The sequence below is a fragment of the Syngnathus typhle genome, linkage group LG10 (genome assembly GCF_033458585.1).
Source record: "Syngnathus typhle isolate RoL2023-S1 ecotype Sweden linkage group LG10, RoL_Styp_1.0, whole genome shotgun sequence".
Lineage (NCBI taxonomy): Eukaryota > Metazoa > Chordata > Actinopteri > Syngnathiformes > Syngnathidae > Syngnathus > Syngnathus typhle.
Window position 1 is genome coordinate 3,776,645 of NC_083747.1, and position 116,545 is coordinate 3,893,189.

Here is a 116,545-nt window from a genome sequence, read left to right on the forward strand (position 1 = left end):
CTGACAGAAGTCCATTTGGGATTTTTTTTTTGCAGGGAAATGCAGTTCTTATCTCCTTCCAAGTCAACTTAAGTTCTTCACAAGTTGGTCATCACACCTCAGTCTGTGAACTCAACCTCAAGGGCTTTTTTTTTTTTTTATACGAGTGACCGTCAGTGATGTTTGGATCGTCAAACACAATTTTAACCGCATCCATGACTCTTCACTTATCCTCCGAGCGCTGACGGGCACATAGGCAGGTCGGTTACGGGCTTCCCCAAAATGAGCTATGGCTCCCTATGCTTTCATCTGCTCGCCTGGTGGATGATTTTTGGACCGTGGGGGGGCTGCTCCCTCTAAAACCACATTTCATCGCTGCATTGAAGCACAATAACTAAAGTTGAGCGTACTCTTGTGTGTTCTCCCGTTTGACTCAAATTAGCTGAACAAAGTGTGTTGCCTGAAGCGTCCGATGGGACCGACCAAAGGCATCACGAGCAGAACTCATCTATTATTTACTCAGCTCGGCGGGCATTTCACTAAATAGTCAAAATGGCCGTATCAAACCACCTGTCTGTAGTCACGAACAAGGGAAAATATAGTCATGTGATTTCTACCATTCTACCTTTTGATCTCAGGCGTAGCATTTTTAATGAAGCTTTGGAAAAAGCAAACAAGCCCGTCAGCGATGGAGGTGGAACACACAAACACTTTGTCACAAGCAGTATTACACACAAAGAATGTCGGTGGAGTAATTAATTAATGATATTAATCCTGTTACTGTGCAATTCTGATGACAAAAAAGTATCAAATTGAATATTTTAATCTGAAAAGGGAAAGTTATCTTGCATATGCATTGGTGATGCTCCATTACTTTTTTCTGCAGCTGAATATATGCTGATTACATTTCAGGTAGCATATGAATCATGGAGGAGGAAATGAATTGCTGTCAAAGGGTGTTAAAATGGCTTCTTAATGTTCAACACTTCAGGACTGCCCGTGAAGTCACAGTAGACATCAGCAAAGATTAACTTGAGCTTTTTTTTCTTTTGCCTTTTTTAGTTTTGAGCATATGAATAATCATCTCATCGTCTATTATAGCCGCAATATAAAATTTGGCATGAAAAAGACAACACAGCATGTAGTTACTCATTGAGAAGAGATGACCTGCCGACTCGTGATGCCAAGCCTGCCGCAGCATCGAGAGCCTGAGCGCCATGTGGTCTGTGAAGCAACATAGATGATACTCCCTTTAATATTTTGATCTTTTTCACACGCTGACAGTTCACATAACCCGTCCCCTATATTCATCAAAACACAACATAAATATTATTATTTTTTCTTCTCTTGGACGCTCATGTGTTCTTTGTATTCTTCCCTCGCTCGTGATATTCTACATCCATAAACATCAGATGATAAAAAGGACACGTCTCAATTCTCGCTGGCACTAGTTAGGTAAAATAAATGAATGAATAAATAAATATTTTTTTTAAAAAAAAGCGTTCCAGCACGTCTCAGTTCTCACTGGCACTAGTAAGGTAAAATAATTAATTAAATAGAAAAAAAAATTATGCGTTCCAGCATTTTCTTTATAATTCAAAAAACAGTCGCGAGAAAATATTCTTTCTTCCACAAACACATTTTCGATAAATTGCCGCATCGGTAATTACACGGAAGCCACCGTTAAATTTACCTTCCATTTCCATTTAGATTACAGAATATTTCACTTCTTTCAATCGGCGGGGTGAACACCATACGCGTGTTGCCGGGGCCGTACTGTAGGCAGACGGAAGCAACTGCTTGTGACGTTTTTAGATTGCCTCCAAAGCATGTGTGCACAGAAACATAAATATGTTAGCGATGGGGAACATACAGAATGTTCCCTCTCAAACACGGCAATAAATCTCAATGACGGGAGCACATATGAGACAACTAAATCCTAATTCCACTGGCCACCTCTCCCCTCTGATGTTATCATGACATCTATAATTTCACTGATCCAATATTTTGCACTCTTCATTGAAATTATACCCATTGGAAATTGCATCACTCGCTTTCAGGGTCAAACTGTGGCCATTATTAGAATTATTATTATTATCGAAATTGGTTTTCAGGGTGTCCCCCACCTACTGCCCAAAGTCAGCTGGGATCGTACTCTACTAAGTGCAGTGTGAAAAGGGTTTTATAATCCGAGTCTGAATAATAATAATTTGAACAGCAATGGGTAAAAATAGTATCCGCTACAATTCGGATATTCATGTATTAGAATGCAAGAGGACGTCACGTTGTCGTCTGCAACCTATCGGGGGGGTTCTTTGGAAGGGGATCAGGGACACACATAATATATCATGACTCGCACACTCATCCCAGCTTCTGGATCTTAATAGTAAACGTGACTCTTAAGTACAGTGCCTACGAAAGCAATATGGAGCCCACTGAAATAGCTTATAAGCAGAGACAAGTAGGGAAGAGAGCCAGAGGCAGCAACTGGGGAAAACAGATACCACCATGATTTTTTTTTTTTCTGTCTGTCTCCCACCCACTGAGCCAGACCCCCACACCCTGCCTTTTTTTCTTTTTTTCTTTTTTCTCCTGCATGTACTGTACTGCATCATTTCCACTGGTAATGAGTTCAGCAGGAGCAGGAAGGGAGATATGAAGCGAGGCGGTACTTAAGGGAATTAGAGTCTTTAAAATATACCTTAAGGTTTCCTCCAAGTGCAAATACCCACCACCACCCTCAACGTAAATTCATATATTTTCAAAGATACTAAATAAAGACTGTCAAACTGATTTGGGGTTTCAAAAAAAACATGATGAAAAACTAAAGTGAGCTTTTTTTCTTTTCATCATTCCGCAGACTGAGTTAGATTTGCTAATGTGGTTTGCATTGTTGAGGCTGCACTCATTACTGCTGCAAGGTTCACAGTGGCTCTCAGGTACATAGAAATATATCACGTGGATGGCCTTAAGTGGAGCAGACATTAACTAAAGCAAAAGAGTGTATGGAGGTAATTCCTTTTTCCTAAAAGTGGGGAATGTTATTCCAGAAAACAGGACACAGTAATCGTGTTCAATAAAGGGGGAGTTTCCAAGTGTAAAAATTACTCACTTTAAATATTTGGGTTAAAACTGTCACTATAAACTTATATTGGTGAAATTGTGGAAAAAAAAAACCTCTCTGGTTCCATCTATCCGATTTGATTTTTAAACCACAGCGCCTGAGGAAAAACAACCAATCAGAGAGCGCGAATGCGTGACTGACAAGATAGCAGTCATTCTCTGATCTCATGCACTCACCGGCACATTTTCAGCGGGCACACCAACACATCCTATGAGCCTGTTATGCAACTATATTGGGCTTGAGGAGGTTTGCTGAAACTATAGTGGAAGACCCACCTCCAGTTAGCAAGACAAGTGTAAACGTAGAAATTGGACAGACCCCATGAAAAATGTTTTAACATAGCCAACGAGTGATGATTATTTTTTTTAAATTAAGTATAAAAAAAATAATTAAAAAAATATTTAATTACAGCAAAAATTAAATGTATTTTTTTAATAAAATTCAAAAACTAAAATAATTGTTAGAACTATTTTATTGTGGACTGTGGATTGCAGTCAATACATTTTCCCAATACTGCAGAAATATGTAAACACATCTTTTGTCATTGTCTGGCTGGAGCCGCAACATTAATTGCGTTAATGTTTGTTTACCAAAGCAGGGAAGCGGCACTTTGACAACTTTAAAGTACACAACACCCGCAGTGAATTGTTGGAGTTTAGAAGAACATAGAAAGCAAAATACTTGGCCAGACCTAAATAGACCCTAGCCGCCTGAAAGAAAATGTCCTTAGACTAACTTTAAAGGAGGCTCCACTTAATTCAATTAAATCCTAGTACAATGCCCGTGAAATGTTTTGGTCAAAAGCGAAACTAACTACACACTTCATTCTCGCTTAATAACAGCAGTTGGAAGAAATCGGCTTTGTCTGCAAATAAACCTTCGCTCTAGTGGTTTCCACGGACGACAACAATGTTGCCAAACAAAAGCTGGGCTGGTTCCATCACAGACAAAAGTGATTCCACTTGGCTCAGACGTGATGTATGCATCCAACAACCTTGCAGCTCTACTTGGGCTTTGACAGAGTAGCACTTCTAGCAGTCCTACTTCTACTAAATAAGAATTTGCCTGAAATTCAACCTTGAGTTAGCAATACAATAGTACGTAGCGCAAATAACAAAAGCTATCGTAGCTCGGCTGAATACGATGTCCTTAATAATAGTGCCCGAATGAGCCATTATGGAGAGAATTACAACTTCCTCCCACTAAACCAGTCATGAAGATGAATAATAATTCAATGATTCTCCACCCGGGAAAAAAAAAAAATGATAATGACATGAACAAATGCCATAACTCAACGAGGGAAAGTTTTTGCACATTAAAAATTGATTGTTAACATTGTCTCAAAGAGACATTTTGGTCTGTTGCTTTTGCTGATAGAAAGTAAAAATAGGAATGTTTTAGTAAAAAAAAAAAAAAATGTATGAGGATACACCGATGCAAATGATTCATCCGCGCATACATTTTTTACATCGCTCGTCCTCGTGAGGGTGCGAAGCGGCTTATCGGAACCGACGTGGGGGCGGGAAGTGCTCCCCAACCAATCACAGGCCAGTAAAAAATTCAAGAGCTAATTCAAAGATAGCATCAATCAGACCTTCAATAACCATTACATGTGCGTTTCAAAGAAAGCCACTCTTCAGTATAGATTCATTCGTCATTTCTTCTTTTGTGGAACTTGAAAAGGTGAAAGAATCCCAGATGAGTACAAAGACAAAGTTGAGGGCCATCACACAGTCGCTGACTTTGAATCACCGAGCGTGTGGCCGGGAGCTGGAGCTGTAATGTCAGCTTCAAAGAGATGAGACTTTAGAAAGCTCCCGACTTGGACGTGACTTGCCCTGACCTTGAGTACAAGAGAGAGACCAGCAGAGGACTACGAAGCTACTCGATGCAATCAGTGGAGTGCAAGATTTTGTTCCCCTCGAGCAAACATCTATCCTTATCCATTTTTGATACCGGTTACCCTTGTTAAGGTCTTAGGTGAGCTGAATTTGAGGGAGGGACATGATAGACCCCGATCTGGTTGGAGTGCACATGTAGAAAAATAATCATCATCATTATTTATTTTTTTTGAATAGAAATCTGACCTTTAAATGAGCAGTTTTACGTTGTAATAACAGTAAACACCACTAGAGGGCATTGTATTGGCTTTTCACCATTATTTAAGTAGTCCTCTCCTTGTCTCAATTAAGAGGTATGATTTTATAATTTTGGAAGGTAAGAGGAAGCCAGAGAAATGTAGAGATTCAAACCCAGAACTGATTTAGCACTTTGGCTCTCCACTATCTGAAGTCTAAAGGAGGTGGGGGTATTATTTATTAAGTGGACAATTATGTTACAAAAAAAACTTTTAAGTGAAAAGATTGTGTCACTCAAGTGAATCAAAATAAGCAATAGAAAAATATCACATTTTTAGTTCATGCAGTTCTATTAGACTCGAGTGTGTGTTTGCAAAGTCATTAAATATTATGTCTGTCAGAGTGTCAGACGCCTGCCACTAACAAGTCGCTGGGTTTAGAGCAGGGGTGGGCAAACTACGGCCCGCGGGCCACATCCGGCCCACGGGACCGTTTAATCCGGCCCGCCAACCCTGAACAAATTGTATTATTAAACTTTTTTTTTTTTGTCATTTTGCCTGCAATGACTGCGTTTCCCCAGTAGATGGCGAAGCGCTCGCCTGCGCATTTACTACCGGAAGCCGTGTCAGAAAGCTCGGTGCACACTCACAAGTGCGTGTACGTATTCAGTAGTACGGACTTGGCGCACTCTCGCTCTATTCGTATCAGTCCCGAATTTAGAGCGTGGGCTTTGACGACAGCATTCTTATAATTCGCGCGCTGAGCTTTCAGATGCAGTTTTGCACTAAAGCCACCCACAAACCTTCCCCTGGAATCCTTCCATTAAAATGAGTGGCCCGAAAAAAAGAAGTGAGTGCCGAGTGTTTAAAAAAGAGTGGCCAATTTGGCTCGACGTACGCGACGTGACGTTCAGCCACATCAACATCAACCCGTCACAGATCAAGGTAAACGGACCAACACCTCGGATCTCGCCTAAGAATTGCCACAACAAATTTTACTCCAGACTATGACGCACTAGCAAAAAAGGGACACCAACAACACTGTTCCCACTGAAAATGAACGGGAGGCTCTCAAGTTTATTGTAAAAAAATGCATTTTGAATATGATTTGTACACATAGCAGGGATTGAAACTAGCGACCATTCTCATTTTCAAACAATGCAGGATGCTCAAGGACATTGATGCACCACCTATTTGCGACTAATCTTAACCTGTAAAGTTCTTAAGGCTTACTTTAAGCAAGTGTTTCCCGTTTCCTCACCTCTGTTACCAGGTGTTTGCGAGTTAAAACTCTGCTCTGATTTTCAGATACCCCTCACCGTGTTGCTGTTTTGATTACTTTATTTGGATGTATGCTTTCACCGATTCTTCAAGATGATATATTTGCTCAGAATGTTTGCCGTTTGATGTGATCTCATAAGATAAACATCTTTCATTAATCTGACCTGCAGGCACTGAAGTGATGGAGATTGTTATTCATAATAACAGTGTCGTATTTTATGAGAATCACTGATAGCAGTTTTTTAGTGAATTATTATTTTTTTTAATGCTGTTAATAAATGCATTTGTTTTCAAAAAACTTGTTTGGAATATCCATGCTTTACTACCTACTAAAGGCCAAGATCTTCTATGCAATGACCTTTACAGGTCGCTTATATGACTTCACACAACGCCTATACCATCTGCTCCTGGTCCGGCCCTCCGGTCCAAATTTAGAACCCAGTTCGGCCCGCGAGTCAAAAAGTTTGCCCACCCCTGGTTTAGAGGCAAGCAATATGTGCACTCACGTCCAGTACACCTACCCATTCTAATTATATTCAAAATAATAACTTCAGCCTTAGCCACAATAACACGCTGCTTGAATTCGAAACTCTGAAAAAGGTATTAACACAATTTTTTTTACTGTTTTAGTATCAAGGTTATACAAAATATGTTTATCATGTTGTGTATATAGTATACATTGCACATCATCAGGTTCACTCTTGCCTGCCTGTCGATCTTTTAGCTTATCATGCTAATGAAATTCGTACTCGCTTATAGCTCAGAAGTCGTTTGTTTTGCATCCCAGCAGTTTTTTATAGTCACAGGCCAATTCTCTCAAATAGGCTAATTTCAGCAAACCAGAAATAGGTTGCATAAAGTGTGCTATAATTCTTAATCCTTGTGGTGTATTAACCAAACTATTTAAAATCGTTGGGGGCGCGGGAGGGGGGTGATTAATATGTGTCTCGTCAACTTGGCTGTGCCTGCTTTCGTTTCAGCACTACGTGAGTGAACAGCTCCCCAACTACGCTGCTCCCGCTACGACTCAACGCCTCATCTTAAAAACTTAAAACGCATTATTGAATTCGTGTCAGATTAATAAAGCAAATCCCAAACAAACCCACAACCATACACCCCCTCCACACACACACACACGCACACACTCGAGTGGAAAGCAATCCATTCACACTGAGCGGAATTTCATCCATACGCACATGCTGACACAGAATAGATCAGGGGAAGCGAGCGAGAGAGAGCGAGAGAGAGAAAGCTGAGAGCAAGCGAGAGAGAGAGAGGATGAGGAGACGAGAGAGAGTGTGTATATTTCTTCCGTGGGAAAGAATTTGATCCACATCAGCCTGCCTTGATCGGCTGGAGCCTCGACCATAACTCCTGTGGATGGATTTACGCCTCCGCCACCTCGCACACCTCTGGATTTAATTCATAGCACGGGGGACATCTTAAATCTGGTGCCAATCAATAGAAGCCATCAAGAAGCAGAGAAGAGTCGGGGGAGGAGGGAAGAGCGTCACACCTCCTCCTCCTCCTCCTCCAACATCTTCCCGTGCGCGGAGTAGGAGCTGCAAAAGTGCATTAACCCGAGAGGAAGAAGGGGTGAGGGGCACAGAGGTGGGGGGGGTGAGACACAAACCGGAGCCCCCTCCAAAAGAGGCGCGCATTCATTCATCTCTCCCTGACCGAGGACAGCATGTCAAGCGCGGCTTTCCGGACACTCAGCTTTTTGTCACATGTGACTTCTCATTCTTACTGACCATGTGCGCACTTACGAGTGAGTGGCGGTGCAGTGGGGGGGTGTGAGGAGGGAGGCGGTCCTCACCTGCGCCGACTTTGACGCACTTCGGGACGCCGCAGGGAGGCGACGGAAAGGCGGTCGCGGATGGGCCCTAAGCCCCGCGATTCCCCCGGGATGGCGTGCGGCGCCTGTTACTACCTGGTGATCAGCTCCACGCACCTCAGCAACGGACACTTTCGGCGCGTCAAGGGGGTCTTCAGGGGGCCGTTGTGCACCACAGCAGCGTGTGAGTCACCGGTAAGTACCCCCCCTCCCTCTCCTGAATGTATCTTATACAGTTGTGCTTTTTGGAAAATGCTGCCTCACATTAAAGTGGTAGGAAAGTCTCCCAGCCACAGGCAAACCTCTTTAATGACTTGATGACTGAGCTGTATTGCTTTTATTGTTTTTTATTATTATTGTGTGTGTGTGGGGGGGGGGGGATAAGAATGTAAATGCCAGAATTGGGTATTCAAGCAAAAAGTCATTGTCTCCGCATGCTAATTTTGCCTCCCAAGGCAATGAGAATTAAACAAATGGAATTGCATTAGAGTGCTTTGGGGATGAGATGAGCTGCCTTGTTGTAAATAGCACTAATTACCTGAGGTGTGTTACTAATAGGATGTGTGTGTTTGTGTGCGTGAGGGTACCGGTCTAGACTATTTGAAGAACTCTCTGACCTTTTCTTAGTGCCACTGGTTCTTTTCAGCGACTACAATGGCATTTGGTGTCAAACGGTGTGTGTGTTTGTGCATGTGTGTGTGTGCAAGTGCCCTCATCACGCATTTTTCATGAGCGCCTAATGTGAGATAAGATAAAGTGTTGGAAGTTATGAAAAGTTCGCTGCGTAAGGCAGAAAACAGCAGCTGGTATTCATCCTTGTGTTCTCTCTGGAGTCGTTAGCATTCTGTCACGTTTGGCCCGCTCTCGCTAGGTGATAAGACTGGAAGAGATACTGGAATAAAGTTGGATTCAACACCTGGAAACTTGCCTCTAGTGAAAAAAGGATTAGAGGACTGCTATTTTGTGGATTTTAAAAAATATAAAATTCTGATTTGGATGTAATTTCTCTGTCAACCACTAGATGGTGGCATACTATTTGGTTTGAGACTTAAAAGAAATATTTTGTTGAAAAAAAGTTGGATTCAACACCTGGAAACTTGCCTCTAGTGAAAAAAGGATTAGAGGACTGCTATTTTGTGGATTTTAAAAAATATAAAATTCTGATTTGGATGTAATTTCTCTGTCAACCACTAGATGGTGGCATACTATTTGGTTTGAGACTTAAAATAAATATTTTGTTGAAAAAAAGTTGGGTTCAACACCTGGAAACTTGCCTCTAGTGAAAAAAGGATTAGAGGACTGCTATTTTGTGGATTTTAAAAAATATAAAATTCTGATTTGGATGTAATTTCTCTGTCAACCACTAGATGGTGGCATACTATTTGGTTTGAGACTTAAAATAAATATTTTGTTGAAAAAAAGTTGGGTTCAACACCTGGAAACTTGCCTCTAGTGAAAAAAGGATTAGAGGACTGCTATTTTGTGGATTTTAAAAAATATAAAATTCTGATTTGGATGTAATTTCTCTGTCAACCACTAGATGGTGGCATACTATTTGGTTTGAGACTTAAAATAAATATTTTGTTGAAAAAAAGTTGGATTCAACACCTGGAAACTTGCCTCTAGTGAAAAAAGGATTCGAGGACTGCTATTTTGTGGATTTTAAAAAATATATCATTCTGATTTGGATGTAATTTCTCTGTCAACCACTAGATGGTGGCATACTATTTGGTTTGAGACAAATATTTTGTTGGAAAATTACTGAACCTCATCCTCTGTAATCTTGATTTTTACAGCTACAAAAAATATTTGGTTTTATAACTTGATAATTGGTTTTTATTGCGAGATAGGTTTGGGGGGGAAAAGCTTTGTTAACATAGAGAGTAATCAGTACAACGTTACACAATTACACTGCTCAATATTTTTTAATTGGCCCCTTTGGAAACGTCGACAACTTTTAACTAAAAGGAGACTGATTAAATATTTGTCTAAAATGCAACTTGGATAAAACAACAGTTCTCATTAGGACTAATTTGGTCTTGCACGCAGGCAGCAATTCTTCCCTGGTGCCGTTCAGAAAAAGAGACATGACACAATGTTAATCCATCAGATTGCGCAACATCTTTCTTGACAAATTTACATGTGTTGAAATGTCATTGGTGAAATATTGAACGGTGACACGCTGTATTAAGTGTGCGTTTCATCTGTCCGCCTTCACCTCTCTACTCGCTCTTTTGATGTCTCATCCGTCTGTTGCTACGCTCCCTTAGCTCTTCTGTTCGCCACGTGCAAACAATCGTTACGTCAAATCCTTAAAAAAAAATGCTTTTATTATGAACACCTTGGTACGCTGCTGCTGAGAAAGACTCAAAAGTTAACTGTAAAAGTTTAAGCCGCAAAAGTTTTGGGGGGTATGTTTCACTTTTAATAGATTACAAGAATTTACATAACCTTAAAAAGTTTGTTTGGTCAATTCACTGATCTTGCAATAAATCATTTTTCCAAATTAATGATCACGTAAAAGGAGCGGATGAAGAAAATATATGTACATAATTTGGATTGTGCCACCTCTGATTTGTAATGGAGTTCAAATAATTTCCTGGCATGAGGATGCTTTACTTAATTTAACAGGAAGCACAAACAGGATGGATGATTATCACAAAGTAATGAGGCATCAAGCACCTATTTAGTTCGAGCTAACGCTTTAGTGTTATTAAGTTGTGAAGCGGAAGAGGTCATTTTAATTCTGTCCGAGTTGCGGCTTGAAGACGATAAGGCCCGTGTCGGCGTTGATAAAGACAAATCTACATGCGCAAAGCTTGAACGTTCGATAAAAGCTGACTAAGAGGGTATCGGGAAGGTCAGACAAATATACACGCTTCCATATTTATCCGCGTCCGTGTGGACACGGCCCGATTTATGTGCCTGTCAAAAGGATAAACAGTGTTGTGGTCAAGTCTGTTTGAATGGAATGGTTTGTGTTTGCTGAAATATTGCACCTTGGTGAGATGTCTTCTCAGACAAGGTGAGAGCCAATTTGTCCTTCACATTGAAGAAGACACAAATAAAAACATGATGAAATGCCTCTTCATCAATTGAAGGAAAGAGAGAATTGGTATGAAATCTTAATTCAGCAAACAAAAAATAATTGAATAATGATCTTGTCCCAATTTGACAACACAATGCTAACAAATTAAAAGCTACACAGAAGTAGCATGCAATCAACATTGATTGAGTTAGCGGCTAGCATTTAGCAGAGTTTCAACGATAACTCACCGATTACATTTCAAGATACCAAAAGTGACACCAAAAGTTTAGTTTCTTCATTTTGTAGCTTTTTTCTTAGCTTCAAATATCTTTTTTGTGTCAATTATTTTTTTCGTCCAATCAGATTTCAGCCGCTACATGTTGCCAGTTACCATTTTTAAAATGTGTCTCTTTACAAATCAAACATTTAGCGGACCATTTCACAAAAGAGATTATAAATTTCATTTTCTCATCAAGGAATGAATCAGAAGGATGACTGCCCGCTATGTCGACATAACACGTTCATACTTGATCGCTAATTAGCTATGACTGCCGTCCCGCTAATTCCATTTTCGCTTAACAGTCACCGATGAGTCGGTCTTCAAAACCTCATTGGCGCTTTGAATGTCTTTTATTGACGACAGGAAGGTGAGACAAAAGCAACACAAAAGGACAGAGGCCCATCTTTGAATTGATTTATGATCATGGGACTTTTGGAGACACCCCCCCCTTGCTCCCCCTCCCTCCTCCAGTAGAATATTATATTGCCTTGTGCATGCATACTAAAATGAACATCCGCTTTGATGTATATTTAACTGCCGTTGCAGAAAACAGATGAATCGGTGCCCGGTGTCAGAATGAGTGCCAACGCAGATGCGCGTGCACCCCGTGCGACACCAAAGGGGGGGGTTGGGAAGACGAGCAGTCTTTATGGAAATGACTTGGCGTTTAAACATATGCCCCCAACAATTTAGAGGTGTAAAACAAATAAATAAAATACAAATGAACCAGAGACAAGCCGATTGGTTCGATACTTTCCTTGTAATCTTTGTCACATTGCAATGCGACAAAGGAGCACGAGAATCGTTGGAAGTTGGGGAGATGAGATTTGAAGCCTCAAGGAAAACGTAAGAAAGCCTGATTTCGTCATTCCCCTTGGTGTCAAAATCTTAGGCAATTGATCATCCAGAACAGAGATGTGGAAAATCGAATTTTATATTTGTTTAATATTTTGGATGATTTATTCATGATTGAAACATTCCTTCCACCAACCAAGCACCTACACCTACTCCCCCCCCCCCCTTCCAAACATGGTACAGACCTGTTATTGTAATTAATTTCCAAGTTAATTAACACATAAAAATGTGGGTGTGGTTTTTGAATGAGCATCAGTCATTTGGTGCTTATTTTTCTTCCCGACCCATCAACTTTTATCGCCAATGTGTGCAGCTGTCATTTTAATATAATGGAATAAACTATTCTGGTTTTATTTCCTAATTACACTGTATACGAGGGCTAGACAAGGGTGTTTATTAAATCAATACAATTGACTGATTTACACATTAAATTCATTTTTAACAATTAAATTGCAAGGCTTACTTGAAAATTTTATTGAGCACTTTTGAGTATGCGGTCCTGTTAGCTTAAACTATTATTTTTATTTCCTAATTACACTGTATACGAGGGCTAAACAAGTGCCTTTGTAAAATCAATACTATTTACTGATTTATACATTAAATTCATTTTTAACAATTAAATTGCAAGCACTTTTGAGTACGCGATAGCGCCATTTTCTCAAGCTCTTTTTCTTCAATATTTTCTTTAGCTTGTCTCCGCCGACATTGTTTACCACTTCTGAGTTGTCTTTAGCCCACAGTGGCTTAGAAGTAGATTATACTTTATGGTAGGATTTAAAAGGTTTACACAAGGTTGAAATGAAATAAACGCGGCCATCGAGTTGTTGCTTGAACACTTGAAAGGTTGTTATGGAATCAAGGCTTCTAATACTGCGGTCACTCACAATCACAAAGACACACACACACACTCGGCAAAGTAAGACCGTTTTAAAGTGGGCAGGTGAGTATGGCTGAATGCTGAAGTAGTGTAAGACTGCCTAGATCTTGCTGACCACTGCAAAGTGCTCGTGCTGATCACCACTTATGTCCTCCATCACACTCACTGTGACCATATGGGGGGGTTGGGGGGGTAATTGGGATGGATGGGTAAGCCGGGACAAAGCCAAAGAGGAGGGGGGGAGCCAATGAGACGCTCTGCATTGATTTTCGCACTCTCTCAAGCTCTTTATTGACATTTCATTTAGCTAATGAATTCATTAGCGCTTCATAGCATAATAACCTCCACTTGATAGCCAGGATGACTCCCCCGAGGAAATACTCTATATTTACGTTATGGCTCTTTGCCGTTTTCTTTTCCAAACTCAATCTGGGCTTTCTTTGATTTGCTTTTCTCCCCAGTGTACCCGTTTTCTTATCTTTTTTTTTTTTTTTTCTTACCTCACACATTTAACTCCTGTTTGTTTACAAAGTGCAAATAGTGCTTTTGGAGTTTGTGTTTTTGGCTTTGTGTGACCCTTGCTCATCTACTGGATTGAGATGTTATTTATTTACTTAACTGATGGATGACTCACTGGAGCTTATCTATTTGACCTTTGACCTGCGGTTTACTGCTGTATACACACACTAGCAGAAAGGCTGAACTTACATGAGTTGAAAGACCATTTGAGGCTTTTGATAAATTATTTCTACGAGCACGGGGAGGGCGGCCGGCGTGTGATAAAAACAGAAAGGGAGGGGCGGTGGCAGCACACAATATGTCATCAGATTGGATCCATGGTGCGTAACCACCAGTGTGATTTTTTTTTTTTTTTACCATACAGAACCGTCCTTTATTAAATAGTAAATTTATCCATAAATACAATTTCACATATAGATGCAAAATGGTTATTTTCAACACTTGGAAACTAATAACAACATATTGCGCAAGAGAGAATTCAGTTTATTGTCAGCCTGGGGGGAGCGGGAAAAAAAAAAAAGTTTGAGTTTATAAGAAAAGTAAAAAGAAAAAAAAAAAGACATAAAAGTTTTATGGGCACTCAAAAGGCACCTAGGCTCCAGGCCGTTAATTTCGGGCCTCTCCTCGGTCATTCTGCTTTAGCCTTCAAGGCCCGTGGGCTTCTCCAGGAGAACATACATTATTATTTTATTGTTGTTATTTTATTTTAATTTCACTTTATTTCTCTCAGATTTGTTTTGTCTGACATGAATCAATGCTGCTGGAACACTTAAATGTCCCCACTGGGATCCATAAAGTCCTCATAAAGTTTCCTTCAACTTTTGTGATCATACACAACACTGCAATTTTTGTCATCCGTATCAATGTACTGTACAATTAATTTTTCTTGATTTGGTGAGTCATTTCAAACTTTCCCTGTTTTTGATCATATGGAATTCATAACTAAAGCCAATTAAAACAGTTTAAAAATAACGTTTGTGCCTACACGAATTTTGCACACCTATACCACATTACCGGAGTGAAACTTGAAAACACGACCCCACACACACACACACACACACACGCACACACACAAAGCAGATGTTCTAAGTTTGCACATTACCCGGGGACAGATGTTTGCATGTGTGGTCATTAGTGATCTCAGCATCAGATAATTACCTGGAGTCAAACCAGCACATATAAAAAAAAAACACTCTCAATAACGCAATTAACGTGTGTTTGATAATTACAAGACGATTTGGCCAACCATCTGAAACAGCAGCTCGGTTTCAAAGTGAATGACACGTGTTGAAGAATCAAATGAAACACAGCACCCAAAAAATTCTGTTAAAAAAAAAAAAGAAAAAAAATATATATATACATATATATATAAATTAAAAAAATATATATATATGTAAAGTTTTAAAAAATTATATATATATATATATATATATATATATATAATTTTTTAAAACTATATATATAATTTATATATATATATATAATTTATAACTTTCATTTATATATATATTTATATATATATATATATATATATATATTTTTTTTTTTTTTAGAGTGGGACGGTCTGCTATTAATGTGCTCCTTGTCTGAGGTCACCACATTGGTGACCCTCATCTTCCTTCAGCCATTTCACATTGCTCTCCTTCTCATTTCTCCAGCACATTCATTTTTCAGGAGTATAACCTTTGACTCCTACCGGTCGCGTATGGGTGTGTGCGCAAGTGCCCATGTTTGTGAGTACACCAGCCATATATTGAAGTTGGTGTGTGTTTTGTGGGATGGAAATACTGATGGAATATTGCTGAGGCATAGTGAGGGAAAATCTTTCAAGGAACTTGCCATTCAATAATTTCCTTTTTTTTTTTTTATTGATTCCTTATTCTGCCTCTCTGACTGGATTCATGCATCAATGTTTGTATACTGCATGGAGATGGATTTATCCATTAGCTCCTCCATGCACTTGTAGGTTGGCCACGTTGTACCCATGTTTTCAAATGCCGGCGGTGCGTACCATTCCACGGCTGACATGCTGCTCGGGTTAAAAGCAGCTCAGACAAATTAATTATCTCTTCTCTAGAGGAGGGATGATTCATTGAGAGAGCGAGACGCTGTGAACCAGCACCCTCTGGTTGAGCACAAGCCAACAATTTACTCCCAGACCAGAAGAGACCCGGGTTGGAATAAAGCAACCTGGAATTTATTCTCAGTTTGATCTTTCGATCCGCCTTGCTCACAGAAGCATGCTACATTTGTAGGCTTTATGAAAATAATAACTAGAAGGCATTTTGGATTCATAGATCAAAGAGGATGAAGAATTCCCTGCATCTCACCTTCCTAAAAACATAAGATTAAAATGTGTTTGCCATCTTTTTTGCAGTGCGGGCATTAATTCAAATTGCTACAGTTTAAAAGCCCAACCAAAAAGGAAGCAGAATAATTATTCAAAATGTGGCATGCACATTCCAAATTGGCTTATATACTTAAAATAGTCTTTCCCTAAAAAAGTGTATCTGGAGGTGTGAGTTGAAGGAAAAATGGGACACTTTCATTTATCATGCTCGTGGAAAAAAAGTAAATTCCGACTCGGGATTAATTTCTTTTTTGGGATGGTGCCCTCCGATTGACTGGCAAGCAGGTTGGTACCGATGGTCAGTTACCAGCAACCCTCATGAGAATACGTGGTATAGAAAATAAGAATGTAATGTTTTCATTTTCAACTTTACTGACTGTCACGCCTAAATTGACCTCCTAACCTTGAATTTTCCCCTTCTGCCCACCATCAGATGTCCCTGAGGGGAACTCCTGGCGTGTGGAGAAAGGGTCATTGCCGGGTGAAGGATTTATAGATGAAAAGGCAATTTCAGAAGCGTCACATGATTAAATCATACCTGTCAAAAAACAACTATAGTGGAGTTTATGACTTATGTTTTTTTTAATAATGTATTTTTTTAAATTTTGTAATATGCAACCACAGTAACAAACTACTCTCCTTCGTGGCATGTCAAGGTATCGAGAAAATACAACTCAAAATAAATTAAAAATTACACTCGGATGCGTCCCATCTCACCTATCCATATATGCATATTTCAAAATTAACCAGTCGTGAAAGGGTTTTTGCTCCAATTCCATTGTGCTGCTCCTTTCGGAGATTGTGCCTTGGCCACTAGAGGGCAGTATAATACAGACATGTCTCCTCAGTGAGCTGTCCTAATCCACTCACAGGATAAAGAATATATGCATGTTGGTATTATCATATCTGTCTACATGTGTTGCTCAACCTTTTGTATCCATGATGACAGCACACTTGAATCTCAAGCTGCTAACTGTGTGTGCATATAAAAAAATAAGGCAATTTTAGATTTTGCAACCCATATAAATTCTGAAGTACAGTAGTAAAGGCCGATTTTGTGATACCATGAAAACATTGTGTGCAGTGTTTACAATGCAGAGTGTATAAAATAGTTGGAAGGACATAAAGAAAAGTTCCATCATTATGGGGTGTTCTCAAACGCATTACAACATCCCGCTAGAAGTTTACGATAGCGTCGAGCTGCTGGTGGTAACGATCTTGACTAGGAATCAAAACACAGATCCTAATAATTCATTCCGTTTGTCCCGACCAGTCTTTACATGAGCCACAATGGAGTCAACAATCCGCTGCAATTATCACGAGTCGCAGCAGGATCTTTTTTTTTTTTTTTATCTTTATGCAGATTGAAGCTGCCAGGCGCTCATTTTAGCACAGAAAGTGTTTGCAGTGCACCGCAGGGACGGCAGCCTTGCAGTGGTCCGCATGTCCCCCCCTTAGCTACCAAGACTTGGCTTCCTCCTTTCTCCTACTCCTTCTGTCTATTTGCGGATGTCACTTTGGCGTGATTGGGTTTCGATAAGTCGCTGGGGTGCACGCTGAGAGGAGGTCTCACTAAAATGATGGAGTGAAAGGAAAACCCTACACTTGAGAATAAATATGTTTGCATGTGTGTGTGTGCATCATCATTTCACGGGTATTCATTACTTCCTCCACTTTCCCTCCAAACCCACAGGCAAGCCGTAAACATACTTCCCTTATGCGACTTATTTTTCCCTCTCTGACTTTTCTGCTGCCTCGCTCTCTTTCTCAAGCAGCATGTTTTTTTGTGCGTCTCTTCAGAATGCATATGCAAAATCCCTCCCGCTGTGATCTGGAAAAAGCCACGCGCACAAACGAGGCACGAAAGAGCACTTCTCCATCTGAGCCAAGTTCACTTATCCCGCCGAGGTGTAACAACAAGGTGTTGGAAAAGCTAAAAAGAACGACTAATCCGAGCCGTGACAAATCACAAAACAAGATGGATTCTTATATGTTTTTGAACGTGGGCAAAGAAATATGATAGTAAGTTATTTATATAAATGAGTGTCATCGGCCAAGGAGGAGGCGGAATTCCCAGGCCTGATGAGTAGCTTAATGATTCATCAGGCTAGCTCAGGCAGGCATCAATAATGGATAACAGAGAGGGACATGCAGGATTTCTCGCCCCTTGATTAAAGTGCTCCACAACCCAACGCCACACTTCTCGCCTCTTCTCACCCTTCATTCTCAAGAATAAATAAAATGCCATCCACAGGCACCCTCACGCACTTCGTCCTTAATTTATTTTCGTATAGCTTAATGTCATCACATCTTTAATAAGCTTTTGTCCGCTTTTCATCCCCCTGCCTCTCTTTCTTTGGTTTTAATCCAGTCATAGCAAAACAAAAAAAGAAAAGCTGGATGGAGCGGCAGAGAGATAAAAGGAGAAAGGCACAAATGATTGCTAGCTCTCAAAATAAGCGGTTTCGCGTTGCAGTTTGTGACGGGCAATTTATATTTTGTGCCTCGTGAAAACGCACTGAATTGCAAAATTACAAATCAACTGTCGAGGTCGCATAAAGCTTGGATGAGCTGGATGCATAAGAAGTGAAGCAAGTCAGAGGTTTGAGTAGCTTGGGGGCAGCAGCAGCTAACTAAATGTAGCGATGAGCTTTAGCTAGCTACAACAGTGGCTAAATATTGCGCGTGGCCAATAAGATATGAAATTAATCTAAAATCTACTCGCTGCACAGAACTAGGAATGTATTACAGTTTGCTACATAGTACACTAATTATATTAATGGAGTCTAAAGTATTTATAATATCAGTAATATTTGAGTTTTGATTTTCAAAGTCTCCACAATAAATGTTCTCAAATTAATTAAAGTAGATCTAGTTTTCTAGAATAAACTAAACTTTGCTTTTAGACAAGAAAAATTGCTGTTATACACAATGTCAAACTCTTGACAGTATTAAAAAAAAAAGATTACTTCAGGTCCCTGGGATTAACCTGCCAGAAAAAAAAACCCTGAAATCGTTCCAAGAAATTAAAGTTGCTCGAAATCATTGATTCGCAAAATTACCCCACTAAGCAAAACAATGTCTTTCAAGATTTGGCTCGCTTCACGCAGCATCTCTCCGGGGATGGAATATGAACACAACGACAAGAGGGGAGTTTTTACAGCTGCACACGGGTGTCAAATCTTCATCTAATAGGCGACATAAAGCTCTAAACTCCGAGCGCTTCGCAAACATACATACTAATGCAGCCGTACCCGGGAGATGCGGCGTGAGACGCCGAGAAAGACAAAGTGAGCTGCTGAGCGAGTCCTGCTGGGATTTGAGTCCTTGATCCAGCACAGGGTCTTAACAGCTTCAATCTCAGAGTGTGGGCTAGGACGAAACTGGACTGTTGTGCACGTGTGTGTTCCCTCCCTAAAATTGTCCAAATTTAGCCCAACGTTAAGGACGTACCGTGCAATGTGAAAATCTTGTTAATCTTGTTTTCTAAATCTCCAACACTGATTACCTCCATCTTCTTAACTTGTCTTTTTCATTTGTGTCATCACTCTTGGATGTCAGATTAAAGTTTGATCGAGCCACAAAATGGACGCAATCCTCTCCGAGGGTGTCAAATCAGAAAAAAAGATAAGAGCACACGTTCACTGATGGAAAGTAGGCCTTTAGTGTAAATAACACAAAGGTGGCCTCCATTCACCAGAAAGTACTTGATACCAGAGATGGTATTTTAGGAAAGAAGGCTGATGGAAGGACAGTGAACGGACAAGACCTGTCAAGAGGTGACACTGAGCGTACCCGAGAGAACGGAGTGTTGTTGAGGAGGAGAAACAGTGAAAGCAAAACAGAGTGTGGACGAATCTAAAAATCTCCAAAGCATCTAAAGAGGAACGGGTTTCAATTGACTGGAGTTACTCCTGCCTCAGATCTACGGCGGAGGGAGCACCAGGGGGAAAACAAGAACAAAAACAAGAACGAAAACAGGCTCCATGCGGCGCATAATTACCGAATACATGTTCTGTCGGAGAGACCATGAGACAAGCTCACGGCTACATCCTTTACAATCGCCGTCCTTTGTCTTCCTGTAATTGCTTTTATGGGGTGAGCCTTAATGTGCTCAGAGAAGGGCAAGGAAAAGCAAAAATTGCCTTTCAGAGAAACAAATACAAGTCCCTAAAGAGCGAAGTGAGAAAGGGGAGGGAGGAAATGATAAATATACAGTAAGAAAAAAAAAATTGACTATAGTTTAGGGAAGTTTAAGAATTTGGATACTTTGCACCAGTCAAGTTAAGTTTGCACCAGGGCTTTAATAGTTTGGGATTTTTTTGATTAGACTGGTCAATTTTATTTTGTTTTTTTTCTAAATTTAGTCTGTTTAATTTATTTGGCCTAAAATGAAGCTCTATTTAATTTAATTTAATGTAATTTAATGTAATTTAATGTAATTTAATGTAATGTAATGTAATGTAATGTAATGTAATGTAATGTAATGTAATTTAATTTAATTTAATTTAATTTAATTTAATTCTATTCTATTGTATTCTGTTTTATTTTATTCATATTACCATGATTATTTTTGTTTTACTGATTCCATTCATTTTCTTTCATTCTAATAACCTTGTTTTTTGCGCCAAAAAAAAGAAAGAAAAAAAAAACAGAAGGGTATCCACTCTGACTTAAGAGTCAAGTGTGTTCACCTTGCCCCCACGCATGCACGCCCGCATTCTGGGCAGTGAATTTTGGCACATAACAGCGCTGATCAATGACAGCGTGCACCGCATATAGAAGGCACCTGTGGAGAAGAGATACAGCTGGATGTTCCCTCAGACAAAAAAGAAGGCAATGGGATTGGGGGAAAAAGATCCGCGGCTCACTAGAAAGGTTCTTTCGACTCACCTTTTGATGGACATGGAATTAAATGTTGATGGCCGTATCGCAACGATCGTTTCAGTCGGGGCCTTGGGACTTATCAGGGATTTGTGATTTGTGCTTCAGTCTGGCACAACAAGGAAAAAGCCATTTTTTTTCCGCCACTTTTCACATTTGGAGTGAACCGCATTGAAGAAAGGGGAGTTTGCGCCGTTGTGGGAAGGAACATATGACTTTTCTGCCATCCAATGGAAGCAACCTTTAAATTCAACATAGAGAGAGCCACATGGCCTACATGGCATGAAGATGCAGAAGTCCATTTAAAATGAATCGCATACAATACGCATAATCACAACTGTACTCCGATGCAAAGTTTGAAGATCAGATCTGAGGCGGCGCACCCGACTACAAAGGGCACAGTGAGCATTAGCAAATATAATCTGCTCATCATTTATTCATTCAGTTTGTTTCATGCATGCCGCTCAACCTCAAAAGGTCAGCGAGAAGCACAATGTTTTTGTTACGTCAAACAAAACGGAACATATGAGCAACGAGGATTGCGCGGCACGCTTCATCATCTTCTTCAACGCATCGAAGTCATTTTTGGAATTAGTGACAAATCGAGATGAACTGCTGAGTGACGTTCAGCCTATATTTGTTTATCCGTGTCGTCAGAGAGCACGTTGCGTTTCCGCATGCTTGCGAATATTAAACAAGCGGCACGAAGAAACGATTTATGCAAACGGAGTATTTATCGCGCTCGCCGAGCTTCGAATTATCAACTTTGCCGCGGCTTCATCTTTCACCTCGGCCGTCGAGAGCGATTGATGGAAGCACAAATGTCTTTTTTTTTCCATCATCCTGTCACTTTTTTTTTTTTTAAGCTTGCCTTTTAATATTTTGTGGCAATTTGATCAATTTATAATGAATTAATTCATACTCAATTTATTTGATAAATATTTGAAAAAATATATAAATTTATCATTTATTTATTTAATAAATATTCGGAAAAATGATTTGGATAATTGCTAATTATAATAATAATAATAATAAATGAAAAAAATTGTTTATTTAGGACACCTGTGGCATCAACATGACATTGGGCGATGACCTCATACTTTTAGCTCCGCATAGACACCCCGCACACTCTAAACTAACTACTGCAATGTCACATCTGCCATTTTCTACTCGATTCGACGGTGCAGTATTTCCAAATGGACCCCGATGATATTTTGCACAAACATGTAAAACAGTAGCAGACAGAAACACACAGACATTGACTAGTAAGGCCATGCAGATACTCATGCATCAGTCAAATAAATAACCGGGGTGGGAGGGGGCGAGCGGCCATGAAGGCATAATAAAGGCAGTCAAGGGAGATACATTAAGGTTGTAAATATCAGCTCATTATCGCTTTGCTGTCTCGTTTGGAAGCCGTGTGCGTGTGCGCGTGACTTTGTCTAACGGAGATCTTTAGATCATTACAGTAGCAAACGTGTCATTAGCTCCATAGGCTAGAGTGAAAGACAAAAGGGGAAAGAAAAAAAAAAACTTTTGAATGCATAAATAAATGTGACATACCTAGAAGAAGATTAAGAGCGCAAACAAATTTGGCAGCGTAAATAAAATTGTTTCTTTTCATTAGTGTGTCCAGGCTAGGATGCTAATTATGGATTAAGATAATTAAACGCCTAATTGGGCTTGATAAACAATTAGAAATTGCATGCCCAATTGCTATGACAAGGCCCAAGCTAAATTAGGAACCATTACAATTCAACAAGCGTCTCGGTTAATCTTTGCCGTACTTTTTGGCAAGAGTTGAGGAACAATATTTTTCCGTCAGTTTTGCAATCGTGTTAACAAACTCAACATAGTTTAGAATGCGGGAAATGAAAAGTAAATGTGATTATGGGATGAATCGTCACAGTCTAAAGAAAATGACTTGTTTTTTCTTCATGACTCTTTCAGAATACTTGTTTCAGCCCCCATTCACAATGAGCAAAATTTAAAATCACAAGCAATTACAGCCATCTTGTAATTCACCACTACTCTTAAATTCTCCATTAAAATCTTATTCAGGCTGACATTGACCCTTTTACCAACTAACTGATAAAAGGCAGGGAAATACCAAAAAATAAAAATATCCAAAAATATTTGCTCTGCATTTCCGACTGGCATTTTGTTCTTTGACAAAAGTGAACACATACACAAAAGTAATGAAGATGTATGAAGGTGGTGAAAAGGAGGATACATTCTCCACTGCACACATTCAATCTGCTGCACAAGCGGAGCTCTCTCGCGGGAGCTTTTTCATGAATATATTGTATATCATTAGCGTACGCATAGTCCAAAAAGCAGACGGGCCATGTGGAAAACATTCTAAGTGTGACTTTCTTGCCGCAACAGATTCAATTACATCCTTCCACTATTTGCTTGAGAAGTCTTTCCTATTTGAGGCATGGCTGAAGCCATAAGCAAACACGAGCTCATTCAAGTTCATGGTCATCATTGTGCTTTTTTTTTTTTGACGCAAATCAAACTCGTATTTGCATATGGCTGTCGATGCATGAGAAATCACATTTAGGGTTGGAATTTAGTAGAATGGCAAGTTGTGACTTTGAGCGCTCCCTTTTTCTCGTAAACATCCGAGCGACTTCTCGACAGATAATTGCACTGTATTAGCTTGCGTCAAACTAAACGGGGGGCAAGTACACACACGTATACACACACTCCTTTCAATCTCATCACTGAGGCAGCACTCAGAGAAAAGGATCATTTCCTGGTCACGGCTTTAGGTCGACAAGATGGATCAATAAAATACACACACACACTCGCAGGCACAAAGGATCAATGTTTATTACTTACCTTTCTGTTGAAAATCCTGTCAGCCAGCTCACCCACTCTGACTCCAAATCTAATATGGACAAAAATATTGGGATATTGATTAATCAAGCAGCCAACACAAAACCAATTTTATTATTGTATTTTTTATTTATTCTTCCGTCCCAATACATACAATAGTATACTTGCAGCCAAAAAAAATATATATATAATAAAAATATATGGAGAAAAGTATCGGGACATTGATTCATCAAGCGGTCTTATTAAACACTATTTTTATATTTTTAATCTTCCGTCCCAATACATTCGCCCGACCCTAGCTTACCTGCAGACTGAGCGAGCCAAAAAATATATAATAAAATAATATAATATGGACAAAAGTGTTGGGACATTGTTTAATCAAGCAGCCAACACAAACCCTTTTTTTTTTTTTTTTTTTTTTTAAATCCATCTTCCATCCCAATACATTCGCCCGCCCCTAGCATACCTGCAGACTGAGCGAGGCTGAAAAAGAAAGTCATTTGATCCATCTTGTTTTAATTAAAACCACCTTCATATGCACATCAGGGATCATTAGTCTCAATGGTAATAATACAATAATGTGGAGCTGTGATATGCACTGTCAGACTGTCTGACCCGGCCTCGCTTCACAGACGAGGCGTTTGACAGAAGGAGAAAAGGGCAAACGGGGGGGGCTGTAAAAGGGAGGGAGGGGGGCGTAACGACTACGGATTTGGAAAAAGAAGTATAGAAAGAAGTGACAAGCTCAAATTAAATTCCCATCATGTCAGTGTAGAACAGAATTCAATAGTGTTTATTGGCAGACCCTAGCCTGGGGGAAATTACATTCTGAAGCCGAGCATGGAATGAATACACGCACACACAAACATCTACTGTGCACAATTTTGAATATCCTCAGATGGGAGGGGGGGGGGGGGGGGGCAATCCAATGGCAGATGTGAGCTAGTGATGTATCCCCCGGGGTCCACGTGCCATTTGTGTACAGTCTGTCCTTGTTCTGCACACACATCTGCTGCGAGTTTGTTTCTCTGATTCGTATCTTCACACAAAAACATCAATTGGGACATGATTGCATATTCACACACAAAAGTCCAAGTGGTGCATTATGGATGATCCATACTGCTGTTTTTTTTTTCCCGCCCCCACGATTGTCGTTTTTTTTTTTCTGTAGATTTGACTTTGATGTGACTCGGGGACTTTTTGTACAGGAAAATAAATAGGAGTTGTTTTATAGAAAAATGGACTTTTGGCTTGTTAGATATTTTTCTATTGAAGACTACCTGCTGGTAGTTTGAAAAGTAAAAAGCCACATTCAAAATTGATTCACAAAGTCGCTGAGTCGGCATTGAATGACATTTAAGTAGATGAATTACGACTGCTGAATATTATATAAAACTCTTTTTTTCCCCCAACCCAAGTTTCAAATTATAGATGAACAGCTGGCATGTTCTTCTCAGCTTTTAACAATCAATAAAAGATGAACATGAGTTTGCACAAAGTTGTTATCAAAACGTTACCTTTAAGTTGATCCATTTTCTGTCAACACGCATGAGTAATCCACGGGCGCCGCCGCTTCTCCTGTCACCTGTGCTGCATTTCCCTGAGCATGCATTTAATTTAGCCCCGCCCCTTTTTTTCATATTTCAAACTTCCTTATCCTTGACTCCTTGTAAGCTTCCACCTTGCATTAAATTCATCTTGATTCAAAATTTAATGAGAAACTTATATGATGGCCTCAATTTGACTCCATCTGTCCAAATGATCATGAGGGTCAAAGGTCACCTAGAGCCAAGCCTAGTTTACCAGAGTGGTCAATGGCTCAGCTAGACAAAAAGGCAATTTATAGTCTTTAATTAATTGAACATGAATGTTTTTGTAATGTGTAGAAAAAAAAATAACAATAAAAAAGAATAAAAAGCAGACAGCAGAGATTTCATCCTCGTCGGAGGGTGTCAGCGGGTTCACGTGGGCCCGCGCTTATATCCCATGCATTTGTTAACCTCAAGCTAATGCTACGGCAAAGTACTTTAATGGCGTGCCGTTAAACGTCTCTACTCGGAGCAGATGTCCGGGTTATTACGATGGGAGAGCGTCTCCGGGATGCAGATTTGCTGTAAACTGCTACCGCTCTGCTTTAAGCCTTCAGGTTATTGTCACTTTATTGCCTCCATTTCTCGTCATGTCTCTCCCTACTTCAATTTTTCCGCGTGTGTTCTGCAGGAACGCGGCGAGCGAGCGTTGGGTTGCTCAGTGGAGGATCTGAAGTCTCTTTTCTACTGCGAGCTGTGTGACAAGCAGTACCTGCGCCACCAGGAGTTTGACAACCACATCAATTCCTACGACCACGCGCACAAACAGGTACGTGACGAGATGAAAAACACAAAGGGGCATTTGTTATGATCCCCCCCTTGTTGCGGAATTGTGTTGATGCAAAACTGTCGTCTTAAAAATTGGCGCACACACACTCATAAGATTTCAATCACTAATAAGAAAACGAAAGGGATGAGAAATAATGAAGGGCAATTAATATTTGATGTGAACAGGAGGAATAGACGTCAGCGGGAAGCACATGAACTTGGGATGACATTTTATGGGTTCTGATGTGAAGGGGTGATGACATCACTGATGAAGAATGAGCCTCCGGGCAGAGATGTATATTGATGTAAATGAATCGGAACGGTTAATTGCACTGATGATCAAAAATGTGTCAAAGTTGCGAGGCAACACATTTGAGTAGTTTTGAAAAAAAAAAAATGCATTTGAGTTAATGTTGCAAGCTCAAATCTTAGATGTCTTACATGCACGGGATCTTCTCGACGTGATTGACTCGTTGGCTACCATTGACGGCTAGAGACGTCAATTTGTAATTGGGCCTTCAGTGAATAAGTTAAGTGAACTCTTTTTTTTTCATTTAGCTTTCCATTCTTATTTCCTTCCACAACTCAGTAACCTACACGTGATTAACCCATTCATTGCCATTGACGACTATAGACGTCTTTGCAATTGGGCTGTCAGTGAATGAGTTAACCTGTTCTTTTTTTTTTCCCATTTAGCTTTCTATTCTTATTTCCTTCCATAGAAACACACAGTAGTAAACAAAACAAAAACTATTAGTCATGACTCAAGTATGATTGTATTATTCCAGTTTGGACAAGATGAGACCAATGGAGCGTTAGGAAAAGGCCCGGCAGCAGGTTCCCCTCCTGTGCTCTCATTTTCATACACAAGCCTCTACTTTGGAACTAACAAGCTGAAAGTTCCGCGGTTACCGCATTCTCGTTCGGCTTTGTGTTGTCCTGCCAAGTCGTAGAATAAACATACAGACGGCGTAGCGCGCACGAGCAATCTCCGAACCGAGCCAGCCCACCTATGGCTTCCAGACGCCCACACCGGGCCACGGAATGAACATTAAATAAGACTATTTCATGTAAGACTGTCATTGTTCTTTTGAAAGGGATTGAAGCAACTGCAGGCCAATGTTAATGCTTTGTTTTAGCCAGCGGCAGGCGCGGGAAAACAAGCTGCACGAGGCTGTGAGCTGACAGTAGCCACTGGCGCTGAGAACACACACATACACACACACACAGCGTGGCATGCATGTTCACTGCTGAGCAAGGAAACAAGAGATGAAATTCCAGCTGAAGATGGCTTCCCTGCAGGAGTATTGGCTTTGGAGAATGGAAGCTGATTGCATTTACGCTGTCTACCATTGATTCAGGGTCTGCATAAGAGCCGTGCTCAGCGTTTTTCGTTGATGGTTGAGATTGCTCATTAGAACGTAAATGGCCCTCGTTTAAATCAAGAGACATTTGCATGAAGACATTTTTCAAAATGATGCGAGGCACCAAACAGCTTGGAAGTGTCGCACGTCTGAAGGAATATCGATCGCGGCGAGATGGACACGTCGGGCGTGATATTAGAGATTTAAAAGGAAGAAAGAGGGCACCTGTGATTTTTTTTGCTCACGCTAAATATAGTTTTCGTTTTCATGAGCGAAGAGTAACCTGGCACTGCCGTTCCAGTAGGAAGGCGGCGCAAGTTCGCATGTTCCTTCCGGCTCTCATCATCATGGACAGCTTTGAGCATGCCAACTCTGATTTGGTCCGCCGCCCGTCTTCCGCTTCTTGTTCGCTGCGGTTCATTACGTATGCCCCCCCACCCCCCATGCTTGAATATGTTGAATATTACTCACAGATCTGCCGTTAAAGGAACTTGACATAAGCCATCAAGTCAAACACTGACTCCTTGTCCGGTGTGATTTGATTGAAGATTATTTTTTATTGACACCATTTTGGAAACGTCAATGACCTCCACCTTTTTCTATGCAAATAGGTTTCATAAAATTTCTGAGGGTGGTATAATAACCTACATGTTGACCAAGATAAATATCCAGATGGAGTTATTTGAATTTTCTAATACTTTAATCAACATCAACCAGTTTCCATTGCCCCGGTGTGTGAAAATAAGTTAATAAAAATGAAGAATCATAATTAAAAAAATATTTGAAAATATATGTATATTTATTTAAAATAAGAAACCTATACACTTCATGAAGAGTAAATAATTTATCTCTTAGTGATCTGAAGTTTATTTTTATTATTTTCTCCATTTCCTGTGGTTAAAGGAGGAATAAAATGAAATTAAATAAATAAATAAATAAATAGGTGAAATAAGCCTGTAATAGTAACAATGAATTTTTAAAAAATCCTTAATTGTTGTTCCATTATTTAAATTTTGCGATGAAATATTTTTGGAGTTTGAGCAAAAAAATAAAATAAAATAATGGCACCACCCACCTGTTCCTAACATATGTCATATTCAACAAAGCAGGAAGTAGCAAGTTAACAAACAGACAAATGATTTTGTACTATATCACTAGTTCTTATTACTACCTGGATGCAGAAGTAACAAATGTTGCAGCAATCAACTCCCACACCACACAAGTGCTTCCGCATTAGCGTCCTCAGTGAGCTGATAGTGGGATGTTAAGCATCAAATGATAATGTAAAACGACAAGCGCTTGTGTAAGACTCGGCACAGATTAACCTGACGTCTGTCATCCCCCTGCGCGAGATCTAGGTGTGAAAAGAGTGTGAGTGTATAAATAGATCCAATATCTTTGGGGCTAATCTGAGGTGTGTGCATGCAAGTGATATATTCTGGATGATAGGTGGGAATGAGTAATATCATGTGGGAGGAGGGGGGGGATGAGTGCATGATAATTATGCTGCCAGGTATTCTGCAAAAATAATACGTCACGTAAACACCAAATGGCCAAGACGTTTGGAAACGTGTGACAAAGAGACTCGAGAGAGATGTCGGAGGACAATGGCGCAGCAACTCCCGAGTCCCTCCTTAGCCTCAAGATGCAGACAAGCAGACAAAGACAGGCACATGTACACACCTGCCAAGCGTGGATAAAGGAAGGATTAGCGTGTGTCAGAAAAGGAAATCGGAGAAGAGCGCTGTGAATCCTTGAGAGAATCGGCACAGTTACATTGACGGACATGTTTTCGTCGACATAAACAAACCGCGGTTGGTTGTTATTTTTAAAAAGCAGCGTGAACGCATTGTGGTAGCATGATTTTTTTTTTTTTTAGATCATGTCCTACTGTCAAGACATGATAATGTTTTAAGTAATATGACAATATTATTAAAATGAATAATATTATAATGCTAAAAAAAATAATAAAATAATAAATATAATTCAATGTAAATAATATAAAATATAAATAAATAAAATATTGTTAAAATTGTCCACCTTCACCTATCTCACAAATGATTCTAAGCCAATCAAGACCAAATAGTAAATTAACTTTTTTTTTTTTTTTCTTCATGTGAAATTTGTGTTATTTTGTGTGTGCTAAATAAATATAAACAAACTTAAAAAAAAGTCACAACTCCTAAACTGTCATGAAAATCAAACCGTCCCCGCATAAATGTCACTCTTCGTATCCAAACAGCTCAGCGTTGACATTAAAGTCTGCCACTCAAACTGTGTCCCTAATCGAGAATTCACCAGATATTGCTCTCAAGCTGGGCATTAATGGAAAAAAGCGCTTTTGTCTCAGCTGAATGGAATGAACTGAGCGTATTTTGCAGAGAAAAATCTGCAAATGCAAATGCGGTTTAAAAATCAACCTTCCCTAATGTGTGTTTACTGCAGAGGCTGAAGGAACTCAAGCAGAGGGAGTTTGCTCGCAATGTGGCCTCTAAGTCCTGGAAGGATCAACGCAAGCAGGAGAAAGCTCTCCGACGCCTCCACCAGCGAGCACAGCTGCAGCAGGAACGCCAGCGGTGAGTTTGTGTGTGCGTGTAAAATTAAATCGACACTCCGTAGAGGTTTGAGTGTGTCACATCTATTCCATGTTTCTTAGATTTGATGGATGCAGCCGCAGATGTGGGAGCACTCAGTTGCCGTCGGTGGGCCACAGGTGAATATGGAATTTTGTCAATTAAGATTTATAAGTACATACCCAAGTCATCGGTGTCAAACATAAGGCCCGGGGGCCAGATCTGGACCGCCACATCATTTTATATGGCCCTTGAAAGAAAATGTCTGTTAAATTTCACAACCCTTGCTAAAAATATTTGTTGTGTGTGATAAATAACATTGACATTTCAGTTTTTGTATGATAATATGAGATGATTAAACACTTATTTGATCTCACGACTCTCTGAGGGCAACCGTATCTACAAATAAATAAATTTCTCACCCCTGGATATTCTTTTAAATCCGATTTCTTTTGGACAGCAATGTGAAATTGAATATGTTGTGTCTTTCATTACAGTGGCCAAGGAAGGACGTTTGAGCTACGGAGTACTGTCAGGCTTGTCAGCCAGCAGCAAGACAAAGACACGGAACACAAAGCCCGCAGCCCTGTGGACAAATTTGAAGCCTTAAAACACACACACAGGCCCCAAGCCAAACACGGCGGCACATCTCCACTGAGCCGCCAGCGAGAAAATCTATGCCGGCCTCTCCCCCAAACACCACTGGTTACTCCGGTCGAGTCCCCGCTAATCACTCATCTCGAGTCCGATCAAGGTCCTTTTGCAGTGAATCAGCAAGTGGGCTGCCAGCTGCCTCTGGAGGAGCGAGGGAGAGCTGGAGGCAGGCGTGGGGTGTCCTTCTGTTTCTCACGCAGGGGGCCGCGGCTGGAGCCCTCTGCATCGGTTTTCTCTGACCAGGAGGAGGAGGAGAGAGAGAGGCGGGAGCAAATGAGAGAGCGGATTAAGGGCATTTTGGAAGACATTGAAAGGGAAATTGAAGGTGTTGATCCAAGTAATACGAGAGGAAATTGCACGGAGGACACCCAAATAAAGGAGACGGTGAAAGATAATCAGAGCGGTGAGCTGAAGGAGGGATCGGGAACGGTGTCCGTTTTGCGTAAGGACGGGTCCACCTGCGTCGGGTGGCCTGTCGGTTTGGTGAAGTTCACCAAGTGTGAGCCGTGTATCTCTTATAGCTGCAACCCAAACTGCACAAAGCAAGCGGTAGAACAACTCGAGCCGGCTATTCTTACACCAGACGCTCGTTACTGTTTACAAAAAGGGATGAGTCTGGCGCACGAGGCGAAAAAAGCTGAGGAGAATGTCAAAGCGGAAGCACACCTGTTAGACGAGAACAAAAACCTTTCATCGTCAGGGGGAGGATCAGAAGGGTCGTCGCGCATGCTAAGTATGGATCATCATGTGAGGGCGTCCTCCTTTCCGTTTGACCCCGCTCGTAGTGACAGCTTTGACACCAACCTCGCAATTCCTCCGGGAGACAGCTTAGCGAACATTCAGGAGGGAGACCTTAACTGTAAATTAGAATCTGTCACCCAGTTGAGCGAAAACAGGACATGCATAAGCCCGCACAGGCGCGAGAGCGAGATGACGTGCGAGGGTGCAGGCGATGCTCACCCACGAGGGGGCATCTCGTGCAAGAAGAGTAAACACGGCGTAAAGAAGCCAAAGTTGGGAAAGAGAAAGAGGAGGGGGAAGGAAAGGGCCGCAAATGGACGCCAATCACGGAGGTGTAAAGTGAGGAGTGTTGTCTCTGCCGTCTATAATGTTAGCCCCAGAGGAGGAGAGACTGGAGACAGTTGGGGAGACAATAAAGGACAGCGAGAGGCAAAAGTGTGGAGGAGCAGCTGTCTCCAAGGGAGAACGGAGGCCGAGCCAGTTTACGTCTCCGTCGGGAAGAGACGACCTCGCAGGAACTCGACATCTCAGTTCGTGCTTGGCGGAGAGCAGGGGGAACCGTGTCGTAGTTTCTCCCAGTTTGCCAGACGTACACCTGACACCGAAGGGGAGCATATTCCCGGGCGATCTCGCTGCTCCTTAAACTCTTTCTCACCAAGATGTAACTCAAAGCTGTTTTGGGAATCGGGTCACCATAGCAACCCCAGGAGTTTCATTGACTGCAGTTACCCTGACAACAGCTGTAGCGGCAGCCCGGCGAGAAAGAGAAAAGTCGTCCATGGGGATAGAAGATTCATTCACAGTAACGGGAGTAGTTTAAGATACTATGGGGAGACAGACAGAGGGCGGCGCATGGGTTGCAAAGACCGAGGTTTGTTCTCAGACCAATGGGAGTGGCTTGGGGAGAACGAAAGGCTCGATTCTGGATGGAGATGGAGAAACAAGACTTTGGGGTGGGAGTGGGGCAGTAGGGCCAGCCTAAGTCCAAGCAACAGGAGAGCAAGCATGGAAGATGTGGATTGGGACAAGTGGACATTGGGAAGCAACGACAGTTGGGAGGAAAGTGGGACACGCAGGTCTACCTCCAGGTCTAGAACTGGTCCTGACAGTAGGTGGAGCCCCAATTGTGCATGGGGATCTGCAGGGACGGGCCACTCTAGGTATGTGCCGAGCCCTGGATGGTGGACAAGTAGGCGGATGTATAGCCCGTCAAGAGAGTCTACCAGCAGAAGTCACAGCCCACGTTCCTGCAGTCCTTGCAGCAGCAGGGTGTCTGAGCTCAGCTGGGAATGGAGCAAGAGCAGCACCTGCTCAGGTATGACATACCGAAGGGCCCCATCCGAGGTAAACTCGCAAAGTGACTTGACATCTCTTTCACCTGACCTTACCTTCAATGCTGCAGAATCTTCACCAGACCCCAATGAACATCGTTGTCGGGTGAGCAATACATCTCAGCTTGAAAGGACCAAGTCACTGTCAGACTGTGACCAGGAACCTCCGGTTCCTACGACCACAGACAAAAGCATCCCGTGCCAAAGTGATCCCGTACCACAGAAACCAATGCGGACATTACAGCTCCCCCTCATTGGGAAGCTCCCTGCAATCCAAAAAAAAGCAAGAAGGCGGAAAGAACAATTGGAACGGATTCAGAAAGAGTGTGGTGATGAAGAAGCGAGTCAGAAATTGGACGGTGAACATCCTTTGGCTTCGGTTCAATCCAACCAAAGCAGTATGCCAAATCTGTGTGCAGCGGAGATTAGGTCTGATGACAACAAGACACCTCAGCCAATCAGCTTTAGCGCAGAGGAGATGGACAAGTATCGACTCCTCCAGGAACAGGCCAGAGAGCACATGCAGAAAGTTCTGGAACAAGGTGAAGAGAGCACAGATGTTCCCATGGAGACAACCCTCACTTGCACGGCACAGACAAACGAGTGTGGGACTCAAGGGGAGGCGTACACGCCTGCGGCCTCACTCAAGCCTCCACAGAATCCTCACACAGTGCAAACGGGTCACAACCTTCAAGAAAGACTCCAACACATGAACCCACAAGAGGATTTTCAACGGCTTTTGGCTGTCCCCAACCTTCCTCCCCTTGCACTCACCCCCCCTTTGGCCAACCTCCATCATTTAATTTTACAGCACCCAGCCTTCTCCCCAGTCCGTTCCCCGGCTTCAGGCCCCTCACCCGACGTCCACCCAGCTCAGCTCACCCACCTACCTCATTACCTTCACCCCTCTCCCGTCCCTCTCTCATCCCTCTTTCCCTCTATCCTCCTCGCTCACCCTTTCCTCCCCCTTCCACCACCTCCCCCAGTGTCCGCCTTCCAGGCAAACCCTCTCGCGCCACTTTCCACGCTGGCTCTGCAGCCTCCAAACAATCTACGACCTTTCTTGGACACGGTATGGCCAGTGAGGTTCCAACAGAAGGCCTTGTAACCGTGTTTATTAAATATCCATGGCGAGAGAGAGAGAGAGCACATTTCTGTTGTACCCTGTATGGAATCCATTGGAGTTCGTAGAGTGAGCCACCATTTTTCGATTGAAAATACGTTTCTCCATTAATCCCCTGCCGCGTGGCAGCCGACAGTGAGACAAGCGACTTTGATCATTTTTGCTTTCTCGATCATTCAAGCTTATAATAAAGAGAAAGGTGCACCTGCTATTCAAAGACAAGCTGGGCTTGTGTTAGCATTGCTACGCTACCTTTGAAGTGGAGCCCCTGCATGCTCCCTGACAAAGGAAATAACATTGCTTGGTTTGAACCACAAGCGTTAAAAAGTACACCTTTGAACAATCGGAAATGAAAATGTAGCTTGGTTCACATTGGAATTTCTAAATTCAGGTGGATATTTGACAGAGGTGCTTGGATATGCTTCTGTTTATTTTAGAAAATGAATGAAGCTATTTCAAATGTAATCCTTTACAAAGTTTGATATAGAACTTCAATCTCAAGACATTAATTGATTCAATTCTTGTAAGAGCATGTTGCACTATAGTGTCTATGAACTGGATTTCAGTAGGTGTCACCAGTTTGTATTTTGTAAATATTTCCAACAGAGCTTGTGCTCGATTCAAGATAAAATACTGTCTGGCTTTGTTGCCAATGTCCCATTTCCCCTACACACATATGTATTTATGAAAGTTGTTACGGCAGCGGTTTGATCGGTGCTCAAATAAAGCGCATCTTGAAAAAATCTAAATGTTGTTTTATTTGATTGCGATGATGACGATGGGTATAAAATAATTGATATAATAGTTATACAATAATTTTTCAACAACAAAAAAAAATTAAAAAAACGTTTGAATTCAGCAAATAAAGTTTCTTTTATTTATTTTGTGATGATCTAATGACATTGGAATATCTCAAATTAGAAACCCCTCATTGTAATTTTGAATGGGACTGAAGGCTACTTTTGCAAAGGCTTCATGGTGAGAGCTATTTGAACATTTCTTTTAAAAAGAAAAATGGAATCAAGGTGAGCTGAACAGTTTCACCATGGACACACAAAATTCTGAAAGAAACAAACAAAGTCGGCCATCTTTTGATACCTTATACATGCAAATCTATTAATCAGCTGAATTCTCTACTTTGCAGCCGTCCCGCAATTAAATTCCCAGGAGGTTGTACAGTTCAGAACTTCAGATGCAAACATTTTATGAAAAACATTTTCAAACCTCAGAAGCAACTTGAGGCTACGTGTTTTATTTATTCATGTGACAACTGAGAATATTAAAAAGTGAAACGCGTGAGGCGCATCTGCGATGTAACCTTCAAGTGTTTTATTATCTTTACCTCTGTTATTTATTTTTGCTTCTTATTCAAATAATAATATGTTTCTGAAGACCTCCACATCCAGATTGCAAATGAACGCTTCTGGCCCGAAGCCACGCTAGCTAATTTACTAGCTAATACCTCGCTATATAGCGCGTACTCATAAAAACGTAATTGCCAGCCATCGCTTGAACAATGGAGGAGCTAAAGTGCCGGCAAAACGTTGGCGCTTGAATGCCGTGCTGGGGGGGGGGCAATCGAAATGGACAGTAAATTAGCCAAATTGTGTCACAATCCAGCAAATTCAGAACACCTCGTCTCACAGATGCAGAAAAGCGCCGCTAAGGTTTATTTGTTAATTTCACACTTGATGGGTGGGCACTCCAGAGAGCAGACAATTGTTTGCAAACTATTAAATAGTCTTTTTTTTTTTTTTTTACAATATGTCTATTTTGTGACCCAGAGTATCCAATTGGATGTGCAAATTTAGGAAGAGCAAGACGGAATCTTTATCTTTTTCGCCGAGACAGGAGATCAAACGGACTGTGTGAAATTTGGAGCGGCAATAATTAGCAGCTGTTACAACATCAAACCTCCTCATCTCATCTTTATCCTCTAGTTTAATTCCCAGATTTTTTTATTTTTTTTTGGGGTTGTTTTTGGCTCCATCTTCCAAGAGCTACCACCGCGAGCAGGATTGACCTCTATTTTTTTCCCTCGCCCTCCCCTCCGGAAAAACGAGGTAAACACGAAGATATGACTTGAGCTTGTTAATAAGTGTCATCCACGGTGAAGGAGTTCTGCTTTATAACAAAGAGCACACAAGAGAGCAACACTCTGGAGCCACGTGGAAATTAATCACAGCATTTTCTGTCATTGACTGATTAAATCATTTCCGAAGCCTTGAGATTTGCCTGCTGGCGTGTCGAAGCGTGTGTTTACGTGTGTTTACGTGTGTGTGCGTGTCCACGAGTTGATTTATGAAGGGGAGAGCGAATGGTTTTCTCTCTCAATCTCTCCTGTGAATTAATGAGGTATAAAAACTAAGGCTGGCACTCAGTCAAATAACTCGGAAGCCACCGAGAGCTTGCCGCAGGATAACGATTGGCAACACCGACGTGATTGTGTATACATAAAAAAAAAAAAAGAAGCCCCGCTGGTTACTGAGGCGACTCATCGACCTAAATTGGGACGTTAAAAAAAAAAAAAAAAGGCGTTCAACCTCTATTTTTGTTTGTGCTCTTCCAAGCCGTCTCTTTAATTCAAGCAGGTCAGCAACGCCGCATCCCCCCGAGGCTGGTGCTAAAGAAAAGGCACAAAAGGCACAATTAAAATTTGCATGCTCGTCTTAAACGAAAAATAGACACCATGATGACAAAAATTCTGAGAATGGCACTAAAAGGCTTCAGATGTTCATGGAACATTGTGCATTTGTGGTATATGTGTGTGTGTGAGAGAGACACTTGACATTTTCCTCAAAATGTGTTAGGCGAAAGCATAAAATAACAGGCTGCTATACTTCAATATTCTTCACATCTTTTTAATACAACTCTGCCAGTGGGAGGAAAGTTCTTTCTGAAATGAAAATGTAGTAGCTGGGTCAATATCATTATACAGTGCCTTTGGTGTTCTGATCTGAATCACTGTTATTCATCTTTTAAAAAAAAAGAAAAAAAAAAGAATAATGAATTCAACTTATAAGTGGTCAAACATTTGCACACTCACCAGCGCACCGATAAATCTGTTAAAATGTCGTTCTTTTTTATAGTCCATCAAAACTTATTAATGATTAATTTCCATCATGAATATTCAATTTTGATAATCATATTGAAGATTTTGCTGGTGTTCACCAGGTCATTACAATGTAGGACGAAGCCGCTCCCAAAATGGAAGTCGGCTCATGAATTTTCACCCACACTAGTCTAAACATGGTTTTCTGATTAATACTGCCTTTGTGGAATCTGAATTAAGCTGGAAAAAAAAATCCTTCAGTTTTTATCCAGCTCAGTGGGGGCGGCCATTTTGACCTGTCCTTGAAAATAAGTAGAGTGTGGTTTGTGAAAGTTTTTACCTGACCGGTAAAATACATTTTTAACTTATCAAAATTAGTCAATCTTTATCGCAACATGGTAAACTATCTGCAAAGCTCAATAGCGAAATCCCCATTCCTATTTCACAAAGTGAATTTAAATAGCGATCAATCACAAAGTGCACAAATAATGCTTAAGAGGTAAAAGTTATATGCGTGAAAAAAATGCTGTTTGATACTTTAAGCTTAATATTTTGAGGTACAGATCAAAGAGTAAAACACTTTTGTGTCAAGAGGCACTCCTACTGCTCCAAACAAAACGAGTTGCTCCGGGATGTTTAAAACTTTCATATCAAAAAAAGTCACGATGCAGAATACAAGACAAAGAATAACAAAACGCCTTGACGCTAAAGTACGCTAGCACATTTCTTGATTGTCTTGATATTGTTTTTTTTTTTTTTTTTTGCATAAGACTCTTCTTTTTCAGACTGCAAGTTGGATATTTTATAATGGATTTAAGGATTAGAGGAGGCCGTGGGCTCGGTGATACGCTTAAAATTTGCAGTTACCCAAGGACATGACAGGCGGCGTGCTACTTACACTTATTTGCACAAGTACACACACAAACACACAAGTGTAGATGGAGGTGTATTAGGGTTTAATAATCGTAAGACGCAACGCTCGTCGTAAGAAAGCATGGCTAATTCCGTGGTTATGTTATCTCAGAGAGACAGATGTCCCTAGCAAAGATTACAATATGGATTAGCGCACACACACACAAGCACACACACTGTGTCAATGCGGAAATCCATAAACACATTCAATCTTCAGAAAATAGACTGTGTCAAAATAATGATTTTTTTTTTTTTTTCCTCTCAAGGTCAATTTGGAGATGTAATGAGGTCTTGGAAGAATCCAAAAAGAACATTTGTTTTCACTCCCGTAAAGTTTCATTTGTAACACACCATTGACTTTGACTTTGGGATGTATCGATTGGAGGTTAAAATAAGATCATAAAAAATGCCGCAATAGGACTACTTTTGAGACAAATCCAAATGCAATTTAATGATCACCTTAAGCTTCACGGCAAGTATGAACCCATCACGTCAGTCAGCTACAAGGACGGCAAATCTTTGGCGAGGTCAAACGCACTGCATCCATTCAGACGGCTAATCCATCCAATGCAGGAAATGGTTTCTCAGCATATGCGAAAGGTCGCATGATTAATGGGGTCCCACTGTGGTTGTCAGAAGAACCCATGGGTCGCAAACCCAAGCCTTCATTTATGTCATTAATGCACGGTCACGGCCGGGATATCGCACAAATGATTGGCGTGCACTTCCTGCCTGTCAATGGTCAGCTAAGAAAATGGCCCCTTCTCCACTTAAATTTTTTTGTGGAGCTTTCCAGAGCGCTGCCACTCAAGAGCAACCGAGGAAGGGTCAGAAAGACAGATGCCCTTGGACGGAGGTAAAGCGTGACATTGAAAGGAAAGAGTTCAGACTAGAACGGCTCTTCAGCCTTGGAAGAGACTTTTTTTTGCCCTTCGTGGTGTAAAACTGTAAAAAAAAATGATCATATAGTGAAATAGATTATTAAAGTTTGAGATGATTTTTAGATTTAGGTAAAGATGGCAAATGATTGTCAGGGGCGGCACAAGGGGGTGGCCAGGGGTGAAATTTTACTGATCACGTACCCACAATGATTGGCCAAAGTAGATAGTATTAGCTTTGGCTAATATATTAGCATGTTGGATTGAGGGCATATTTTTATTTGGGCTACACCATTTTTTAACTCATTCACCGCCAATAGACGTCGATTCGTAACCGGGCTGGCAGTGAATAAGTTAAAAAAATCAATTCTCACTAGTAAGTCACCTTTAAAAATAAAAATGCAATCTGTGAAAATGCCAAGATGTTGTCGTTAGGATGCATTATGTGCTGAGAAGGATGAGAAGAATCTTGCAAAGACGTACAAAAGTAAAATCAAACCTGGGCTCCGAACCAACATTTAATGGGCTCTTCCTTGGCATACTTCCGAACTTTTGCAACGTCAAACAAATGTCAATGAAACAAATATATAACATGCTTGGAAAAGGTCCTAAAAAAGACAAGGACTGTAAAGACGGATTTTCCCTCGACCTCCCTCCCCTCTCATTTCCAATAAACTGTTTCAGTGTAAAAAGTCTCTTACTGTTTTCCTTTAAAACCTTCTAGTGGAGTAAACCTTTTTAATTAAGTCACCCACATGGACAGATCCCAAGCCACTATAAAAAACATGCTTGCGCTTTCAGCGAGAAGAAAACACCCCGCGGCTGTGTTGGCGTATTTGCGTGTGCGTGGTTGCTTTGTGCAACTGTCAGTGACTCATTTGCACTTAAAATACATGCATTACAAAACTGTTAATCCAGGATTTTTCTTCCTTCTATTCATCTCATCATGGTGGATTATTCTTATTATTTTTTAAAACATTGATTTTGCAATAATCTGGTGCTTAATAAGGACGGTGTTGTTGGTGACATTAATGCTGACAGTTTGGTCAGAGTACAAAAAAGAGCAAATTGTGGATGATAGCGGTTAACCTTGCTAGTTTAAGCAATATTAATTCATATTAATTGGAAAATATGCACATGTATCTACCCTCGAATACAATAGAAATACAAGTGATATAAAAACACTCAAATTTAACCTTTAAAATTTATAATAAAATTATTTTTTGGGAGCCTCGTTATAATTTTTTATCATACAACATGCTAGGCTATGTAGCACGTAAAATGAGACCGGCCGCTTTGCTGAAGTGAAATTAGTAACATAGTAATTATGAGATTTTTTTTAATGTGTTTTAATGCCAGTTGATCAAAATAAATTTTGACATGTTAGGTCAACATTATTATTATTATTATCATTATATATTTAAATTACTAAAAAAAAAAGACATGTGTCAAGTCCACATTGTAGTTAACTATAACAATTATTATTATTTATTTTGATATCATTATTTATTAGCATGTCACTGCTCTTGGTCCCAAGACCCCTATTCCAGCAAAGACTCAGGATAGAATCAAGCTAGCCAGTATAGTATAGTGTCTTTTCCCCGTGATTGAATGTGTGTCCTTGTGAAAAAAAGCGCATTCTCCCCTCTCAGGGAATTTATAAAAAAAAAAAAAACAGTGGTGGTGCTGATGCAGACGTACAGGTGAGAGAATGGCAAAGGATTTGGAGATTACCCCAGGCTTTGTGCGTCCACCATGGCCAACTCACAATAGGTCAGCTCAGAATAACTCGAAAGGGCTGACCGACCATGTTCAGTCACCCCTGGAGTCATTAATCACACAACTGTGCAGATGAGGCGGCACAGGAGCTTCCACACACACACAGACACACACACACGGAAAAGGCCGACACACCAGAGCTTGTTGTAATTATGCAGCCAAATGCTGGATGACAGCCTCGCTGCAGGTAGTCGGTCCTTCAAGCTTGCACTCCTGCAGCATTATCAAACACTCGAAGCCACACACACACACACATCAACAAAAACAGCATTGCAAAAAGCCTCAACACTCCTAACAACACATCACATCTCATTAGGTGTTGATAAAACGTATCACACATCTGAAACTCAGATCTGTGCATTTCCTCTCCAGCTTTATTTGACATCTCCTTCGTCACACAGCATTGGAGCAGCGCATCCCAACCTTCATATTCCAAAACAGGTTGTTCAGCTTGCAGCCAGAACATAATCAGGACCGCCATCTCAGATAACGTTCCCGTTTAGCGGTTATGGAATCCTTCAAAGAGGATTCACGGGCGCGGGGGTATGTTTGGGTGTGTGATATGCATATGAAATGGTCTGTAGGGGATATGAAATGGGTTTGGTCGAACACTTGGCAAAGTTTGGAATTAAGATGTAGGTTTTTAGATCATCATCACCCTCTTTTGTATGGGCAACACGTTCCAGTGATCACACGATTTGCTGTATAATCACAGAAAAATGTCAGAATTCCAAATGTTCCAAAAAAATCTATTATGGTTATTTGTTGGCATTTCATTTAATTGAATTAGAGTGTATATATTGCTAAACTGAAACAGTTTTGACAAAATTCTTCAAGCAAAAAGTCTGATTTGTATCTCGTCCGTGTCTGTTTTAGCAAAGCAGCCCCAGGTGTGTTTGTCTAGATCACATTTCAAGACCAATTTGAGCAAAAAATTACAAAAAGGTCACAGGCTTCTTTTTTTTTACATCGTGGTTATATGACTCAAACATCAATTCAGATTTTTTTTCTACTTCGCTCTTTTTTGGGGAGAACAGAACGTACTGAAAAATGAAACAGTCTGCATTCATTCGGAGGTCAAATCAAGTTCAACTGTCTGAGTTTATTTTAGTTTCATCCTAAAATTTCCCCCCACAAACCCGTTATATTTCACTTCTTGCGCGTACTTTATATTCCCGTATAGCGCGAGTGAGCTATCGTGTTAAACGGCTGCTGATTGGCATCCGCTATGACAAACTGTGAATCATTTAAATCCGCTTGTGACCTCTTTAGTGACACAACTGTCACTTTGGTATTAAAGCCGCACTTTCAATGGAAACTGCTTCATTCTCTGACCTTAGAAAATTTGTGCATGCCAAGCGTAACCAAATGTGACCACTTTCTCAATTTCATGGGTCAAATGTTGCTAATGCTATCACCGTTTTGGGTTTTCAGGCCACTTTGACAAACTAATTTATAAAAAAAAAAAAAAGAAAAGGCTTTACAAGATTGTTGAAGAAAAATACATGTCCCGTTGAATCAACAGTTCAACAGATGTGACCTTTGACCAATCAAAAGGCACTAACGAGTAATTCAAAAGAACAATTGGGCATCACATGTAGCTACCAAAAAAGGGGGGCGTCGTCAGTATTCCATAGGTGTATCCTCCTTATCTTCCTCCTCGTCACTAGCTGGCTCATAGTCGTCATCGACCCCGACTTGAGCTTCTTCGCCCTCCAACTCTCCTCCCAGCTCACCCAGCAGCTGCTCCACGTGCTCCAACATGGGTTGGTCGTCACAGCCGAGCTTGCTGTGCAGCTGCAAATCACAAAAAAAAAATAAGGGGATAAAATAAATAAGAGAGAGTGAAGGAAAGAAGGTCCAGATATTCTTGCGGATGTGATTTAATTTGCCAAATTTAAACAGCTAGGACAAAAAGATAAAAAACGATTTTTTGATCATTGCAATAACATATTTCTTCTAAAAACTCCAGTCAGGTCCACTCCTGTGATGTCATTTCCTTCCTTGATTAAGTCTTTGTGTCATTCAATTTCCATGCTCTCACACTGGGTCACTGAATTTCACAGTGCAACATTAAGATGTCAACAAACAACCACTTGGAGCAAAGGGAAGTGTGCAGCTCGGGTGTTTTAAGTCTCTAAGTGCCAGTTCGGACGCTTGAATTATCCGGGAGCAGCTTGCAGGCTGTCAGCGAAGCCCGGCACAGCTCGCAAAATGCTGGTAAACTGTTTTTTTTCTCCTTCATTTGGCAAATTAGCTTCTTTGTTGGAACACTTGGTTACACAAAGAGTGGGAAAAGAACATCTTCCGACTGCTGCTGCATGCGGTCTACAATGTGCAGGCTCAACATAAATGAGCATACCTCAACAAATACAATTAAAAAAAAAAAAAACTATTAAATTATATAGCTTAGTAACAGATATTTTTTTTTTTACAATACCCCAAAAATTCTTCAAAAATTTTATAATCACAAATTAATGATCCATAGTCTTTTTGATTCATGATTCATAGTCTTCAGCGGGCCACTTATTTCATGACACAATGTTTCGGGCCAGTTTAAATTTAGGAATTTGGTCCATATATAAGGCGTACCGGACTATAAGGCCCACTGTCGGCTTTTGAGAAAGTTTGAGGTTTTTAGGTGCGCCTTATAGTCCGGAAAATACGGTATTTGGAATGGCACCTGGCATAGTTTTGGGGGGGGCAGTGCCCCTGCGGCCCCCACTCTAGGAGGGCTACCTATACACACCAATGAAAAAAACAAACAAAATTCCAACCACAGGTAAATCGAACCATCCCCCCAAATTATTCTAATCTTCACTGAAAACGGATAAAATAATAACCCCAAACACTTGGAGCTTCTAAGCGCATATGCGACACCCTATCAAATGTGCTATCTCAATGAAATATTGCAGGCAAGAGCCCAAAAAGTTCCCTACGCAGCCAGCAGATTTATCTCTGTAAAATACTCCGCTTGTGTGTAATTACTGAACTCAAAGGGAGAGCGGGGTGATAAAACTGCTTCCCCTGCCACTGAGGACAGGAAGCATAGAGCTGTAATTCTCAGCGTGCAAATGCAGAGTAAGCAGAGTGGCTGCAGAAAGATTTACGCTAACAACCCCCCCCCCCTTCTTTTTTTTTTAAGAGAGACACAAAACTAAAGAGAAGTTGTAATGGCGCATAATAAAAAAGAGTAGCTAGTATACAAGTGTAGGGTCACGAGTCCAGAAGAGAGGAGACAATTGTGTGTGACTGTCTTGCAAAAGCAGGCGGGCTCCCAGCAACATCCTGACACGCACTGTCAAGGGAACTCATTTGGAGCGTAACAATGTGCACTTGCAGCATGTGTGTGTGTGCGTGTGTGTATTTAAGAGGATGCTTTCTCCGCAGATTGGGGCTCCTAAGGGGCAGAAAAAAAAAAAAAGAAGACAGGGGGAAATGCATGATCCAGCCACAAGGTTTAACACACTTCTACCTTTTCAGCCACCTTAGCGCCACATCACACACTCAACACAATGGGGAGATAAAAAAAAAAAAAAACACACGCATTGATTGGCATTCTCAACTCCTCGGAGATGTCTATCGCCTCCGAATAAAAGTTGGCGGCGCTCACAGCCACTGGGGCTCGATAGAATGAATAATTGCATCTTGCTGCCTTCAGGGCTGAGTCTTACTCATTTTATTTCACAGGTTGCATGGAGGACAAAAGTAGTGGAGTGGCTCATTCGTAATCCAGAAGGTTGAATATGACGGCGAGGAGTTTGTTTATGGCAGCCCCGTGTCAAAAAAGTACGGCGGGGGAGTCGTACACGTCAAAAAAATACGTCATGAAAAAGAAATATAATCATAAGGAACAAAGCAAGCTGAGGATTTTTTGTCTTGGTTTGTGTGTCACTATTGGTCAGATATTCATTTGTGTGGACCGGGAAGAAATATCGATAAATTAGTTTGACTAAAAGTAGCTATTGATTAGGTGGGGGGTGGGGGGATGCAAGAGCAGTTGAGTCGCAATGCGATATGTCAGCGATTGGAGTCGAAGTGAAAATCAATTGTGTGCTCGATTTAAAAGCGTCAAAATCCACAAATATTATTCATTTACATTTTAGGACTGGTTGGCTTTGAGAAAAAAGAAGCTGCTAGGCAACACTTGAGAGGAGCGCTGCTGAGTCGAGTGAAATGAAACCGAGAAATGGTTTCAAAGATCACACTTGATTTGAACAAGTCCCAAGTAGAAAAAAAAAAATGGCAGTCGATAGGCCATTAACATCAACAATTTCCTTTTTTCAAAGTCACTTTTAAACACTTTAAGGGATTTTCTACTCAAATTTCTACTAACAAAAAAAATTAGACGAAAAATGTTTTCTTTTTACACTGGAAGACAGTTAAGTTTTTTGCAAGCAATTGTTTTACCCCAAACCAAATTCATTTAATTCCCATTATGTCTGATGGGGAAAACAACTGGCGTAATAAGTCGTGTTCGACCTTGGCTGTTTTCAGATTAATAGCTCCGTCTCATGGACTAAATTGCTGTATTAAACTTCCAAGCACTCAAATTGAAATATTTATATAGTAGTTCTCAACATGCCCTATATAACGTAGCGAAGAAAAAAAAAATTTGAAGGATTTAAGTTGAAAAGAAAGCAATTCTTTGTGCAGTTACTTCCCACGTATTTCAATTTCATTATGACAACCGCAAGTGTGGTATTGCATTGACAATTCATTTCAGACTCACCTTGGCCATGACTATGACAATCTCACAAAACTCCCTATTAAAGCGCACAACGACCATTTTTTTTCCATTGCATCGATTGCGTGCACAAACCATTTCGGCTCTATTGTGACCAAATATTGCGTAAAAAAACAAGCTGAAATACCCACATATTTACTTCAGTCCCATTTTTGTTGGAGAAACTTATTAAAGTTTAATGACATGAGCCCACCATGGTCCAAGCCTCCCCACAATCCACACAGCAACATCAAATAGTAAAACCTCCGTTTGCCCCATTTGCTTTTGTAGTTTCAAGTATATATTCATCTATTCCTATCGTCCCTCCGTGAATGCATAGCAGATCCTCCCGCTGGAATCTTAGCTCCATCCGACTGAGACTCAAATTCCATTTCACGTCGGCTTGAGATCATGTGCGCCATCGTGACTCCTTTCCACCCACGCAACAAAACGTGCACACCGACACGTCGGCATCACGATCTGTTTCTTTCGTTGTTATCCTCCCTGCTTCTGCCCGACTGTCGCTTGGTTTATTCTCTTCACCATCAATACTTTTTTTTTGGAGGGGATATTTGTGTATCGTAACATAGCTTGGCAAACACAAATGTGATGTTTATGAGTCACCTTCTTAGCATTAGTCAAATGCATTCGGGCCGTCTCCTTGAGCGCTGACCTCTCTTCTTCCTCCACGTCGGTGAGTTGTCTCCCGTCTTTTTCTTGCTGCTCTTTGGCTCTCTCTAACTGCAGGTAGCAAACCCAGCCGGAGAGATACCACACCTGGGAAACACATGAGGGGAGGAGTGGGGGGGGGTGTTTTTTATTTGAGAAAACAGAAGGGGGATTGCAATTTGATTATTTTCACTATGTTGCCTGACTTGCAATGCTCACTGGGGCCCACATTTGCTGATGCTACTTCTGTAAACAAAAAGTGCAACAGCTATGAAATAATAGCACCAAAAAAAAAATAATAATAATGCATTACAATGCAAATAAATTTCCCTCGGGACAATAACTGAGCTGTAATGAAAATCATCAGGTTGACTTTTGCCGGAGTAAAAAAAAAAAAAAAAAAGTTTAGAATCTATCATTTTCAATCATTATTAGCTAGTCCCAATACGGATTATAAAATTGCAGCATTGGTGTTCTATCTTTATTTAGAGCCATATTAAAAACTATAACAAAATAATGATAGAATATAATAGAACAGGACTGACGAGGTGATGCAGGGTTGCTATGGAAATGGCAAAGATTTGCCATCAATGTAAAAATCAAGGTCAAAGTATCACATGGCACTTTTTTTTAAATACTAATTTCTAAAGGAGCATCATTATACTAACGACAGAAGCACAACAAAACGATTTGACGAGCAATTAGAAATATACAGAAAGTGTCAAATAATGAGAGAGGCGGTTACTGTCGGCGATTCACGGAAACACAAAGGCGAGAAAATCGACGGAAAATGTTGACGTTGCCTTAAAAAGTATGATTTATGTGTTCAGGGAGAGCCAAGAAGAACTTTCACATTGACGGCACCTGTCATTTTCTCCCGCAATCCGGCTTCACGCTACTTTTCAATTAAAATGCTTTTATTTGGTTTGAATTATGCTTAGTTGAGAAAAAAGAAAAAAAAAAAACGATATCGTGACAATTATAACAAACTGCGCTCGGAGTGATTTGGTGAAATGGCCAGCTGCTGACTTTAATATAATTATTTACATAGTAAATATCCATTCTCTTTTTTTTTTGTATATCAGTTTAACGCAAAATTTGAACAAACCCTCAAAGTGCGACTTGTGTTGTGCTTACACAAAATAAAAATAAAAAATAAAAATCGACATTCCACGAGGGTCTCCAAGCTTCTGTTGTAATCAGACTCCCATTTCCGTTTGGATTAATCAAGCGGAAACTTCCACTGCCAAGAATCGGTGAGGAAGATGACACTTATTACACTTTGTTATATTTCAGCAAAATCTGGGAAGCTGACAAAATTGGAGTGAATAATAATATGTATGTAATATGGACTGTGTCGTGACACTATCTATACTTTGTAGAAATCTGATTATTATTCCGTGATTACTGACGACGAGGCAGAAGCAGCTTCTTCCCACATAAAAAAGAAATAAAAAAAAAATCGAGCTGTGTTGAAATGAGATTTGTGGGCTGATCATGTAACAATCAGTTGAAAGAAAACTATGTAAATAGTAATCACAAGAGTCTTTTCCACCTCTCTATGAACTTGGAGGCATGCCAAAGATCAACAAAGCATTCTGAAACAAATATTAGCATGATTCAATGGAGTCAAAAGCAGATGGTGCGGATTTCCTTGGCCACTTTGCTAACAAACACATGACGAATTTGGAATGATTGTAAAATATGCTGAGTGGGAAGCTTCAAGTTAAACCCCCTGCAGCCACACTCACCAGAAGATCAGCAGTGCTGGATAAAAAGATGGCAGTGCCAGCAGGATTTCATTTCTAATCAAGGAACCATTTCCTGACAAGGAAGACCCCCGAAGAAGAATTGCTTTTGTTGCACGGGGGGGGGGACATAAAGGCTGTTCTGAAACCCGACTAAATTTTTGATTTGTTCAAATATCGCAGCTTTATTAAAAATGAAGACGACGGATTTACGGTCAGGAAGAATTTACAAATACAATTGTTATGATTGGGCGTTATTACGTAACGTGTTATTTGTGTGAATTTTAGTCAATTTAAAAAAAAAAAAAAAATTATATATATTTGTTATATAATATATATATATTTTGTTATATAATATATATATATATATATATATATATATATATATATATATATATATATATATATATATATATATATATATATATATATATATATATATATTTAGTTGAAAATTTGGGGACATTTTAGTCCATTTTTTTAGGAAATTGTAATTTTGAGAACCACTTACATAATAAAAAAAAGGCAATAATTTCACGGAATATTTTTCAGCCATGATAAGTAACGCACACAATCATAAAACACTTTCAAGATTTAACAAAAAAAAAAAAACAATCTCAAGCAGAAAACAAAGAAGGCAGCCAAGCAAGCTAATTATGACTTTCATAAGCTCTCCTTTCCCCTTCCACAATCCAAGACAAAGACGCACGCAATTCAATTGAATAAATGCCGCGTCTGTCAATCAAACCGCTCGTCGCTTCAAAGCCGAGGCCCGTCTTAACTCCCATACGGCACCGCCAAAGAAACAACAAGAGATTCATGAATCAACTCAACACCTTTGAAACATGGGAGGAACAATAACGTCTCCAGCTTTCTGACAAGCCACATTGAAAGACGCTAAGAACTTTAGCATTAAAACCGGCGCGTCGGCATTTGCAAATGGCCAAATGCCCACGACGTCACCGCTAAATCTCCAAGTTAGACAGTTCAGCCCCCCTGATGACTGCTCTCAATCTGTCAGCCGAGGCTTTGCGTTTGTTTGTGTGGGAGGAAGAGCCCGAGGGGAGAGTGTGGGAGACACACGGTGCTGCTCTTTGACACACCTTCGCTTTCTCTGCTCCTCACCGTGGGGATTTCAAGTGCGGAGGGACTACGAGAGCGAATCAAAATACTGCCACTCATTCCCCCTCGCTAATAAACCTGCAGTTTCAAACTCAGGGGAAAAAAAAAAAGATGTTTGTACGAGACCACAGCGACTCATTTAAAGTCTCCTCACAATGTTTATATATAATAAGACAAAAACGACGCAATTTTCCGTCCTTCTTGATATTTCGGCTCAATTGCTCCAAACAGCAGTCAATATGGACAGCCGAGCGGCAAAGTGAACTGCAATTTCGACTCGGCTGCAAAACACAAGTGGAGTGACTCCCGATAGCGTCGCCCGCCTCTGCCGAAAAGGTAATGTTTGCTCTGCGGGTGGTTTGTCTGTCTGCTTGACGGCTGACTGTTGAGGGGAAGGCGGGGGGGAAACAATCAAATGGAGGAGTGCGGCGTGGAACAAAATAGGAGAACAATTTGGGTGTTTTAGAAGAACAGATTGCACTAGCCACGATAGTTTGGATTTTCCAATAAGGAAAAAAATAAATTATAGGAATAAAAAAACAAAATGCACGCCTTATTTTGCAAAATTCTTGTCAAAGCCGTTCAACACACAAATTGCTTTTGCTGTGAGAGGAGAATGATAAATGTGGACCAAACTGAAAAATGTTGTCACGGTTACTAAAGAATGAACTTGGAGGAATAAATATTTGGAACATTATTCCTCAATGAAAGCTTTGGCAGATCCTCATCGAGTTCGATTACCTGAACGACTTCGTCGTCCTCTTCCAGGAGCCCCTCGAGTACTTCTACAGCCAACTGAGCACAGAGAAAAATAAAACGAGACGCGGTTAGAATGGAAAGTTGCGAACGAACTTTACAAAAACAGAAAAAAAAAAAAATTCCCTCCAGCAGAAACACACAAACTGTTGAATGTCCTCAACAGTCAGATCAATCAGTGTGATCTGAGGATCCGATCGGCATCTGGGCCTGATATAGACGAGGCTGTAGATACAAAAACAAGACAGCGGGCATCGCCATCGACAGACACGCTCAGCAGTGCTTATTGCGCAATCAATAGGCACTTCAGCCGCTCCACCCGATAGCCTTTTTAATCTATTTAATGACATTTGGAGTCAATCCACTGGCCGTCTCGCCACTGATAAATCCAAACAGCAACGTGAGCCCGACTCTCCCCACTTAAGCATATTTTTCAGAATTTTTTCGGCGCCCCTTTGAGCTATGAAAGGCGTCGAATGTTAGCTGACCTTTTGCTGGAGGGCGTCTTTGTTTGGGTCAATTGCTGCGGGGAGGTTCTATTACCAAAAAAGGAGCCGGGGACTCAGGTAGGCTGTGTTTGTTTTGCTCTCGCTCTCTTCCTGTGGATCGAGCGCTTGTGCTGTATGCGCTTGAGAGGGCCCCCGGGTGATGATTTATTGATTTTTGTCAACTTGAGGTTGGAGGGGACTGTTAGCCAATCACCCGTGGTGAAGGGCAAGAATAAAAGGCTGGCATAGTTGAGAGCGCCGGCGCGCACGCACGACACACGAGCTTCTTGTTATGGCCAGTCGGATTCCGACAGCTTTCCTCTTTGGCGTTCTCTTTTCATTAATGGTGCGAAATTCCGGAGGCAATCAAGAGGTCCGCTGCCAGGATGCACAGAGGGAGAGACGGCTTAATTGAGAATATCGTTAGGAAGTGTGCAAATGCCCATTTTGGTTGGACCAATTATCGGATGCCGCCTTTGATTAATTGATGTCTAATTAAAAATAGCCAAACAAAAACATTTCATCCCAGAAGATGATAGATGGATTCTCGCCCAGATTGGGAAATAACGGTGTCGTTATTTCACCGTCGCATTAATTTGAGGTGGCCTTAGACGAAGCGTTCTTTTTCTTTTTTCTTTTTTTTAAGAGCAACAAAAATAGAACAAGAGATATCCGGGAGCTATGATAAGCGAGCGGCGATAACCGTTCTATCATGGCCGAGTGCCGAGCTTCCTAACTACATTGGTCAACCCTGGGGGCCCCGTGATTAAAGATTCAGATCTTCTTAAGCTGCTTCACACTAAACAACAACAAGCAAGAAGATTAATACATCCGCATCGCTATGGGGGGGGAGCTTGCTGAAAAGATGGGGCGAAAGGAGGAAACACAAAAAAGTGGTCAGCAAAGATAAATGCGCACGCCTCAAAGTCGCTACGTAGCTCTGACCTCTTTATTTCAGCGCCTTTATGTTCATGAAAAAAAAAAAAAAAATCATCAGTAGCAGAGGAAGCCATTTTTAATATCATTTTGAGTAATCGGGAGGCAATTTGGTTTAACGGAAGCATTTTAGCGGCGTGTAGCAACGGGGGGGGCGTGAAAGACGAATCGCTCGGCGAGCAAAGTTTGTAACACGTGAACACTCGTACGCACAAAGAGTAACGCTGAAGTAAATAAACGTCGGCAGGTGGAATTCGTTCGAAAGCTACATTTTGGAGCAAAAAATGTCAACAACCGCCACAAATGCTAAATTAGTTAGCTTCACTTTAAGACTCGATATTAAAACAAAATGATATTCAATCCACTCATAATAGCAAAATATAATAATATAAATAATGTAATATAATAATATAATGACAAAAAAATGTAAATAAGCGTGACATGCTAAATTAGTTAGCTTCACTTTTCGACTTGATATTAAAATAAAATGATATCAATCCACTCATAATACCAAGTGTCTTTTTATAAAATTTAGGAGATTAAAATAATTATCATTGAGAGAATGTCGCTTTATTTGTTTGTTTTGGCAAAGCCTTCATTCACTCCTGTTCCAAGTCACACATTAGCGGAAAGCCAAACTGGATCCATCAGACGAAGAGCTCAACACAAACAGGTGTTTTTTCCCTCAACACCGTTGCTCTTCCAAAACGCACCGTGCTTATCTGGCGAACATACCCGTGAATATTTCAAAGCGTTGGCATTGTTCCGCAAAAAACACATGATGGCGGATAACACGGACAAATGGTCAGTTTCTGGCAACAAGCAAGAGAGATTGCCTTCAAACTCAAAACTTTCCTGACAAAAGTTTTGCGAGTGTTGTGTGTTCACATTTGATCCGGATTAGCCTTGGACTGGGCGAAGACGGACAATAGAAGATTTCCGCCGCGAGCTTCCAAATTACGAAATAGATGGCAAAACAAAAATGCCGCACGGGAGGTGTGAATGAATATAAATGCATACGTTGCTCACGCAGCAAAACGCTGATGTTATTATTTATGAAGCAGTCACAAATGTCTGCGGCTGGTGACAACGACAGCCGGATGAAGACAAATGACATGTCACAAACTGTGAACTGAGACGATGTCATTTTGCTTCCACACCTGACAGCCCCCCCCATCCTCCTCCCCCTCCCACCCCCGCCTCATGTAATAACCGTAAAGCTATAAACAAGCGTGAGCGAAATTAGTCAGTGGATCAGAAAAGAAAATAGCCAAAGCGCTGCGAGCGTGGCGGAAATCACAGAGACTGACTTCAAAACACTAATGAGCGTGAGGTTCTGCACTGAACCGACAAGCGTTTAGCCTGCAAAAAAATTAATACGAGAAATTGATGAGTGATTAAGCGAGCAAGTGCGCCGTAGTAACGATATCATGGCAGCAACACATTCCAGCTTCATTTACACCCCCACTGAGCGAGACTCATTAAGGCGCGTGCGGCTAACATGGGCACCAGGTAGCTTGTTATTAGACCCTGCTAGTGATGAGACATTGTGATTTCCGAGGAAGAAGTAACAAATTATGTGTACGGTCAGCAGCCTTGTATTGATCCCCCCCCCCCCAAAAAGTGGGTGATTTCTGCACTGTTAAATAAATTAAAATAGATAAATTAATTAATTAATTAATTAAAAATTGTTATTAGCTCGTGCTAGTGATGATGAGACATTGTGATTTCCGAGGAAGAAGTAACAAATTATGTGTACGGTCAGAAGTGAGTACGAAATTAGCAGCCCTGCATTGATTAAAAAAAAAAAAAAATTAAAAAAAAATCAAAAAAAGTTGGTGACTTCTGCTCCGTTAAATAATAAAAATAATTAAAAAAAAAAAAAAAGAAAGCCAACTCAGTAAATTGTTTTGGAGCATACCATTGCGGCACTAATTCCCCCTCCCATAAATGAAATAAATAAAATGTTCGAAGCGTGTGATGGCAGTTGGCCCCCAGTTTGCATCACCCCCAGTTACAACTCAACTGGAGTTTTCGGCCAGCTTGTTGTGTTTCAATCCGACTGACATTGTAAATAATTGTTCGACCTTGGTGGAGCTCTTTGCTCGACCGAGTACCGCTCTGGATTTTCTAACTTCTTTCTCTCCTCCAGCATTGGCCCACATGGCAAATACCAGTCTTCAATTATTGACACGGGACTCTGGAGGGGATAAAGACCAGCCATGACCTTGCCACCTACCAAGCTATTCACTTGAAAGCAAAAGTGCTTTGGCTCCCTCCTGCCACTAAAACCCAAACGGGGCGACAACCAGAGCAGCAACATTTAAGCTCGGCACACATCTTTTTTTTTACCTCGTACTCCTCGCCTTCGACTAGAAGCTTGGCTGTGGTGATGCGGGATTCATACGGCGGGATCTGCAGACAGAAAAAAATAAAAAAAGGAGAATATTGCAACGTCTACGCTGAACATTTACACAAGCACAAATCCTGCACAATGTCCGACCGATAATGGCAGGATCCAATTTCAAGGTACGGGACGTTCTGCGGTTAATCACAGCGAAGATGACAGCGGTCCGAATGTGGATAAAGCTGCTGCGGAAGATAAGGGACACAATGATGGCGCCATTGTGGGATTGTTGCATCATGAGCACATTTGCTCCATTTATGTATGCAGGTCATATATGGAATTTTCTCAAATCTCATCATCTGGAATCATTATTCTACTTTTGCCTTTATTTGCACCCTCCTCACATAATGTCGCTTCCACATTTTGATTATCCCTTTTTCTCATTATCTTCTACTTTGTATCCCTTGTGGGTATTTGTGCCGGCGGCAAAGCGCTCCTTTTAGGCCGCATTGTTTTTATAAATAAAAGCGAGGCATAAAAGCGTCGGCTGGTGACAAGAGACACTCCAACTCACCTGCGCTTCATCTTCTAGGCTGGAGGATGCTTCCGTCTGTTTCTGGGCAGGCAGCCACAATTTGACACTCTTCAACAAGTATTCTTTGCCTTCCTGAAGACGCCACAAGATTGAAATTGAAGGATGCTAATCGCTCATTATATAAACATGTGAGTTGCTATCATTGTTGAATGAGTCTGCCATCTTTATCATATTAATTAAAATCCACAAAGTGGTTTCTGGTAGAGGCATCAAAAACCTGTTAATGGAGCTAGCCTGCCCCCTAGAGGATATCAACTGCTATTTCAGATGCAATTCCGGCAAACCTTTAAAAAAATGTGTTGACGGTCTAAGATTTTCTTTTCCAACACAAACATGACCTGAGCCCAATGAAACATCATTAAGATATTTAAAATGTATTTTTAAGCATAATCCAAGGGTTTGATATTATTCCAGGAATTCAGTGAATTCAGAATAAAAACGAAATTACTTTTCTGCACCGCATAGTCATGTCCACATTTGTGCAAATATTATTTTGCAGTAATGTGACATGAACATGCAAAAGCGTGACTAAATCCACTCCAATGGATGGGTTCCACTTTCTTTTTATTATTAATGTGAAATTAAAATGTCAACAAGAGAAAGGTGTGTAGAAAGGTCGGGAGGACCCTTCATTAGCATTTAATTAAATGCAAATTCAAAATAATTTTAGCACCACATAGAAAAGACATTTCCAGTAAAGGTCAGCCTGTGACCTTTCAATTGATATGTTGGACTGTCTCTAACTGATTTTGCAAGAAATTCTTCGAAAGTGGAAGAGAATTAGAAAGTAACTTGCTCAATCGAGCTATCAAGTTATGAATTTCTTACGCTGATTATTTGAAATTCATGGCTGACAGAACAGGAAAAAGTCATTTTTGAAAACAAATTGAATGACTTTTCAGAGGACATTTTGTCTTCATCCGAATTAGCTGCTCCTGATTACCTCTCTCAATTACATGACTTCAAAGATCTCGATAATTAGCATGCCCATCCACATGACCTGCTGTGTGCTCGCTCAAGTGATAATTCAACTGTCCGTCTGCTGATTGATGGCATACGATTCAATTTGCTGAGAATAATTAACTCACCAAATTCTTACTTTAATATGCTGAGCGTGTATGACCTGACCTGATTTTTCTCCGTGCTGAACAAGTAGCTGGCCATGAGCTGGAGGGCTTCAGGGTTGCTAGAGTGATACTGCAACGCTTTCTCAATGAACTCTCTGCACTTATCAGCGGCTCCCTCCTCCATGCTGCGCACGCATCCACAAATCTCAACTCATTAAAAAAAAAATGGAGGGATGAGGAGACCTTGGTCCAATTTAGTCATATTATGTTCTCACTTACCAGAGATCGGTTAGATAAAGTTCAGCGATGGAGCAGTAGGCCGTGCTAACATCCTTCATCGTCGGGAGGTCAGAATCCTCATCGACGGACGTGGCAGCTTCCGCCTGGGCCTGTTAAAAATCACATTTTAACAAAATATGTATTAAGTATGTTCTGACCAAATACATAATTTACGACAGCTCTCAACAACCATCACGTCAGATTATATTTAGGTAAAGCAATACTTTTGCACCACAGCACCCCCTTGCGGCAGAAATGTAGAATGTACCGGAATCTGGGTAATGATAAATGGATGAAGGGAATGAATAGATGATAAATGGATAAAATAGATAGATCAATGGACAGACCGGTTGATTTAATATGTATTTTAATCAGCGTGCACTCACTGTGGTCTGTGCTTGTTCGTCCAATGCGGAGAGCAAGATTTGTGTTCCTTTGGAGTAGTAGCCAACAGCTTCCTGACCTGTGTGGAGCTGTCCCAGGTACATATACTTACTGTGACCTACATCTGGGCTGAGCTCCACAGCCCGCAGAAAAACGTGCATGATCAGTCAAGGAAGCTCCAGGAACAAGTAGAAAAAAGATGAAACCCACAGTAAAGGATATTTCTTTAGCTTTCTCGGTGTTTCCAAGCTCTAAGGAGATGTGTCCCAGCATGTCAAGAACTTGGAGGTTTGTGGACTCCACATCCAGGGCACGCTGACAGTAGAGTCCAGCCATCTCAAAGTCAAAACTGTCCATGCATTCTTCAGTCTGTACAACATAGGAAGGCATGATCAAAGGAACATGGAGAAAACAGTTTATGTTAAGGTTGTTGTGTTCTGTCAGTTGCTGTGCAGTAACCTTTTCTAGTAATTGGTCAACAGAGTACTTGGCAGCTGTTTTCTTCTTTGCCTTTTCATGCATTCTCACTTTCATCCTCTCCTGAGGTGTCAAGCCCACTATGCCGGTATCTAGAGTTGTAAAATGGAGGTACATCAAGTTTGGTGATTTTTTTTTTTCATGGTAATAACAGGACATCATCCGATTATAGTAATCACTACCTTACCATTGCTTGGTTGATTTTCTTTCTTCTTTGCTTTGTTTTTCTTTTTAGCCTTTGCCTGCCCTCCCATAATTAGGAATACGATGCCTTATGTTTCAACAATTTGGACTGTAAGAGCAGATTCTCCAACAAAACACATGGAAAGCCGATGCATAAAAACTTTACGTGATGCGCATGCGCAAAGCGAAGACTTCCTGATAGCTACGGAAGTTCACATTAGACAAATTTAACAGATTTATGCCATGCGTTACGAAACAACTACTGATTGTCGTCCCAAATATAACTGGTCGTGAATGTATTTCCAACCTCATTATATATTATTGCTTAATATAATTAATGAATATTATAATCTCCAAATTGCTTTTATAAGAACGGGATCCTTTTTTTTATTAGGACTCTTCAGTCGGAGTGTGATTGACCAAGCGTGTGGACCAATGGCACAACGTTTTGAGAACGTACCCCTGACGTAATGGGGACGATTTTGGATTTGAACCAATCAACAAGCACGTTGCATTTACGTACAGGTTTTTCTCACTCCGTTGTAAATACGAATGACAGAGGCGTTGATATTATTGACATTGCACAGTCAATAAGGAAACATCACTCGGTTTTATATTTAAGGTAAGTAATATTTTGCATAATATAACTATTGACGAACGATCTAAAACAAAATACCCGTGTTGTCATTCAATTATATTGCTAATCAATACTAAGGTTAGCTGATTCTCGTAGTAATGCTATTGCTAACTTGCGTTATCATTACCTATCAAACACATTTGGTCTTAAAAATGTCTCACGCGTAGTAAATGCACAAGCATGAAACAAGGTAGCCACGCAATCGTTTTCCCCCTGTCAAGTGTCGTCATTTTTGTCGTTATTCATCCCTTGTAACGATTAGCTAGCTTTCCAGATGTTTATGCGCTCTAAGTGCAGTTCTAGTGGCATGCAATTCGCTTGGTTATATTTATCAAGCTGCAAATCAAACTCCTGCTTAACATGTTTGTTTTTCATCCTACCTCAGTCTAATGGAACCACGTACCAACCAGGATCCTGCCAGTACAGAGAGGAATACTGCCTTGTTCCACAGGTAGCTTGTGGCCAATGCCACAGGCTCTACCTGCCCAGGAAAGTGGACTATCATTCAGACTAAAATATTTTGCAAGTTGGCCTAGTTAGTGATTGGCTGTGCATCTGCCTGCAAAGAACTTGGTCATGTCAGACTTAAATAAAGAGCTGGTGGATTTAGTGTGGGGGAGACCAACAACCGGGGCAGTTTCAGCCTCTATTTTTCGCAGATGGACCCAAGGTAGGATGTTATGTGTGTCATTTTCTAATAACTCACCAAGGTGGAGAATGTTTTGTTTATGCAAGCAGAATACTGTTTTTAAGTGCAATTGTTTTACATTATTTCAATGTTTGCAAAATATGTCATGTGACATATTTGTTTTGCCTTGATCACAGGGTTTGTGTTCAGTGAGCATGAGCACACAGCTCTGGAACAGTTTGAAGGGGGGCCATGTGCTGTTATTGTACCCGTGCAGGTATGATCATTTTTAAATTTTAATGTGGGCTGCCTAAAATATGGACTCAATTGACCACCTTATTGCATCTCCTTGCAGGCCTTCCTCTTGAAGACTATTCTCTTTAACCGAGAGACTTCAAACTGGAGACACATGACAGGTACATCAAACCAACATCCATTATTTCTGCATGCTTATGAATTTCTTTTTAATTAATTTTTTTTTTTTTGTAGAGGAGGAGCAGAAAACAGTCCTGTGCTTTGCGCTGAGTGAAATTCTGGAGTCAGCCTGTTCCAGCTCCTCCACAGGCTTCTGCCTTGTGTCGTGGGCTAAGGGACAGAGCCCACCTGTCTGCACGCATACGAAAGCACAGACCCAGTCGCAAACGCAGGACATCCCAGTGCCAGAGAGCAGCCAACCACTAGAGGGGGAGCAACCCAGTGAGTCTTAATATCTTTTGTCCATGCTCTGATTTCAAATAATGACCTATATTATCGATTATATCCGCAAAAACATTTCATACAATTTTATTAATTTTATTTTATTTTTAAAATTAATTTATAATTTTATTATGTATTATATTATTTTATTACCCCTTATAAACCCCTTAAGATTTATTTTTTTTCTCAATTGAATTATACAGTGCATTTTTAATTGATATCGCAAAAACTGAGAATTTGATCAGGGGTGTGTAGACTTTTTGTATCCACTGTATGTTCATTTTCTTGCACTTAGCTGCTTTGGCTGCTGAAGACCTTGGCTTTGAGCGATTTCACAGTGTTCTTCAGTAAGTGACACTTTATTTTCCCTCTAAAACAATACGTGCCTCTTAAAGGGGACATTTAAATACAAATTAAAAACAATTTGAATAATGCTTTTTTTTGTGTGTGTTAATTTCCCCACCTATAGAAAGCGGGTGGTGATGTCCGTGTCAGATCTCCAAGCTGAGGTGTTGTCTCTCTTCCACACCTGGAGGGGTTGCTGTGGAGTTTTGCTTTTCCTCTACTCTGTCATCCTTACTAAGGTGCAATTGATTATAGAACCAATTAATGAGGGAACGTATTGGATAATATAAAGAGTGAAAGTCAATCTGTTGATCTCTACAGGGGATTGAGAATATTAAAAATGAGATCCAGGATACATTGGAACCACTTATAGACCCGGTACATGGCCATGGAAGGTAACAGAACATATTTTTTAATTTTATCACAAAAGATTGATAGATAATTGTCATGTCCATAATGGCACAAAATTTTCATCATTGTTCGTTTTGCAGTCAGAGTTTGGTGAACCTCCTTGTAACGGGCCATGCCGTCTCTAATGTCTGGGATGGAGACCGAGAATGTTCTGGAATGAGTAAGACAGCAAAATATTTAATATGCTCAAAGTTATAGAAAAAAAAATCACAAGACTTTCAAGTATCACTCCCAAAACGTAGTTTTGTCTTTGTCCACCAGAGGGCAGTATTTGCCAGTCTGCAATTTATTGTCTGTCTGTGTGTTCATGTTCAGAACTACACGGTATTCATAAGCAAGCGTCAGTTGGCTTCCTCACGCTCATGGAGTCACTCCGCTACTGCAAGGTACAATTACTGTCAACGCACACTCAAGACAAAACACACACTTAATAAGAATAACAACTCGTTGTGTCTTGTTGTTTATTTCAGGTGGGGACTTTCCTGAAGTCGCCCAAATTCCCAATATGGATCATTGGCAGCGAAACTCACCTTTCTGTTTTTTTCACAAAGGCAAGTTCCATAATTGTCTAAACACATGTCACGCCATGTTTAATAAAATCCAGACTCCCTGACAGGTTAGGAAAACCAAAATATGGAACCCACTTAACAGATTTAATAAAGGGAGGTCAAATAACAGTGCAAGGGAGGGAAAAGTGAGTGTAAGAGACATAGTCATATATGGCCAGCTCTGTTTCTTGGCTTCCAGCTGATCCCTTTTTTTTTTTTTTCTTAAATGGAGTGTGCGCTGAATATGCATGTGGAAACACACAAGCTCAACACAGTGCACAACCTTAACAAAGACAAAAAAATGATTGTGTCATCCTCATGTCTGGCGTACATATGCCCGGTACATAAAAGCGTAATTGATTGCGGTAATAATTACTTGTGGCCGTAGCGACCCCATTTTTCTCCAAAGCCGTTCTGATGTAAGGGATGAATCGGCGGTTCTCAGTGAAGACTCCAAGAGGCAATGTCAGTCAAATAAACTCTTGTCTTCCAAAATTACACTCAGTATTATTTTGCTGAACTGTCAGAGGAGGAATTATAGCAACAAAAAAAGGCAGGAATTTCATTTTAGTGATGCAAAACTCAGCTGAGTTTGTTTTAACGAGATGGGCATATTTGTTTGGAGTCCATTTGTGGAGCTGAAGACTCCAGAAAGGCCAAACAACTGCTTCTGCGGTAGCCTTTTTTTGGGGGGGGGGGGAGTTTCCACGCCACTTGATTAAAAATGTCCGTTTGTATTCCTTTTCTACTCGTACATAAATTTATGATGACTATAACTTAATATTTATCGATATTGTAGTGTCTTGTGTAATTAATTGTCCGGCTGACTTGGATCAAATCGATTCTGGAGATACAAAAAAAAAAAAGCAATCATCTTTATTACAACGCCACACCCGTAATTGGCCATTGATTAAAAGCTCAGTTACACGGATCAGACGTGGTTAGTTCCCGATTGCTTCAGCTGTGTTAGTGACATATTCGCAAACATATACAGTCGCACAGCGAGCGCGGGCAACCTAATCCTGATTAGCGTGTGTGTGTGTGGGGGGGGGGGGGGGGGGTTCAAGTGGATGACTTCCTGCGAGTGAAAGTGATTCCAAAATTCCCATCTGGATCCGTTTGCACTCTTGAGAGTCCGGACCCGAATATATGCACATGCGTGTTTTCTGACGTACGGTCAACGACTTTCTCTACGCTTTGCCGCCATTTTCATGCTCGACCTCACCGAGGCTAAAACGGCTTGACCGTAAATCTGCTTTCAGGTTCTATTTGAAGATTTCCCAGGCATTGTGATACAAAATCTGGACTAAAAGGAGCTTTTAGTCCCAATATAGAGACATGGTCACAAAAGCAGAAAATCCGATCCCGCCATTAGGGACGGGTTGTGTATTCCCCCGAGTTGTCACCTGTGTGTGGCTTTTTAGACCATCAGCTTAATAGCATTAGTTGTTTTTATTTTTAAATCTAATTTCATAAAGGCCATTCCGACATCTCTCGTGTGCGTGCTTGCGAGAAATGTTTGATAGAACGTAACTAGATCTGTTTTTGCCATGCCGGGAAAAATAGCAGATGAAGCCGATAAAAGAGATTTTATAATTTGATATATTTTGTTTTTCTTTCTTGAAGTATTTAATTTTGACCCAGCCGAAATTACAAACATCTTCAGTATATTGGTCCCGATTGGGTCTGGAGGATGCCCTTGGTCAATCAGGAAATAAAAATGTCTGTGTGGGTGACATTTTCCTTGACCTTTAACCTTTTGTGGTGAATGATGAAGGTTGCTGTATTTCTTCTCGAGGGAGTTACAGATGCGTGTGTGGTAGTACAGTAGTCATGTTCTGGTTTTGTGATTTACAAGCAGAAGGAAAAGTCTCACTGGCGCTCTGTGTCCTGAGAATACTCACACACACACACACACACACACTGGAAGTTTTCTTCAAGGATTGGTACAAGACACAGAAAACACATGTGCAGAGTGCAAACAGAGTTGATGTCAACGTTCTCTCCCCTGTGTTGTTGGCAGAGTCTACAAGAAGGTTATAAAAGCCATGCCATCGGGACTGGAGGATGTGAAATGTAAAATGGCTCGGTAGAGAGCCGTGGGGTTCACCGCTTTTAATAACAGCTGTGCTATTGCGCAATCTTGATAGATGAAACAATATTGACGACTGTTATGATTCAGTCAGATTTAGGGGTTGATTTGACGTTCAGTCTTTTTTTTTTTTTTTTTTTTTACATGTATTTGTTACTTTTTTTGTCTTTTATGATTTTTTTTAAACGATACATCGCATTAAAATAAGCTTGTTAAAATATCGTGCTTCCGACGAGATGTGACTCGAGGGCAAAGTAGAAGCGCAAAGTGGTGTACATGAACAGTCATTTATAATCTTTGACAGGTTCCACCAAAGGCCATTGTATGTGTGTGCGTTGCATTAGTCGTCCTTTCTCCCCCGTGGATCGTTCTTTGTTACCGGATCCGGCAAAATGCTGTAGAACCATTCGGCGGTGTCACTTGTATTTTCTAGCCAGGCTAACATGTAAGACAAAAAAAACGAGTACAGCGAGCGAGAATAGAGTTGCATTCAGAATATCTCAATGGAACTTTTCAGTCCGTCTGTGTTGTGATCTCCGCTTTGTTGTCTTGAAACGGATCCCCTTCAGATTTGCTCCATAGGCACTCAAAAAAAGCCTTCTCAGAACATACAATAGCTCTTTTTGGGCGGACCGGAGGGAAATTACTCACAAAGCTTCCTGCATGTTGAAGATAAGAAAAAGGAAGCATGGAAGACAAAGAGGAAGTACTCCAAAATGTTCAAGTACCTTTGTAGTGCAGGTAAAAGGACTCAGGTGGAGTGAGGGAGAACGTAAAACAGGTGCTCTGAAGATTTCTTTTTTTTGGTACTGATCAAATGAGGATCAGAGAACTTTTTTTTCCTGACGTCAGTGTCAGCTTTAAAGGACTTGCTTGATTTTTAGCTTGTTTTCGTAACTTTGTTCCCGTGTTGAGAAGTTTGTTGTTGCTCTGTGAAGAGGGTCAAGGATTTCAGCCAAGATGTTGGACTGTGGGGAATGGAATGTGTTCCTCAAGGCCACACACACTTTGCCCTGTTGATATTATGTCTTCTTTTAAGCGCTATTCGTAGACTCAAATATCGTTGTTCTCGTTTCAAGCAAATAAGCTAACGTGTCGTTACGCTACGTCTCGGACGCAAATGCGAGTATCCCTGTGGAGTATGTTTGCTCCATGTTTCCCAACTCAGCAGCATCTTCCTCGGGCTTGTCATAAAACACAGATCAAAGTCAACCGAGCTAGCCCGTCATCACGCACAGTCGCGTCGTTTAGGCCGCCATTTTCTTTAGCGTTAACCGCCGTTAGCTGAACTTCTATAATGTTCATTGCACCTCTGGGTCTTCCAAATTGTCTTAAAATAACGAATGTCTTATCAACATAGTCAACTCCAGCGGTGTTTTATTTTAGAACGGTAAAAATGACTTTTCTCATGATGATCGCTCAGCTTTTATACTCCTTGTGGGAAAGACACTTTTAGGTACTGATAAATCTCCCGGCAGATTTATGAAGCCAATAATGTTAACAAATCAGGGCAGGCTGTAAGTACGTGTGACAGATGACCGTGTCCGCCGCTCTATTTTCTTTGTATCTGAGGCAAAAGCAGCTGGGAGTCATCTCTGCTCCGTCTTGCGTCCCGAGCGAATGGCGAGCACGCTAATAAGTGGACAGTGAAACCTTAGCAGCCCGCCTGGATGGAGCTTTAATGAAGGCCAAGTATAACTAAGATGGCGGTGGGCTCGAGTCTACAGCTGAATTCTATGGCATTAATCAATCAAAACTAACACATCCATTCTGTTGCTTTATGAACAAAATTGTGTTTTTGTCCCTATCAACATGGGAATTTTTTTTTTTTTAACCTTCTTATTCCTCTTTTATTGAGGTATGTTTTTGGTTCTTTGTCTTGTTGGAAGCTAAAATTCCTCTATGTTGCCAAAATTGAAAGGTATTTGCTCTCAACCAAGTGATTTGTTATGGTCTCGTTTTTTTTTTTTTACATCGGAGAATAAAACAATAAATTGCTGAATACATGATACCCAAGTTTAGAAACCTCAGAAAATTTAAGCAGTGCGTCATATTTAATATCCTCCTGAAGCTATCAAAACGAACCAACATCCAAAAATTACAGTCGGCTTATTTGCTTCCTGCTAATCTTATCCGGGTGAAATTCACCAACAAACAAAAGTGGCCAGTTTCTCATGAATCATGTGTAGGGCTTGATTACCTGATTGTGTGTTTGCAGTAAAAACAAGTCAGTAGACCTTATCACAAAAATCACTTAATAGCCTGGCAGACTCCAGTGATTACTACACACACACACCCCTTACACATGCACACACACAACTGTTTCGACAGGTTATTGCTTATGTCGCCAGACACTCGACATCCATTTTATTTCTCCTTCCCACACATTCTATACCAGCTTGCTTAAATCTGAGTCTCACTGTGATGTGTATGTCTATAGGAGATATCCCTGGTTGGTCCAGAAAGTCCATCAGAGCAGGCAAGGAGGGTCTTCCAGTCATTTGATCCTGAAGGTAATCAATTGTTGCAGCGTATTGCTTACATGCCATCGCATTCCTCCTGTGTCTCGTGATGTATAACCATTGCTTCTCCCTCAATTCATCCCCCCTCCCCTTTTATTTTTATTTTATTTTAAATATTTTTCCTGTTCATCAACCAGAACGACTTTTCTCTCTCATCCCCATTGTTGTTGTTTAGCTTGGTGAGCTCAGCTTCTTCTTCCAGCTGAGTCAACCATCTTTCTTTTTTCTTACTGGGGGAAAGGACAAATAGAGTGATGCAATCGCGATAACAGGAAGAATTGCTTTTGGAACGTTTCCTACGTCGGACAGTAGTCTGTGTTAGGTGACTTAATAAATATGACTCGGTGTAAGTTTGAGAGAAGAAGTCAAAACAAAGCGAGATGTGCATCTAAAGGAAAAAAAGCCTGCATAAACTCAACAGGTTTGAGCGAGTCCCATTCCAAATTCAGACCGGGACCGCCTTCAAAAAGCACATGTTAGCGTTTAAAGCGTCACCTCGCAGGTAAAGTGATCATCATGTCCATGGAATGTAGGTCAGAGAGAAAGGGCAAGGTGTGTATGTGTGTGGTTAGTTGAACTTGTATCGTATATGGATAGGTGAAGGTCTCCATTATTATTAGCTACAGTTGGTCCAATTTGTTCATCCATCTTTTGTGTGTGTCCAGATAACGGCTTCATCCCAGATTCTCTGCTGCAGGATGTGATGAAATCCCTTGACCTTGTCTCCGAGCCAGATTAGTAAGTGCTTGCATGTCTTCAGCCTGTTCTTTGCCACTTGTGTGTGTGTGTGTGTGTGTGTGTGTGTGTCGATGTGGCACCTGTAGCTCTTCAAAAATTCCCACTCCCAAAGTCACGGCCAGGCCAGGTCAGCGGCCCAGCTTAGGTTTCACTACTAGGGAAGGGAATCTAGACCAGAGTCATTGTGAGGGGAAAAAAGAAAAAAAAAAAAGCATGGCAGAATCTAAGACTCTGAGGGAGCGCATTAACGACAGGAAGAAAGCCCGTAAGAGAGGAAACACTTAAAAGCCTCGCTTCAAACAGGAGCACGTTTTCCCACTGAGGAGCGTTAAGCCCTGAACGGGCAAAGTCGAGCGTTCGGACCGTTGATGTGCTCTGCAGAGCCCCAGATGGCCAAAGCATCACAACATTACTGTGTGTGTTGGGGGGGGGGGGGGGGGGCAGATTGAATCACATTTGGTTAATTGGGCTAGCAACCCATTTTGTATTTTTATTACAAAGATAACGAGGACATGAAGTTCTCTTTCCATAAGACTCACGATGTCTGGATTATTTTTATTGTTTCTTGTATTCTGCAATTTTTATTTTTTTTTTCATTTTAGTTGAGGTCGTTCGCTATTCGGCGTGTTTTATAGTGATATATTTTTACAGCATGTTCCTTCAAGTGATAATTCAACTTTAACACGCTCGTTTTGACTCCGATATCCAAATATGGTTTCTTGGCCTACTGAGGGCTTGTATTGAGTTAATAGTCAAATAAGGAATGGAATGTTTCTACCTTTTACATTTGCCGAGCGGAATTTGGGTCTATTCTGTTGAATTTTACAAGTTATGTTTCTATTCTTGACAGAGAGCTGCTAATATCATCATCGGTCCTTTTTTAAACAAGCCCGGCAAATGTTCTGTTCGAATTTCCTCTAGATTGCTGCCAGATAAAAATCACACGGTGTCTCGGCATTGAAACGGATTGAGGCTGTAAATCAGAAAGACGTTCCAGAGAAAACGTCAGTTGATTGAACGAGACAAAACGAAATTGCATGCACACTCTGCTCCTACCTTAAAAGGGCAATCGAACATTTTTTTTTTTTGGGGGGGTAAAAATAATAGCAACCCTGATTTAACACAGGAATGTCTGGAAAGCGGTATATTTAGTTGCACCACAGTCTTTTTAAAAACATGGCTTCATTAGGAGCTGACATCATGCCCCCCCCCCCCACCTATTCTGCCCCCTCCAGTGTTAGTCTGGTGAAGAACAAGCTGGATCCAGAAAACCTGGGTATAATTCTTCTGGGCCCGTTCCTCATGGAATTCTTTCCTGATCAGGTATGTGTGCAAAGGTGGACGGGTAAATTCTTTCCATTTTTGTTTGTGTGATTAAAAAAAACTTGAGGTCACCTTCACATTAGCATCGCCGCCAAGACCCCGTTTAAGATAATCAAAGGCTTTTTTTTTTTTTTGCGCCAGAACATTCTTGCGGTGTCTCATGCGAAATCTATGTTCACAATCATGACACAGTTAAGCCTTTTTTTTTTCATGGAGCAGAGATAGAAAGAACTGTGTTAAAGTGATCAGGGCTTTAGGGACTCACCAGAGGAGCAACGCGGAGCTGCAAAGAAATTATACCGCCATTAGCCAAGTGGACACACACGCACACACACACACACACACACACACACGTGGGATTGGGTCAAGGGTTTGTGTTTCACATGCAGACTCACAAACATGCGAAAATGGACGCCGTGCTCAGACAACACACCCCGTTAGCATCCTGCACCTTGAAGCATTTCTCCTTTTTTGGCTGTTATATTAAAATTGGAGTTTACATTATCTTCAGCACATTCAAAAACACACTTAAATATAACACTGCAAGGATGCTGCCAGGACCTTTCAGTCCAAAAAATGTTCTTAACCTCCAGTTGAACACTAGCCAGAGACTCTCCAGCATTTTTTTGACTCTTGTTCCACGACTTGTGTTTCAGGATTCAGGAATCCCGGACTCGTTTCCCGTGTACCACTACAACGGACTCAAACAGTCCAACCACAACGAAAGGGTAAGCCGTCTTCAGCCGTGTTGCATCTCGGCATTCCTTGCCAACACACATCCAGAAACTTGGTGGTAGTCTTCCCCCTTCCAGGATAAACGGTAGCCATTGCAAGCCTAATAGCTTGTTCAGTCATCCAAAAAAAAACTCGTGTTCCTCAAGGTCATTATGGCAGAGAGGCGAGTGTCAACAGCACGGCTGTGATAAATGCTGAGCGGCGGGTCGGGGCAGACCTCTTAGCGTGATGGATGGGTGTCAGTGCGCTACGCTCGTCTGTGAATGCCTGATACACGGGAATATTACTTTTTGCAGATGTCAGCATTTTTTTTTTTTTTTTGGAACATCCCATACCTGAAGTCCAAGCTGTACCACAAGTGGACAAAACATGCAGATATGCACGCCAAGGCGCCGCTAAGGTTGCAGTGGCGATTAGGTTTCCATTAACTCAAATGAGTATAACAGCTTGGAAAAGTATTTTTAAGTATTAGTCCCACCCCTGAAGAAAAGTGCATAGTTGGTCATCCGCCATCGCAGAGATTTTTATCGATTGTGTTGTTCAAGGGTTACACGCGTTATAAAATGTGAGTGGCCAGGGGGGGAAAAAAATTATTGAGTTCATAGTGTGTGGTCTTGAGTTGATTAGCACAACACAAATATATATTTCCAGTGCCAATGTATGTAGTATGTTCCGATACTATGACACTGATACCACATTAGCGGCCTGACAAATATCTTTAAGGTAGGTAGAGGAGTAATGTCGCTCAAATGAGTGCGGCTCTATTCTGGCAGAGAATTAAAAATAATAATAAAATATAAAATGAAAAATAGAATAAAATAAATTAAAAGAAAATAATAAAATAAAAAAGCTTTAATTTTGGATTGCATCAGAATTTTTTTTAAGGTAGGTAGAGGAGTAATGTCGCTCAAATGAGTGCGGCTCTATTCTGGCAGAGAATTAAAAATAATAATAAAATATAAAATGAAAAATAGAATAAAATAAATTTAAAAAAAATAATAAAATAAAAAAGTTTTAATTTTGGATTGCATCAGAATTTTTTTAAAATGTGTGTTTCAGGTCGAGTACGTGGAAGGAACGGCTCTGGTGATCGGGTTCGAGGACCCCATGGTACGGACCGACGACACTCCGGTCAAGCGTTGCCTACAGACCAAGTGGCCCTACATCGAGCTGCTGTGGACCACCGAGCGCTCGCCGTCACTCAACTAGTCTCGTTTGTACGTGCAACGGACCACTACTGCCTCCATCTCACACGTACACACACACACATTCGCAGACACACGACGGTTCTGCTCCAGTGGGCTTCTAAAGACCGGGACCACAACCACACATTTTGATGAACGAGATCTTCACAAAAGACTCCCGACAAATGTAATATGCTCGAGATTCATCCTTTTCACCTTTATGATGCTATCGTCTGTTCAGCACGGCTTGTCGCACGCAGGATGTTTATCATGTTGAACTGTGGCGTGTCACACGCCGGAGCGCATATTCGAGTTGCTACGGCAACTGAAGGACAGAAAAAAAACAACAACAACCAAAGCCTTCCACGTAAGAACACACGGACTTTCACTCTCACAGCAAAACGTTTACAATGTTAGGACCAACGTAGGTGCTCAACCAACTGTGAAGGTTCCCTCAATGTCTTCACGGTCTTTAAAAAGTTAACCAGGCGCTCATGTATTTATTAACACGCTCACAGTTCACATTCTGGAATAAACACTTTTTTGTTTTTTGGGGCATCCTACTCTGTTGTTTGAATGGGAAGTCCTCTTCGAGCCAACATTGAGTTTCCAGGCCCATCTGCGTCCCTTCATCATTAACTCACGGCACATGTTTGCACTGTGCAGAGCCATTTTTCATAACATCGCCGGGGTGGTGAGTTAAACGTGTGATGAAAATAGAGTAACATGATGTGTTCTCACTTAAATTCATATTTTCCATCTTGCACCCGTTTAGTTGGCACCTGTACTGACTTCTCATATTTTTTTGCATGATGACAACAAGGCTAGTTGTGCAATTAAATAATGAGGGCAGTGAGTGATGCAATTTGACAATTCTCATAATTGAATGAATTTTTGATCATTTGGAAATTTGTATTTTTTCTCAAAGGGGTGACTCAAAAAGGCAGAAAACATTGTGTTGATTATAGCACTGTGAATGTTCGACTCGCACGCTAAAGTTTCCTAATTTGTTAGTTTCCACCAATGTGCACATTTGCTTTGATTTCGTTTATTGTTCAAGCAATTAAAACGATTAATTCCCCTTGCGGGAAACGCACCATAAAAGGAGCGATGACGCACATTTTGCGCGCTCTATTGTGGTTTGTGTTTGCGCGTGTGAGTCAGGAGGTGGGGGGGGGGGGGGTAAAAGTTTTGTGCAGGGGGCGGGGGTGGGACTGTGTCACTGTTGCATAGTGGAGGTTCCCATTTCTCAAGCATTAGACCTGCTGCTGGCTTGGAAGGGGTCAGAAGAGGGAGAAGATCAAGGGGGGAGGAGCGCGCTGATCCAGACGGACTCCAGCAAGAAACGACGTCACCTGCACACGGCGGAACCTCCATCGCCTGCTTCTCAAAGTTGAACCGGGGATTGTAAGCAGCGAGGATGGAGCGTGCACGGGACATTGGAGTGTTCACATTCCGGCTACTCTCCCTCCTCTGGTGCGCGCCAAGTGGGCTATGGGGCTTCAACCTTTACGCACAGCATCCAACGGTGTACCGCGGACCCAGTGGGAGTTATTTCGGGTACTCGGTGGACTTCTACCAGCCCAGCGCCAGCAGCAAAACGTGAGTGGTCGACTGCAAAATTGAAACTTGCATAAGATCATGAGGTCCATTGGTTTAGTTAATGAACATCTTCAGTTGGCATGATACAATACTCACTTTCTTTTAATATAATAATCTATTCAGAGTTGGGACAGAGCTGCACTGTATCATATTGACAGTTATTTAATGCTATTTTTATTCTCAAGTGACTCATCAAGTGACCAAATAGTTGTTTTTTTTCTTGTGCACAGTGGCTGAGAAAAATATTAATGTTATGTGAGTTGTTTTTTCTTTTGGTAGGACTTGATACACAAGCATTAAATACTGATATGCAATTTTGACTTTTTAAAATTTTATTTAAGTATGTATTTATTGATATTAAATTAGTGCAACCATCATCTGTTATCTCCAAATATGGATCTTGTTTTATCACCAAATATGATCTTTTGCACCATGCATTGCTCTTCCTTGTATTTCTTGTAAGATGCATTTGTGTCCCAGGTTCAGCGTTTTGGTAGGTGCTCCAAAGGCCAACACCTCCCAGCCTGGCATTGTGGAAGCCGGTTCCGTCTACTACTGCCCCTGGCCGGGCCTGCCTGACAGCTGCAGACAAATACCCTTTGACAATGCCAGTAGGTTCCCTTCATTTTTTTTTCTGAACCGAAAGCTGTCTTGATATATTTGGGAAATAGTTTGTGTACATTGTTGTTACATTTGGAATCCAATCAACCAGCTCTAAGGTTGTGGATGGAGGTTCAAATCCAGAACAAGTGAGAACACAAGAAAGGCGGGAGTGTGTGGGGAGGGGAGGAGGGGGAGGGGGGGTTGTATGCACATGGGAATTGAGTTCTCTTACGGAAGAAAGAAGGGGGATTGGGTGAGGTCTGCTTTTCATTACATGTATCCCTGTCTCCTTTCCCCTCCTCTTGTCTCCCCTTCTCTTCCATCAATCCACCCCCTCGCTCTCTTTGAGATGACTCAACATCCTTAAAATGAGGGGGCAAAAAATGACTTTTTCATGCCCACTTGGCTGGAGGAAGGGGCTTTAAATCAGCGTCTGAGTAGCATAGAATTTGAAGGCTTTGGAGAGAAGACTTATGACCACATATGGAAATCAAATCCTGCGTTATATACTGAGCCAATGTTGGCTAGTGATGTCATTTCCAGTCAACATTAACAGTCAATAATTTAAACAATTTAATTCATTATTATTCATTATAATATTTAATTATTTATATATCTATTTTATTTCATGTACCGTATTTTCCGGACTATTATATTTCCGGACCTCAAATTTTCTCAAAAGCTGACAGTGCGCCTTATATATGGACCAAATTCCTAAATTTAAACAGGCCCGAAGCATTGTGTCATGAAATCCATCATAAGTGGCCCGCTGAAGACTAGGAATCATGAATCAAAAAGACTACGGAACATTATTTTGTGATTATAATTGAATTTGTTGCGTCTGAAGTTGAAATAAAAAAAGATAAAATGGAGAATGATTTGATTTGGATTAAAAATCTGATGCATTAATGGTGCGCCTTATAGTCCGGTGCGCCTTATATAAGGACGAAGTTTAAAAATGGGCCATTCATTGAAGGTGCGCCTCATAGTCCGGAAAATACGGTATATTATTTTATTTATTTATTAATATTTATAATTATATTATACTAATGTTCATTTTAAGATGGGAAAATATTCTGAATTCTTGCTTCAGCAATCCCGATAAATATTGCTCTAGTTTTAATCGCTGGTGTCATGTTGGACTTTTTACACAGAGGTCCAAAAGCATCACGTGCGCCGTAATCTAAATACTCTCTTTGTGCACCACTATACTAAGTGATTGATGATCAAGGCCATGGTGGATTTTTCTAGAGTTACACCAGCTCCATTATTACAGGTACAAACCAGACAGGGAAAGAAACACACATGTACACAATAACGTGGCAAACATCTGTGTGTGTGTGTGTGTGTGTTTGTGTGTTATTATCCACACAGCAATTTTCATACGCTCCTGATTAAGTGGAAGTACCTGCTAGTGTGGGTGGGAGCCGTGACAAAAGACAGACTTGTCGTGTCATGTCAGTGAACCCGATAAGTGGGGCAGATAGACTCTAGGGACAAAAGTATTGGGACACCTGAGCATACAGGAAGAGAGATTCTTAATGTTGGGGTTTCCAAAGAGGAACAACATGACGTCCGTTGGAGCAGTTTGAGTCAAGACTTGTTGAACGAAGGTGTTTAACAAGGATGCGGGGTGCACGTTCCCAGAGAGCCAGCTGCAATAATGTTGCAAAATACACACACACACATTTTGCCAATTGTAACACAGTTTAGTCGGGTCAGCGGCGAGATGTGTTTGTCTCCCTGGTGTTATATTTTATGAGAACAGCTTTAGCTACTTAAAAAAAAAAGGAACACTAACATCCTCACAAATGTCTTGTTTCTGCGGAGCAAATGTTTTTATTGAAGACTTTGTTTTATTAACACCAAATGTGTTTCCATCATCTTAGACTTCAGGAATGTTTGTGATATTGGGAATTATTTTGATTATTTTTTGTGAATTTGTCTCGACAGATAATCGCATGATAAAGGTAAATGGCAGCAGAGAAACTTTGGAATTTAAGTCACGTCAGTGGTTTGGAGCTTCGGTAAGGACGCACAAAGGCAAAGTGGTGGTAAGTAGTCTCGAGAAAAAAATAAATAGTGATCATTGTTGCAAAAAAATGAAAAGCAGTTTAGCAGCTCTGAGTTTAGTAGCACGCCAGACTATATATCACAGCAAACGATGTGCAACGAAGTACATCGTGGATGTCAGGGATTTGCTTCAGTAGAAAAGAATCACGACTCGTGCTTTGTAATATGAGTATCAGTATGACAATAGTTTATGATAATCATGAAATAGCGTATGACAATATTATTTACTGGTGGGATGTCAAAGTTGGAAAAATGTGCTGGGCGTTTGAATTCAAAGATTGTATTTATCATAGATGGAGCTAAGGGGGGGCGCATAGGGGTGTGGATTTCTCAGGTGCTCTAAATTCTTCAGTAATACTTCACAAAAGACTGATTCATTTTATGTTACTTTATGGGAATTGGTGAAAATGTGGAAACAAAAAAAAAAATCCCGGAAAGTTACCTAAAATTCAGTTATCTGGTCTGGGACCAGGGGCGGTTCTAGTATATTTCAGGGGAGGTGGGGGGTTAGTCCCTCCCCCCCAGCTCCGCCACTGGTCGTAATCCAGTGGAATAAAATAATACATAGTGCAGGATAATAATATCTATTATATCTTCTATCAAGTTGATTCGATTTTCTACTCTTCTGCTCTTAAGATTGTTTTTCCAAAAACTAAACACTTGATGTATTCTGCAGGCATGCGCTCCTCTTTACCACTGGCGTACGGTGAAGCTGAGCGGGGAGATGGATCCCGTGGGTACCTGCTACGTGGCCGTCCAGAACTTTAGTGCCTACGCAGAATACTCGCCATGTCGGACCAGTGAGTCATTTGACGATTCCGCCTCCGCTTCCTATTCGCCTCACCTATTCCGTTTGTCTACCTTTGCAGCTGTCGGTCCAAATTCAAATGTAGCGCGTGCGTGTGCAAAGTTAAATAAAAGATGCATTTAGATAAAGAATTCTGTCAAATAATAATAATAAATCTAATGAATAATAAATAAAAATAATACGTATAAACAATAATAAATAAATAAATGAATAAATAAAATAAGATGGATAAATAAGTATGTGATATAAGAATAATAACTAGAATTGCAATTTCGGAAGAAATTGCGTGTGAAGGCGAAGGCAGATGTTAATTTACAAACGTTAAGCGTTAAAAATGATGAGCGGGAAGAATAGAAAGGGAAAATAAATTATTGTGAAATAAATGGGAAAATGTTACAAATACATGTTACAAAAAGGTACAAATGATAAGCGTTAAAAATGAAATGTTACAAATGTTACAAAAAAGGTACAAATGATAAGCGTTGAAAATGATAAGGGGAAGGATAAAGAGTAAAATAAATAATGACGCCCAATGTGGGAATCGAACTGACGCGGGTTTTGATACCACTCGGGAAAGATGCTCGTGTACTGGAATCACTTGTGTTTCCCACGAGCTAATTGTGTCCCTGTCTACATACCGGTTGAATTTGGTTAATGTAATGAATGTGTTTGTTGAATGCGAATACGTAATCAAAGTGGTGGAAATTGCTTAATGTAATGAATGTTGAATGCGAATGTTAGTTACAAATGATAAGCGTTGAAAATGATAAGCGGGAAGAATAAAGAGTAGAATAATTAATGACGCCCAATGTGGGAATCGAACCCACTACAGGAAACTGGCTCGGGTTGACATTGCCATTAAGAATGAATGGGGAAATAAAAGGCACAAATTTGCTAATTACTTAAAAACGGTAAATGTTATGAAGGGGAAAAAAGGTGGCAAGCTTGCCATGAATTTTTGGAACGTGTGAAAGTTTGAACGAGGTGAATCGGTTGAAGCATGTGGGAGTAGTTAGATGTCAAAAAAGTGGGAGGAATAAGTTGTTTAATAATAAGAATAAAAAAAATAATAATAATAAAGTAGAATAACAATGTGTGAAGGCCTTCGCCTTCACACAATAATAAATATAAACAATAATGAAAATAATAAATAAAATAAGATATATAATATTTAAATAATAGAGAAATCATTTTGTGATAGAATAATAATAAAAATAAAATAATAATAATAGTGTGTCTCTTGATGCATCCAACTCAGTGTCCATCAAAAGATCTGATCTCACTATCTCATGCCATCCCTCCCAGTTGCATCCGAGATAAATGGAGTTGCTACTTCACGTCTCACTTTCAAGTCCTCTCCCCACTGATAGTATATCTGTATCTTGTTTTTTTTCTGTCATCTTAATGGACTTGTCGAGGTTTTCCTGCCTTGCACCCTTAACCCTTCCGCCCTCACATCCAGGTTGCTCATGCCTTCACCCCCTCCCTGCAGGGTGATATGAGCATGATAAAGACGCATGGAGGCTATCAGGTGGCACGTCATAAACAATAGATCAAATGCCGTCTTTATCGTCAGTAACAAATACCCTCACTGTTCACACTCAAATATACAACCACCAGTCAGATATGCATTTTGGGTCAGTCCAAACAAAGGCCCACTTAACAAAGTGAACCATGTTGTTCCCCAGGGGGACATAACGCCGTGCTATATTTCCTATCGTATGTCTAATTTCTGCGCCTCCTCCAACACTCAAACATGCACCCTCCCTACATTCCATAAATCACTTTGTGTTTATACACTCGTGCGTTGTTACACATCATCAAGCTTCACCTCGGGGTGCCTCCGACATCAGGAACAATCCATCCTTATTCATTTCCATGCACAGTTAGGCGATATAATTCAAATAAAAACACGCCTTCCACCATAGTGTTTTTCTTTCTTTTTTTTTTTTATTACATTGTTTCATCTGATATGAGTAATACACTCCCGTGTCAGATGAGCGTGTAGCTACAGAAAACAAACGTTTGCACTGATTAAAACAAATGACGTGCTGCCTCTTTATGCTCAATTGTGTGTGTGTGTGGTTTGCAGATGACCCGGACCCAGAGGGGCAGGGCTTCTGCCAGGCGGGCTTCAGTGTGGATTTCACCAAGGTATAAATGAACGCAAAGACTCCCTGAACGCATCACAATCTTCTCTTTTAAGATTTATACTAAAAACCTCTCGTTCCAATGTGCCCCCCCCCTTAACACAATAGGCTAAATCCACACACACTTGCATTCTTTCACTGTAAAGTCAGCGTGACCTTTGACCTCCATCTCACGGTCCGTCGTAACCCCTCCTGTACAGGAAGCTCTCACTCTGAAAAAGTTGTCGACACGTTTGACAGCAGGAACCAAACATATGCACGTTTGTTGCCGTGCAGTAAATAGTCACATGCGCTCACAAGTTCCTGTCACATGACTGACCGCAAGTAATTTGTATTTATTCCAGGAAGGAAGGCTGGTGGTTGGAGGCCCTGGAAGCTTTTACTGGCAAGGTAAATGCAGTAACACACTAAAGTGATAGAGTGGAACCTCGAAAGTCAAATGAGTTCAATTTCAGGCCTGATAATCTCGCAAGAGGGAGGTCTGCGCCGCTGTGGCAGTGGTCGCAGACAATGTTTTTTTTAAGTGGCAGAAGTTGGATTCAGGGACAAATTATTTCCAACGGGATAAAAATCTGACTTTACAAATAGAAAGGTCACCACTGCTACTTCACGTCAGTAACAGTGCGACAGGAAGTGGGTGTTTGGCCTCCATAATGAGCTGGTCTTGGGGCGGTAATGGAGCGAGGAAGGAGGGGCCCCTCCGCTCCATGATAAAGCTGGCAGGAGGAGGAGGGTTTGAGAAGGAAAGGTGGCGGGGGGGGTGTGATCGCCGGTCATTAAGGAGATGACAGTAACGTGTTGCAGAAGGCTACAAGAGGGATGCGAGGTGAGAGAGGGGGTTAAGGATTTTGGACAGCACAGATGCATTTCCTGCTGGATGGATGTGGAGTCTGAGCAGAATGCCGGAATATCATAGAAGTGTGCCGGTACTCCCACTATTCCAGGTGTTCCCTCCTTGCCTCTTTATTTATTCTATAAAAGAATTGTTCTGCAGATGCTTGTTTGGCTCTTATTTCCTCTTTGGGTCTTCTCGTTTATTCAAAATGGCATGCTACAGTTTGGTTGGTCCATCTATTTTTTTAGTTTGAAGGCTACTTCCTGGTTTACGTCGGATTGACGACAATGGGACTTTACCATGGGGGAGAGTTGGAGGAATATTCTCCCCCCCCCCGTGAATCAAACAGAGGAAAAAATAAATAAATCAGCAAAGGCAAAAAAAAATAAAAATCACACAGCGTATTTGTTGATGATAACAGGGAGGTCACACAATTTTTGTTTCTGTTACGATTACGGGGGGATTTTTGGTCGTGAGAAGAAAAATAAATTCCGCTTACATGGTGAAAAAAACATGATGGAATGTCATATTGGTGTTTGTTCATTTGCAGTCCGGGGTGGTGGGAATGTCCCTTCGTGACACAAATGACAAAAAAAAAAAAAAAAGGAAATGAATAGTTACAACATTCGTAGGACTGAAGTAATCAATACACCGGACTGTACTATTTTTTTATTCAGTGAGGGGGTTAATTTTCCAACAAAAAGCTAAAAGTGTGACACTCCATATTTGTTTGCATCTTAAGACAGAACTGGAAGGGAAAGAAATGACGATAAAACAACACACAACCTTTGATGGAGATTTAAAAAAAAACATGAGAAACAGCTGTCGTGAACCCACCAAACAATATTTCTATTCTTCCGGTTTGTTGTTTGTTAATGGTGCTGTTGTTACTTAGCACATAAAAGCCAGAGCAGACTACACTAATGGAGTCTAGGTGCCCTGGTCTCTGCCTCCAATTAAAATACTTCCTCTTTGTGTTTATAAAAGCACTTTGCCTGGATTTTATAGACTATATGAAACAATCATCATCAGCGGTGGAGCCTTGGATAGTCCCTGGACACTTCATTAGGTACACTCATGATTGCCAATACAAAACCTGTATCATAAAAATGTCTTTCAAAACGATCATTTGGATTGTCCGTTTAACAAGTTGCTTATTATTTTTGGCAGTGAGGAAGAAATTTTGCGAATCCTACCGAGCACCAACGTATTATAAACATCTGTCAGTATGATTGTGTGCAGTTCTCCATCAATCCAACCACACATTCTGGTGGTGTTCCTAATATTGTGGCCAACGACGATACGCTCAGCCCCCTCCATTATAAAACGATGAGTCGTGAATCAAGTTTAATAGTGAGTTTAATGTGTTGATGTGTTATTTCGGGAGATAAAGTCAGGCCAAGTAGGCAAGGTCGAGATGGCGGGAGGGTCAAGAGTGCACCGTTTCCTCCAAACACGCGCTCACGCGCACATAAAAAGAGGATTTATGGAAGGTCGAGTACGGCTGTAGATAAAACGGTTTGTTTGTTTGACCTGCTGCTCAACGTCAGAGCAAAGGTGTTGTTTGTGTCCGTGCAAGTGTGTGTAAATCATAACTCCTGTGTGTGCGTGTAGGTCAGGTGATGACAGCGGGCGTAGCTGAGATACTGAACGGCTACTCCTTGAAAGCTGTTCTGAGACGAGTTCCAGGGGAGAAACACACGGCCGCTGCTGAAGACACACACGATGACAGTTACCTGGGTAAAAGCAGCTTCTGCCAACTGAGTCTTCAGACGTCCATTTCGCTCAAGTGACCTCTCAGTTCAACCTTTGTTACTAAATTCCATACAGATTGGGCTGGGAATCGTCAAATTGTGACCCGTCATCAAACATTTTGTCCCAGTGATCTCTAATCTTCTTTAAAGTCTCCTCTCACGGCACTGTCAACTTTGCCATGATTCTTTTATTTCCCTTCAGGGATTGCAGGAGGACCTCAAAGTTGTGGGAGGGGGCGAGTTAAGCTTTGTTCAAAACAGCCATTTATATATATATTTTTTGTTTGTTTGTTTGTTTTTAATTCAAATTAAAAATGATTATTATTATGTATATTACTTTTTAATTATTATTATATTTTTTTATTTAAAAAAAATATGTGTATTTATTTATTTATTATAGATTTTATATATATATATATATATATACCGTATTTTCCGCCCTATAAGGCGCACCTAGAAACCTAAAATTTTCTCAAAAACCAACAGTGCGCCTTATAGTCCGGTGCGCCTTATATATGGACCAAATTCCTAAATTCAAACTGGCCCGAAGTATTGTGTCATGAAATCAATCATAAGTGGCCCGCTGAAGACTATGAATCATGACTCAAAAAGACTATGGATCATTATTTTATGATTATAAAGTAATTTCTTCCGTCTGAAGTTGAAATAAAAAAGATAAAATGGAGAATGATTTGATTTGGATTAAAAATCTGACATGATGCATTAATGGTGCGCCTTATAGTCCGGTGCGCCTTATATAAGGATAAAGTTTTAAAATGGGCCATTCATTGAAGGTGCGCCTTATAGTCCGGTGCGCCTTATAGGCCGGAAAATACGGTATATATATATATATATATATATATATATATATATATATATCATTATTATTATTTTGTTCTAATTGTAAAATTATCTCTCCCGTTAGGATACTCTGTAGCAGTGGGGGAGTTTACCGGCGATTCCGAACAAGGTGAGAAACAGAACAAATGCAGCAGCAACAATCCAACTTGTCTCCTTCACACTTGAGACGCTAACACGGCTATGGCGTGTGATCAGGTGACCCAAAAGGAGCGAGTGCACAGCTGGGTGACAATATGCAGCTCTGAACTCGCAGGCAATAATGAGAAGTGTCTCTGAATGTCTGGGTCGCGACCCCTCGAGGGGACACGTCTTTGGGAATTACTGATAACGGGATTTCCTGCGCTCCATTTTGACTGATTAGAATGATTAGTGGCAGACCTCTGCAGGTTTTGACTTTCTTCTGGACTTGAGCAAAATTCTTTGGTCTGGGTGGATTTAGTAGGGATTTCATCTGAGAGGAACTTCATTTTGGGTTTCTTGAAAGATTTTCAGGCGGGAAAAAAATGCTCTCTACCAGCACAACACATAAAAGTCAAGCTTTTAGATCCAAGTGTTGCGATGCAAAGTCTGGTGAAGAACTGGTCGTAACCAAAAGTTCTGAGGGGGGCTGGGAAGTTGAGCTTTATGACCTTGTGGTTTTAAGGAAGAGCTGGAGGACAGGAAAGCAAAGCAGAGGGGTCTCTCTGATCGCCCTGAGATGTTAATTGCACCGCACTCATCAGTCCATCATTTGTCTTTTCTCACAGTTGTTTAGAGTTTGAAGCCTTTGACAAATCTCAGTCGAGCCCCGTCTTTGATTTGAAGTCTTTTCCCACACGCCTGCTAATTCAAGCCTGTTTTGAAATTTTGCAGAGCTCCTCGCCGGAGTGCCGAGAGGAGCGCAGAACTTTGGATATGTGAGTACGGACACGGGAATGCAAAGAAAGGAAAAAAGAAAGTGCTTTAGATTTGTGTGTTTTTGCAAGGATTTGGGAGGAAATCATACAATACGTCGAGAAGTTTTACGATCAAAGGGGCCCCGGTGCATTTGAATGACCTCTGAACTCGTGTGCAAACCCCCCCAAGGGAGAAAAATGCACTCCACAGACATGCAGTGCTCAAAGCATTTCGCTCATTGCTGTGAGCTTTAGTGCATTACAGGATGATAGCATATTATTATGATTATTATATTTATTATTTTGTATTTTTTTATTCTTTTATTTGTATTTATTTGATCTTTTCATTTATTTTTATTTTTATTATTGCAAGCGTTGCTACGCCACTACGGAAAACCGATTCCATATTTAACCACAATCATTTCAGCGCGTTACACAGCACCCTGCTACCACTAACTTTTTTTTTTTTGTCGAGTCTGTTGAACAATACCTCGACTCTGGTGGATACTTGCGGTTCACCACGTTCAGACCCGACCGAGCCTTGAACTTGTCAAGCATGGTCGCCGTTTGGAAAGAACCAGAGAACAAAACGGACGTTCTGATGGGAACTTGTCCCCGGGGCTGACTGTGTCCATCCTCCCTAATGACACACAGCTTCCGCCGTATGTGGAGGGCGCTGACCTTGTCACCCCGCTCAACACCCCCCCCCCCCCCCTTAACCTGCAATCACAGTACGCACACGCAACAATGTGTTTTTAGAGCTGGGAGAAAATGCTTCAAATGAGTCTAATTAGGTTATGCAGGTTGGTTGTTTTCCTGTCCCAGACGAGCGTCCCATCGGGACTAGTTAACATGTAACGTTATGATATTTGTGTTTATCTTCATCTCTCTTTATGTTTGTAAATCAATCCTGGGTTAGTGTGTCTTTGCAGCATCTGCAAATGGGTCGAGCAGTATCCTCTCGTGTGTGTGTGTTAAGCCCCCCGGCTGTCCCCATGTGGTTGTTATTTTAGGTCTTATGAAGGAATTCTCAGCCCCCCCCCCATCCCTCCCCACAAGCAGGGTTACTTTTAGGGGAAGGGGGGGGGGGGGTTAAAGGGGAGCACAAAAGATGGTAAGGGGGGGAAGGCAGGATAAAAAAGAAAGGCATTTAAGTTTTGTGGTGTCTGTCTTTTTTTTTTTTTTTCCGCCCCCATTGTTTTGTTCGTCTGGTTTGCTATGCGGTAAGGACGAAACCTGCCGAGTCATCACAATTGGTCCTTCTGCTTTTTTTTTTAGGTCGTGATGATCAACTCCACTAACCTGACCTTCATCCAGAATTTCACGGGAGAACAGGTAAGAGCATTCAAAAAACTTTTCTATTTAAATGGCTGCTCATTCTTTGTAAATCTTTCAGATGGCCTCTTATTTTGGCTACTCAGTAGCTGTGACCGACCTGAACGGAGACGGGTAAGTGGACCATCGTATTTGCATAAAACGTATGGCCTAAATTCCACCTTGTGCATTCAGGACGGATGACGTTCTGGTCGGAGCTCCCCTCTACATGGAGAGGGAGATGGAGAGTAAGCCCAAAGAGGTGGGGAGGGTCTACCTGTACCTGCAGAAGGCTCCACTTACCTTCTCCAAAGCCGTCGCCATCACCGGCACGCATACTTTCGGCCGCTTCGGCACAGCCATCGCACCTTTGGGAGACGTCAACAACGATGGATACAACGGTAAGGAGCAGTGGGGGGGGGGGGGGGGGGGGGAAGAATTGTGGGGATATAAAGGAAATTAATATGAATGAAACTTAGCTGAGTAAAACAAACAAATGTGAGAAGAAAAATAACTCCTCGCATACTTCAGTGTTTGGATTTTTTTGGCTTGATACAGAGATGGCAGAAAATAACAAAAGCCTGATCTTATTATTGTAGAATTGATATATTAATGATAACAATAATCTTTAATAGTCAATATTCTTGTTGGGGTTCCATGCAGGTTTACATATGTAGTTAAATGAGGTCTGTTCTCAAATTTCTCAAAGACAACTCCCACAATGGCGCAGCCCTCCCTCTTACAAAACCTATGAGAGAGAGATAACTCCCGTGTACGAATTCACATAATATTCCCGTCACGCTTCGTCTATTACTATTTAAGTTGTACTTTGTTTCGCTTCGACTAAAAGTAGGCCCTAGGTTATATTTAGAATGTCTGTCTTTGTTTAAAATTTGCAACAATAAACACAAAGCGGCTCCCCTTCTCCCAAGCTCCGGCCATTGTTTCCGTTTGGAGTGTTCTCCAAAACTGGCTGAATGGCTGTTTACAGTTTCAGAGTGGTGCTCGGATTGAAATTGGTGTTAAAGGGGATTGTCTGTCTGCCAATTTTGGGACAAAGGTAAATCTGATGATCTGCATTTCCTAACAATTCTGGATTGTTTGGTCTGTGACAGAGGAAATCCGACGCAAAGCTCAAACGTGAGCGTCGGACGAAAGCTCGTGAACACGTTTCCGGGCGTGATGTCCAAGGTTGACTCGTTGTCCGAGTTATTTTTAAACTCTCCACATGTGCCTGGAGATAAAAATCATCTGGGAATGAATTTCTGTCCTGGAGCCCAGTTTTTTTTTTCCCCTGTTTGTTTTATCCTCACATTGATTGGACTCACACACACATGCACACCAGCCTGAAGTTCCGAGGTCCACATCTGGCCTCTTACGTGCGACATCCATCCAAGTGATTTATGTTTAATTTATTAACGGACAGCGGTCTGTTCATGTTCGTTCCACCTCGTTAAACTATCAGATCGATAGCCGGTAGATCAATAGCCAGGCTTTCACGGGCGAGCGACATAAATTACATCAAGCTGTCCGTCGGGATGTGACCCAGCAGAGGAAGCTCTTAGTGACATATGTGGACTTTTTTTTTTTTTTTTTTTTTTTATCTAATGAGCGGACACCCGCGTCTGCGGGATTTCGTTATTTAGCATGACATCACGATCGTCATGGCGACTTTGCAATTTAGGTTGTCAGTGACTCTTTTACCTGTAGCTTGATTTATTTATTTATTTTCCATCTGCGTGTAATCACTGGCAGATGTCATCACGGTGTTTGTACATTCCTCCAAGAAAGCGAGCCGTCCACTTTTTTGGCTCATCCTCGCATGTTTTGTTTAGAATCAGCTGTTGAGTTGAGCTGAGGTCTATGGAGCCATGTGTTTTGAATTTCAATCATTTCAATTAACTTACTGTCACCGTCACTTATCCTGAGCTATGTGATGACTGTGACATCATCGCATTGGTATTCTGTGAAAAAGAAAGGCACAGAAAAAGTACGGTACTCAACCGATCATTATTGTGGTAAAAGTAATCACGGTACTATCAATATTGGGATTTTAGTAATTTGTTATTAGGAGTTATGGTCATGTTGCAAAATTTATGAACAATAATTTGTGTTGGAGCAGTAAAAAAAAAAAACATTTTGTGAGTTATACAAAATTGATTCCTGTGTTTCGGAAAATGATTATCATTGGACAGCAACGATAATCTCATGAATCTAGAAAATATCAATTATGTGACTTTGAACTCAATTGATTTACAATTGAATTCCTGGACAGTATTCTGACCATCTACAAAATTAAAACGTGATTTACAGTATTTAACTGGCCAAAAGGCTAATGCTAAAAGCTAACCCAGATCACAATCCTAATTCCAAAGAGAAAATATACTGTACATACATTGTACATATATGCTGTATACATTATACACACATGGCTACACTTATCCACTCTGCTCCAGATTGCTTCATGTGGAACTACTTGTTTAGAGTGACTTTGGCTGAGGGGGTCCGCAGACAAACAGGATGTCTCGAGGTGTTTATGTACGACAAGATGGACTCGTTCGCTTCCGTAGTTTCATGCAAATATGCACCATTTTTGATCATGAGCGATTTATTTGGTGCTTTTTATATACTATGTGTGGAATCTGTCGATAACAGTTTGAGGTAATACTTTGACCTTTTATGGAAATGTGCTTACCTGCTGTCCCGCCAAGATTTAGATGAGAAGATCAGCGGGGCTCTCACGATTATCCTGAAGATATGGAGCCAAGAGACGTTTGGCTAATCTAGAAGACAGAAATAGTTAACCCCGCTTTCTGCAAAATTGAAGCAATCCATTTTTTTTCCCCTTCCCAGAGCTTAGATTGTTGTTATTGTGCACTGCAGTAAAAAATAGTTAAGGATGATGGGGAATAAGTTAGCGCTCAGGCGGTGGTGAAAAGAAAACAGAAAGTGACGCGGAAACAACAAGAACTTCCTGGACGAGGAAAGGAAATCACTTTTTCTTGTTCGTCATGCTGAGCTAAATAAGCATTATGTGTTCCTGTTCCTGTTGCCATTAAACTTTGAGTGCCTTATTTGATAAGAGAGCTCCCCTTTTGAATGTACAGTAAGTAGCTTTATGCTAGCTGCTATTTGCTAAACTAGGTGGTTGAACTCTACCATTATCTTGCATTATTAATCCAACCTTAATGAATATATATGAACTTTATTTTGTGCCTTAGCATGGTCAAATATAAGTATTCGTGCCATGGCTATGGAATTCGTTGAAGCAGGACGCCATTTTTAGCAAGAGAAAAGTATTTGCATTTTTGATTCCTATGAAATTCTTCAGAGACAGTTGGGATGAGATTTCAAAATCTAATCTGGCTCGAATACTGACATACCTGGAGTGACCTAAATAAGTCAGAAAAATAAATAAGTAATAGCGAAACCAATGGCAATGGTTTGAAAGGATGCTGAAGAGCTTAGTGACATCGTCATGGGGGCAGGTAGACGAAGGTCGCTGGGAATGTTTCCCCCTGCTTTGCTCGCAAATGGACCAGAACCGTGCTGATGTTGAAACCATGTGCGTGTGTGTCATCTCTCAGACGTGGCGGTGGGTTGTCCGTTTGGCGGAGAGGATCGCGGAGGACGAGTATTGATCTTTAACGGACGCAGAGATGTAACCACGCAAGGCCTGACGCTGAGCCAAGAGCTGAAAGCGGCCTCCGCCCCTGCCGGCGGCCTGCCGGGTTACGGCTTCACCCTGCGAGGAGGCCAGGACCTGGACCACAACCAATACCCTGGTAAAAACTCAAGGAGCCCGTCTGGCTCTGCGCGCTGCCTATGTTTGTATCATCAAAATTCCTCTGTAAAGTTGCAGATCCTCCACTTTCCACTTGGTTTCCAGTTGCTCCTATTACATCCTCCCTCCTCTTCATTCTTGACCTCCACATTTCATCCGTCCTCCTTTTGCCATGTTCTCCTCTGTTGCCTCCCTCGGCTCGCTCTGCTCAAGTCATTATTTACAAGGAGCTGTGCCAATGAAATGAATACATTCCTCGCAGTTCATGTAACTATCAAAAATGCAAGCAAACAGTGTCTATCTATCTATCTATCTATCTATCTATCTATCTATCTATCTATCTATCTATCTATCTATCTATCTATCTATCTATCTATCTATCTATCTATCTATCTATCTATCTATCTATCTATCTATTGATCGTTTTCTTTTTTTCTTTCCTTTTTTCTTTATTTATTTCTTTCTTATATTTATTTCTTATATTTATTTCTTATTTTTATTTCTTATTTTTCTCAAATTTCTTTCTTAGATTTCTTTATTTTTCTTTCTATTTTTCTTTCTTTCTTTCTTATCTACTCACCCATCCACCCATCCATCCAACTCTCTCTCTCTCTCTCTCTCTCTCTCTCTCTCTCTCTCGCTCTCTCTCTCTCTCTCTCTCTCTATCTATCTATCTATCTATCTATCTATCGTTTTCTTTTTTCTTTCCTTCTTTCTTTATTTATTTCTTTCTTATATTTATTTCTTATTTTTCTCAAATTTCTTTCTTAGATTTCTTAATTTTTCTTTCTATTTTTCTTTCTTTCTTATCTACTCACCCATCCATCTCTCTCTCTCTCTCTCTCTCTCTCTCTCTCTCTCTCTCTATCTATCTATCTATCTATCTATCTATCTATCTATCTATCTATCTATCTATCTATCTATCAAATTAACTATCTGTCTGTTCATGCGTCCATCACACTGTCCGACTCTCCCTCTTTCGCACTTCTCCGTTAATCCATCCATCCCTCCATCCACTCCACCTCTCTCACTCTATCTGTCATTCATTCAATACCTCCTTCCATTGCTTGCTATTTATGTGATGTAACTTGCAGTCCATTCAACTGCTATCCATTCCTTCTTTTCTATCCATCTATTCATCCTTCTCTCACACCCACTCTGCTTATCCTCCCCCCCCCCTCCATAAAATGCATTTTCTCAATAAGGTTTAGCCTTTAAAGAAGAGCCGAATTAAATTACCATTTTTACATTAAGATGCCATTTAATCCAATTGAGACGTTAAATTTCTTTAAGCGTAAAGCCGTTTGCGTACACGTTTATTTACGTCTGGGGGAATATACGCCGATAGAAACAAAACAGTGCTGTAAAAATCCATTTTATTAGCCCCCTAAATACGGCTTTTGATTCTTTTCATTGGCGGTCTAGGGAGTGTGTTCCGGATCCTGGTCCAAGTAAGACCTTGTGTAACTGCTAATTAGAAATCTCGCAATTAGAAGCAATGTGCAGTAAATGCAAATACAAGGGTAGCAGGTTGATACTTTGGTGTAGCAGGAAGTCGCTGGGTGGCAAAATAGTGGAGCCCGGCCCGTGTCGCCTGTCATTAGGAGTCGGTAGACGGAAGCGAGGCACGCACACATGGCGAGTCGTTTGCAGGCCAGTAAAGTCACACTCTTCAAAGGACACAAAAATGTTTGATCAGCCTTATGACGGAACCAGGCGAGTCGCTATTAGCGTTTAGCCTAAACTAGCTTCAATTGAGGTTGCATTTGTTTTTAGACTCAAGCGATATTTCATCAAACGTGTTGCAGGGTGAAGGTCAGACACTGAATCAAGCTCACATTCCCTGCAGATACCACCTGAGGGGTCAAAGGTGACAAACGGACAACATTTACCTGCCAGTCACACAAGCCGGCCTGATTTACCGACAGTATTCATCAATGCGTGTGGTGCGGCGGGGTGGTTCCGTTTGTCATCAAGTGTGATTTTATTAGAAAGTTCTCTCAACTTGCAAAAATAGGGGAAATCCTCCAGAAATAATATTAGTCAGCGATTCATTACGGTATAATGTTGCTAATCATATGGAAAGTCCATCTCCCAATGCACTTGCGCAAATAACGCGAAGAAAAGTTCCGAGCGCCGCACAGACACCCGAGAACGAACAAATCCTGAGCATCTTTTCCACCGAGTCCCATTGACTTTTGACCTCGCCTCATCGCGGCCGGTCTCCCGCAGTTTCGCCGGCAGTCGGCGTATTCCCGCCAGTGACAGCTTGACAGTCTGTCTAAACTCTACGCTGAAGGTCGTGTTTTCTTAGCAATAGGTGGACGTCAACTCGGGAGGCCGGGTTGCGAAGAAAGCGATCCGTTCAAATACTTTGCACCGGACGTTTTTTTATATTAGGCGTGAGTGGTTTGAAAACAAGATACCCGCCAATTGGGAAATTTCCTCCAAAAACTTTGGAGCAAGGTGGTTTCCATCCATCTTACACCATCTGGTGAAAACACACCTTGCTCCTGATGGCTTTGACAGATTGCAGCCTATTAAAGGCCAGCCCCTCCCCCTCCCTTTTTATCGTGCTCCGCTCGAAAAGCCACGTCGCGAGGTTCTTTCTTGTCAGAGACGTACATAGCGCAACCCGCCCGCCGCCCGCCCGCCACCCTGGGGGGGGACGGAGCCAAAATGTTTAACGTAGGCAGAAACAGATGTGACTCTTTGCAAGTCGGTCGGTCCCCTTTTTTAATATGGAAGAAGGGACACACACAAAGAATGGCAACATGGGTAGCGTTAAACTATACGGCCAAGTTTTCTTTATGTCCTTTGGGTTTGGTTGAAAAGTCAAATTGTTATAAACAGCAGATTTTATGACGCCACGGCACTTTTTACATTTGTTAGCATGCACAGCGGCTTTTTGACTAGCTTAGATGCTTTGACTAGCTACAATTTTTAGATCATTTTGAACTGATGATGATTAAAATAAAAGTTGGATAATGTTTGGTTTTGAGGGCTTGAAAGCAAAAACGTTACAATAAAAAGATTGTGAGATAATTTATGCAACTTTCGGTCACAACAATTGCCAATTAATACAATATTTTTGTGTCTGTTAACTAGTCCGATTTTCTTTTTTTAATGCATTTTATACCAAATATTTGAAATACAGACAAGACTCCACCATGCTTGTATATTTAATATCCACACATATACACATCATTTATCAACCAAATTGTAATTGCAAGTACCCATATCATCTGACAATCGGACCATCTAATGTGGTTCACCAAAAAAATGCATCAGCCAATTGTAAAAACACAAATGATTAATCGACCACGAAAATAGAAGCGTAATTAGTTGCCCTTCTTCTGTTGGGCTTTTCCTCCTCAGGATCAGGTTAACTTAGTTTAGCCGTGTCTGCTTTTGGTAGCTTGTATCAATCTTGCTTATTTTTACAATTGACAGATTGTTCTAATCAGTGTCTGAGCGCATGTTTTTCCATCGGCATGTGTGCCGATAACCACAAGCAATAAATACCAGCGATTCCCCAAAAGTGTGAGAGCCAATTAAAAGTTAGGAGCTCATCCCAAATAGCTGCTGACAATGACCTCGTGTTGCCATGTCTTGGTCCTTAACAATGTAGACCCACGTAGCCAAAATATAAACAGACACTTGGAAATTTTTTAGGGGGTGTCTGAATTTAGTCTGGGTAGAAAACCAGAGTGGAGTGAATGTCGCTCCCCCTCACACTGCGTCCTTGTGCGTTAAACACGAGGAGTGTGTGTTGATGAGGATTGTTTGAAAATTGAGGGCTGCAAATCAATCCCATCTGTGAGCCTCTTGGAAAGCCGTCTCCTCTCTTTCTCCCTTTCGCAGACTTGATCGTGGGGTCGTTTGGCGCTGGTGAGGTGTCTGTATACAGGTAATGCAGTTTTTGTTTTTTTTTTCAAGTCAAGGCTTACCCCTTAAATTGAATTGCATGTTTTTTTGTTTAGGGCTCAAGCGGTTGTGTCTGTGGATGCGGCGATGATCCTGACCCCGAGAATCCTTAATCCTGATGATCGACAGTGTCGTCTGCCGTTCACCGACGTCATGGTGACCTGGTAAAATCTCCGTGTATACTTTCTGAAATATGGAGGGTAGCAGGTTGAAGTTATTTCTTAACTCGTTCACTGCCATTGACGGCTATAGACGTCAATTTGTAATTTTGCTGGCAGTGAATAAAAGTGTTTAGTCTGGATCTCATCCTAATATCATCACAGCCCTGTCAATCTGGAAAAGTACATTCAATCCCCTCCTGTGCTTGTAGAAAGGCAAATTTCCAAATATTTTTGTTTTGTTAGATCATCTGTGCCGGTGATTTAAAAGTAAAAGGATAAAAGTCTTAAGCAAACATGAGACTAATGAGATCTGCTGCTGCTGTAATGAATCCTCAATCTGTTTCTGGAATTCTGAAATGTAACACACACACAATCACAGCACACCTCTCCTTTACACATCTGCCATCACACATAGAAATCACAAATTATATTTCATATAACCTTAAGGGATTCAATCCATTTGAAACCGTATAATCTTATTTTCATGATATTATTTTTTCCCCCCCCTCTGGGTCAATTTGAAAAAGTTGAGTCTAAAATTCTCCCGTTGCTTCACCTACATTGGTTTGAACATATTCAAGATGGAAGTGGGAATGTTTAGACAAGAAAAGTGTGCTGGGCTCACTGCCATCGCCGTGCCGCGAGATTTGAGCCTGATTGACAAAAAGCACTAAACTATGGCGCCGTGTCATAATAATACTCGGCTAATTCAAATAAACAGACGCAAAGTTGCTACGGAGGTATTGAACCAGATATGCTATGACACAAAATCAAACAGAATTAAGTGACGCCAGTGGGTCAAGGGGCGAACGTTTTGTTGCGAAAGCAGGCCCGGTTTGTGTCGTGAGTAGTTTTTCGTTAAGTAGGACATGTGAGTTCATATTCTAGCAACATGTGGTAAATTTCCTTTGCATTATTTATTGTTATGGGAACTTCAGCTCAAGTCATAAAAATGAGTTTACATCACTGATACATCCAATTTAATATTTCTGTTTATTCAAAACACATTGTAGCGAGAACAAGCTATTCAACTGCTGTCGACTCCCTCGGAGATGCTTTTTTTATTTTTCCAAGTTTGTGGTCTCACCACGAAAAATGCAGAAATTGACACCCCTATTTCTTTTTTGTCCCCAATATCCAAACAATGCATTCCAGTTAATTTTTTTCTCAATCTTGCAAAAAAAAAAAATCCCAAATAAGTGTCATTGTTTTATATCTATTTTATATGCTTCCAAGCATAAATTCCTCGTTGTCTGTTACTCACTGTTCTTTTTAAAGCAAAACAGCTTGAGGCCAGGCCATGAATACTGCTCACAGTGTCTTAAAAAAAAAAAAAAAGGCTTATCTAAAGAATGATGGATTGAGACTGTGGTGTAAAATGTCTTAAAAGTTCTCACCCATTAAATGTAACTTGGGGGGGCCTACAGTAAGCATGTAATAATAACAACAATGTGTTTGCTGGTTAAAGCACACATGCATTTATTTTATTTTTGGGAATAATTCCATTGTCCTGACTAAGAAAGGCTGTTTGCTGCATATGTAGACTATGCCACAAACACATTGCATAAAATCACCCAGATACATTAAATATAAAACACATGTAACATCTCACAAAACCACCTGGAGACTTCCAAATAACTCCAGAGGGGGTTGTTTGTGTTTTACTACAAACATTAAAGCATCACTTTATTATATTCGGGAAATGCAGCTCATAATTACTGAGTTTAGCGCCAACTCCGATGAGGTCATTGAAGTCATTACCAGTTGTTGAAGTGAAACCAAACATACTTGGACTAATATTTTGTAGTTTTCATTCACTTTACCATTTCCTCGATTTAAAGAGGCGATAACACACAGGCACGTACTCTTAAATTGATCAATTAAAAAATAAGGAAATAAATAATAAATGAATATATGATAATAAATAAAAATAAGGAAATAAATAAATAAATATTAGAAATTAGTGCCAAGCTCCCATGTCTGTTTATGTGAAGGAATGCTCCCTGAGGAATTCACCGCCCTAAGAAAGAAATTACCGGGATTACGTTTATTAGCCTGTGCACATTGAGCGTGATACGCAACATTAACTCTGCTACTCTTATCTCGCAGCCTGAAGGTGGATGTGTGTGCAGAAGTGAACGGAATAGGCATCCCCAGCTCTGTGGGTAAGCAAGAACATTTCTGTTTTCAATTTATTTGTCATTTTTAAAATTGCTCCCCGCCCTATGTATTTAAAAAAAAAAAAACAATCATGCATGCATCTCGTTCCCGTCAGACTTGAGAGCAGAAGTGCATTTGGATTGGTTGAAAGGCGTCCGAGGAGGCGTGAAGCGAGTCCTCTTTTTGGATAACCAGCAACCTCAGCGGACCGGACTCCTAATGCTGGGCCACGGCCATCCGCAGGCTTGCCTCAACTACACCATTTACCTGCGAGTGAGTAGACCCCTCCATCGAATCCCACCTGTTCTGCTTCCCGTCAGTTTTGACCAAATGCTTGTTTCTTCACAGGAGGAAGACGAGTTCCGTGACAAATTGACCCCCATCTCATTAGCTCTGAACTACAGCTTAGCTCCTCCCTCTCAGGGACAGACGCTCCCACCGGTCCTCAACTACTACAGCAGCACTTTCCTGCAAGAGCATGTAAGCTAATAAGTTAATGTACAGTATTTTATGAAGGCCATCAACAGGGATAACAAACTTGTTGTTAAAATATGCCAAACTAGAAATTTAGGTCTGTGTGTTCTCTTCATGCTTGCGTGGGGTTTCTCCTGGTATCTGACTTCCTCCCACATTCCTTAAAAAAAAAAAAAGTCTCAGGAAGGGCTTGCTCGTCCCCCCACAACAGCATTTTATTTTATTCACTTTATTTTTTAAATAAAAAGATGATTTGGTTTTTATTTAAATAAATAAAATAAATTAAAAACTTTTTTTTTAATTCACATTAATTGAGAGATCTTTTATTGGATCCTGTTAGAGATTTGCAGAGGTGTACCGAATGTAATGTCTATTTGGTATATATGTCCGCATGTACACAAACACTTTATGGTGGGATGATGTCCAGTGTCCTTCCAATATTTCCTCATAACAATCCTCTCCTTCTCAGGCCTACATTCTCCTGGACTGCGGTGACGACAATATTTGCATCCCGGACCTTCAGCTCACTGCCAGCATGTAAGACCTCCAACAACAAAAAAAAGAAATGGAACTCAGCCAAGACAAAAAAAATCTGTTACTCGTCAAACAAAGAGAAAGGTTTACATCAGAGTTGTGCATCAAGTCTACCATGTGGAGCATATGTGTGTGTGTGTGAACCAGCCTTCTCTCTGTAGTGCTTCCAGATGCACGCCGTCGCCATGGCAACATTATACAAACATCCTGTCACCCACTACTGACTGACACATACAAGCAGAGGACAAGGACATTTGATTCCATAAATGCATCACTCTAAAAACACTTAAAAATGGACTGATTTGCTACTTGGGTCAATTTTTAGGATGAAAATGAAAAAAATGAAATCCCTCCCCCCCCAACAGGGACCACTCTGAACTGGTGATCGGAGATGACAATTTGTTTATGTTGACCATCACGGCGACGAACCGAGGAGAAGGAGCCTACGAGACGGAACTGCATGTCCTGCTTCCATCGGAAGCCGATTATATTGGCGTGGAGAGAAAAGTTGAGGTGAAAGAAATGGCACACATGCTACACACACACCAGTTCTGAAAATAGAAGCCTCACAATGAAGCAATTATCCAGTCATGCTTAAAACACGAAATGCGACAAAGTGTGACATCTCGTCGTGACTGTATTTGTTTGGGCGGGACTAGCCCATTAGCATTAGCGGCCCCCCGCACATCGACGGGGTCATTTGCCGTATGTGTGGGTATCTGCTCTAATGAGAATGTAATGGACCTGCGTGATGGATGAGGTTGCTCCTGTCAGAACATTCGTCACTTCTGCATTCGACCATTCTACTTTAAAATCACCCAACTTCCTTCTTGATGATTTTTTTTTTCCTCCTTTGCAGTCTCTGGCTCAGCTGGACTGCGAATACAACATGGTGAATGACTCCAGGCTCGTTGTGTGTGACCTGGGCAATCCCATGGTGGCCCAAACTGAGGTGAGCGGATACACACTCCAAATCTATCAAGCACTTTTTTTTTTTTTTGGTCACCCCATTCCTGCTTTTCCTCAACTTTAACACATTCTGATAGATTGTTTCCAATGCTTCACGATCATCTCCTTGACTCTCATTTCGTTCGCCTTGACTCCACTCACCAATTAACACCCGGATGACTGACATGCAAAGATCCAAGGCTTTGTAAAAAAATAAAATAAATTGCGTCGTCATTTGCTATCTGGACCTCATGTGGCATTAGCATGTGTCAAGGTGTTGGATTTTAGTGAAGGTGTGACACCCCGCATTGTTATAAATCAATTATGTGGTCACGTTACACTGCTCAGGGGAAGAAAGAGAGTGCAGAAGGTGTGTGTATATATGAGGGGGGTGGGGGTCCTGGGGGTCCAGATGAGAGTTATTAACTCTCCCCTTGCTCAGGAATTCACAGGCTTGTGGCGAACATACTCACATGCCGGGTATAATAATGTCATCGATGGAATTTGGGTCATTGGTCCTGCTTCATGTCACAAACATCCCAGAGAAGGTCGATAGCCAAATCTGAATTAGTACGATGGAATGCAAATGTAACAAGCATAAAGTAGACCTTTCGATAAAATTAATTCGAAACACACCACGGCCCCAACACCTGCACAATGTAATGCGAGCCATTACGAGAGCCGCAGCCAATTTAGACTCGATTTTTATCACATTGGCATCGACAGCCAAAAATCTTCTATCTTGGAATTCCAGTTTGAGGGATTTTGAATCGTTTTCTTTTCTCCATGAATAAAATATCGAAATACGTGAGGAAATCCAGAACAGTAGTAGTTGTCTACTTCTCCATTTATAGTAAGTATTTTCAGTCTTAACTTTCTTCTGTAAGTGATACGTTCATGGTCTCGTTCGTGGTTGGATTTTTATACATTTTATTTTTGCATGTTATTTTACTCAATCAGCATTTTAACAAGACTATGGGTAAAATGAAAACATGAACTAGTGAGAGCTTTGATGTAGATAAAAGCACATCCTGATTTATAAACAATCACATGTTGCCATCCTAAGCATATATCAACAACATGTAGCTTAAAATTGAGCTTTATTTTTTTCTAGCTCCAGATGCTCCGAGGAATAAAAAGATTTAATAGCCGCTTTCAGCTCGGACTCAGATCTCCCACGGGGCTGCTCTTCCTACTCGCTGTCATATGTCAGACCTGATGTCCACGTGCATTTGTGTACGCTCACTTTTTGTGTAGTTTTGCGATGAGCACACACTTGCATGTGTTCTGCGTTAGAGGACGTCGGGGGGGGGGGGGGGGGGGGGGGCTCACGATCATCTCAGTGTGCGTCTTGTCAACACTACAAACTGGATCTTCTCGTCACATAATAGCAGAAGAATGATCTCGTTGATTGGGTCTTTCCTGCCTCATTAAGGAACACCGGGGTATCATGTGACTTGTTGATGATTAAAAACTGATTTTGATTCACTCTCCACAGATGTCTGTGGGCTTGCGGTTTTCAGTCCAAAGGCTTGAAAATGCTGGACCAAAAATTAGCTTTGAGCTACAGATCCACAGGTGAGACACACACCATGATACATACAAACATGCAATAGTGAAGAAAAAAATATTTTGTGGAATAGAAAAAGCTGTGTGGCTTTTGTGTTGACTAATGAAATTATTTATCCCACACAGTCTGTTGAATTATGCATAGGCCACACGACGACAGAATAAAAATGATCTGAGACATTCCTGTCACTTATATTAAGTCACAGTTTTACGCCATGTGTTTTATTTCTTTAACACCCACTGTGAATAATCCCCCCCCCCTCCTCACTCACCACCACGCAGCTCCAACAAAGACAACCCAGATAGCAACCAAGTCAGCCTGAATCTGGCCATCGTCGCCAAAGCTCAAATTGATTTACGAGGGTGAGTCCTTGCATTTTGTTGCTCCTCTCTGACATACAAACGATCTGCTTTTATGCTTATGGTGCTTGGAGCAATTTATGTCCTCTGTTTTTTTTTTTTTTTTTGGTTCCACCACAGTGCATGAGAAAAGAAACGTAAAACAAAAATACATCTGCTGTAATCATGTGCACATGGGTTAATTGAGAGCCCTCGGCAGGCACACTGAGATGTGTACAAACATGAAAACTCCGAAAAATACTTTTTTTTTTTTTTTGCATTCAGCAGTTGAAAAATGGAAAAAAATAATAATAATTTTCCAATATGAGCAATTGATATGTTCTATGCAGGATTAAAGAATCGTTATTGTCAAATTAATCCAGATGAAGCATTTTGGCAGCATTTTAAACGGAACATCTTATTTAACAAATGCTCAGCTGTTTATACGTCGCTGTCGGGTTGTAATTTGCAATGCTTTCATGAGATCGGAATTGCTAAAACAAAAACTCAATCTTTTATGAAGAGCCAGAATTTATTCTGACTCAAACAGTGCCAAATGTAAACATTCCAGGTGCTAGTTTGTCAGTGAGAAATGTTTCAACCCTGTCTGCAGTATTTTGTCTCTTCATTAGCACCAAAGTGTATTTAAATATATTACCAGCTTTGAGCCTCACTTTAAAGTTGCCCTATTTTCAGTACCGTAATTTTCGGACTATAAATCGCGTTTTTTTTTCATAGTTTGGGTGGGGGGGCGACTTATACTCAGGAGCGACTTATATACATATATATGTTTTTTTTTCACTTTTTTGGGCATTTTATGGCTGGTGCGACTTATACTCTGGTGCGACTTATGGTCCGAAAATTACGGTAGTTATCTTAAACCAATATTACGATGAATTAACTCATCACGCTTCCTTTCTCCATCATCTCCACAGGGTGTCTCATCCCTCTCAGGTGGTTTTGCCATTCCCACGCTGGGAACCCAAAGAGAAACCCGTCAAGGAAGACGACGTGGGTCCACAAGTGACCCACATCTACGAGGTAAACAAGTCAGTCATTAGGTGTAATTACTACTGTGGAGGCAGGTAAGATTCAGGATTAGAGTGTTTTTTTTTTTTTTTTTCTTCAACATGGGATAATTAGCCAGAGCAAAACAAGGTCACAGACGACAGATAAAAGGAGGGAAGTTGGCAGACACACTGGCGACACTTTACAATGAGTGCATGTTGTGTGCGTGTCCATGTGCTGTACATGTGATGTCTTTAGGTTTTAAAGGGGCCGATGGAGTTTCTGGCCTTTCCTGCAGCTGATAATGATTTTCATTGGCGGTACTTTTCCCTACTTGGCAGCTGCTTCTACTTAAGTCGGACATTTTTTTTTTTTTTGCTCCTTGAGCCAGAATTCCTGCCCCGCAGCACCAGGATCATGTCCTGTTTGGATGACTTACCTCACCGTTAATGACCGTGTGTGTCTATGCGAGAATGTGTGAGTGAGTGGAAAGGTGGCTTTGTTGAATTGATGGTTCATTTAAGCTCTCGATTCATTCCCCATTGCCAAACGAAGGTTCGAGTTGTAGATTTGTCTTGTCTATGTCTCCATTCCCGAGTGAGTGAAGGCTAATAAGTGTACGGCCAAAAAAACACAGGTGGCCCGTGTCATCACGCCACAGTTATGATAACCCAATTATAGCCGATAGTCACTTGAGGCCCACAGCAATAAAACGACTAACTTCTCCACCACTTCTAACGTCTACAGCTCCATAACTCGGGTCCCAGTAGTATTCGGGAGGCCGAGGTTGAGGTCGGATGGCCTTCCCGCTTCCGTGACGAGAACCTGCTGTACGCAATGGAGATTAGAACTGATGGGCCAATAAGCTGTCGGACGAATAGCAGCCTCAACCCACTTGGGCTACAGGTAAGATGAAAAAAAATCACAATATTGTTGCGTACTAGCTTGTCCATCAATCTGACTTCATCAATTGGGTTGTTCTCAGGAAAAGTGGTCCGCCCCATGAGAATATATTTTTTTATGTTTTCTAAAAGCAACTCATTGAAGGTTTTCAGAAGTATTTTCGACTTTTTTTTTTAGATTTCATCCCTCCAAGATACTCCCGAACTTCTCGGCTTCTTGAGGAACACCAGCGATCCTCTTCGCCGCCACAAGCGAGCCGCTAGCCCCGCCTATAGTCACAGCGGTAAAACCCTGGTAAGAAACACACATCTCTTACACGGGAATCAAAAATACTCACGGTTGTGTCTTTTTGCAGAACTGCACGAACATCTCCTGCTTGAGAATCACGTGCGTCGTGGGCCGCTTGGATCGCGGCCAGAGCGCTGTAGTTAAAGTCCGGTCAAGACTGTGGGCGCATACTTTCCTGCAGGTCTGGTTCCACATCTTTGCTTCATTAACCCTTTGTTTATCAGGCCCCTGCTAGGCTTGCTGCGTAACTAAACTTAAAAGGTTGAAGTCACACCGCGTGACCTTTGAGTCAATGTCCTTTGCTACGCTTCATTATGATAACATTTCATTTTGTCCCGCAGCGGCGTAATGACCCCTACATTCTCAACTCGACTGTGACCTTCGTGGTCCTGGCCATGCCTTATCGGATCCAGCCCCCCAATTTGCCACAACGTACCATCTCGGTAAGATTTGGCTCAGTTCTGCTTCGGTATGAATTCGATTGCGAATGGTCATTTGTTTGTAGATGGGGACACCAGTATTATGGGGGACACCAGATGTGTCCTTTGCCGTGCCACTGTGGGTCATCATCCTAGCGATACTGCTCGGGCTACTCGTGCTAGCCGTGCTAACGCTCGCCATGTGGAAGGTTCGTATTCACCACCGTTTCCAACATCATCATCCCGCTAAAAGTGTCGCCGGTATTTCTCTCAGTGCGGTTTCTTCGACCGGGCGAGGCCGCCAGCCGGGGACAACGTCTCCGACCAAGAGCAGCTGACGTCGGATGGAACGGGAGATGCTTAGAATTATTAGGAACACATCCTAATAAGGAGGAATTGTGGTTTTAAGAGGAATGTGCACCTTCTAAATGAATCCAATCCAAACGGAGATCTGGAGTTGTTAGACCGGACGTTTTCTCGACTCCAGATCTTCTGCCTCTCCTGTTGATGAACTGACACGGCGGGAGGGCCAACTGGATCAGGCGGAGACTAAAGATCGTCAGCTTTGATCAAAGCACACTTCAACGGAAGACATTTTGGGGATCGTTTGTTCATGATGAGGTAGGACCACAGGAGAACAGTGTGAAGAAAGTTCTCCACAAATCCACATTATATGAACTGAGGCACATCTGTGTTTGTGTGAATGCTAGCCACGATATTAGGTAACCCCAAAAATGGTATTTTGACCACTTAGTGGTCATTTCCCATTGAGATAACAATTATATCGTGCAGGTGTACCTAATGTTGTGACCGGTGGGTGTTTGTGTGGATATGTATTTGTGTGCAGGGACTGTACATTATATGTGTTTGTGTTAATTAGGGGCTTCTCTTCATCCAATATTTTGTTGTGCGTCCGATGTGTCACACACATCGGGATGCATTAACATGAAGGCACAAAGCAAAATGTGTGTATTTATGAATGTACGTGCAATATTTGTACATTGCGTGATACTGAAGCTTGTTTACACTGGCATTATTTTATCAGAGCTTAATGTATATACTGAAGTGAGTCGTGGGTATGATAGGTTTTAGTTTTGCTACACAACCCCCAAAAAAGTTGTCTTTAATGGTTTGTGCCACACCAAATCACGTGAGGTGGAAATAAGTTATATAAGAAATGATTATCTGAGGTTTCAGTCTGGCTCACTAGCTCAAGGTTTTGCTTTTTTTTTGGTCGTTTTTATTTTCCTTACAAGAACAGCATACAGGTTTATCGCATACCATTCATGTGGTGATCTCTTAAAAGTAAATGATAAATTCCCACATTGATCTGAGTTCCATTTAAAATGTTTTGTTGCTTTGTAAATGGGGAAAACACACAACAGAGAATAAATATGACGTCAAAGATTTTTACGAAATTATCCCTATTTGTTTAGTTTGCTTGTCAAACAGGATGTTTCACGGCTACACTTCAGAGGAAGAACTCTCGCGCCCTCTAGCGGTAAGAAGAGGTGAAGACCACCAGTTTGAGGATGAACGGTGCCCTCTAAAGGCAACACGGTGGTGGTTAAAATCAGAAGAAAAAAAATAATGGCAAATTATTACGGATTAAAAGGGTATTTCACACGTGTTATTTTGTGCCCATGATAGAAATAAGACCACGACCTTGAATAATATTTGTAACTTGCGAAGTCGGCATGCAGTTGTGTCTCTCGCCGCTGGGCGAGGCTGTTGCAGTTCTAACGATGGTTCAAATTCTACAAGGTGCGCAAATAATTTTTGTGTGAATTTATTTTCATTTCTTGTTATTTGTATATAGTTTGTAGCAGTGTCTTGTTAATATTAAGTTGCAATAGAAACCGAAAGTAAATCCAACTTCGAGGGCACTTCCTGTTTCGGGAAAAGAAGCGGGAAGGCAATAGTTAATGGCCGACCTAGGACGCGTCATCGTGAAGGTAATACGTCAAAACAGTTCAAGTAAAGTACCCGGTTGTTCACTGGCAGTGGTATGTATGTTTTACTTTTATATTTGGATATGTATGTTTTGTAAATCTAAGTTTATATATGTTTTTCTCACCAGTTCTACGATTTGGGTGTAATATCAAAACAAATTAAGATCACAGTAAACATCGGTATCAAAGAATTAGCACTAGCACAATATGTTTCCATATTCATTATCCCATTAATATTTTTGAATAGATTTTCGTAAATGATCTTCAAATGTAATTGAAAGCCTTATATTTTGCTTACAGGATGAAACAAAGGCAGAAAGAAAAAAAAAAGGAGTCCCACTGAATTACATTAGAGACTTTATTTCTTTGAATATATTTGATAAAATTTGAAACCAAACATTGTAAGTAAAGATTTAACAGTTTCTGACTAGCAAACCTCAACACCATCAAAACAGGGGAACATTATTGATATAGTATAATAAAGTGTTGTAGGATATAGGGCATGGTGGCTGAGAGTTAGCCAATAAATAGACCCTTGTTACAAAATTGCTTTACAAAGTCAGCGTACAGATGTTTGGAAAAGAAAGTGCTCGTACTGAGGGTGTTGAACTGGTGCAAAATGCTGAATGATTCTGCTAATCACGTGATCATGTAAATTGGGTATTTAAGTTTTTTTAAATTATCTTCTCCAACAACATTTTGGAAGACTTTTACTATTTACAATTTAAAAGTTGGCCCCATACGTATGTCAAAGTGCAATCCAGTACTCCATTATCTCGACATTATTCAGTACAATTATCTAATTTAGTTCACTAGGATATTGCAGTTGAATTGGCTATTATTATTATTATTGAGTCAGATTTGTATTTATTTTTTTATCCATCTATCCATCTTGCTATCTGTGTCTGTCTGTCGGTTTGTTTGTTTGTTTGTTTGTTTGTTTGTTTGTTTGTTTGTTTGTTTGTTTGTTTGTGTATGCCAGTCCAACAGGCAAGTGGTCGAGGGCGCGTTTACCAAACTACACAACCTTTTTACACACAAAAAAACTTCCCATTCGAAAAACGGCATGTGGTTCATTAAGGAGTTGGGCCACGTCTATTTCCCTAACAACTGCAAGGCCGCCATCTCCAGGTAAGATACTGCAATTTGTTAATTAAAAAAAAAACATCTTGTTTTACATTGTTGTTGAAACTAAAACTGTGTGCATGTATACTTCATTTTGAATTGAGAGATTCTTTCGAGGAGTTTAAGGTAGTTTCATTTTTATTTATGCGTTACTTTTGCCTAGGCTAAGCTAACTCAGTCGGTGTTGTAACTTGACCCCAAAAAGTACAGGTATATTCCCAAGTTTTAAGTGTCTGGTACAAAAGCAGGTACAATAAAATGTACTTTTTTTTTAAGAGTGGATGGCATTGTATTTACTACGCAACCTCTAAACCTTTTTCAACAACTGTTTCCTCTGTTGTCAACACATTTTATTAAATTATCCATGCTGTGATGCCATTTTAGATTAGTGTCAGCAGAAAGAAATTCCAACTGAAAATAGTTCAAACACATAAGCTGCTTCCGACAATAGGGTGTGGTTTCTCAAACATGACATCCTTTTGGAATTTGTGCGGTTTTTAAAAGCATTTTTACTAAACCAGACTGCAAGGTAGTGGGGTCATACAATACACAACATAAATACAGTATACTATACGATATTGGCAAGCTTAGCCACCAAACATTTCTCTTAGAATGGGAAATTTGGAGTAGTTGCATTATGCATTGAAGTGAACAATGTGAGATTTTGGATGTACAACAGTCAGTGGGCAGTATTTAGCCTGAGCAGAACACAAGCAGAACAGTCATTTTTTGTGTTTTTGTAATTGTTGTTTCCTTTTTTTTTTTTTTTTTTTTTTTTAGAATTACAAGAAAACACCTACAGGAGTTAGAAAAGGACATTGGCTATCACGATGAATGGGATCATCACATATTGAATTTTACACTGTGCAAGGTCAAGTCCGAATTCAAAGATGACGTCACATTCATGAATTGAAGCAACAACAGGACCACTTTGATGGCTGCATCAATGGAATGATTGAAGAAAGGGCGCCGTGGCACACACAGTACGTAGGCTACATAAGGATTAGAATATCTATACACACACTGTACACATTCTAAGATACAATATACTGTACAAATCAACGCTAGCTGGCTTTCAGTAACTTTCTTTCTCTAAATAGTAGCTCTATCCGTCATCAAAAATAAAGGTGAGATAGTTTGTCCAATGGGTGTTTACATTCCCGGCCTCACTATTCTATCATTGTACACGTCGGACATGATGATAAACAGTCCGTTGATTATCCTCACCGGTTGTTTGGGAACATGACCGCCATCGCTTTTGCCAACACCCACCGGATGCTTCATCAAAGTGCTGCTGCTCAGAACGTACACAAAAAAACAAGTGATCATCCACATACCGTCTCAGACACACACACACACATGCGTACAGACACACATACCCTTCCTGAGAATGAAGTGTATAATTTTGGCTCTATTCTTAAAAGGAAAGGAAATAGCAAAAAGACGGACGCCGCAGTGGCGCTGATGTAGCAGGTGTGTAGTTGAAGACAAGAGCTTCATTGAGGAAAAAAGGTTTTTATTCTACTGCCCATCCTGGTTTTTCAACCAGGACAACCTGATCAGGTTATGTCCCTAACAATATGATCACCTGACTCATCAATCTCCATCGGCTCGACTGAGCACTCTCTAGCTTTCAGCTAAGTAGCTTAACAGAGGATATTGTGCTTTAGCATCGCCACGATTATTACTCATACGGCTCTTTTCCGAGACAGAAACAGTTCGCCATTAGAATGCGAACATTTTGTTAGTAGAGCAACTCAGAGTTTGGCCTAGAATTTCAAAGATGAAATTATCCAAACATCTAGCAATTCAGAACCGGAATAAAAAAAAAATGGGATGAAATGAGAGGAGGTACTCTTTTGTTTTTAAGTACAATTTTAAATAATGTGTTATTTGTTGTGCAGGACCCACTGTACCTGATAAGCCCACAGAGCATGATTTTTTTTCCACTGCATAGTACTTACTTGACGCATGAAGTGGAGATTCTGCTGGTCACTCATTTGCTGACTGAATTCATCATAGTTCTATCATTATAATTTATAAGAATACATGGATAGAACACACAAACGGATGCTAAAGTTAGCCTACCCTGTTGCAGGACTTTAGCTACACCCCTCGACAAAGAACTTTTCCAGATAGCTACGTCACCATGACTATCTTGATATTGTCCATGTCTTCCCTTCCAAGAACCAAAGACCAACAGCCCTGAAGTCGGAAAAGTAAATCAGAGTAAATACTATGCAGTGGAACTGCGGAATTAGATGCCCAGGGTACCCAGCCTGCAAAGGGAGTTGGAAACTGATAGCGAGCAAGAGGATCACTTACTAGCTGTGGTGCCACAAACTGGATTTCCCTCAGGAAACCCAAAGAGCTAAAAGGGAGAGTGAATTTGATCAGGCTTCTGCTTGCCTCCAAATGCAGGTTGAGGTTTCTTCTTGTCTGCTGGATGCGTAATAAGGCAATTGTTTGCTGCTGGCTTGCCATCTTCTGGTCATATTGCAGTTTAGATCTATACAGTTTCAGAAAGGCCAGTTCAGTGCGAGTCCATTTGTGACACTCAAGCAACACTCTACCCTAGGTTTACCCAACCGGGTTAACGGACACCAAGGTGAGCTCCCAAATTGTAAGTCAAGTGTCAATGGTTGAAGTATATACCACCCTTTTTACAAGCTATATTTTTTCCAGAGAGTCCATTGATGCCATGAATATATTGGTGGTAATTTGATTGGCTTTGTAGAAATGCCCGGGAAAAAAACCAACAATCTTGAGTCTGTCTGCTTTCTTTAGACTCCTACGGGAATGTGTGATAGTGTGACTGCTGTCACGCACATATTGCCAACCCGTCTGTATCAAATTGTCGAGCATTGTACTAATTGAAGGTGCAGCGAAACAACATATCCGAGACTTCATAAGTCAGTATTGAGGACATTCATACCTGACCCCTGTGCACTTTTGAGTGCCTTACTGTTGACAAACACACAAAACATACACACACTCGGTGGCAGCACATACGTTGGTATGAAAGATTGAAAAATAAACAGATGTGTGAGGTGGCAAAGGTCTCTGCAACGATTATTGCCAAATCAATACCATGAAATCGCACAATGGTTGATCTTTGACTCCTAAACGCGCTACCACTCATCACGTCACGCCATCTAAAGAAATAAGCCCGACGGCTCGCCTTTTACACATGAATCTATGTCCTGTGCTTGTTCACGTTTGAGTCCAGAACGCGATGGTCCTGTGGACGATGTGACAACGGAGATCCAGCTCATGATCGATGACGCACTTTAAGGTATCTTCCCCAACATTCACTCTGCACTCATTTTTGCTTACAGCTTGATTGCACTGATTGCGGTGTGAGTGACCACACACTGTACTCAAAAGGTGTCTGAACCTATGGCAGAAATAAAAATAGTGATACTGTGTAAATAAACTCTGCTAAGTTATAGTAGTCTGAATAGAGTCAACACGGAGTAGATAAACACAGTACAAACAACATTTCTCATAAGCTCCCTCCATAGTCTATAGTTTGATCAAGCATTTTTCTCTGCCACTGCTCGAGTGGCCCTCTATGCTGATTTTCACCTCCTGCGAGATGATGGAGGGTTTGAGTAGAGTCAACGGAGGCTCCTCGTCTACCCTTTCAGTCTGTTCCCTCTCCGGAGCCGACCATCGTCTCTTGCGAACAGTGGTTCTGTCTGGATCTCTGGACTGTATTTTGCAGAGCGTGGGCATATCTATTTTCTCTGATCCCTGTCTTTTACCAGCACTTGCAGAGATTGCCAACACAGATTCCCCTCCACACATCCCCTCCGCTGATCCTGGATTTAGTTGCATTTCGGTTGGTAACCGCCGCCCTGACATAGATCCCGCTATCCTCTCGGCACCAGAAGCCTTCATAACGATACCGCTGTTAATTCCGGTAATGTTTGGCCTCGGACTGTTGCTGACAGCTGCGTCTGAGTTGTTGCTAGGGTCAGACAGTCTTGTGGTTTTCAGCCTAGCCCCCAAAGACTGGCTGTCTGTTAGCGAACCATTCCTTAGACCCCGAAGAGTCAATGACACGCAAACATCACCTACGCACAGTTTAGCGCAGGACAGCTCAAAGAGCTGCGTGGTCCGGTCAGGACAGCATGAGGACCACCCTTGTCCGAATACAAAAAAAGGGTATTCCACCAGCACCTCCACACACACCTGCAGAAACACACAAGAGTGCACATTTGAGCAGTCTGCAAAATGTTAATGTTGTGCAGAGATGATCTACGAGTAAGATACACCATGCAAGAAAAATCTTTCTCCCACCTGGGCCTTCAGCTCCCCCACAGAAAACTGTATGACCACAGCATTAGGACTCTGGCCACTATCGATTCGCTCAACGGTGCTGGAGTCGATCTTCAACTCGTTGCTGATCTCGGCACTCTGGATGAAGTCCTCTGTTTTGAGGTCCTCCACACGCTTTAGCTCCCCATCAGCAAGTTGGATGATTGAGCCTCGCATAAAGAAAGGCGGGAGAGCCACAGGGGAGGAGGGAGAGGACATGGTGGGTGAAGCTTGGATGGAAGCAGGGACTGGATGAGTAACTGGAGGCGGGACTGGGGAAGGAGCTGCTACGACTGCAGGGGCTGGGAGAGCAGGAGCCGGGCCGATCGAGGAAGGAACTTGATTTCCGTCGTTGCCTAAAGACTCGCATTTGGACAGGGCGGTGGCAAGATAGGCATGAGGCATGGCGGTGGATATTTGAGGTGTTGTGGTCGCGGTCAGCGAACTGACAGCGCGGCTGGTCTCCATTTCTGTGCCGTTATTTGCACTGCTGACTGGAATAAGCAAGGACTGACCACTTGGAATGACCAGGTGCTGCGGCAGTGCCGCATGGTAGCTGACCGCATGCTGGTTGCCACTGGTGATATAGCCAATGATGGGGGCTTGTGTGGAAGAATAAAGACTGGCTGGCAGCTCCTCGGGGGCTAGAGTTGTCTGAATGACTGTATGGGGTGTGACAGACCTCATCACCTCTGATGACGAGAGGGAGGAGTAGGAGGAAGATCTCGATATAGGTTTCCCTAAACAGATGCCTCCCTTTTCAGTCTGAACTAAGGAAATCTTGTTCGAGCCATGCTCCTGATCATTGCTATGGTTAGGCTGGGCCACAAGTACTAAGGAAGTCTGAAGGCCCGTTTGGTTCTGGCCATAGTCTGCGGGCACAAGGATGTGTCTTGCCTCATAGCTCTGAACCTGCTGATGATTTGCTGGTTGGGTGGGAGCTTTCATCTGTTTGACGACTTCTAATTCACCGTTCAGCACACCCTTAGCGTGCACCTCCGGTTTCTTTCCACCACAAGCGTCTGCATACTGAACAACCAGCTGGGAGGGTGCGAGAGTGAGCGTTTGAGGGAGGACAGCGTGATGAGGCTGGAGCTGGAGGTGAGCTCCAGGTGTTGAGACGGCGGCGCCGCTGACGGTCAAAGGTGTTCTGCTATCAAGATGGATGTACTGGCTGGTGACTTGTGGAGAACTTGGAAGGGAGACGGGAGCAAGCTCTGTGGGAGAGAGGCCAATTTGGAACTGCTGTTCCCCTTTGGTGCCAGGCGAGATCAGGGCAGTAGTGTAACCATCCAGGTGAGGGCGCTGTCCCATCGGGCTGGTGTTGGCCGGAACGACATGAGAAGAGATGTAACCGGCATAGGGCCCGGAACTTATGAACTGAACGTTCGGTCCGAGCTGAGCAAACTGGATGGTTCCTGTGGGCTGAGGTATGGCTGTGGAATAAACTGCAGGTAGCGAGGCCAGCGGCACTGCTGAAAAAGTCGTCGCTGAAGTTGGAATCGTGAGAGGGGAAGAGGACGAAGTAGACGGGATGGGACATCTCGGGCTCTCCGAGTCTCTGGACCTGCATCGTTCACTGGCTACACTTGCCAGCCATGCTAGGTTCTCAGTGTGTGGAGCAGGATTTTGATGGACCACTGGAGGAGTTGATGTCGCCACTGCCACCGGCCTTTGCTCCAGCGCCAGGATTTCTCGCTTTTTAGGCGGCAGGCATCCATTACTTCGCTCCTGATTGGATTTCATTGTGCCAGATTGGTTTTAAGTGTCTCTTGTTAGCGCTTCTATTGTCTCTCGCTCACTCTCAGTGTTTATGTCCTCTCTTTGCCAGGGTGCAATGGCTCTGCTAGTGCTCACTAGCATAGAGCTCCAGGTCTCAATCCACACAAGGGACAGCTCATAAAATGAGCTCCATAAACTTCATGTGGAATCATCTCTAATGGATCCACTTCTTCTTCCCCAATGTCGGCCGGAATCTGATGACTGAGAAAGAAACACAATGGGTAAGTACATCCATCAATTTTACTCTGACTCGTTTTCAATCTTTACACTAGCCACGCAAGGCTAGCTTTACTAAACGTGCCAGATGTATAAAGTTATGAATGGATGTAATCCACTCTTTGAAGCTGGGGGGGGGGAAAAAATGTGCAACTAAATCTTAGCAAAGGATTTGCAACAGCTTTAGAGTCTTTTGTCTCTTGGCTTCATACCATCAGTATTGTATAGAAACATCCTGGTTATGCAACACTTGCTCCTTTGCTTTTCTGTTGAAAACAGCCCTTTGAAGACATATGTGACAGTTATTACAATCATGCGTTTCTCAAGTGGTTCTTGCAGTGGAGTGTCACTACTTAAAAAGGCAGGCATAATAGTGCTCCACTTCAAAAAGTGTGCTTGCTTTCATGTCTGTAAGACTGTTTTAGCCACGAGGTTGTATAAACACAACTCGAGTAGTAAAACTACATTGGTACAACAGACTGGTGGAGCATGTGATTCTTTGCGTATTTCCTTGACGGGACTGTTTACGTATTCATTCACAAATTTATGTGGACTATAAATTGGCCCAATCTCACAGCATTTTCCATGAGGGAAAACAGTGCAATGATATTTTTATCTCATCTATGATGGGAGGTGATTGGAGTTTCCTGGGCAACACGTCGGGTGTATGTGCATTGCTGTTAGCTCACATTAAAGGAGAACAGTAGTGGTACATTGCTTTTTTTTTTTTTTTTTTTTTTAACTCGCCAAGGCCTTGAGTTGCAGTCAGGGCTAATGTAAATATAAACAATTAATTCCAGGCAGACTTCATCGAGCGGAACATTACACGGACTAGCTGACATTTAATCGAGGTACATTCTGTAAGATGTGACCATTTTTATTACCGTTGGGTTTTGTTGCAGAGTTGTAATCCTAAAAGTCAACAAAAATAATGTATGTATCGATGTCAACAAGCCCATTGTCAATATTTGACTGTAGGGATAAATCGACATATTTTATAGCTACATAGCTATATGCACACGGTTAGCACGCACGCACGCACGAGTCGACCTTGTTAGATTTGTTTACTATGCAGCCTCAAAGTCTGAAACAACCTCACGCTCACCACTACCGTCAAATCCGATGTCAGGAAACACTGCTCGACCTCTGATTTGTTAGAAATTTGAAAACCATTTTAAATAATGGAAATCAAACACTCTCAAAATGACCAGAAAGATCACTTAAATGTAAAACAGAAGTGAACCCTAAAAAAAGCCCCCCTAAAAAAAGCCAAGTTGAAAACGCATCAAGAGACAGACACACATGATGCATTAGCATGACGGGAGACCAAATTTTAGAAGCAGATTTTCATCCAAATTCCCGTTGGATAACTTTCCACTTGTTCAATGTACTTTCCTAGATGTTCTGTTCTTTTATGCAGACTTATTTTTGGGTCAATGAGCAAGACACGGCTAAATTGCAAGACAGGCTCGAGGCAGCGCCGAGATTGAGACCATGACACACACATACGTGCATAGCATTACTTAGGAATGAGCTTTTTTTTTTTTTATACTACATAGGAGGTTTGCCTCACTAAGCAAACACAAGTGGCCTATATAAAATATAGAGAAATGGACCTTGGACAGTTTCTGTTTGGATTAGCCTATTTCAAGATAAAACAAGATTGCAGCTTGTCAAGGAACCAGCAAAAAAAAAAAGCCTCATACAGCCACAAGAGGTAACAAAGGAGGGGTGCAGACAACGAGTGAGGGGGAGGATAGCAAAAACGGCAATGTAGGATGTGGATGGCAGCAAGGCAGGGAGAGGATTGGGAATGAGGAACGGGGTGAGAAAGACAACGCGGCTCCTCCTGACCCACATTGAGCCGTGCCTGCAGCATCAGCCCCCGCCTTGCGATGTCACCACACACACTCACTCACTCACGCTAGACGGCGTGCAGCATCACTCTGTGGCAACAAGCCCACCTCAGCAACACCTGGAATGACATCATCATCATCTCAGCGCAAATGGCTAAAGACGACCCAAGTCTTTTTACCCCCAGTGCACATGGTCACGCATTAACATCATGGCTTGATCTTCCCGCCTATTATTAGATCAGTGACTAGCAAACGCAACCCCCTGTGCTACGGAGAACAAAGGCGCGCTTTCAAGACATGAATGTCACGGCGAGTCAAGACGCCGTGGACGCTCTGGATCCAGCCCTGGACTGTCCCCTCTGCAAAGTATTACATCAGATAAGGAGGGGCGGAGCGGGGACACATGTTCATATGATGAGTGAGAATCCCGGGGAGAAAAAAAAAATCTACACACACGCCACGCTATGTGCGTGAGGCTGTTGTGTCTCCAGGTAAAGACAAGTACATGTCTAATCTTACGCAGCAGTAGCCCCCCCCCCCCCCCAAACCTTTCCTGCGCTCGCATTGATCCTCAACTTCATAGCAATAACATCTCTCTGCAGCAGGAAGACGCAAGGAAGGAGTGATTACGTACCTAGAGTGTCCCGGGCTGCGATTAGAAAGCCTCCCACCCCCAAAAAAATAAATAAAACGGCACCAATAAAATGACCCTGGACTGACATTCATGTCAGGAATGCTTTTCTTCATATCTCACCTGCTAGAACCAGACATGGATTCACAGCCCTGTGCAGCAGTGGCTATATTTAGATAACAAAAACATCATCATCACCATCATCAATTTGAGCTTATGCATGAAACAGCGGGGGGGGGGGGGAATTACCGAGAAGGGCACGCATGTGGGATTCTCTGCGCAAAAATAGATCTCCGTCTTCATCGCAGCAAGGCAGATTGATACAATACAGTCTGGGGGTTTTATCCAAAAGAGACATTTTATTTTCTCCCCCCCCCCCCCCCTTTTTTCCTCAGTGTAAAACAAACGCGTGTGTGTCCCTTTAAGAGGCGGGCCGAGCCGTGTGCTTGACTACAGCCAAAGAACAGGCACTGGGGCTGAGGGCTCAGGCTGTTTGTCTCCACAATGACTCCAGACTTCTGCATCAGTGCCGGACATACACACATCACACACTGGGGGCATGCTGACAATGCAAGCCGCCTCCCCTCTCAGAGCAGTCACCTCAACATCTGAACAGATTCAACATCTCCAGCCTTTCTTTCGGAGCATGACAGTGTATAGTAGCAGGACAGCAAATACTACGATGCCACAAATCAAAACGCTTAGAGACAAGCCTCCTCCTCCACCCCCCCCCCTCACCCTTCTACTAAGAATAGCTCACCAGTTCTTCCACAGCCACCGCTTGCAGAACATGTGCACCGATTCCTCCTCTGAAATCCCGGAGACGTCCTTTGTGCAGTAGCGAAGACCCTGTTGCCCCTCCGTCGCCCCTGCAATCGGCCTGATGGCAGAGGAGGTCTCCCCCCTCCGCCGGCCCCCCCTTTCCTGTGCAAAAAGCCCACGCCAGGTCTTGCGTGCGAGGCTTCTCCAACGTGTGTTATGCAAGGCCACCAGACCGCCAGCTCACTCTCTCTGCCTGGCTGCCTCTCTCCCTCTCCCTCCTCTTTCTCCCTGCCTCTCTCTCCCTCAGTACTCCAACTGACATGGCTCCTCCCCCTCCGCCAGCCCCATCAGCCATCAGGTATTCATTCAAAAAAAAAAAAAAAAACACACACACACACTACTTGGCTCCGAGCCCAGACTACGCTCACACAGGGAGGGAGGGTGGCAGCGAGCAACAGACGGAGAGGGACGACGGAGGGAGGCGAACTTGGAGCGGGTTTGCATAGACAGACATGGATGTGCATGAAGATAAAGAACTATTCACATGGGCATTTTCAGGCAAAGAGACTGGCGCAGATGCACGCTTGCAAAAACTGTCGTAGAGTGTGATAGCAAAGCCCCTGTAATGCTCTGCCCTTGTTCATTTTCATATGCATTTTCGCCCCCCCCCCCCCCCCCCCCCCGAGGCAAATCTCCATCTAATCTGCACTGCAATGATTGAGCTGCTCTTCAGATGGAAAATGACTCAGAGTAACCAGCAAGCAGTCCTGCGTTGTCTTTTGCCCCCGGAGATATTTTACCACCCACACCCAGCCACTTGACTTGGCCCTCTTCGGACCTCTTTCCCCTGCTAGGCACCGGGTAGAGAGAGAGAGAGAGCGAGAGAGCCAGGCTGCAGACAGGGACTCTAGTGCCAAGACAGACTGCTATCTGCTCCTCTGCAGACGCCACATGCAGGGTGGCCCCTTCCAATTGACAACACGCTGGAGGGTGCAAGGGGGACAATCCAACAAAATCGTACACTTAGAGAGGACTAGTAAATACCCTGAGAGGTCCTTTGGCAGAATGCAAATAGTTCCAATGGTGTCTTTGAATAATGAGCTGGACAGAAGGTGGTAAAGATACATTGCATAATAGTTTGGGATAGTTTTATTTATTTTTTGTGATTATTTTTTTTTTATTCAGTCAGTTTTAATTAGTTTTTAGAGCAGATTTTTTATTTATTTAATTTTTATTGTATTTATTTTTCTATTTTGTAAATACTTTGGTTTAGATTCCTTTTTATTGGTTTTAGTATTAGCTTTAGTTTTATATTTAATATTTTACAAATGCAACATAAAAAGTAATACCAAAATAAAATATTGACATTTTTATTTTCAATTGCAATTTCAAATGAATCCAAAAGCTCATCCATGATTTTAACTAGCGAAGACTAAAATTAAGGACCTTTTCTCTCGTAACTTGTAGTTACTTTTCTAAATGCAAAATGCGGTTTCAGATAGCTTAGCATCTCAACACATGCGAAGAGATTTGGCCTATTCCTCATTAAACAGTCGAACCAGTCAAGCCAGCTAAAACAAGCTTTCAAGTAGGAATTCTAGCAATGATGCATAAAAGTTGTGCTGCACCGAACGAAGATACAAGCGCCCAACCTTTTCGGAATTTCTTCAACACAACTCCGTGGCCTACTTCCACCATTGCTATGCAACTGCAGTCTATGCTACGATAACCACAAATTTGAGCTGTTCCTTAAAATAAGCATAACACCTCTTTAAGAAGTCACTTTCCAACTGAATGTTGACAATCCTCCATTATTCAACACCCACATACATTATCTCTATACCCGACACTTGAACAGAACAAATAATACCCAAAACAAAAGTTACCTTGAAAAAGGTGTAGGCGTCCACAATGAGTGGAAGCCAAGTATCTTCTCTCGCCTCTGGCTTCTATGTTCCTTCACAGCAGCGATGCTGTGAGATCCTCCTATAAGTGTGGCAGACATGTCCAGACATGTTTTACTCATCCACACATGAGCAGTAGAAAAGAAAAAAAACACCATGCAAACAGACATGAGCTAGATCCCAAGCTGATTTAATGAGGGATATGTTCTCATGACAAATATTCAGCAGGTCAGCAAACTCGAGGTGGGTGTAAATGAGGCTTCGGACTTCACTTGTTGCCTTACGGCGTAGCGCCGAGGCAAAATGTCAGCAGGGCCTGCTGACTCGGGAGCTCATTCCCACAACTATTAACTGGGGTGTGTTGAGATTTGTTGCACAATATGACGTAAGCCCTCGCTTCTATTGAGTTTGTTTACTTTTAGAACACTGGAAGAAATGACGTTACTATTAAAGTGGAAAGAGAATGGCTTGTTGTGCTAGTGGGTAGAGTATTTACTTGACAGTTCTGAGATTCTGGGTTTGAATCTTTGGTCCAGCTCAATTGTGATTAAAATGGATTAGACGGGGGGAATTGATATTATTCGTGATACTCAGGTGTTGAGTTTCTTTGCCGATAACCTTTTTTTCAAGGATGGTAGATATAGAAATGAAGAAAAAGAGCTGGATTTGTTGTGAATGTGACATGGCAAGGTGAGGCCACACATTCGTGAAATTATTTCTGGAAGGCAACAGCAAAAAGCTACATTGATTTTGTGCATTGAGGTTTTTTCTAATAATTAATTCTTTGAGTTGCAGCTATTTGATGCTCTTTTGAGGGAAAAAAAAAGAAATAATACGGCTCGGAATAAATCATCTAATTTGCCTGTGCATATCAGATATGTAACATGATATTTTGAATTTTAACCGTGTCTTTTCTGAAAATGAAGAACTGTAAAAATAAAACTGTTCTGTTCTGTCCTACCAGAATGGGGAGGGCACCCTGGGGGGAATCCTTTGCATTAATAAAATACAAGATGGAGAATAGTGAGTGGGTGGCAGCATTATGGTAGCATGTGTTAGCAGAGTGGGAGGTAAAACCACTCCGGCGAGGTCCTGTCTGAGAGCAGACCGTCCTCCGGCTGTGGCTGGCCACCCGTTCGGAAGTAGCGGCACGAACGCTCCAATGCTATGCGGGGAGAATGGGAAAGTGCTTGCTGCCATGGCAACAAGGCCGCTCCACAGTCTCCAGTCCTGCGTTAAGAAAGACGGCTAGCAACGTGGCCGTGGCTCAATGGCGGGGGAGCATGACACGCTGAAAGTGACTATTGAGAGCTTGTCAATTAGTTAATGGCCACAGTACAAAATGGGCAACGGAGGATGACCTCATTTTTTTTTTTGCTGTTTGAAAATATTACACCGCATAGGCTTTCTCTACTGTGCCTCGGGGTAAGAAGATGGTCACTGATATTAGCGCCACAAATTAAAGGGACAATGGGTATTAAATTTAAATTTAAAAAGAAATTGCAAATTATTTGTACTGTTTATAGGATTAAAGAATAACCAACTATATAATTGCAGGCGGTGTCCTTAGATCACCTGTTTTGGTCTGTCATATGTGGACCACCCAGGACACCTCGTTGCCATTAGCGGTCCTCTTAGCATTTTGAGGTGTGCATGAACTTTAACACATAGTAAAATGATATTTTAGGATGTAGTTCTTAGCATGTACATTTATGATCTTGGCTTCTTTGATCCAGTTAGGCTACATGCTATATTCAAAGTTAAATAATAGATATTGGCTACGAGGTGGATTCAGATTAAATGGAGCATGATTATGCAATATGTGAACATGTGGATTTTAAAGTACCCTAAAATGTTACATTCACAATCACAAACATAGGGTGCATAGTGGCACTTATGCTAATTATATGTACTCATTTGTTAGGTAGTAGTTATTCTGTTGTTTGTTTTTTAATCACAGTGGCTAAAAAGAGTAAATTATAATTCACAAGCAGAGATGAAATATTCCTCACTTGCTTTAAATGTGTGCGAATAACACTGCTGTTCTTAATGCTGAAAATAAATGGTAAGAAAGGCATTTCAATTCATTTGAAATACTTTAAAAGCTTCGGGGCACTTTATTTCTACATTCCAGGAAATGGTTATGGACAAATGCCCATAACGCTGGCTGGTCATTGTAACTGGAGGATGTTTATCGTTTTATATCCGGAAACAAGTTTGGAAACGTTTTTGTTATTTTAGGATCTGAATGTTTTTCAATCCAAATTGCCCAGAGCGCAGTTGCAAGTCACAGTTGAAGACGTGTCTGGATGACATTAAAACGACGTAACTGCGGCTAGAGATCCTGCGGAAAATGCCTGAAATGACCGAATAAGGAATTTTAAACAGTGGCTTAGTAACTGAAGGTTTGGGGGGTTTTTTGGAATATTTTCTAGTCAAGACGTCTTTTCCAACATGGATGACATTGAAACACAATTAGTTTCTCGTGCAGATACTGAAAGCAAAAAGCATCGGAATTAATCAGCTTTCTTTTTTTGTCTGAGTCTGAGTGCCAAGTCTCCTTTTCATTCAGCTCAAAATAGAAAGTCACTGCTTACGCACGTCTCTACAACATAGTTTGGGCAGTGCCGGCCGGGGTGGGAGTGATTTGTGGGGGTGGAGTAACAGAATCGCAGGGAACCAAAAGTATCTGGAAAATGCCAAAGGGTGTAAATCATCGGTTTGGTCTGCAGGCAACTCCCAATTTGAGTAAAAGCTACGCTGCATTCAAAGCATGATTGTAACATATCGATTTACATGCTGTGTCATGTGATCAGACAGCCTGTTTTCGTATGATGAACCCAACCATCACTTAAATGACCTCGGTGACCCCCCGCCCCCCCCTCCCCACTGCAGTAACTGCATTGCAACAGCAGAGGGCAGCGCTCAATACAATTGAAATACAGAATCGTACTCAAATTTTTGCTTCATTTAATGATATTGTTGATCTCGTGTAGATTTAGCTGGAGATAGATTTATCTATATTACTGTATACTTTCAAATCGATAATATATAATTACAAGATTGAAATAAACATTGTCACAAATATAATTAAGTGGTAAATCATTCAATCTAAATAGAAATAATGTAACAAATACCAAATGTCGAGCATATTTTCCATGTTTACACATGATTCATTTGCAGCAAATATACGTCACCCCAAGTCATCAAAGCGAGAGAGGAAATACTCCTCCGTGGTTGTCAAGACAACTGTTTTGCTCCAAATCAACATAACACTAAACAAAGAGAACTAAAAGCAGGTTAAGTCCAAAAGGTTATTTAATACCCACACTCGCATGGGAACTTCATGATTGGACATCACTCATGGTGAGTTTTGTACTTTCCGCATATCTATTTTTATAACCGCAGCAGAGAGCGCAGCGTGCCTCGGAAAATGTGCTTGATAACATTTATTTATTCACTAGCCTAGAAATGAGTTCATTTAGAATAGCATGCGGTATATTGAAAAGTACTGATATTGATTCTGCTTTGGAAGCAAAGACAATTACACGGCGCTTTATTTATTCATTAGACTTTGTCCATGTTATGTAATATATGGTCTCAACTTCAATGACACCTCCGGTGATAGATTTTGAACAAGTATGATTACTCCAGCCATCTAATTGAGGAATTATCCCAGCAAATGTTTGTTTAACCGTTATAACTCTAATTTCCAAACGCAAGGTCGATTCTCACCACGGTTTATATGAATTATTGCTATCGCGAATGGAGAACGATGGCAATTGCGTAACCCACGGAGAGATTCATTGCGCAATGAGGTACTTTAACACAAAGGTCTGTCATAAATTGAAGCGATGAGTTGGTCTTTTCTCAGAACTCCCCCCCCCCCCCTCTCTCTCTTTCTCTCTCTGGATGGGAGCCACACGACATGGCAACGGACAAATATATTACTATCGTTGTACTAGGTTCATCTTGTTTTTTCTTTTTCAATTACTTCTCTGGTTCTTCTATATCAAACAAATTTGTTTTAGGTTCATTTACCTGACATGTTTCGGCGGAATCTTCCGCCTTCATCAGAGTCTGACTCTGATGAAGGCGGAAGATTCCGCCGAAACATGTCAGGTAAATGAACCTAAAACAAATTTGTTTGATATAGAAGAACCAGAGAAGTAAATATATTACTAAATCCAGAAGCGCGTGTGGGAACTTGACAGCCCCTCAACTTGTCCTCTTTAGTTATTTTTACATTCAAGAGTTGTGTCAAAATGAT

General features: G+C 41.4%; 5 protein-coding genes across 7 annotated transcripts; 3 read left to right on the forward strand and 2 right to left on the reverse strand.

The window, feature by feature from the left end:
• The first annotated feature begins 8,370 nt into the window (after positions 1-8,370).
• On the forward strand, positions 8,371-34,854 carry LOC133160928 (G patch domain-containing protein 8). Its single transcript, XM_061289045.1, has 4 exons — positions 8,371-8,493; positions 26,156-26,293; positions 30,102-30,232; positions 30,727-34,854. The coding sequence occupies exons 1-4, from the start codon at positions 8,371-8,373 to the stop codon at positions 34,061-34,063; spliced, it is 3,729 nt and encodes a 1,242-aa protein (XP_061145029.1). The 3' UTR covers positions 34,064-34,854.
• Positions 34,855-34,932: 78 nt separating this feature from the next.
• Positions 34,933-56,668, reverse strand: si:dkey-12j5.1 (uncharacterized). 3 transcript variants are annotated; one of them, XM_061289267.1, is made up of 12 exons: positions 56,481-56,668; positions 56,276-56,385; positions 56,039-56,185; positions 55,819-55,971; positions 55,433-55,542; positions 55,215-55,338; positions 54,066-54,158; positions 53,497-53,562; positions 49,706-49,759; positions 46,050-46,202; positions 42,305-42,496; positions 34,933-36,701 (listed from the first exon to the last, which is right to left on the reverse strand). In XM_061289267.1, exons 1-11 carry the CDS (start codon positions 56,545-56,547, stop codon positions 42,323-42,325), a joined length of 1,251 nt encoding a protein of 416 aa, XP_061145251.1. In that variant the 5' UTR covers positions 56,548-56,668; the 3' UTR covers positions 34,933-36,701; positions 42,305-42,322. The 3 variants fall into 3 exon arrangements, with proteins under 3 accessions (XP_061145251.1, XP_061145252.1, XP_061145250.1); XM_061289268.1 differs by lacking the exon at positions 34,933-36,701 and having other exon boundaries at positions 41,458-42,496; positions 53,497-53,559; XM_061289266.1 differs by lacking the exon at positions 34,933-36,701 and having other exon boundaries at positions 41,458-42,496.
• Positions 56,669-56,958: 290 nt separating this feature from the next.
• Positions 56,959-68,893, forward strand: mindy3 (MINDY lysine 48 deubiquitinase 3). The gene is made up of 16 exons (XM_061289662.1): positions 56,959-57,098; positions 57,499-57,783; positions 57,939-58,018; positions 58,097-58,157; positions 58,231-58,437; positions 58,733-58,784; positions 58,907-59,021; positions 59,104-59,177; positions 59,274-59,353; positions 59,509-59,579; positions 59,664-59,744; positions 64,274-64,346; positions 65,021-65,093; positions 66,329-66,416; positions 67,073-67,144; positions 68,211-68,893. The coding sequence occupies exons 2-16, from the start codon at positions 57,690-57,692 to the stop codon at positions 68,358-68,360; spliced, it is 1,371 nt and encodes a 456-aa protein (XP_061145646.1). The 5' UTR covers positions 56,959-57,098; positions 57,499-57,689; the 3' UTR covers positions 68,361-68,893.
• A 659-nt stretch (positions 68,894-69,552) lies between these two features.
• itga8 (integrin, alpha 8) lies at positions 69,553-99,142 on the forward strand. The gene is made up of 30 exons (XM_061290213.1): positions 69,553-69,937; positions 70,418-70,548; positions 72,494-72,594; positions 73,290-73,413; positions 75,514-75,575; positions 75,916-75,961; positions 78,021-78,146; positions 79,086-79,130; positions 79,874-79,917; positions 81,175-81,231; positions 81,293-81,345; positions 81,406-81,611; positions 84,798-84,995; positions 88,859-88,904; positions 88,978-89,085; positions 91,192-91,247; positions 91,358-91,515; positions 91,591-91,722; positions 92,186-92,253; positions 92,616-92,763; positions 93,110-93,202; positions 94,697-94,776; positions 95,050-95,130; positions 96,042-96,147; positions 96,862-97,020; positions 97,195-97,311; positions 97,373-97,486; positions 97,647-97,748; positions 97,811-97,933; positions 97,999-99,142. Exons 1-30 carry the CDS (start codon positions 69,756-69,758, stop codon positions 98,086-98,088), a joined length of 3,156 nt encoding a protein of 1,051 aa, XP_061146197.1. The 5' UTR covers positions 69,553-69,755; the 3' UTR covers positions 98,089-99,142.
• Positions 99,143-101,065: 1,923 nt separating this feature from the next.
• LOC133161608 (ataxin-1-like) lies at positions 101,066-106,964 on the reverse strand. The gene is made up of 2 exons (XM_061290214.1): positions 105,107-106,964; positions 101,066-104,998 (listed from the first exon to the last, which is right to left on the reverse strand). Exons 1-2 carry the CDS (start codon positions 106,868-106,870, stop codon positions 104,327-104,329), a joined length of 2,436 nt encoding a protein of 811 aa, XP_061146198.1. The 5' UTR covers positions 106,871-106,964; the 3' UTR covers positions 101,066-104,326.
• Between the last annotated feature and the right edge of the window lie 9,581 nt (positions 106,965-116,545).

Coding starts and splice junctions, on each gene's coding strand:
- si:dkey-12j5.1 (XM_061289267.1), bottom strand. CDS start 56,547: ATGGGAGGGCAGGCAAAGGCTAAAAAGAAAAACAAAGCAAAGAAGAAA. Junction 55,339..55,432: donor CTTTATCTAACCGATCTCTG/GTAAGTGAGAAC, acceptor ATGCGTGCGCAG/CATGGAGGAGGGAGCCGCTG. Junction 46,203..49,705: donor AGGACGACGAAGTCGTTCAG/GTAATCGAACTC, acceptor TGTGTTTCCCAG/GTGTGGTATCTCTCCGGCTG.
- mindy3 (XM_061289662.1), top strand. CDS start 57,690: ATGTCAGACTTAAATAAAGAGCTGGTGGATTTAGTGTGGGGGAGACCA. Junction 59,580..59,663: donor AGTCACTCCGCTACTGCAAG/GTACAATTACTG, acceptor TGTTTATTTCAG/GTGGGGACTTTCCTGAAGTC. Junction 67,145..68,210: donor AGTCCAACCACAACGAAAGG/GTAAGCCGTCTT, acceptor TGTGTGTTTCAG/GTCGAGTACGTGGAAGGAAC.
- LOC133160928 (XM_061289045.1), top strand. CDS start 8,371: ATGGCGTGCGGCGCCTGTTACTACCTGGTGATCAGCTCCACGCACCTC. Junction 8,494..26,155: donor CAGCAGCGTGTGAGTCACCG/GTAAGTACCCCC, acceptor TGTGTTCTGCAG/GAACGCGGCGAGCGAGCGTT. Junction 30,233..30,726: donor CTGCAGCAGGAACGCCAGCG/GTGAGTTTGTGT, acceptor CTTTCATTACAG/TGGCCAAGGAAGGACGTTTG.
- itga8 (XM_061290213.1), top strand. CDS start 69,756: ATGGAGCGTGCACGGGACATTGGAGTGTTCACATTCCGGCTACTCTCC. Junction 75,576..75,915: donor TCAGTGTGGATTTCACCAAG/GTATAAATGAAC, acceptor TATTTATTCCAG/GAAGGAAGGCTGGTGGTTGG. Junction 92,254..92,615: donor CTTCAGCTCACTGCCAGCAT/GTAAGACCTCCA, acceptor CCCCCCCAACAG/GGACCACTCTGAACTGGTGA.
- LOC133161608 (XM_061290214.1), bottom strand. CDS start 106,870: ATGAAATCCAATCAGGAGCGAAGTAATGGATGCCTGCCGCCTAAAAAG. Junction 104,999..105,106: donor TGGGGGAGCTGAAGGCCCAG/GTGGGAGAAAGA, acceptor GTGTTTCTGCAG/GTGTGTGTGGAGGTGCTGGT.